We start from the raw sequence: 139,438 nt of genomic DNA on the forward strand, positions 1-139,438 counted from the left end.
TAGTAGGCAGAGACACCTTGTCACTCTTCATAGTAGCAAGCCTCTCCAAAGGTGAGCCAGACTTAGCTCCAGACGAACGTTTTGGCACAAATTTTGGTACCGGAGGCACGGAGGAACTTCTGCGCTGGGCAATTTTTTCAGCAATCGAGCTAGCAGCCTTCGAAGCAATAGGCATCACCGGCACAAATCTATCAGTTCGTTCTTTCTCGCCCTTAGAGGAAGTCAAGTCAATCACAATCTTGGGAATAACTGGAGAATCCCTACGAGCTGTCTTCAGTTTCTTTTTTGCATGCATCTCTTAAGCAGGCGAGGAATGTTTCTTTTTCCCACATTCACTGATAGTAGGCTCCATCATAGTGATAGGACGAGCCATCGCGTCTGCCTTGATCCGTTTTATCTCTTCTTTTGGGGGTAGCCCACATTTTTCCCTACAAAGATGACTAAGCAGCCATCGCCACTTGCGATATTCAGAAATGATACCCAGAGTGACATGTACTTTCTTCATGTCCGGAGAAACCTTAGGAGTTGAGACAAATTCCGAATCTACAAAAAAGAACGAAAGACAATCAGAAAATTGAAGAGTAACTTGGCACTAAAGCAAAGCAGCTGAGAAGATTAAGCAGCCTGCTTACCCTATATGAAGACCGTTGGTACACGTAGCTCGGAGGAAGAATCAGACTCCCATTCTCCACTTATCTCCAAAGTCTCTTTGGCCCAGTCATGATCTCCTTTGCTGGAGTTATCAAAAAGCTTATGACGATATCGCAATTGCCCAACTCCGTCAATGTGACCTATGTTAAAGAAGTACCAAAATTCGTTGACGGTTAGATCTAAGTTAAAGAATTAGCTTAGGTTGTGGAATCCCACCATTACACGGACCGCGTTCGGGGAACATTGAGCGGGGGCACATCTCATGGAGCAAAGCACTTCTTGAAAGAAACACGGCATATGGAAAGTAAACCCTAACACAAAATAGTAGGGGTGGAACTTAATGGTTCTCCGAGTTTCACTGCATGGTTCCCGGCTGCTACTATCCTTAACTCGCCTCACACGCACTCCCGATGGAATGGCATGCCAATACGCTTCAAGAAAATTTCTAAACAAATCATCGGAGCTAATCTTGAAGTGAGCAGCCTTGAAGTAGCCAACCTTGCATAAAGACCCGCCTTGACGGTACAACGGCGGCAAACCATCATCATTCTTGTGGCTCGAGGAAGACATGCTTGAAAATTCTACAAAAGTACAAGGAAGATTTGTTAAAGAGTTGTTTTCAAAAAAAAAAAAAAAAAAAAAAAAAAGAAGCAGCTCTCGGTGAAAACAAAAAAAAATGATGAATGAAGGCCGCATGACCCAGCAAATCCGCTAGGCCCCATGGCCTAGCTTGCTTCAATACACAAAGCAGCGCCCAGCGCCCAACAAAAACAAGAAAAAAATAATACTAATTTTCACCTACGGCATTGCCATGCCAAGGTTCCCCAAAACATCCAGTCACCAGTCCTCGATTCCCATCGAGCCAAATTTCAAGCCCCAAGATTCAAGAAAACCAAGAAGACAAGAAAATTAATTTTTTTCTTACTTAGAAGCAACGAAAAGCGATCCTTTACACGGGCAAGACGTAGAAGATTGCTAGAGGAGGGGGAACAAATATCCTCTAAGCTCTCTTTCTCTCTTGTAAGGTTGAATAAGTTTCTCTCTAAAAGTTGATTTAATAATCCACTTAAGGTGGACGTAAATAAGCTTTGAGGAAATTTATTTCCTTTTCCTAGAAGAATTTAATTTCCTATTAAAAGAGAGAATCAACAACAAAATAGGAAGCAATTCAGAGTTTCCTAAAGCGAGAAAATCTCTACACCTGTTGCCTTTTTCTGCAAGCAGCCCAACATGTGTGGGGGCATTTGTGGAGCCAAAAATATTCACTAGGTGACACGTGGACTTTTGGACAAAAGATGACAAAAATACCCTTGAGGCATACCGGGATCCCTACGTGCGAGCAGCGGGCAATCATCTTTCAACCAAGTCAAAAGTGCCCAAAATAGGTAACAATTTAAAGCCTATTTCATCAAATCCTTTCTATAAGGTAATTCCCAAAACCTAATTTATTCTATATGTTTTATATTCCATTATTTAGTTAATCAATTAGCTAAATAATATATTCCTTTCATATTTCCTAAAATCATAATAATTGACCAATTAAGGGATTAATTACCTAATCAATCCCTTAATTATCAATTAAAACACCCATTCAAACCTAAAACTACTAAGAGGCTGGCCATCCCCATTCAAAAAGGAGTTCACCACTTTTTGTACCCTTTTTCATCATTTCTCCCTTTTTATTACACTAATTAGCTAGCCAATTAATTCCATAACCATCAAAACATTCCCTTTATGTTTAATTAGCCAATTAATTGGCTAATTAAACCAAAATAAAACCTAAAAACCCTACTTAGTGGCCGGCCACACTTCCTCTCTAAAGTGAACCAACCTAGCCCTATAAATGGTCTCCTATTTTCACCAAATATTCATTTCAACACTCTTGCAAAATTCCACAAATTCTCTAAACACTTTTTCTCTCTAAATTCTAACTTTGGCATCAGAGGTTCTTCGGCCAAAGCTCCCCCATTCATCGTGGGCGCGTGAGGCTCTTAGCCTAAACCTAATGTGTTGATTGTTTTGTAGGTGCAATCTAGTCCAAGATCAAGGAAGAAGAAATTTGCATCCACATATACCAGATTGAATCATAATAAATGTCGAAATCAACTTACTATTATGCTCATATTCGCACGAACTTTTCTATCATTATTAATCTTTATTCATGACTCTATTCAACAACTGAAATTTGGTTTAATTCTCCATCAAGAAACCCACTAATGAACTAACTGTTGAATAAAGAAAAAAGTCTCACCTCGACCGGCAACCTCACAAAACAAATCACAATTTATATTAAATAGTTGCACTTTTAATTGCATTGAGGCATTTTGCAGAAAAATCCCACGCTTATTAATTTCACAACTGGAGACAGAATTGATGCTATTAGTGATGAAGCGACCATCTCTGACGGTGAAGCGACCATCTCTGACACTTTAACGCTAATAGCAAATAACGAGCAAAGTATCAGCACCCAAAAGTCGCGAACCATGTCGTCCAGGAAATGTGGCGCCTTTAGTAATTTTCTTTCAGCAGAAAGAAGAGAATTTGCGAAGACAAAGAAGAAAATGCAGCCAAGCACACAAGCTGCAACGGCAAGTCCTGGAGAATGACCACCCAATACCGCATATATGCCGGTAATGAATGCAACAACCATTGCAACCAAAGCCCACATTGTCAAAGACACTGCCAAGTGAAACGTCCCAAATATCTGGTCCTTGAAATTCCCCTTTGTGTGAATTGAGGAATAAAGGAGAACTAGGACAGAACAACTAGACATGGCCATGGCTATTGTATCAGTTATAACAAATGCTTTGAACGCTGCGTTTCTTGACAGAAAAACGGAACCCTGGTCCGGTCCTTTTTCACTTTGGTATCCACCGGGCATGGTAAAAACTGCTGCGAAGGTTACAGTTGCTATCAATGTAGCCACTACCAGATGAGTTTCCTTTGCTTTCTGTAAACCTTTTCCAATGTCCTTGCTTATTTGATTTTCCTCCACCTTATTGTCATTATTGCGTTTTGGGTTTTTAATTCTAAGACTTGGTTTAATACCCCTCAGTTGCATTGGCTTTTTCAAATCTTTCTGCAAAGCCAGAGAACTAGTATAATATTATTATCTTCGCAAACAAATTAAGGGATACCCTCATTTTAATATTGTTTGTTGGTGTTCATAATTGTACGAATAAGTGACACTTGTCTAAGAAAAATAAAAATAAAAAGTAACGAAAAATCTAAATTTTTTTTTGCTTTTAATGAAACGCTTTTTTTAAATGTATAGTGAATAGTAGTATTAAGGAAATATATAAATGTGGTTTTTCGTTAAAAGTAAACAGTACTGGAAGTGTTTTTGTTAAAACTTCCAAAATAAAACCCACAGTTGACACAGACAAGCAATTTAATCAGAAGGTGATACGTACCTGCACTAATGATATCTTGTCCTCGTTTGCTGGAATGATGTCTAAAACGTTTAAGTTTTCCTTGTTGAATGCCATTATATCAACTTTAGCATCAAATATACACTTAGTAAACAGCATGCTGTAGGGAGAATGAGCAAGGGGTGTGTTCCCGTCAATATCCATGGCATTTAAAAGGATGTTGCTAAGCCATGCATCTGTTAAAACATATCCTACTATTTGGTATCCACCGTTCCTTGTGGCATAGTGAAGAGCATTCTGAAATTTGTTGTCGACCAGTTCGCAACAATCAGGGCAATGAGAAATAAGCTCTTTCATTACATCTAGATTGCCTTCAGACGCTGCAAAGTGAAGAGCTGTCGCGCCATCTTTGTCAGCAATGTAAGCAGTAGATCTATCATATTGAAGCACTTGTTTAACAATTGAATTGAGACCAAATTTTGCAGCAAGGTGTAGCGGAGTACATCCTAGTTCATCTGCTGCTTTGCTTAAAGTCCTATCGGCTTTTAGTAGTTTCCCCGTCATTTCTTAAGCATAAACATAAAAGAAAAACAAATAGATAAAATTAAAAACATAGATATGTAGGATGTACACTTCAAATTCAATTTTTTCTTACACGCATCTATATATATATATATATATATATATATATATATATATATATATATATATATATATACAGATTGCTTAAGGGGAGAGATCCCCATTTTTTGAAAAAAATGGGGATTAAGTGTGGGGCCCACTCCACATCGAATTTCAACGATCCGAACCGTTTATTTTGTTAGTCTCGATTCATAGATCATCCTTACAAAAATTCAATTCAATCCGAAACCGTTTGCCCATTTAATTATCAAGATCAAATTTCATTTTTTCTTATATAACAAAGTATTCGTTCATTTCCTTGAACCCAATTAGATGTCTTAAACATTTCCGATTTAGCTAATATTTTGCAATGATGATTTATGAATCGAAACTAACAAAATAGACGGTTCGGATCGTTGAAATTCGATGTGGAGTGGGCCCTACACCTAATCCCCATTTTTTTCAAAAAATGGGGATCCCTTCCCTTAAACAATCTGTATATATATATATATATATATATATATATATATATATATATTTCCAGTTCCTTTTGCTCACCCCTCATACTTTGGTGTAGCCTTAACACCCTTAGACCACCTCCAACCTTGGGGATATATAAAGCTTAAAAATTTAAGCCATAAAATTTTAAGCTATAATCTAGAGACTACTTTTTCCTCAAACCCTTTTATGGCTTAAAATTTTAGCTCGAGACTATTAAATAATGATTTTGGCCTAATTTATCTTTTCGGTAACTTTTTTTGAAAATAAAATTTATGTAGATTATCCTAATTTATTTTTATGAACATTTTAATATAAAAATATTTAAATTCTGATAAGTAATTAAAAATCATACAAATACAAAGGTACTTATAAAGTTTTAAGTTAAATTTGATTTAAATAATTTTGGGCCTTCAAATCTTTTTTTACTATTAGATTTGATGTCATTTGATCACAGCGCTAGATTATAAGTAAAAAATAAAAAAATGTTTGAAATATAACAGTTTGGTGGATCCAGAATAATTTAAGCTATACTTAAATTTGGGGGAATCTAGCCTAGAGATATATTTGATCCCCATGACTTATTTTAGCCCAATGGTTGAAGATGGTTTGTGGGATTTCAAAGTTTATATTTTAAACTTTATCCCATGAGTTGGAGATGGTCTTAGAATTGTGCTAAGTATTTAGAAAACTAACCATGGTTAGTTTTATATATTTTTAATTGATTTTTATTAAAAATACAAAAAAATTAATAAACTAAATTCTAGAGGGAGTGAGCAAAAAAGTGAGCTTGTAATGGCCATATTATGTTTGTTTGCTTGAAGGCACCATTTCAACATGGTATCATTCATTGACATAAGGATTAACCGCATAAGTTCTGAATACTTTGCTTGTTATATTAGGTCACTTACCTGTGTATATGGCAGTAAACTAAATTTTAGATTTTATTTGGATTTTTAATTAAAACCTCATCCTTTTCCCAATTTTTTATTTATCAAGATCTGATTTTTAACCACGTCATTATTTCATAATAAAATATTTGCATGTCATCATATTTAAATTTTGATTAAATTGTAGTAGGTCCCTCAACTTTAATCAAATTGAAGCAATGGTTCCTTAACTAAAAATCCATTATCATTGGTCCCTCAACTCATCAAAATGTGTAGCTATGGTCCTTTTCGTCAACTTTGTCAAAATGAGTTATGTTGAAATGACCATTGCTACAACTAGGGTCCCTCAGCTCATCAAAACGTGTAATTATGGACCTTTTCGTCAACTTTGTCAGAATTTTGTCAAAATGAGCTATGTTGGAAGGGCCATTACTGCAATTGTGTTAAAGTTGAGGGACTATTCCAATTGGGTTAAAGTTAAGGGACCATTTCTCCAGTTGAATTAAAGTTGAGGGACCAATGGTAATGAATTTTTAGTTGGGGGACCATAGCTGCACGTTTTGATAAGTTGAGGGACCAATGGTAATGAATTTTTAGTTGAAGGATCATTGCTCCAATTGAGTTAAAGCTATGGCACCATTGCTACAATTTACCCTTAAATTTTATAACTAAAAATTATGGCTTTTTAGCCAAAATGGTTCATGAGATTTGCACAACTCATCACTTTGGTCCCTGAGATTTGAAATCAATAGAAGTGGTCCTCGAGTTTGTCGGGTATCAATTATTTTGGTCATTCCATGAAAAATTATATTAAATAAGGACCAAAATGACAAAAACACCCTCAATTTAAAAAACAATAGGCGAAATGATTTGACAAAAATTAAGGGTATTTTTGTCATTTTAGCCTCATTTAATGGAGATTTTTCATGGAATGACCAAAATGATTGATGGTGGACAAACTCATGGACTACTTCTATTGATTTCAAATCTCAGGGAACAAAGCGAGGAGTTATGCAAATCTCAGAGACCATTTTGGCTAAAAAGCCAAAAATTATTTATCCATTTCCAAATATATCCATTTAGTGTTAGAAACGTTACATTTGGTATGAGGGTGATGCTATATTAACATGTACCAATTTTCTTAATTTGTACTCATTTCTTATTTTACAACCATTTTATCATTTATACCAATTTTATTTTTATTTTTAATTTTTACCCATAATTTATTTATTTTATTTGTACCAATAATTTATTTACAATGTAGCCATTCATATATTTATAGGGGTGTGCTATCCACACACCCCATTTTACTTCTCACACACCCCTTGATAATTTCTATCCGTTGATCTTTTTCAATTTATCTAATCCGACGGCCGAAAATTAAAAAGGTGTGTGAGAAGTAAAATGGGGTGTGTGGATATCACACCCCTATTTATAATGTACCCATTTTTCATTAAAAAAAAAGATAACAATTTTTTTAATGTAGAATGTACCCATTTTTCTGAAATCTATTCACTTTGATTTGATCTATAATGTGCCATATTTTATAACAAAATGTACCCTTTTGGAATTTAAAATATACCCATATTTAAAAATAAAACATTTTACTTTGAAAAAAAAAAAAAAATATGATCAAATTTCACACAATTCAAATTTGAAGAAAAAATCGAAAATTATTATTTGGTACTAATCTTTGCTTGATTTTAGAGAGGAATTATTACTTTTCGTTAGTAAGTTTCTTAATTAATATTGAAATTTAACATTTTATATTTAAATTAATGAGGTTTTAGTCTAAGATTTTAATCAACCTAGGGAGCGGAACCAAAGTTTCTCATAAAAATTTGTGATGGGTTTATGTCAAAGAAATAAGAGTTGCAAGACCTAAATACCAGTAACCCCAATTTTTAACCAAAAACAGGAAAAGGAAATCAAAGCACAAATGTATTTTACATGCACATATACCTTCATCCTTGCGAATCACTGCAGCGTGCAACGCCGTTCTACCATTTGGGCCATTGTAAGTTGGAACATTGCAATTGCTGAGCATTATAGAAACCAAACAAAGATATCCCCTCTCAACAGCTAAATAAAGTGGAGTTTCGCCTAAATCATTAGCAGCGTAGGAAAACTCGGGGTCTTCTTTGGTCAATTTCTCCACCACAAAACGTTGATTAAAGCGCACTGCTTCGTGCAACGCTGTATTCTTGTTATTGTTGTTGGTTTTCCTAATGAGCATCTGCTTCTGCAAGCAGGCTTCTTCTTCTGTCAAGACTCGGCCTTGCGGGCCTTGCTCAAGGTCGCCATGGTGACAAACTTTTGCAGCCTGGTCGATGAGAACTCTAACTATACCTGCTCGCCCGTGTCTCGCCGCAATATGTAAGGCAGTCTCACCACTCTTATTGTGCAGCAATAGTAGTGCGGGACACATTTCAAGGATATCCTCCACAATCCTGGTTGATTCCACGTCTTTTTGTTCAGACTTCGGGCTGCTTGAGCATGCTATATAAATATGAAGGACCGTGTTATTTGTTGAAGTCAGTTTTAGTTCAAGATGTTCTGCACGTTCCCTGAGGGCATCAAGGTCGCCTTGTTCTGCAGCACGAAACACAGCAAGTTCCATGCCACCTATCGGAACTGTATTATTGCCTTCTTTTGTAGCTCCCTCCTTGGTCTGAACTGCTAAGTGATCAGTAGTACTAGCACTCTCGGCATGATCAGTTGAATGGAAGTGATCCATTTTTTGATATTTCGTTATTTCGTACGTAGACAAGGGGAGCTTTTGGCCTAATACAAGTATAATCAGAAATGAACTTGCTATCTTTGAGTGGATGATGGGAATTTAAATAAGGAACACTGGATGAGGTTTGAGAGTCTTAAGGGTGGAGTAAAGAAGGAATAAAAGATGAGATCATTAATAGAGTAGGAATCGAATGCAATGCCACACTTCTGCAAAGACTACAATAGTCAGATTGACTTCACAGCTAAAACATCTCCAAATGAGATGTCAAAATATTTACATAAGCTATAATAGTAAAAAAAAAAAAAAGGCCACAATAATGTTCTTCAACCGAAATGTTAAATCCTATGTAGCGATGACATAGATTGGCAGTAAGAGAGTTGATGTCAAATTTGACAGCAATTTCAAAATTAATTATTAATGCTTTTTATTAAGTTTTATTGGTTTAATCATCATTGCAATTAATGTTATTGTTGACATGTTTCCCTTTTGTTCAATTGAGATAAGTGAACGATCCCCTTTTATTAAAAAAAATGGTGAACAGTTCGGATTTCATAATTATTAAATACATTTTAGTAATTTAATCATTTATTTTATAATATAATAAAATCATAATTTAATTTGACATATTGAATGGACAATAAAACTTTAAAAGATGTCAAAATACCACATAAGCTGTCAAATTTAAGTTTTATATTCAAAATTTGACATCTTCTTTAAAGATACTATTAATCGTTATCCATCCTTATTGGTGCACATGGTGTCAAAAAATCCTTACTGGTGCATGTCAGCTTTCAAATTAAATGGTCCCGATACTTTTATTTTTACTTTTATTAAGCTACATGTCATGACATTGAACTGAAAAAATTCTCTTTTGAATGACCCAAAAAACAGTGCCTGCAAGCTTTGACAGACCCAAAAAACAGTGCCTGACAAGCTTTGACAGACCCAAAAAACAGTGCCTGGCAAGCACTTCCTTCTACGGGAAAGCTCCACCCCTCACTCCCACTGCCTGCTATGGCCGCTGCCTCACCCTACCTGTGTAAAAAGATTTAATTTTGGGGTGTGCTATCCACACACCTCAAATTACTTCTCACACCTTTAATAATTTTTGTTTATTAATTTTCTTCAATTCATCCGATCCGGACGGTCGAAAATTAGAAGAATGTGTGAGAAGTAAAATAGAATGTGTGGATATCACATCCCCTTAATTTTCTGCTTTTTTTCCTCATGTGAGTGGTAGCAATTTATTTGGTTAGGGGAGGGCACAGGTCAGGCTGAGCACAAAATTAGAGGAACCGGACCGAATCCGTTTGTAAATGAAACAGGGTGAGAAACACCCGATTCCCACCAGACAGTAGAGCCAATTTGCAGAATTTTATGCCTGTGCCCAGTACCATAATCGATTCGGCTATGGATGTTTTTGTGTATTTTGTTTTGAGCTTTGACAATGTTGATCAAGGACAAGGTGTGTTTTGCTTGGCTTTTCCATCCAAGCTTCTTCTCCGGTGGGTATTTGGAATCTTGGCTTTCCATCCAAGCTTCTTCTGTAGTGGGTATTTGGAATCTTGGCTTTTCTCTTGGCTTTCCATCCAAGCTTGTACAGAATTTTATGCCTTTGTGCTCTGAACCAATCTTCTTCTTTAATTCTAGACTCTAGAGCATAAAGAAAGTTAAGGTTCTACCGTAAAACCAATTGCCAATATGAGGAATAACCCAACCTTTTATAAGCCCATGCAAGATTCATTCTCCCATTAATGCGGGACTCATTCTCAGTACGCCCCCTCACGTGTGGCGAATTTTCAAGCCTAATACTTAGACAACACAATAGGGTGACGTGGAGTGCGTGTGGCCGTTTGGCTTCACACTAGGATAACATGCTGATTCTATAAAAAAAGTTGAGGTTCCATTATAAAACCAATTGATAATATGAGGAGCAACCTAACATCTTACAAGCCCATGCAAGATCTCTTCTCTCATCAATGTGGGACTCATTCTCAACATAACCAATCTGCAAAATTGAAGAAGAAGACTGATGTCGTACCCTGTACCATAATCGATTTAGCTCGGGTTCCTGAAGCTATCAGTGAAATACGTGACAATCTCGACCGTATGAGGGTGGAGATGCTAAGGGAGGAACTGCAGCACGATGGTGTTGAGTCTATTGACAATGTCGGATTTGTAGCAATGGTTGAAGATTTTTGGACCTGCGTTCTGCCCGGCCTATTTTGTGTTTAATATTTTTGGACCCATCCCAAAATGCGTGGATCCGCTCCTAACTGCATGGACCCATCCCTACCCGCGGATCCGAGGTCCGTTTGCCCGTTATATTGGGTTTTGTCCATTTTAGTTTATGAGAAAGAGATGTAGACTTTAAATCAAATGAACATGAAATCTTCAAATTTTTGTCCAATCTCTGTTTTTTTTTTTTTTGAGAGAGAAAAATCTTGTCATCCTCATCAAGAAAGAAAATGTCCCAACAAATTCCTAGTATCAGGCAGCGAGCAAAGGTGGGAAGACCATGGACATCGTGGTTTTTTTTTCATTGGGTAATACAAATCAGTTGTTTCTATGCCTCTACTAAACCTAAAAATTTTGTACATCTCAAGCACTTTCAAGAAGAGACTTTACCAGAAAATACTATTTGCGCGACTGATTTTTTGTCAGACAAACATATTTATGGGGTCAAGTTAGTTTATCCGATGAAAATGTATTTCGGCCATGCAAAGCTGGTCAACATTTAGAATTTTGCAAAAGGCTTTGCGCAATGAAAATATTTCGAAGGCCACTATGTAATTAGTCGGCAAACTTTTGGCACTAAGAAAAAAATATGGCGTGTATTCTGTAAAGATTTATCAGGCGAAAACTAAGTTTGTCGATTAATGACCTTTGCTCTACGACACATTTCGTTAGGTCAAGTGTCTATGCTGTTGGGCAAAGGTCCACAATGACCTGTCAAAAAATACCACAACCAAACCTTTTGCTCGACATCTTGCTTATATTTGCCTGAGGAAATGGTTCATCGGGCAAAACCCTATCCATAAAAAGATTTGTGCCTTCTTCTTTATCCTTTATCTTTCTTTCTTCTTCCTTCCCCAGCGTGGCGCTACTCTTCTCTGCAAAAAAATCTCTCTCTCATTCTTTTTCTCTCACACACACACCCATACCTCCGTCATCTCTCCCTCTCCCAATTCATTTAAGGTTAGTTTTTTTCTTTGTTAAATATTTTTTTGGTTTAATTGTGTGGCTAATTAATTTTGTTTGTTGTAGGTTTGTGATCGGATTGGAGAAAATGAAAGGAAGAGAAAATTGTAGCAATGGTTCTTCAAACTTTAACCTAATTGGAGTAATGATCCCTCAACTAAAAATTCATGATTATTGGTCCCTCAACTTATCAAATGTGCAACTATGATCATTTTCGTCAACTCAGTCCCAATTTTGTCAAAATCAGTCATGTTTGAAGAACAATTGCTACAATTAGGTTAAAGTTGAGGGATTATTGCTCCAATTGGGTTAAAGTTGAGGGACTATTGTTACCATTTTTCTCATTTTGTTTTTCATACTTGCCCCTTGATTCAGCCACACGTGTATGACACATGACTCATTTTGATGGAAGTTATAACGCAGTTGATGAAAAGAACCATATTTGCACATTTTGAAGAGTTAAGGGACCAATGGTCATGAATTTTAGTTGAGCGACCATTACTCCAATTAGGTTAAAGTTGAGGGACCATTGCTACAATTTTCTCTTAAAGGAAATGTATGTATTTTGTCTCTTAATTTATTTTTTTAGTCAGTTTTAATTTATTTAATTGTGATTCATATGTATGTTGAAATTGCGGCTTTTGTGAAATTTTGAGTTTGTGTGTTATTGAAATATATGCATGTGTAATAATCCCAAACTTAGAAGTAACAAAAAAAATCCCCCAAATTTAAGATCCGACACCATTATTCTCCAAAATGGTCATAGGACTAAGCGATATATCTTAGGCTTATTTTTAGCTACGCCTCCTAGAATCCAATTTTAATCTCATTTTGCTTCTTATAACTCAAAAGTCACCACTCTACCCCCTAAAACTCAAAGTTCACTTCACTTTGCCCCTAGAGCTCGATTTTGATCTCATTTTGCCCCCTAAAACTTGAAATTCGTCTATATAAAACTCAAAGTTGCTCCACATTGCGTTATGTCTGTTCATCAAGTGGTTTGATTCAGATGCGCCAGGCTAATCAATTTGTTTTTCTTCATCTTTTCAATTTATTTTAACCTTAATATTCTCTGATTGTTTAATGTTAACACATAATGGTGATTTGGAATCAAATTTATTGTACATGTGGCATAATCTTATTAGGTGTTAGGTCCCACATATGTTTTAGAAGGCAACATGTATGTTTCAAGGAGAAGAGGGTCCACAAGTCAAAGTGAAACAAATTTTGAGTTTTAGGGAGTAAAGTTGTGACTTTTGAGTTACAGAAGACAAAGTGAGATCAAAATAGAGTTCTAGGGGGCGTAGCTAAAAATAAACTTATATCTTATACGAGCTCGTACTCAAGATTATTTTAAAAATGGAATTAGAGTTAATTATTTCTTGACCGTTAGGACACAAACAACCAAATTACCATTATAAGTATTTGGACACATGTAGTTTTCTACACCTTAAATACTTGACGCTAATCTATTAGATTCTACCTATGACGTTAATTGTAGGAATATTAGGAATTGAGTTAAAAGGAAAGATGCAACGAAGTAGCTTATTTAGTCATACAAATGCATGTGCATAATTCATGAAAGATTTCAATTGGTTGTTCATTTCAAAGTTTCTTTCAAATATTAGACTTAAAATATTGACATAAATGGACTACACAACTCTTAATTCTAGCAAAAGATTATCGCTAAAACTTGGAAAAGTATCGAAGTTCAAGCTTTTGAGTAGGGGTGGGTTCGGTTTAAATCGGTTCGGTTTTTTGTCAAAACCGAAACCAAACCGAAATTTCGGTTCGGTTCGGTTCAATTTTTTTTCGGTTCGGTTTTTTTTCGGTTCGGTTTTTTTCGGTTCGGTTTCGGTTCGGTTTCGGTTTTTTGTTTTTATTTTTTTTCAAAAAATGAAAAACATTGAAATTTTAAATTTTAACATATCCAACGCAATCATAACATAAACATTCTAACTAGAATCAAAGACAATGAAAATAAACATTTAAAGTTGAACTAAAATCATCAATCAAGTCTTTCAAAGTCCAAACTAACAACCTCACAACACAAAAATCACACAAAAATCGTACAAATGACTTAGAAAAGTTAAATTGTATGAGGTTGTTCAAAGATCAGTGTTGTTTGCTTGTAACTGCATGTTGACAACTTGATTAGTAAAGGTAATGCGTGGGTGGATTTATTTAGTGTGTGTTGGATTCTTTTCCATCACAAATTACCCAAGTAATCTACCCGAAATAAATGTTTATGGATTATGTTACATGTTATATGAGAGTAGATTTGGAAAAGAAAGCTGGCGCAGAAGTAGACAGTGCTATGGAGATGGATGTAGGTACTTCGGGAAGAGGTTTGGTTCCGGAACCTTATATGGGGGAGAAATAATAGGTTAGGGTTTAGAGTTTTTATAAGCCTTTTTTTAATATTTTGAGCTTAAGGTTTGGCAACACATTGGGTTAGCACATTTTAACTTACAAATTGGGTTTAGAAAATAATACCCAAAACAAATAATTAAATAAAAAATTTAATTTAATTAATTCGGTTCGGTTCGATTTGGTTCGGTTTCTAGATCACTAAAACCGAACCGAACCAAAAGAATTCGGTTCGGTTCGGTTTTTTCGTTCGGTTCGGTTTTTTCGTTTTCGGTTCGGTTTGGTTTTCGGTTTTTTGAACCCACCCCTACTTTTGAGTCATCAATTACTATTCACAAGCTGATTTTTGTGGCTGGAGTCCATCTGTTCCACCCTCTATCCTAGCAAGCCTAGGTCATTAACTTGGAAGACTTTCGTGTACAAAATTTGGGAGGTGCATTGTCTGCCCTCCCATTTTCATACTCTTCCTATCATCTTCTGTTTTGTATGGTTACGGTTAAGCCACATCAACATTTTATATTCTTATTACCTTTTGTTTTATTACTTTTATAAAAAAAAAATATAAAATGTTGACATGGTTTAACCGTGACCACACAAACAGGAGGGGATGGGAAGAGTATGGAAATGGGAGGGCAGACAATCCATCTCGCGAAATTTATTAGGGAACTTTAACGAAAAACTCACAGTACTGTTCACTTTAACAAAAAACCACATTTTTACACTAAAAAATCAATCATGGTACTATTCATTTTACCCTTTATTTTGTCTTTATCGTTAAAAGTTTTCAAGCTCTTTTCATTAATTTTCCTAATTTATTAAGATATCTGGAGAAACAATTTGCAATAAATGGTAAGCCCTCTAAAACTCTCCTATAAAAGAACACATATATAGGGTACCATTCCACACGCAAAACTACGCAACAAACTTATGAAACGAAGATGATAGGATAAGGAGAAAAGGGAGCAAACAGTCCGTCAACTTCTTGTCTCTATAACTATCACTTAAAAGTTTCAAATCCGTTTTTTCAGTACTTCTCTTTCACTACAAGTACAATAAATCATGTTAAAACTAACTCAACATCAATGTAAGTTCGTCACTTCTGTGACTTTGGGAAAACTGTACTGAATCGATAGGTTGTAATTAAAACAAAATTTATAATCTTAATCTATACGAAAAATGCTTCAATTTAGGCTTTTGAATCGATAAAAAAGATTAAGGGATGAAGAAGTTATGGCCATCTTAAGTTTGTATCAACTTTATTCAAAATAACTGTCACAGTCCTTTTATATTGTTTTTCAGTCGTAACTCTTTACACTTTAGCAAAATATATTTACACCATCTTATTCTACACAAAAAGTTCTTCAGTTTTGGCTCTTGAATAATAAAAAGGGGTTAAGAAACAATGAAGTTTTGATTAAATTAAAATCACTCAAGATCTTGAAAGATTTTCAGCAAACTGTTTTGTTTTAAAGAGTTCTTCAATCACCAAAATGAATTTTAGTTTTAACGTTTCAAATGGTGAAAAATCATTATCGTTCCTTTGGTAAATGATCCTTTACATACCCTCTCCTTAAGCATTACTTTAAAAACAAAAATGCTCCAGTAATAAGGTTTGGAGACCAACTCCTTCAACTGGTATCCTTGTTAAGCTTCGTCGAAATACTCTTAAAATACTAATATCTCATTTGTTTCTTATCCGTTTTCAGCGATCTTTATATCAAATTAAAGCTCATGACCTCTACTTTCAATCTGGAAAATATGACCAACAAAGGCCAACTACTTAATAAGAAATATACCACGCAATAGAGGTTGTAACCAAAACATCACTGCTACGATACAGTCCGAGTTTCTCCATTTCTGAACCTATTGCTTCGAACCTATTTGTACAAGTTAAATGATCGAATTCCTTATGAAAACCTTTGAAATGGACTACTCGTTGACGTTACTTGGACGTAAAATGAGCGAGATATTAATAAAACAAGTTGAATGATTATAAAGGGATCCTAATAAGTTTTTTCTCTAACATTTTTAAAAAGGACTTCCTTCCTACGTTATACTACTCCTACGTAATTAAGTTTATGTTTCTATATTCTTATTTATTCCAACATACATTTTTTTTTGGATATTTATGAGATAAATGCTTGAAACTTGTATATTCCTGTTTTGGTTGATTAGCTTGTTGAGTATGTTTTAGCAGTCTATGTACTTATGATGGGCAAGTATATTACCCCATGTTGAAGTGTTACCGGTATTGAAAGACAACTTTAAACCTTAGCGTGTTGCAACTTATAACCTGTTATTTTACAAGTCCGGTGTGTGAAGTTACCAGTTTATAGAATGATAAAGAAGAGAAGAAATATACTTAATATGTTCGTGTGTGTGTGTATATATATATCCATACTAAACCATATTTCTTATTCGAGTAATGTTTTGTTTTGTTGATTAGAGTTTTAGTGTGAATAATAATCTTTTTTTAACATTTAGTTGTATACGTTGGTTTTGTTGTACTTACTGGGTTTGTGTAACTCATGATGCAACACCTTTGTCTTTTTAAGAAAACGAGAAGATTCAAGAACACAGGAAGACTATGAAATAAAATAAATAATTAAAGCTTTTATACATTGTTACTAAATAAATTGTACTTCCCTTTTTATTCTTCGTTTCACTTCGGTAATGTAATATTTATGCAAAACACTTTTATGCTCTTTTCTATTGAATACAAGTTTTAATATGAGGTATTTTAAGAAAATTGTTTTGAGGCTTTTTTTTGTTGTACTTGCACTACAAATACATGTGTCATATCTTATTAGTTATGGATTTTTTTTTGGGGGGGTGGGGTGGTAATGACAATGTAGCTTCGGTGAGTTTAATTTGTGCCACAATAACCTAGGAAATCGTGGTGTGAAATTTGTTAAAATTTCATAACTGTTTATATGAAATTAATTATGTTGATGAGCTTTGTATAATAAACTCGAAAAAACCTTAAACCCTTTGGAGAGTCTGTTGGACATGTGTGTAGACGTAGTATCATCTTTGCAATCTAACAATTATTGAATTGTCTAGTTCAGATAGTTCAAGAGTGCACTAGTATGTGTTTAGCATTTGCAGTGAACGTGGCTAAGTTTCAATCATTAAAAATCTGGATGTGTCCTCCTAATGCTCTTCAAGTGCATATTAGATATTTTTTTTTTAATATCTACGTCGTGCACTTGGGGAACCCTAGGGACATGATGCGATTTTTTTTACTATTGAAAATAATCGCATGAATCACAAACCGCAACACAGCACTTACACTTTTGAATGGGACAAGATCATTACTAGAGGCATAAGGGGATATTCAAGCGTATATCCAAATGTTATAATTACTAAATTATTTGAAAATAGGTACAGTGGACAAAGAGTGGATTAAGTTGCACAATAAAAGTTGTAACCAATATTTAGATGAGATCGACAAATTTATTCAATTTGCATGCAACCATGTCGATGCTCAAAATCGTATCAGGTGTTCGTGTGTGAAATGTGGCATCTATGTTTGGATGACACTAGATGAAGTCCTATATCATTTATATATGAATGGGTTGGTATTATACTCCAATTGGACGTAACATGGAGAATCGCTCTTTTGGCAGTGGAACACTTCGGCATGAACACTCTTCATCTGGCAATGTTGATGATGACCAAGTGTTGGACATATTGAACGATGCTTTCCCTAATGCTTCACTCAATATAGTCAAAGAGCCATCCACATACCCTGAGAAGCATGATAAATTGTTGAAATAAGCTCAACGAGAATTGTACCCTGATTATCAAGATTTTTTTCGTCCTAACAATCGTTATACAATTGATCCACATGAAAATAGAGTGTAATATGATTAATCCATACTAAATCAAATGCATTGCATGTAAATCATTCTAGCTCGAAAAAAAGTGTTGAAAGATCTGGTTAGGATAGGAAAAGGATCCTCGCCGGATCCTTTCCTGGGGATCCTAGGGATCCCGCAATCGTGACTGTTAATCGTACATTGTGACGTCAGTTTTTGTTAGGTACTATTTATATTTAATATTTTAAATTTTGAAATGATTTCTGACCGCACGATGTACGATGAACAGTCACGATCACAAGATCGCTAAGATCCCTAGGAAAAGGATCCGGCGAGGATCCTTTTCTGTTAGGATATAATAATGCACAAACTATTGTGTATTGGAAAGGTCTGCTACTTGGGTCACCGAAGATGGCTCCCCTGGGATCATGAGTGGCATGGCAACCCTAAAGCATTTGATGGAATAACAGAGTTTGCTTAAACCAAGAAAATTGTCCGGGGATGAGCCACTGTCCAACTTGCATACTTTCATTTTGGGAAAGGATCGAGACCAATGGAATAAAAAGAGTATATTCTTTGATTTGGAATACTGGTTGAAATTGAAAATTAGACACATTGTTGATCCCATGCATATTGAGAAGACTATTTGCGACAATGTGGTGGAAACGACTTTGCCTGTCAAGGGAAAATCGAAAGATACCGTGAAGACTCATACTGGCATGTAAGAAATAGGGATAAGGTCCAAACTGTGGCCTACATTAGTCAATTACATGCAAGAAAGGACACACCAATTATATTTTCAAGCAGAATGACAAGAAGAGATTCTTGAAGTGGCTTTGCAAGGTGAAATTTCCAGATGCGTATGCTAGCAATATATCAAAGCACGTTAAAATAGAAACTGGGATATTGTCGGGTTTGAAGAGTTATGACTACCATGTGTTACTGCAGCGGCTCCTTCCGATTGGTATTCGGCCATACTAAGACCAAGAATGTCACCACAATTCAAATAGATGCACTATCTATTGACCTGGGGCCGCTACCACCAATGTAGCAGAATTCTCTACTTGTCAAGCTCTAGAATACAAATGACTAATTTGTGTCCTGTCAAGTTTTTTGTTACGTACACAATGGCCTACTTCAGTCTACTTGAGTATCATCCTGAAGCCAGAAAAGTAGTTTTGGAAGAAAGAGATTCCTAATGTGGTTAATGGTTTGAAGATGGTGAGCTAATTAAGAGAGGTGACGGGTTTAGTTCGGTTGGCGCAGTTGTGTTGTCCGGTCAGACGTACGTACAAGTTAACTTAATTTGGATTTGTACATACAAGGCATATATTAGATTAGAAATCAAATCAAGTGAAAACAAGGCAAGTAGAGAATTTTGATTCAACTACGCTGCGGTGGCAACTGGAAAAAAATGCCGCCGAAAAGCTTTGGTAGATGGACGACCAAGCATGAAAAGAGCTGCAGAAAAGTACCAGAATCCAAGCACACATGCAGCGATGGCGAGTCCTGGAGAATGACCTGATACTCCATATGTGCCGGTAATGAATGCAGTCACCGTGAAAATCAAGGCGGTCATGGTAGAAGATAACGCCCAAACAATCGCGTCCGGCCTAGACAAATAAAAGTGCATCAAGACAGAACAAGTGGACATAAACAAGGCCAGTGCATCCATTACAACAAAAGCTTGGTAAGCTGTATGTCTCGTTAGAACTGCACAATCTTGGCTTGGTGGTCCTTTTTCACTTTGGTAACAACCACCGGGCATGACGAAACCTGCTGCGAAGGTTGCAGTTGCAATCAGTGTAGCCATTACTAGATGGGCTTCTTTGACTTGCTTCAATATTACATCTGTGTCTTTGCCGCATTCGGATAGATTGAATGCTGTACTTCTGCTACCACCTTTGTTTTCTTCGAATTGCTCGATTTCAATTTTTCTAAAAGGATAGAATTTTTGGCATACACTGTCTTCACCGCATACAATTCGATGACAACCTGGTCTAGCCCCATTCCTTCCCAAAATGCCTCCATTGGCACTCTGCAACACAAAGAAGAAAGATGCCTAATTTTCAGTTTGACCACATACATAAGGAAAATCCTTGCAGACGAATAAGATCTCAGCATGCTTGCATAAACGTTTCTTTTTGTAGTTTTAATGAGATAGTTGGATATATGTGCCGAATTGTGACCAATAGTGAAGGATAAGCGACTCTTACATGTAATTGCAAGTGCAACAACCATACCTTGAGTGTTGATGGCAGAGTTTCATCAGCCAGAACAATGTCTAAAGCATTTAGGTTTGCCTTGTTGAATGCCATCTTGTCAACTCTACCATCACCTACAAAACGATCAGACGCACATAGCGGAGAAAGAGCGAGTAGATGGAGCGGTGTGTTCCCATTAGCATCCTTTCCATTTAACAAGGTGTTGCTAACCCATGGATCCTTCAGAACAAAATCCTGTACAATTGGACTTTGACACCACTTAACGGCGTAGTGAAGAACATTCCGGCCTTTGTAGTCGACCAGTTCACAACAATCGGGGCAATGCAAAACAAGCTCTCTCATTACACCTTCATGTCCTTCAAAGGCTGCAATGTGGAGGGGTGTCTGCTTGTACTCTTTGTCACCAATGTACGCAGCCGATCTATCGGATTCTAGCAGTTGTTTCGCAATGGAAGGGTGACCGAAGAGTGCAGCGAAGTGAAGAGGTGTCCATCCTTGGCCATCTACCGCTTTGGTGAGAGCCATTTTTGCAGTGTACTTTAGTAATTCTCTCGTCATTTCTAAAGCAAAAAAGAATACAAATAACAAAATAAGATAAATAAAACAGAGGTCTTTTTACATATAACATTACAGTTTAGAAAAAACTACTTAGGTACTTGAACTGAGAAAACTTATACTGACTTTGCAATGAGAGATCGGGCGTCAGCGCCGACATAATTTCATAGTTAAGAATCAATTAGAGCACAACATGTGAATAAAGTTTTTTCTCGAATTGAGCATGACATGTTAATAATGCTTTTTTTCGTCCGAATAAAGTTCTTTTCTCGGATTTCGTCCGAATATGTATAACTAATAACTAACTAATTGTAATTAGCATCTCACATTGAGTAAAAATGGATCCTAATCGATCTCAAGCTTGAGAAATGAAAAATTAAACCAAAGGTAAATGAAAATAATATGTGAATTAATTACATAAGTACCTTCATCGTTGCAGATCACAGCAGCGTGCAAAGCCGTTCTACCGTTGCGGCCTCCATAAGCTAAACATTTACAAGTCCCAAGCATTTCGAAAACCAAATCACGGTATCCCCTCTCAGCAGCCAAGTAGAGCGGCGTATCGCCGTCTACGTTAGCAGAGTACAAAACCTCAGGATCTTCTCGAGTCAACACCTCCACCACACCACGGTGGTTAAACCGCACTGCCTCGTGCAACGCCGTGTCCTTCACTTTGTTGGTTGCCCCCATCAGCTTTCCCACGGGGCCGCAATCTCTTTTCGCAGCCTGCTTAAGAAGAACTTGAACCACACGAGTACAGCCGTGCCTCGCCGCGACGTGCAATGCGGTGTCACCGCCGTCGTTGGGCTGGAACAGTAACGGCGGACACATTTCAACAATCTTCTCGACGACATTAGCTGACTTCATTACTAGTAGTAGTGCTTCTTCGGAGTCAGTTTCAGTCAACGTTGAGCATGCTATGTAAACATGGAGGATTGTGTTCTTGGTTGGAGTCAACATTCGGTCAAGGTGGTCTCTGTGCTTCCAAAGGACGTCGACTTCGCCGGCTTTTGCGGCATTGTACACGCCAAGATCCATAAAACTTGAACCAGCTGCTTCTTCCTGGATGGTGATCTGATTTGAAACATCCATTGCTATGATCTGATAGCTAAAGCTTCACTCTTATAAGTTACCTACTACCACAGGGACTAAGAGAGGTTGTCCAAAATTTCAAATTATTATTCATATTTTGTTGACTCAATTATTATGTTGCAATTTTAGTGGAAGTTGCTTGGCCCCAAGGGCCAGGCATTGATGAGAGAACGTGGTCTCTTTTTTTATGCAATAGCACGTGAGATCTGATTTTTACTTTCTTTTTGCTTTTAATTCTAGGGTTTGCAGAGTACAGTTCTGCAACTCAATTAGTTAAAGATGTTTATCTTTACATTATATTTGAGATCTTGTGATTAGATATTGATTGTATCAAAAGAATATAAAAATCTCGGGTCTCGGCAAACATTCTAAAAGGACTAGCGAGATCGATTAATTCACATTGTTTTAGCAGTAATGTTATTCTTATCATATTAGTATATCATATTATGTGGCATCTGATGTGGATGTTCACATCATCTAAATTAATCTTAATTTAATTTAAATTAAAAATCATTTAATAAACCAATAATAAAAAAAAATCTGGAATTGAATGGTGATTGTGGCATACGAGGAGTTTTCTCATTCTTTCCTTCCTTCCCCGTTGCTTCTTCTCCCATTTCTTCTTCCACGCCATTTTTTTGTTTCCGCCCAGATTTCTTCCCCATATATTTTCCAAACTTCTCCTGAGTCTGGATATTCAAACATTTAGCGATCTTCCTTTTTATAGAAGCCCGCATCGAAGAAAAGAGAGCTTTTTATCCAAATTGACTAGTTGACCAGAGGTGCTAGAATAGTAGTCTAGTACGCTTAAGACTCATCGGGCTTCTCTTTTAGTAGCATGAGAAAACAACACAGAATTATTCGCGAAAAATAAATGTGAAATCATAGAACCGTCATTCTGGGCTGAAACAAAAAAATGGCGTGGAAGAAGAAACGGGAGAAGAAGCAATGGGGAATGAAGGAAGAAGAAGACTCCTCGTATGCTACAATCACCATTTAATTCCAGATTTTTTTATATTATTGGTTTATTAAATGATTTTTAATTTAAATTAAATTAAGATTAATTTAGATGATGTGGACAATCACATTAGATGCCACATAATGTGGTACACTAATGTGGTATATTAACGTGGTAAGAATATCATTACTGTTGTTTTAGTGCATAAGATGCATTAACCAATCGTAAGCAAGCTGGCATTTTTTAATTTGTAGATCTTGACGAGCAGATTCCAAGATTTTTGTTCAAATGTTTTGCATAGGAGTCTGTTGAAAAACGTACTAAAAAAATGCTCTTTACGGATTGAAACATGTTGGTTTTTTCGCGATGTTAATATTCAATATTTTTTTAGTTAACAAAATACTTATAAAAGTACCTAATGAGATCTGGTTGGGCACGCTCACGCAGATTTCAAAATTATGAAAGTAAAAAGATTACCCACTTACACCATATCACTTGTATATATATTTTTTAACATCTCACAATTTAACGTTAATTCTCGTATCAAGATTATAAAATATTGTGCAATGAGGTGACATCCTACTTTTGAGAGAGTTCCATTATCATTTCTCTTTCTCTTATGTTTAAAAGAAAAATATTCTTATAACAAATGTCCAATTAGATTTTCAAATGGCCAAACTTACTGTATTTCAATAACACATGAGAATGATTTATATGAAAGGGTTCATCTCAATGTGGCATTTCGGTCCACTAATGTATTGTCATGAGTAAATATTTTCTACGTCACAATATATTATTATATTAAAATATTATAATAACAATAATCTCGTTGTAGGTAAGTTATTCTTGTAGCATTTGCTTTTGTTTGATTTCTGGTCTATTTTTTGTTCCCTACATTAATAATAAAGAAAGGAACTTTCTATTCCGTATGCTTTTATCAGTTGAATCATTGCCACCTATCCGCACTATCGGATGTGCCATTTTTGCTTTAATTAATGTAACCACCTTCTTGTACGGTCCATAGTTATGATCCAATCAAAATTTCAAAGCCAACAATTCTTTTTATTGGACGTCTAATTTGTCTCATGTACTACATTAATTTAAATTTGGGTACATAGATGATAATAATTTGGTTTAGTCCAGATCTGTATGTGTTAGTTACTGCTTAGAGAAGCACGTAAGTGCTAACCGTGCTATCTATGTATTGGATTATAAAACCAATGTAAATTAAGTAATGTTTTTGTGATCAATCAGATTAAGAAACTAGTGCTAAAGTAGAGGTTTATTAATTTCTTTAACGTGAGAGTTTGAGTCAAAGACTCACAGCAAAGAAGGTGGATGAAAATTAAAGAAAATTTAAAAATATATTTAAAAATATATATATAGAATACTTGAAAATCACGAAAAACTTAGCTCTAATTAAACCGAATTTAATAACATATAAAAATTCATATAACCGACCGCATTTACTAGAATAAGACCTTTTGTTGTTCTCGTCATCGTGTAAATAAGCTTACGCTTCGGAGCTTGATCACCAAATACTAATAAAATCAAGCAGTAGATTGCACGGTAATCAACAAAAGTATCTATGTTCGGAAAATAAATAAATAAAAGGATTTATGCAGCTCTCACCGACACTATCACAGTACCGAATAATTTTGTATATTGGATAAAAAAAAAAGCAAAAGTAAATTGTGTTTGGTACAAATTTAAGCAGGTGGGCATCGAGAAATGAAAAGTTGGGGGCCGGTTTGCCAAAAGTAATGTGTGGTGCGCGCTCTCTTTGCACAATTTTTTCTCAAGATATTTGCATTTCTTTGGGTCGGAGAAAACATAAATTTCATTGAACGAAGGAAGACTCAATGTATATTACGCAAGGTTCTAAAAGATGCTAGGCGCTAGTCGGGGCCTAGCGCCTAGGCGGCTAGGCGGGGTCTAGGCGGGCGTCTAGGCGGACTAGGCGGATTTAAGTAAAATTGTATAAATAAGTGTCTCTTTATACTTAAAAAATATAAAATTGTATTGAGATACATAAATTACAAAATAAAATAACATATAGGTTAATTTATTATATATATATATATTATATTATAAAATATGAGTATATATCTAAAATTATGGGGTTCTTTCTCTCTTGGTTTTAGGGGTGGGCACGGTTTGGTTCGGTGTGGTTTTGAGTGAAATCAAAACCAAAACCGAAATTTTTTGCGGTTTGGTTTGGTGCGGTTTTGAAGCCAAAACCGAAATGAAACCAAATCGTTTGGTTCGGTTCGGTGCGGTTTAAAACGGTTTCGGTTTGGTTTTTAAGAAAAAATGTACAATTTGCAATTTAACATATTAATAAGCATTTCCCAGTAGCAATAGGAAAAAAACATTTGTTATGTAAACAATTAGCATGTTGCATGCAGTACATGTATGTGTGTGTGTGTGTATGATGGTATAAAATAACAAAGGTCCTTCAAGTTAATGAATGAAAAAAAGTGATGAATGATGATATTCTAGTGTGGTTGAGTCCATACTAAGTGTATAGATTCTAACAAGCAACCAATTAAAACATGAAATCTAATATGGACATTTAATTAAATGTTTATTAATATTTACGGTGCGGTTTGCAAAAGCCAAAACTGAAACCAAACCATTTTCTATGTTGCGGTTCAGTTTCAAAACCAAAACCGTTTCAAAACCGCAAAACCAAACCGTTCGGTGCGGTTTGATTTGGTTCGTGTTTCGGTTTTGGTTTTCGGTTCTAAGTGCCCACCCCTACTTGGTTTTGTAATGCTTTTTCTAAATCTTATATGTTTTAATCATTGGGTCTTATTTTTCATTTCAAAAAGGATTGGGCATTGTTTTCATATTAAATAAATAAATATATTTTATTCTCTAATTTTAAAAGGAATGTCAGCCACTTGAAATCCTATCTCTAACCCTAGCCAACAACAAAACCTCTGCGTCGTCTCATCCTTCTTCTCTGCTAATTGCAATTTTACAGAGCTCTACACCATCGCATTCTTCTTCTTTGCAAATTGCAATTTTACAGAGCTCTCTCTCGTCAAATGTTCTATGCGACTCCTCTTCTACACACGCAGAGAGGGAACAAGACGCAAGGACACGACAAAATCGCAGCAAGACGGTGGAGATGTACAACCTTTCCAGCGATAATTCTTAAGTTGCAGAACCGCCCAGAGACCGTCGAGGCCGCCTGGGAGGGCTAGGCGGCCTTCTAAGCGCCACTTAATAGTCTGGCCGACTTATTGAACGATTTTGGTATAATCGGGGCGATGGGCCGCCGTCGAGCCCGAGTTTTAGAACACTGATATTATGTCAAACCATCAAATAAAAATTTAGGATAGTCAAGAAACTCATTTAATGTAAAGATAAAAAAACAAAAAGAGAATTCTAATCTTCATCCCACAAAAGTAGAACGTAATTGTTGCAGTCGTCGTCGCCACTACTATCTCATTAGCAACCAGCCATAGGGATAGCTACCCTAAGAAAATTTATTCCGTGTTGAATTCGATGAAGGCATTGCAACACAAAAATTTCCAACCTACAATAAGAAAACAACTCCAATTAGATTTCGCTACTAAAATTGTCGCAGCAGAAAAGAACCACCAAATCTAAACCACCTTCATATACCTTTGCAAAAAGAAAAAAAAACACAAGCAATTGAGAAGATGTGGCTAAAAGGGGCATCTCAAACACCCAAACTGCAACACACTTGGCCTCGATATTCCGGCACGCCGATCAGGCGAGGGGTAGTGAGGGGAGGATTTAGATATGGCGGCCAAATAGTTTGCCGATTGTATCGTTGAGCAAAGGTTCTGGGAGGGCTGGTGTGTAAGAGCATCTCCACCCATTCCCAACTGCCCTTGCAATTGGGTGAAATTGCCTTCTTGCCCAAAGAAAGTTACTCCACCAATGAAAAAAATGGGAGGGTAGTTGTTGGAAATTCAGGTGCTTTGGCAGCTGCCATGCCCATTATTGCAAGGGCTTGCGCTCGATTGATGAAGTAGCAGACAAACGCCCTATATGTGAAGGAGACAGAGCCAAACAACTCAAACATGATGCAACAACAGCCGTTGGATTTTCAACAGCCTGTTGATCTGGGTCGTTAGATTTCCAACAGTAAAGACAAAAAAACAAAAAATCTTGGGGTCGGGCCACGTGGCGCATTGTGGCGCGTCATATTCTAAAAATTGAACGACTAAGATTAATCCTACTCTAAAAAAATTTAAGAAAACTTAAAATTTGTTTTAAAAATTATTAAAAACATTTAAAAAACATACAAAGTTTACACTAATAAAATCTTATAAAGTTTGACACGCTGCAAGATAAACATATCAAATTAAACACACTAAAATAATAAAATAAGACACACTGCAAATTTAACACATGGAGAAAAGACGAAGAAAACATTAAAAAATTAAAAAAATATATTTGTGAATAGTAAGGGGCCCTTGCCCTCTAATTGTCATTGTCTTCTACCAACGAGTGGAGATGCTCAAATAAGGGGAGATTATGAAGGAGATAGAAGCTGATGGGTGTTGGGTGTTGGGGGTTGAAGGATGGAAATTGCAGGATGATTAGGTTTTTCGAACACAAAATAAAGACAAACACCAGAAGACGAAGAACGCTAGGATAATGCCAAAGCACGCCAGGAAAACATGCCATCCATGAAGGCATAGCCTGAGATTCTAGATAGGATAAGGAAAATTCTAGAGAAAAAAATGAAAAAGGAAATTACAAAGAAGAAAAGGTTGCCAACCGAGCCCTACCAAAGAAAAGGGTCGGCGGTGAGATGATCCTTTTGTTCTTCTTGAGAGAGAGGGAGCGGCACTGCTAGAGTTCAGTTAAAGAATCCTTCTCAAAATTTGCACTTATGCATCTATCAACATATAACAGAAGAGAAAGAATTAAATTTTAGAGAGACGGATCAGTTTTCTAATATTTATATTGTCTCCAATTTAGCTACTTGATACTTTAAAATGAGTGAATTTATCCCTATCGTTAGAAATATGTCTAATAATTTAATAATTAATCATCTCCGTTCCCAACTCATACTCCTCTACCTCCATCTATGATAACCTTCGCCTTCTCTTCTCTAAAAAATTATCAAGACACTCATCTTTACGCCCTTCATCGAATTGGACCAGGATTGAGACCACCTTTGCTGACGGCTTTGATTGGTGATGACTTTTGTGACTCCACCGTCAACATTTGGGAGATTGACATCTTCACAACCCTAATCTTGGAGAGCTTGTTGGGTGCTCCCCCGGTGATCTTGGTGATGTGGAGAACGTCAAGCTCTGCCTTGAGATAATCTCATTGTGCAAAAATGTGTTTTGACAACTTTTTTTAATTAATTGTTAAACACACATGAGCACATAATAGAATTTTTGACAAAATTATGACATAATGACCATATTGATTTGTGACATCTATTTTCAGGGACTACGTTAATTGATTTTTAATTTCAAGAACTATCTTGATGGTGTGAGACAATTTCAAAGATGATTTTGTGATATAAACTCAATTAAGAATAAAGCCATGTACCATATATTGTCATTTGTTATGCTTCCAATATAGAATTTTTAACACGTAATACAATAGTAATATACTCGTATCATAAAAATTGATATTTAAATTCAAATCCAATTGAGTGTTGATTCAATTATTGGTCAGATAGCAATTTTGGTGGTGACTTTTTTTTTGGTAAAAGGTGGAGACTCTTTTCAATGTGGCCTTATTTTAACCTAATCCAGCTTTTTGGCACGTGAGATTATTTTAACGTAAACCCTACTTTCTTGATATGTACATGTCTCAGGCCTCCTCCACTAGACATTATTTAGCATTTTATATGTATTAACAGTGCTAACTAAGCAAGCGAGCATTTTGTTCCTAGTTTAATTAAGTACCACTTGCTAATCCAAACTTTTTCATTGATTTGTAAACTAGTCCTTTGCGGTTTGCAGAGCAGATTCCCCGGTGTTTGTTCAGATATTTTGCATCGGAGAACGTTGAAATATGTTTTGAAAATGCTCCTTATATTCTCGTCTTTCTTTCATGTTTTCTTCAAATTTAAAGTAATTTTCAAATTTTTTATTAATATATACATTTTGTCTCTTTGAACGTTTAATCTTTCATTACATTAATGAGTTTTTATTTAATATGATGTAAATATGACCTACTCGTTAACTTATATAAGATCTCATAGTCAAGATTATCTCTACAAGATTGTGTTGTTATGAATTATGAGTTAAGTGAGGTGTACAACGGTGTAGCTAGTTTGGGACGTTAATTAAGATTTTAAACTCGTTATTCAATTGGAAAATGTTTTAAGTTCGAATACGATCAAAATTTTAAATATTCGAAGAGATATATAAAGCAGGCTGACACAGGACCCAGGGGAAAAGTTCGAATGGGCTGGCCTAAAGCCCAAAATCTTGGCCCAAAGCTAGTCCTCAAATTTGAAGTTTGGATCAATTGAGTCGGTTGAAAGCCCAAAATACTGGCGAGTCATGGACCCAATTAGGGAGCTAGTCAATGGAGACTCATATATAAATCAAAGCTCGATAGTCTCCTACTCGTCTTTTCGAACGATCGCAATTAGGGTTTTCTGGATAATACTCAAATCCCCAAATTTCAGTCTTTCCTTCTCCTTTAGAGACTCGAAGCTGCCTTGGAATTCAAATCGCTGCAAGCCTGCAACCATGTACGGATCGAGAGGGTAAGCACAGTTCGATTTTGTATGCATCTGTTTGTTTCTCGCGATGTTGCTTTGCATTTGTAGGTATGAAATCTGTGGTTGTTTTCCTTAGAACATAATTGATGGTTTTGACTACGATTATGATGATTTTTGGATTAAGGTAATCAATCGAGTAATCTTTATATCTAGTAATATAATTGGGATTTTTTTCGAATTCAAGAATTTAGTAGAACACTTAGAGCTTGGCTGGTTGTTAACCTATTTGTGTAATTCATTAAACAAGTAGGGCAAATTTGAAATTTGAGTTTGTGATTTTCATGATATGTGACATGCTCAAATAGTTCATATATTATGCGGTGATGTGAATTATTAAAATCGTAGATTATGTATTGCGTGATTGGGAATCCGATTTTATGCTTGTGAAATCTCATATGATTGCTTGCATCTGTTAACATAGCTGCATAAGGCATGATATCTTGTTTGTAGGAAAAATGGGATTTTCTTTTTTCTGTGGTTTGCTATGCATCTAGGTTTATTTATGTTTTTATATGTTTGATATGGGGTTGGTGGATATGATTATTATTTATGTTAGAATAACAAATCTAGGGTTTCAGACATTAGGTGTCAGGGAACTGTGTGGGTTGGGTTCGGTTTTATTAACAGGTTGAGTGGGGGATTTTCTCTTTTTTGGGTATTTAAGGGCAATGTTGGGAAGCGGGGGGGTTTCGGACGGGTACGAGGTCGGCTCAAAGAGACCAAGAATGATGGATCCCTACTTCGCAGTGAGCAGCGGCGCAAGTGGCTTTCAACCTTATGGCTATGGTGGGAATTTTCAGCCCCCGGTTTTTCCTGTGGCCCGTCTCAGGGGACTTCCATTCAACTGCACAGATATTGACATCTTCAAGTTCTTTGCTGGATTGGATATTGTTGATGTGTTGCTGGTCAACAAGGGTGGACGGTTTTCAGGTGAGGCCTTTGTTGTTTTTGCTGGGCCCATGCAGGTTGAGCTTGCTTTACAGAGAGATCGGCAGAACATGGGCCGTAGGTACGTCGAAGTATTCAGGTGCAAGAGGCAGGAGTACTACAAGGCCGTTGCAGCGGAGGTAAACTATGAAGGAATTTATGATAATGACTATCAAGCAGCAAGCCCTCCACCATCCAAATCAAAGAGGTTCAGCGACAAGGAGAAAATGGAGTACACCGAAATATTGAAGATGCGCGGCCTCCCCTTCTCAGCAAAAAAATCTGAAATTCTGGAGTTTTTTGAAGAATTCAAGGTTGTGGAAGATAGGGTGCATATTGCTTGCCGCCCAGACGGAAAAGCCACCGGAGAGGCATATGTGGAGTTTGTTTCTGCAGACGAGGCAAAGAAGGCAATGTGCAAGGACAAGATGACTATTGGGTCGAGGTACGTGGAGCTGTTTCCATCGACACCAGATGAAGCTAGACGGGCGGAATCCAGATCAAGACAGTGATGAAGCGCTATGGTTGCGGATTGAAGGTTTTAGATCTATATGTGAAATTTCCATTGTGTGGCTTGGGCTAGAACATTTTTCTCTTTAGTTTATATACAAACAATAGTTGTTGGTTAAATTGAAGTCCTTATGTGGACAAAAGGAAGATGAGGTTTACGTTTGTAGCATCTCCTCCCATAACTACCGGCTTAGCCGTATAAAGCAAACGTGCTAAATGATATTGGATGAATATTTTGCAAAAATTCGACACATTTTTTGCAAGAACGGGTTTTGCTTTGAGAAAATCTCAAAACCCCGTCATAAAATCTACTTCGTGAATTATTTTTATTAATTTGTATGTTTTCAAACTCAAAAGACTAAATTTTGATAAAAAATGATACTTTCTTTTACTTGATAAATCGTAAGACGAGACGACAATATATTCCTAATCGCAAACCATAAACATCACGAAGAGTATCATGTAAATTGTTATGGCCAACAAAATCGTGTTCTAGTTGAGTTCTAGGCCCCCTAATATTCTTATTGATGTTTTGTTTTTAAGTTTAAAAATTCAATAAAAAAATTAATTGTGTTAGGTGAATCACTAATTTGTAAGATAAATTTTTCGGAGAAACTTGACAATATTGTTTGTCATAAAAAGAAAAGCTTGATTTTTAGTTGGATGGGTCGAAAACAAGTATTCTAAGGCCAATCCAAAAAAGTTACGGGATCAAATATTATTTTCAATTTTAAAATTTTGGATTATCTGAATTCTGGAATCAGTTTTATCTCGGAATTTTCAAACATATACATATCCAACACTTCTATATTTCTTCTGAATTTTGGTGATATTGTAGGTTGTTACGTGTGTGTATGACATAAAATCATATTAGACAAAATAAAATAGTACGTATGATTATACTTTTTATTTTTAACATATAATAGTATGATTAAACATACAAAAATACGAAACAAAGTATATCTAAATATAACAGTAAACATGATAAAACAAGAATATGCATAAGTGTTTTTATAATACTTAGCTGTTTGGAAATCGAAAATGTTTAGATCAAATAGGTACATTCTAATTTCCATCCAATTTTGAAATCGAAAACGAACGAACTCGGAACAAAAATTTCCGATTCAGATTTGAAATTTTCAATGCAACCTTAGTTCTGACTGTTATTGTTAAGGGCTGCGCACATCACTCACAAATCAATAAAAAAATAAGCAATAACGCACGACATGTAGCCCACTCGTGCACAAATGAGAAACGACATGTCGATGAGAAAGTTATTTCTTCACCCGTACAAACTTTAAGAGGAGAGGTTTTCTTCGTCCTCTGAATTTGCTCTTCTGCTGGCTCTTTCGCTGCGACTCTTCGTCTTCCTTCCGGATTCCCTTGTAAGTTTTAGCGACCTTCAATCCGTCGTCTTCCTGAAACCGATTTACTTTTATTTTTCCATTTTTTCGGTGCGGCTTCTCAACTTCCATTAATCTCATCTCAGGTTCCTTTTGGCTCTGTAATCTGTACTTCTTATCTTCCTATTGGTTTCCGCTAATTTTTCACTTACAAATTTGATTTTATAAATTTGTAAGTATAAAGATCGAAGCTTTAGTTTCAGTAGCTAATCAGTTGACTTGCTTTTGATAAACCCATGTTTGTTTCACTGAGAATTTTAGATCCTCTACATTTTTTGGTTTGAAATGAATTGCTAGTGATTTAATTTCGATATGGAAACGGCCCCAAATGGATAATCTGCTGTAATAATGAGTACCCACAACTTATTTTTCTTCGAAAATTCGATATCTGTGCATAATTTTGTGTAAGTAATGTATTAACATTGAGTTTCTTGTTTGCTTGCTTTGTTTTCTTATAGGTTTGGTTTGGATTGTGGGTATTGGCGTGCCTGATTTGTTAGTTTTAAGTAAATTTCTAGTCTCTGACTTTGCAAAGGCAGGGTCTTTAACTGATATTTGCAACTACATCGACCCAGTGCCATGAGTGACTCGTCTTTGTACGATCCAATCGAACTCGGGACCACTACGTTTGATCTTATTGTTGTTGGGACAGGCCTCCCTGCAACAATAATTGCCGCTGCGGCCTCTGCTTCTGGAAAAACTGTCCTCCACCTTGACCGGAACCATTTTTATGGCAGCCAGTTTGCCTCTCTTCAACTTGATGAGCTCACCTCCTTCATAAAATCACATGCTACCCCGCCCTCCACCATCATCGGTTCCACCTCTACAGGTAGTAGCCTTGATTACACTGCCTTAGATGTCACCCTCCGATCAGTATACTCCAACATTGAAACTGCCAACTATGCCCCAGAAATCCTTGCAAATCAGTTCTCAAAGTTCCTTATCGACCTTGGCGGGCCTAGGGTTTTGTTTTGTGCTGACAAAGCCATTGACCTTATAGCTAAATCAGGCGTGGGCTCGTATTTGAGCTTCAAGAGCATTGATGTGAGCTTCATTTGTGATGAGAACGGGCGATTATCCAATGTGCCAGACTCTCGATCAGCAATATTTAAAGACAAGAGCTTGAGTCTTATAGAGAAGAATCAGTTGATGAGGTTCTTCAAGCTTGTTCAGCAGCATTTGGCAGCCTCTGCTGGCGATGATGGAGGGAATGAAAGTGCAAAGATATCAGAGGAGGATTTGGAGAGTCCCTTTGCTGACTTCTTAAAGAGGATGCGGTTGCCACCCAAGATTAAATCGTACAGATCACATTGCCTTTCTCTATCTGTTAGTGACATTACTTTGTTCCCTTGTCTCACTTGCCTTGTTAAGATTACTTTACTTTGCCAAGTTGTTTGGACGTTTCCATTGCTTCTGTGCTATTGAACCATTTATAGGAAACAAATTACTATTCTTTGCTGCTTGTTACATTATTTTTTGTAATGAAAAAAAAAAATTGATTCTGTATTTTATTTATTTTTTTTCTGTTGTTTCCCAATAAACTAAGCATGAGTAGTCTTCATAGTGGACTACACCAAGAAAGCTCTTTGTTATCCTGAAAACTGTTTCTTCACTGCCTCAGATAGTTTTTCGCTTCATTATTCTGAGAATGTGTCATTTTCTTCCATGCAGGAGTATTCTGTATGCCATTTCCCTGGCAGATGACGATCAGGACAACTCAGAAGTCTGTAAAACTGTACTTAAGACAAGAGAAGGGATGGAGCGTTTAGATCTCTATCAAAAATCGGTTGGAAGGTCAGTTGTCTCATTTTGTTTTGTACTTAACATTTATTCTATGATGTTTTAGTTTCTGTGAAGTACTATTGTAATGATGCTCGACCTGGTACCCATATAGAATTGATACTATATATCAAACATGTTTGATTTGTTTATTATCTAGAGACAATTTAAAGATTGCTAAGAGTGATGCTTTTTAGTAATAAAAATTTGAAGAAACCGTAAAATGTTTGACAGCCATGGTTTATGATTATGGAAAATAAGTGCATCTGTGTAGAAGGGGAAACTAGAAGGAAGTAAAAATGGTTAGTATCCTGTTGTTTTCATTGAAACTTACGTGTAAAAATAGAGGCTGTTGAGGTGTGGTGTTTTTCTTATTTAAACCCAATGATTTAAGTGTGCCCCTTGACTCAAGATTACGAGCCTCAAATTTATACCAAGAAGATATTTAAATCTGTATGCCACAAGTAGTTTCTTTATCATTCTTTCTTCTTAGGTTTCCAAATGTGCCTGGGGCTTTGCTTTATCCACTTTACGGTCATGGTGAGATATTACAAGGCTTTACCCGTCGTGCTGCTGTTAAAGGTTGCATCCAAGTAAGTTCAAGTTGAAGTATCTGCTATTTAATTTCGAGGAAAAGTATCCTAAATTGTTATTGGCATGCCCATACTTCTTCCTATATATCTGCCTTAATTATTTATTTATTGTTGGGCTAACATGTGCTCTCTTATTTAACTTTTCTTAATATATTTTTTAATTTCTTGAAAATTTCTGGTTGTCTCTGACTCTGTATTTGGAGGAATTATGTTATTTTTAGAAAGAACATGAAGTTAGCTTAATGTTATAGCTTAATTTATCACTTTAAAATGGGTTTGAGTTATGTTCATGTGCATTAATTCCTGCTAAAATGAGTCAATCCACAACATTCACTGGAAGTTTATGTGTGCACAAACATACATCAATACCGCTGTATTTCTTATCTGTATCTGAAACATCTTTCATCCAGGTTCTGCGAATGCCAGTGACTGCCCTGCTTATGGACAAGGTATGGAATGAGTGTACTAACGGTTGTTCTTAATACAAGACTTATTTACTGAAATAAACTAATTTTTACCAGAAAGTTGCAAATAGTTGATGTTTTATCATGGCTTGAACTTTTGCAGCAAACTGGGCAATACAAGGGTGTTAGATTAGCTTCAGGCGAGGAAATATTTAGTCATCAGCTGCTTTTGGATCCAACCTTGACAGTCCCGTTGCCGCCCGCTTCATCTTCACCAAATCTGGAAGAAACTCTTCAAGTTTTAAGTCTGAAAGGTGATAAAAGAAAGGTGGCCAGGGGAATATGTATTACGACCAGTTCCTTGAAGCCAGATGTATCAAATTGCTTGCTTGTGTATCCTCCAAGATGTAAGAGTTAACTCTGGTTCTGTTATTGTGCTTCATTGAAATCGAGTACTCGAACTAAAATTGCTTGTCTCAATTCCCCCCCTTCCTCCCCAGTTTTATTTTCTGAGCAGGATACTTCAATCCGGGCTATCCAGATAGGTGGCGGTTCAGACAAACTGGCTGTTTGTCCGTCAGGCATGTATGTATGCTAAATCATTGACGATAATAATGCTTCCCTTCTTTCTGCCATAGTTTTATGTATTGCTATCTTACGTATGGATTAGATATACACGGCAAAAAAAGTTTAACTCCACTTGCTTGTTTGAGGAACCTCTTAAATTTGATTTTGTTTACCTTCTCTACCTCAGGTTTGTACTGTACTTCTCTGGTTTATGTGATGATGCTGAACACGGGAAAAGGTTGCTACATGCGGCAATGAATGCACTTCTCACACTTACTGTTTCTGCAAATCGTGAAAGTGGTTCTGCAGTTCAAAGTGAAGATGCAGATGTAAAACCAACACTACTTTGGAGTACATTATACATTCAGGAGCTCACAACAGCGCACAATGTACGTATGGACTTAAGTTTTTCCTAGTAATTCTCTGTCTTTCACGACGATTGTGCACTTATTTGATGCTTTTTTGTTCTTGGCGTCTTTTCATTCCAAGCTGTGATTTACATTGATTTCAGGGTGAATGTGAAAACATCTTCTTCACTCCCATGCCGGATGGAAATCTTAACTACAATGATCTCGTAGATTCAACTGTTGCGGTACATCTTTTAACGGACTATTTTTGCTTCAGTCTCTTTATGCTTAATTACTCGTCATCTTTCACACCAAATTTTAACCCTTGTAAAACTTGGTGTTGATGCTGGTACTCGACAGCTTTTCCAGAAGATGTATCCAGATGAGGTATTCTTTGCAGAGACACCCTCCTCGCCCGTGGAGCCTGACAATCCGGAGGATGATACCGAGCTTAGTCTAGATAGCTAATGCCGGTTTGTCGGACTCAAGTCAGTGTATACTGTACACTAGGGGCACTAAATCATCCCCACAACGCATTGCCACCTGAATTTGCAGGTGTGGAAATAGGACTCGTAGCATCTTGTACACTAAAAAAGGTCGTACCCAGTGCACAAGGCTCCCGCTTTACGCAGGGTCTGGGAGAGGTGAATGTCAGCTAGCCTTACCCCCATTTATGGAGAGGCTGCTCCCAAGTCTTGAACCCGAGACCTACCGCTCATGGGCGAAGGCACTTGCCATCGCACCAAGTGCGACCTCTATCTTGTACACTAGAAACAAGAAATTATGTCCTTTTTTGCTTCCAAGAAACTTGCAAATCCCTACTTACATTGTGTCAAAGATTTTGTTTCCAAGACATTTTGGCTATCAATTTTGTTGACAACATGGTATTGGTTTTTCTCTATATTTCGAAAATGAAACAGTATTTTGGAAATTTCTGACTCTGAAAAATCTTGAGTCAGACTGGCTGTTCATATAGGTATGACTAGACATCAACAAGCATATATGCACGTTATTGAGTATCAATATGTTCATAACTGATGAAGCAATATGATCTTATTAATTGGTCGAATCAGTCATTTGATTAAGCGGTTTGTCATAGGTAGAATTTGCAATTTAGAGAAAAAGAAAGGACATATATGCAAAATACAACGGAAACACACAACTCCCGGTAGTCCAACCGTCCCGACCATCCAATCTCATGAAAAGATGTGCAACAATGGCAGTTTCTGCTTCAATGGAAATTGCAAACGTATAGAACAAGTAAATTACTTATTTCTTTATTATTTCCTGCTCCCTTTATGGCCACTTTTCACACATGCCCAGAGGTTGGTACTAAGGATTCCGTGACCAAGTTTGATTTTAATTTGACCAAAATGCCCCTGCCACTTTCTGTAAATAATTCGACACCCTACATTCTGTGGCAGAAATTTTTGTGTCATTTCAACGTTAATTTGGTAAGTGCGGGTTTTGGATGGCATTAAGAGGTAATTTGAGGGATTAAATGCACTTTATTGTCAATTTACGGGTCAGAAGAAAACAAAGGTTGGCGTGGCAGCCCACGTGTATCAAGTAGCTAGATGACAAAATTCATAACCTCGGATGCCCCATTTTACAAAAAAATTAAGAAACTAATTTACGTCTTCCAATAATTCGGAACAATTAGTCTCATTTTTTTCTAAATAAAAACAATTTTTACAATGAAGATGATTATAGAACTGTTCAAGTCCATGAAATTTTAGTATAATCTACGTCTTTTTACTAGAGCATTAAGTTTTTCAGCACTTTAGTTACGTTCATAACTATTAGGAAATAGTTTTGTTCACCATCTGAAATAGACCTGACAATTTCTTACATGACTTGTTAACACGATACAAAAATAACGGGTTTCGGATCAAAATGATAACTAATCGGGTCGTTATCAAGTTACACGATAATAACCCGTTAATAGCAAGTCCTTAACAAGTTTAAACTAAAAAAACCGACTATAAAATACAATAGATATAATGAATATGTATATATTGTTTATTAATTATTATTCTATATGAATTTTAAAATTGAAATTTTATTTATTTATTTATTTTTATAGTATATTATAGGCAAAGATTAAAAATCATAAAACACATTAAAAATAAAAAATATCAAGTAATTTAAAAATACCAAACATATTAAAAAAATCATAATAATTAATTTACATGTGCGAAAAATATGAAAAAAATATGCAAACGCTCGTAGTCGCATCCTCTACGCTTCAAGGATGGGTATATGATTGTGTGAATTTTTAAAACCATACAAACTCTCATGAATAATGTTTTTAAGGGACTTCAAAATAAACAAAATTCATAATCATTAATGTATAAGTCTGAAAGATATGAAAGCATAATAAACATTCATAATTGTATTCTCAACGCTTAGATGATGGTTACATGGTCCTTTAGATTTTTAATATCCTCCAAATCTCATGAATAATGTTTTTTATTTGAGTGCAAAATTAATAATAATTATTGTAGAAGTGTGAAAAATGTAATCACTTGTAATGAAAAACTTTATAGCTTTCATGAAGAGGTCAATTCTGAAATTTAGTATGTATATACTAATTTAGTATTATGTTTTACATTTTTTGGGTCAAATTATGTTTTTCATTTTCATTTTATTGATTTAAAATATATTTTTCTTAACGGGTAACGGGTAGGGTCATATTACCTGATAATATTAACAGGTTGATTTCGGGTCGAGTCATATTACCCATTTATTTTAACGGGTATTACACGACACAACCCGTTAAGCTATCGGCTACGACACGAACAATAGAAACACGACACAAATGTTAGGTCTAATATGAAATGATGGTAATACTCATCAAGCTATTTATTATCGTTAAATATGTTTAATTTCGAAATTATGTAATTAATAAACATAAATCTCAGAAAAGAAAGATGGAATAAAACTTGAAATTATGAAATAGAAAGAAAAAATTAAAGGGAACTTTAACGAAAAGTTCTCAGTATTGTTTATTTTAATGAAAAACCACATTTTTACACTAAAAAATCAATGTTGGTACTATTTAGTTTACCCCTTATTTTGTTATTCTCATTAAAATTTAAAATTTTCAAGGTCTCTTCATTAGTTTTCCTAAAATTAAATTGGTAATCTATATCTAAAACGAAAAAAGGAAAACCTTTTTTGGTAATGCAGTGTGTGTGGCTAGATATAGAAAAAAAGCCAACAAGAAAGAAAGCAGGAGAAAAAGGAAAAATACTTTGGCTTGGCAGGACTCTCTGAAAAAAATTACAAATATAAAAATTAAAAACTTGTTCCAAATTCAGAGCCTGGGTTTTTGCATTCATTTCACTCCATTCCCTCTCTCTCTTCACACCGTTTTTAGCTGTCACTACCAGCAGCAATGCACTAGTACTCCTTCCCCTATATTTTCCACGCCCACAACACCATGATCTTCTTCTCTCACTTTTCATGGATTCCTCTGACTGTGACCCCCATTTGCTGAGATCTCTTCTGGTCTTCAAGAACACCATCAACCAGGGTGAGTTTATCAAAACCCACCATCCCCATTTTCCAATTTTTTTTCCTTTTCTCTCCAGATATTGAATCTTTCTGCTCTTTTGCTTGTTGGGTTTTGTTTGTTTTTCGTTTTTATGAAGAACAAAGTGGTTTTTTTTTGTGTTTGGCAGAGTTGATCAGGAGCTTGCATGTGTACGGATTGGATGAGGGGAAGAGAAATGAGGTGGAGAGGGAGTTTGTGTTCAGAGAAAATGGGTTGTATGTGGAGCTGTCAGCTGAGCCGGTTCTGAGACTGATGAAATTTCCAGCTTCCCAAGTGCTCCAAGGGCATGTCAATGGCTGCTGGGTCTGCATTTTAGCATTTCATGAAAATTCACCTCCTGATTTTACATGCATTCCCTCTGTTCTTTCAGTCTCCAGGTACCCTTTTCAGTCTAACGAATTTAGTCTTATGTTGTCTCTCTGTTTTTGATGTTTTTCATGGTGTTGTTCAATTGTTCTTTTGGTTGGAGTTGGAGTTGTTTGTGTTTGTGTTTGTGTTTTAGATGTACTAATTGCAGTATTACCCGATTACGGATTTGTAACATGTCGTTAGAATGATTAGCTTGATGTTTAGGCCTATAAATGTAGAGGATATTGGTTGGATAAGAAATTCATGGTGCTAGTCTCCTCATTTTTCCGTTGGAAGAGTTGGTGATTTGGTGGAATCTCTTTGGTTTTGTGCAGCATTATCTTCCGTTTTCAGGCATGGCCAATCCTAGTTAACTAGGTACTGACAAATGAGTAAAGATGCCGAGTTTATCGGGTTTCAGTGCCCGAGAAATACTTACAGGAGGGGGTGTGTGAAACGCCCCTGTTGCATTTGCCCCTTGCCACTTTCATGCTTTACAAGGGGTGCTTAGAACGCCCCTTTCAGATTGCGCGTCTCGGTCACTAATCAGTTATTATGAGTAGCATCACGCGCTGTCATGTTTACCTGATTTATGTTAGAATTTGTCCAGCTTGGCTTGAAGAGACTGAGTGATAGTTAAGTGGGCTACTTCATTTTTGTTGAAATATGCTCGTAACGTCTATGCTTTTTCAAACTTAATCAGGAGGGTTTACTGTAGAATTTGATGTGCATCCCCTGAAGTATTAGCAGTTCAATATGGAATCATCTATTTAAAATTTACCAAAAAGAGTTTTGGATTTCATCAAGTGACGATCATCCTCCTTTTCTCTAGTGATTTTGTGTGACGAAACTGATTCTAACAGAATAACTTATCCATTATCGTAGGATATGAAAACATTTATGGAAAAACCTCGGTTTTCCATTTTTTTACGTTTCTTTGTAGAACATTTGATCTTTGCTGAAGATATAACCTGAATTGCTCTGAACCTAATCCCAAACTCAGCTCCAGATACCTACCTTTTCTAAAGTTTTGTTCGTTTCAAACCTCCTTGGTATCTCCAATCTTATTCATAACTCTAACAATATTTTATCCTAATCGTTCAGAAATCCAAAGTTGAAGACAATTCCAAGGTTGTCTAATGATCTTCAGATGATTTTCAAGTTGAGTTGCAAAACAGATGACAAAAAATCATTGCAAAGGTCACGGGAGGAAACAAGCCAAGGGAGTAATCATAGTCACCACAAATCAAGGAGGTGGCCGATACTTGATCTGGATCTGAACTCTCTTCCTAGCCCCGTCACAATGTCTGAATCATCTGAGGATCAAGAAAGTGGAAGAAGTTCACCAGGTTAGATGCATTGCTTTCTATTATTGTTGCCACACATTGCTTTCTGTTCTTCAATTCATTTTTGTCACAATCAAGTGTGACGGGGTTACAAGTCTTAGAATCAGTTGTTGCCAGGGTAAAAAAATTCAACTTTCTATGCAGTACGCATCCTTTGGTGTTTTCTTCTTTGGCTTTGGAGTGTATGGAACTGAAGCTAGAGTTTCTCTTCACAGCAGCTTACTTAAGAATGCTACTACGTAAAAGTTTCATTTATTACCATAACCTAAGACAACTATCCATTTGTAAATCTATGCGAAAGTAAAATACCGGACTTTTCATAGAAATCGATATTCAATACTTTCCTTTTGAAAAAATCTTTTTTCTTCAATGTTTTCCCCATTATAGTATTATACCACTGCATTATTTGAATTTGATATCTCATAGGTTAGGTGCAAGGCTGCAGGTATTGCAGAGAAGAAAAGAAGGGCACCAAGTGGACGCATAGCAAGTATCGCCTTGTCAGATCTGGCAAAGTATTTTGATCTACCAATTGTGGAAGCTTCGAGAAATCTGAATGTTGGACTCACAGTACTTAAGAAGAAATGCAGAGAATTTGGTATTCCTCGGTGGCCACATAGGAAGATTAAATCGCTTGACAGTCTCATTCGTGATCTTCAGGTCTGTCTTATTTCCCCTTGCTGATATGTTCACTCACTTTCCATTTTAGTGAACATTGACATGATTGTACTAATTGGAATATCTCCCAAACTCAAAGATATTGTTACTTTAATAACTTTGTAATGGCTAGAAAATTAGCGCCAATAAGTTCACGTAAAACAGATGAATGACGACCTGAATATGCAGTAGGCTGTATCGAAGTACTTGCACAGACAGTCACATATATTGGCACCTATTATATTATGTGCAGTTGTTTAAATATATATATACATGTGATTGTGCAGGAAGAGACGGAGGTCCAACAGAAGGAGAACAAGGCCGCAGCCTTGGCAGTTCTAAAGAGGCAAAGAATGCTGGAGAGGGAAAGAGAAAGTATAGAGAGGAGACCCTTCTTGGAGATGAAGACCGAGACCAAAAGATTCCGGCAAGATGTTTTCAAGAGACGGCACAGAGCTAGAGCTCTTAGAAGCCAGGGCCTGTCTACCTCTGCCAATTAAAGCATCTGTACAAAATATTAGGAGAGCTTGTGAGCTCATTTCAAAATAATAACTTTCAACTTCTGAATTTCTTGCATTGGGGTTCAAGGCTTAAAGTTCTCCCCTTTAGTTTGGGATATTACTTTTGGTAGACCAATGAATTTTATCTGTAGTTTCCGGTATTGCTATTGGGTTCGATTACAGTTTATGAGATTGAATATTAGAATTATTCTGATTTTTAACTTCTCATCGGGTATTGAAATTATTCTGATTCACGACTTCTTATGTGACTCATAAATTACAAACCGTAATCCAATACTTGAAACATTGTGAATTAGATTTTGATTCGGAGGCGGTAGTTGAACTTGATTTCATTCTCATTAATTCTCACCTACTTTTGGCTTCCTCAATTGATGACACTCTTCTAGGTGAGCGAACACACTTTAGTTAACCGATTTCCACGATTTCCATTTCAGGTTTTGGAGCTCATTTCCGGATTCACGACTTTTCATTTTGAGTAAATAAACATGCTAGTTATGAATTTCCTTTCATCTTCCAGTGACACGGATTCATGTATATATGCTTCCATGTAAACTCTCTAAAATCTTAGCTTTCCGTCCTCCAAGCATGAAACATTCCTTCATCCCCCCTTGACGATTTTAAACTCATCTGCACTTTCTTGCTTTGCCCTAAATGTCAAAACAGAAAAAGTCAAAACAAAAAAAAATATCAAAACAGAAAATGCGGCTTACACGAATTCATACCTGAAACCATACGTTGTTGTCACAGGCCATGGCTAGGTCAACTTCTGCTCAAAGACTCAGATTTTGTAAATCAAATGATGTGATTGATGATGATTGGATTATTACTTATGTGTTGATTAACGTACTTATTTTCTATTTGTGACATATAATTTGGTTTGCAAATTTGATTTTGAATTTTAATCTACCTAGCATTAACCTTTTGGCATATAGGGTTATGGCAGGGAGTGTGTGCTAGCCAAGAGGATCCTCTCCGGATCATTTTGGTGAGGATCTTAAGGATCTATAAATTACGTCTGTTCATCGTACATCTTATGGTCAGTTTTTGTTAGATACTGTTTGTATTTAATTTTAAATAAAAATATTTAAAATGATTTCTAATTTCACGATATACGATGAATGGATATGATTCACGGATCCCATGAATCCTCACGGCGAGGATCCGGATTCGTGTGCTAGCTTGTGGTTTTTCCACGTGTCATGCCCCTGTTACCTTAAGGTGTGTAAAACTTGACAATTGCAATTGTCTAGGTTAATTCTAGCTTTGCTTTGGCTTTAATGGTGACTCGGTTTCACTCACTCGGTAAACTCGAAAGGACACTGATCAACTGCTTTTACGTAATTTGCATTCACAAGGCTTACGAGCACAAATGCTGTCGAGTTCCAAATCAGCACTAAAGCCATGATTAGATTGTATACAGTGAGGTCCGCGTGTCCTCCGCGGAGTAAGATCTAAAGATTATTGTGTTGTGACATGAGCCACCTTTGCAAGTTGAGTGGCCATGTATGCAAAGTCACTTTCCACTTTTGGGTAGAATACGCAATGCAAAGTCTTATTTTTCTTCTTTAATTTCTTATTTTCATTTTGACTCCCATGACGAGAGACGCACAATTACGCAGTAGGGGGCCTTGACATTTCTCTAATCAAGGAGATAATACTAAATACTATAGGTTGTTATGGACTTATGATGTATTTGTAGATTTTAGCAGTCAAAGACTCAGATTTTAATGTACTCAGTCTGATTCTTACAAAGTGAGAAGTCTTGTTGACCTGAGGTTGCTTTTTAGCATTTTTCTCACTAATTTAACCATAGGTCTATGGTAAGCACACATAATCATTGATGCATGAACGTGTTCTTAATTGTTTGAGTTACAAACCCCTTGTAGTTTCGAAGTTATGTTTTTTTGAAGAGAAAAAAACTTGAATCAACCAATAGAAAAGGAGTCTAATTGTAAGCCATTTCTTATGCCAAGGAGAGCAAAATGAATATATCCAAATATAATTCAACGCTCTCCGACTGCCTAAATTAGCAAGGACATCGCATGGGCATCAGAATTAGCTTCTCTATAAACAAAAAAAAAAAAAAAAAATTCATGAAACAATATTTTGAGCAGCCATGTCCCATGGGATGGTACATGAATATTTAGTGGAGTCGATGTCAACAAGAATAATAATCCAGTGGTTCTCTCTAAATTTTAGCATAAACGAGCCGTATCAGGGTAGAAGCTTAGATCATCTTAAAGAAGAAGACAAATTTTAAATTTTAAATTGAAAGCTCATGTCCTACTTTGATCTTTTTTAAAGTTTTGTTCACCACTAAATATATCATTAATATTGTAAAGGTGACTAGATGGCTGGCCACTAATCCACTTCAATATGTCTTTATTGGATGAAATGTTAGGTGACTCCACTAATATGCTTTTCACTATGTTGCTCGTGATTTGCTTCAATAAAAGCAAGTCTTATGAAACACAACACACCTAAGGATGAAAGTAAGAAGATACAGAAGAGGAAAAGAGAAAAGAGAGGAAGAGGAGAGGAGATAATAGAGAGAGTTATTTTTGTACTTCTATTATTCTAAATTATAATGAAAGTACTACTGCTACCCCGAGGACATACTTCAGTCACATTGACTGTAGAGGAATCTCGTAAATTTTGTGTCTTGTTTCATTTATTCCACTACACACACCGTCGATTTTACAACAATTAAACTATTTTTTTTTATAATTGTAATAAATAACTTTAGAACAAAAAACATAAAAACAAAAAATTATTAATCAATTAAAAATATATTTGAAAACCACCCTTGTTGCCAATTTCTTGTTTTAATAATGCTTAGCTTTTAATTTATTCTAAAAAATTAAAAAAAAAAAAAAGGCTTAGGACATGGTTGTAGATATTTTATTTTTTGGTCGAATGTAACAATGTAAATATATAAAAATCCGATGATCAAAATGCCTATGTTGTTGCATGCATATATGAAATTTTGCTATCACAGAACGTCGATAATATCATGGCGCTTTATGATTGGTTAAATATTTATTGCTACAATTGATGCCAAACAAGTAAAGAAAAAAGGTTTGAAACTTTGGATAAAAGAAACAGTTGACTAAATGGAATTAAGGATTTACATGCAGTATAAAATGAAATGAATTAATCCATATGGTTTGGAGTTAAATATGTAGATTAAGGTTTTAATCCTTTTTTTATGGCCAGAATAATCCAAAATAAGTTGAGTATAGAAAATTAAAAAGCAACCAAGTTGGTTTCATGGCAAGTCCCCAATTGAGCAGAAAGTCCAACATTCCAACTAAATAAAATGCCAACCAACCACATAAATTCGATCCACTTCCATTCTCCTCCTTCAAGTTTTCTCCTTTTGTCTTTCCACCTTTGCAGAGTTACACCAATCTTTTTCTAGTTGACAAAATTGAATTATGGGGAATTGCTGGACATCTCCTGATGATCCTCATCGCAACAAATACATACCTTCAACTCCAGGTACAGTTTGCTCCAACATTAGACCATATATAACAAAAAAAAGGTCATTAAAAATTTCACAAATTATCTCAATTCTTCAAGTAGAAATGCTTGGATCATAATCTTTTAGCATGCTCTTACATGGGTTGCTTCTTTTTCATTAATTCGATCATCGAAGTTCTTATTCAGATGCATGTTAGGTCAGTTAGTCAAGGCAGTCACCCTGGTACACCAAGTTCAAATCACCCTCTCGAAAATCTAGAATATCGTATTGTCAAAAGGAAAAACAGCCATTGAATTTCATACATGATTCATGCATATTAATCATATGTTATGTTTTTCTAGGGACATCTGGAAATCACAGCAATAACATATCCTCAAACACAAGCAGCAGTGGAGGAAGAAGTCAATTTTCAGAAGCATCATCGAGCCCCAGAATTAAAGAGTTACATTCACAACAACCCAATGGGCAGATTTTGGAGTCACCAAACTTGAGAGTCTTCACTTTTACAGAGTTGAAGGCAGCCACCAGAAATTTCAAGTCAGATCAAGTGCTTGGTGAGGGAGGATTTGGGAGGGTTTTCAAAGGTTGGGTGGATGAGAAAACCCTTCAGCCTTCAAAATCTGGTACTGGAATGCTGGTTGCTATCAAGAAATTGAACTCAGAAAGTGTCCAAGGGTATCAAGAGTGGCAGGTATTTTATTTATTTTTATTAAGATTTTTCAACTTTGATTGCATTATTGGGAATTTTTAATTAATTAGGACCATTTGTTTTTTATCCCCCATTTCTTATAAAGATGGCATCTTTTTAAATTTTAATCATAACATGTCATGATTTGCCAAACCTGCTGCCTCACATTTTATTAATTTTTCAATTCCATTGGACTTCAGTAGGAGTAGATGCGGTCCCACTTTAGAAGAATATCTGTGTAGAAATTGCATAGATATATAGTGGGAAAGTCACGAGGGAAATAAATAATTTTATCGTGCCAAGATAATGTCATGCATTGAATCAGAACCGAATTAAGGATATTTACTACCCTTGTTAACAAAATTTGATTGAAAACTTTGTCAAAATGCCCCTAAGTTGCATTCATCATCTGCACTGGTTTACTGGATTAGAGTTTTATCATAAAAATGTTTCGATGCATTGAAGAATAATAAAACCATTTATTATATTAACTTTCTTACTATGCATTGATTATTATATATATATTTTTTAGATGAGCGGCATTCTAATTAAAAACTATGATAAAATATATTCAAATTTAGGTATTGAAAGTTGAGAAATTCGAACTTGTATGTTTTAGTTCAACACTTCATTAGTTTGGGGAGCACCACTTTTGTCACCGCTACATAATGTGTGGTTTTAATGCCACGTTGTGATTGTTATCCTGATTATTAATTTGATTCATAGTCTCCCATACGTAACTCACAGCCCTACTTCTTCTTCTTACATAACTTTTCAGCATAAATCCTTCTTTTTTTAAAATAATTATGTTTCTTTTTCCTTGATCATATTTGACAATGCAGTCAGAAGTGAATTTTTTGGGACGGCTTTCTCATCCGAACCTCGTGAAGCTATTAGGTTACTGTTTGGAAGACGAAGAACTACTCCTTGTTTATGAGTTTATGAAGAAAGGAAGTTTGGAGAATCATCTTTTCAGAAGTAAGAAGCCAATGTGAAAACATAGAGCTTAAAACTTAAATTTTTTTGCTTGAATTGTTAACCCTACAACTTTTGCTTCGAGTAGGGAGCGCGGGCAGCGAACTTCTTTCTTGGGACACACGACTAAAAATAGCTATTGGAGCAGCTCGGGGCCTGGCCTTCTTACACAGTTCAGAAAAACAAATCATCTACAGAGATTTTAAGGCCTCAAATATATTGCTTGATTGGGTTTGTACTTTTCTTTTAGCCTTTTCTCTCTCATATTAGTTTATATTATGTATGCTCCATTATCTTTCTAAGAACCTACAATTGTAACCATATAGGAACCTAGCTTCCAATTTGGACCTTGTTGCTTGTACATGATGTAATATATACTCTATACTAATCCAAATGGCTGCGAGAGAGGAATTCGAAATTGGGTGCATAGGGAGGAGCACATCCACTATCCACTCTTGTTAATGTGGCTACAGCTGCATCTGCATGTACATGATATAATTAAACCATCTTTTTTTTTTGTTAATCACCTATTTTATTTCTGCAGAGTTTCAATTCAAAAATCTCGGATTTTGGCCTGGCGAAATTGGGGCCAGCAGGTGCAGAATCACATGTTACGACTAGGATCATGGGAACATATGGTTATGCTGCTCCAGAATACATTGCAACAGGTAATCAATCTCGAACAAAAATGGAAGATTTTTTGGAGTTTAGATATGACAATTCCCTTTGTTGATTTTCACAAATCAGCTGATACATATGCACTTGGTGCGATGGCAAGTGCCTTCGCCCATGAGCGGTAGGTCTCGGGTTCGAGACTTGGGAGCAGCCTCTCCATAAATGGGGGTAAGGCTAGCCGACATTCACCTCTCCTAGACCCTGCGTAAAGCAGAGCCTTGTGCACTGGGTACGATCTTTTAGTTGATACATATTCCTGATATGTATACCCTAAACCAACAGGTCATTTGTACGTGAAGAGCGATGTGTATGGATTCGGCGTTGTGTTGCTTGAAATTCTGACAGGGCTACGAGCACTTGATATGCAACGTCCCAGAGAACAACAACAACTTGCAGAATGGGCTAAACCACTTCTCTTACACAAAAGAAAGCTTAAAAACATATTGGATGTGCGGATGGAAGGCCAATATGCCTTCGAGGCAGTAATGCAGGTAGCACTCATAGCTCATAAGTGCCTAGCGCCGGACCCTAAAAGCCGGCCCTCCATGAAAGAAGTTGTGGAGCAATTGGAACAGATTCAAGCAATCAAGGAACAACCAAAGCAATCCAAACTTACATCTGTGCAAGCCACTTTTAATTTTGGAGCCAATAAACAGTCGCTTCCTCATCGATCATATCACTCTAGGTTTCATAGTTCTCAATGAGATAAAATGTGATAGCGATCGATACTACAAGGTTTATGTTGATGTTCAAACATCAAATTGAAAATGTTTGAACAATCTCATTCTTTAATTTTGTCAATTTTCATATTTATTTTTATTTAATTGTAGCAATTATATATTGAAATTCCTAAAAATTTGGTTCTTGTAATTAATCACCATTTGTGCTGGATTAAAGGATTGCTTGTTAAGCCATACTATCATCAAAGCAATTTATAATGTGGGCTTAGATGGTTTTTTCCAGAGCTCTATTACAATGATCTTGACTCTTAAGCACATCAGTAATCTGCAAAGCTCCATGCGTCGATCAATTACTCGTTACACATAACACTAATCATAATTAACAACTGCATAATATAAAGGAAATTGCAGCAATGGTCTCTCAATTAAAAATATATGCCCATTGGTCCCTTAACTCACCCAAACGTGCAATCATAGTCCTTTTCGTAAACTCCATTAGAACTTCTATCAAAATAAGTCATGTGCCATGCACATGAGGCTGAATTAAGGGGCAAATATGAAAAACCAAATGAAAAAACTTGTAGCAATGGTTTCTCAACTTTAATCCAATTGAAGAAATGGTCACTCAACTTTAACCCAATTGGGGCAATGGTCCCTTAACTTTAATCCAATTGTAGCAATGATCCATCTAACTTGAGTCATTTTGACGGAGTTAACGAAAATGACCATAGCTGCATATTTTGATGAGTTAAGGGACGGCAATGATCATGGATTTTTAGTTGAGGAATCATTGCTCCAATTAGATTAAAATTGAGGGACCATTGCTACATATATAAAGAAATATTAAGTAGATTGTGAAAATAGTCACATTCAGTTCAAGGGTTTGTTTGTTGTCCTATACAGTCAGCTACCAGATTAGATAGTACCGAAAAATGGGGGGAGTGGCAGCTAATGTTAACGGCAGGTATTGTGACTTTGATAACTGAAAAGGGAGTGTTTATTGAATGAAGTTGATGAACCTTACCAACTGATCAGATGCACAATGAGAGGATTTCACGCATGTGTAAAGAAGATGCACAACGTTCTTTTATATCACTGGTCTACCTTCGTTTGATTTCTCACTAACTCTTATATAAATAGGTCTTAATTAACTCTCTTGCTTCTTCAAACTTGATTGGGTCGCCAATGCTTCAACTTTGATCGACACATTCATCAATATATTCATGTCCTTCGCACTTTATACGACAGAAAGGGATTTCTACACATTTTTTCTTCTCGTGTATACCCTGTTTACTTTTTGCCTTTGGATTGAATAAGCAAAGGAAAATCGTTACATGGTTTTAAAGGAGGGTCTGTAGAAGGAAAAAAATGATGTGTAAAAGTAATTTTCGTGTATAATTATATTATATGTGTGAATATATATACAACTTTTTCTTTTTTATTGTGACATGTCTTCATCAACAATTTGCTTGTGTTGTGTGATTGTGATTTGTCTACTTGAACTTTTTTTAGGATGTATTATCCACACATCCCATTTTACTTCCCACACACCCCTTGATAATTTATGTTTGTTAATCTTCTTCAATTCATTCGATCCGAATGCCGAAAATTAAAAATGTGTGTGAGAAGTAAAATGAGGTGTGTGGATATTACACCCCCTTTTTTTTTGTTCTGCGTTTGGCTGCTCAGAGAAAAACTGAGCAAAGGAGAAGGAAGTTCAAACTTTGAATTTCTTTTTGGCTTTTTTGTGATCATTTCTTGGAACGCAATATTACTTTTGACTGCTGAAACTAAAGTTCAGTACTTATACACAAAAAAATGTTATTAAAAGCGTACACGTCAAACAGTGATTTGTAAATGATGGGTTCTTTTCTTTATTTCCATATATGGAGAGTGTTTAAGGTTTCATGTTCACTGATGTTTCATTTGTCTTCAGCAGGATCATATGATGGAGGAAAACAGTGCCATTGTTGCAAGCCAAAGCAGTGCTATTGGTGCAAGCCAATCGTTGGGGGCTTTAGGATCTTTTCTGAGGAAATGCTTGTTCAGTGTTGTATCTGTGGGCCCCATTCCTGAACACATAGCCTTCATCATGGATGGGAACAGAAGGTATGCAAAGAGGAGGAACCTGCCTGCTGGGGAAGGCCACAGAGCCGGATTTCTATCTTTCATGTCGGTTCTCCAGTACTGCTACGAGTTGTTAGTGAAGTTTGTGACGGTATATGCCTTCGGCATTGATAATTTCAAGCGGCCATCCGACGAGGTGCAAATTCTGATGGATTTGTTGCAGGAGAAGATTGAGGGGTTGCTTGAGAGAGAAAGCATTGTAAACCAGTATGGCATTCGAGTATGCTTTATCGGTAACTTGAAGCTTTTGAATGAGTCTGTGAGGGATGCTGCTGAAAAGGCAATGAAGGCCACTGCCAATAATTCCAAGGCCGTGCTTTTAATCTGTGTGGCTTGTTCTTCTCGTGATGAGATTGTGCATGCTGTTCAAGAATCCTGCTACGAGAAAAGGAACGAAATTCAAGCACAGATTAAAAGAACGAGGGGTGGCAATGGCGGTTTGGATGGAGAAGCAGGACTAGACACCAGTGAAGCTTGCAAGGAGAGAGTTGAGGGGGAGAAGGAAAATACAATGGTTAATCATGTCGAAAATGTTGAAGGGGAAGTTCAAGAGAGTGAGAAGCAGTAGCAAAATGTTCCTGTTGTAAAGGTAGTGGATGTTGAGAGGCACATTTACATGGCAGTGGCACCTGATCCAAACAATGTGATTCAAACTTCGGGTGAGACACGCCTAAGCAACTTTCTGCTCTGGCAAACTTCTAACTGCCTGTTGTACTTTCCTGCTGCGCTGTGGCCGGATTTGGGTTTGTGGCACTTGGTTTGGGCAATTCTGAACTTCCAGAGAAACCACTACTATTTGGAGAAGAAAAGGAAGCAGATGTAACGATTATAAATCCACAGAGATTTTATAAATCATGTGATCATTGCTTACAAATCCCCTGGAAGCTTGGATTCTTAACTTGAAATTCGGTAGCAGAACTGTTTGTGACCTATTTACTATCTATGGTAATTGTATTATGTATAACAGTGTAGCCATATTTGGCGAGTGGGTGCTGTTCCCAAACCATTCGTGTTACATGTGTAACAATCTTCTACTGTGCGGTTCAGAAGAATCGGGACTTAGTAGGAGATTGGGCCACGACGATTTTATTGTTGTGATCTTTTTTTCAGTCAATGCAACTATATATAGAGTTGAAGGCAGCTGTAGCTTTTGAAAATGACGCAGCATCCAAATCAACTTTTTAATCATGGTTGCTTTTGGAAAATTCACAGGAGTGATAAAAGCCACATATCTGTGGTATCAACCTAATCCCCCTTTGGATGGTCTTGATCAAAACCCTGGATCAGACGGCAGATATCTGTAGTATCAACCAAATGCGACTTTAAGCTCTCCCATTGTATAAGACTCCACACTAGAACTAGTCTTTCATGTAAATTCAGTGTTCTTCAAGTTCTTCATGCTAAAACTGCCATGGCTCATGCTCTGAGATTCGATACAGTTCTTCCGGTTCTACTTTGCACCCTCCTCCTAACCAAAGCCGCCTCTACCTCTCATCACCACCATCATCTTAAGTCCCTCCACTTCTCACTCTTTCAACACGAAACCATAAACAGAACCGGATATATTGTAGTGAATGGTGTGGCTGGAGCAGGCATCGGTCAAACCACTACGCCTTTTGGCACCGTGTTTGTTTTCCAGGATCCGATGACTCTCACAGCCAACCGATCTTCAAAAGCAGTTGGGATAGCTCAAGGAACTTCAGTCACATCCAGCTTGGATGGGCTTCAGAGCATTTCAGTAGCCAAGATCACTTTGCGCTTGAAGAACCACTCTGGTTCAGTTTCCATAGTCGGAGGCACGCATAACGTGAAGCCCGCCAATCATCCTGTTGTGGGGGGCACGGGCGATTTCCTGTTTGTTCAAGGCTACGTGACATCGTCCCCCGTTGATCTCAAGGGCCTAACCGTTGTCTACAAGATTGCATTTCACCTTTACTGGCCTCCATATGCAACTCAAGCTTCTTAGTAATTTCATGTTGCATAAGTAAGAAAATAAATGTGATTTACCGAAACAGAAATCAAAATTTCAATCCTCTGTAATCGTCGTAGCGAAGATACAAAAAATTTCAAGTTACAACTTTTAAACCATGTCTATGAAAAGCTTGAACAAGGGGCAAGCATTTACAGAATAAAAAAACAAAAAAAGATTGATGATAAGAATACAAGTCGTTACCAATAGAAGCAGGTGTTTACATGTCGTATTAACTTTTGCGTATAACCGATCAAGATTTCAAAGACTGGGTTACTAATCAAAGAATCAAATTACCATGAAGCAAGCAGTAAAAGCTTCAAAGGAAATTGAATCGGCCACAACATTCTCAATCCAGAATCAAGACCGAGGCTTGTGTAGACGAGGTCTGTTGCAGAAAATACGCCCATTGGCCCTCACGAATGCAGCTAAAGCAATACTTAGACCTGCCCATATACTTGAGAAGAACAAGTGCCGTAGATCGTACCTAACTGCAAAAGAATTGAAGAAATAAAACATCACTTGATTGCAGATTTGCAAAGATGTTGACAATCCGATATTGTTTCTCTCTAGAAAATGAACCAACAATATCCCAGTCCCGTCCCACCCTTTCACCATCTAAGCCATGATTTCTGCAAATTCTATTTAGTCACAACATGTCGTGTTTATATTTACCTTGCCTCAATGACAATGTCGCAAAAAAGAACCCCGTCAAAACGAAAAACAACGCCAGTGGGAATGACTGCAGAACAAAATAATGTGAGTTAAGACACTGATAAAGGTCAGAGTTGGGCAATAAAAAAACAAAGCAAGCTAACTTGAATAGACATCTAGCTTCGACTTACAGCAACAGCCTCAAGTCCTCCTTTTTGTGACGACGGTGTCATATCTCTGCTGACCGAGACAATGTAATGTCCTTGCAGGAGGTCAATTGCATCCTTCAGGCATTTCCACCAAAATACAAAAAGAAGTACCCAATACATAAGTAGTTGCAGAAGAGATGATATTGACTTCATACAAAGAGATCCAACACATAAGCACAGAGAAAAGGAGAGATGACATAAAAGGAAGCACACTAACCTGTTTTGTTCCGTCGCAAAAGTTATTATAATAATATCGTAGAAGGGCACTGACTCCATCCTTAGCGATCCCTGGCATTGTCCGCTGTCCACATCTAAGATCCAGCCAAATAGACAAAAATTACCACAGCTAAAAACTAAAACATGGTATCTTATTCTTATGTCAGTAGTATACTGCTGTCCCATCATATATGTAGCATGCAAAATATACATCCCAAACCTTCAAAGCTTTTTCCCCGCCTTTCCAAGAGAGAATCACATTTTCTAGGGTAAGAATGCATTAGATGTATGAGCAGATCTATGTATAAGTACCTTACAAAATCCCCCTTCAAAGCAGGAGTTCCAGAATACTGAATGCTTACATCATCCCCATGATTAGCCCACACTGGGAAAAAAGTTAAAAAAGAAAGAAATAATATCAGAAGCAACAAACACCCGCAGATATGGTAAGCCCTATATGCTAGAGAGAGAGGTGGTACAAGAAAAGAGAAAAAGGATGTACTCACAGACTCTAAAGCATTCATCTAAATTGTGATGTGAGCTAATAGTTTCTTCAGCAGCAAAAATTCCAAGCCTTCTAAGTTGGCATTCCAACATATTTCGGGCTATCATGCTCTGCAGCAAATAATACTTGATAGTGAACAAACAACAGAAAAAAAAGAAGTTTATAACGAGAACCAAAAAGTGATAATAAAATACTAGTCTGGGTTTGCCTGCATAACTATTATTGTCTTAAAATGTTGAAACAATATACAAATTATTAACGTACCTGGGTAACATTTGTACGATCTAGGCAATCAATGCAATTGGTCCTTACAACTCCTAGTTGCTCCTTCATTTTCTCGCCCTTTTCATTCAATAGAAGATACCTATATTTCAATCATGGTGAGCAAGCAAAAATTACATTTCTGTGTAGGGATGCAAAACAAGTATCTATATTAATCTATTTCTGCAGAACTTTCACTCAATAAGTAAATAAAGACGTCTGAAAGGAACAAATGAATAAGAAGTAACACATACTCAAGTGCATGTCAGGGAATTAAATATTTATGACAGGGTGATGGAAAACATACCCATTTCTGTCGAGGAAATCTACAATTTGCTCATAAAGGATAGAGAGGCGCTCAAAATGGACGTGTCCACAGATATGGTGAAAATCAAAGTGCCAATATCTACAATATTCAGCAGGTCTCAACATAAAATAGATCCATACCAAGGAACAAGAAAAGAAGGGTAAAAAGAATTAGGTGAAAGGAAATTCTACCTCAGATCATCACTAACAATATGCTGCATTGCATTTGCAAATTTCTCACTCAAGCGTCCTTCACCTCCATGCTGACAAGATTAAGTATCATGATTCATGAGACGTAACACCCAAATTGTATGCACGCCCATATATACGAATGTCAAAGAATGAAAAGTTTAAAAGTGTGCACACCTAAAAATACACCGACCCATGCACAATACACAATTGTATACATATACATATATGCATTCATGTGGATAGTACACAAGCATGCCTATTGGATGTGTATTATCAGATAAATTATTCCAAAAAGATTGGGATATAGAGTTCGCACCGTGTTGACAAGATCAACAGCTAATACAGCCCCATACTTTTTTCTTAAATCCAGAAAATGCCGCTCTGCCACTCGAGGCTGCATAACATGTAGTACAGAAGAAGTTAGATGGAGATAGATTGCAAAAGAATCTTAGAATTTAAAAACAAACCAGCAACTCACAGATTCCTCAAGTCGCACAATTTCGAACTTGGGCTTATACGTTAAGTCAACAATTTGGTCCCAAAGCAAAGGAATTGACCCCCTAACCTGCAGAAAAAACATTGAAGGTGCTGTAAACCATTTAGGACAATTAATCAGGGAAAATAGAAATAAAACCATGTGATCAAAAAGTCCATATCTTAATTACATATGCATAGCTATACAATTTTACCTGGACAAATGATGAAGTAAACCCATTCAAGTGCATAATCTGCTCAGTTTCGACAAAGTTCGCTACGTACCCATCAGAATCAGCTCCTCTTCTCCACATCCGCGTACCTTCCAAGAAAAGAAAATTATTATTGGCTAAAGTAACAAAAACATAAGTCCTATTTCCGATGCATATAGCACCCCTAACTGCATAAGATATTATAACCTCTACATTCCCAAATTTAGCATGAATATAATTCTGCTGGAAATGCATATAAAATTCACATAGATGCACACCAGAAATCAGTGGACCTTTTACTTCCTACTGCACTGAACAGATGCAACATCCATTCAACCTACCTATTTCAGCGTTACCTATTGAAATGAACGGTAGTTGGTCCACAGCTCAAACACTTTTACGATCAAGCAAACATAATTTTTTTTTAAATAGCCAAATCATTAGTTCGCGTCATAGGTGGTACAGTACTAACATCACCATCTATTATTCATATATCTGCAAGTGTATGCTAACTGTAAATTACAGAGCATGGCAATAAATAAACGACTGAAAAAGCAGAAAGATTTGAATACCATTTCGCCTAGTGCATCTCCTAGCAATCAGAGTAACATCAATAATATCTTTGCCAATGGCTGCTTGAAAGTGATGAAAGCGTGATGATCAATTAAGGAGAACCTCTCAATGACAAAACAGTTTATAAATCCAACACCAACACACACAAATGAAACTAAACAAACTAAACAATACACAAGTACGAAATGTATGCATGTGTGCAGGCACGCAAGCACACATGAGAAACGGCAATAAACTGAAAGGAAGAACGAATTAAGGATATTCCCTTGAACAATAGGAAGTAGGTATGGATCAAGCTGCAATCAAAGACCATATAAATGCTCAGAAGTTAGTAAATGGGAATTAAGTTCATCAGAAAATGGAAAAGATAAAACTAAAAAGTTAGCAAAGACCCAACCTTGTTATCTATCATCCCTTCCATCATATAATTGTTCCAAAGAAATCTAGGCTCTGCCTGTGGAAAAGCATTTGAAGACATGAGATTGAAACCACGAACATAAAAACATAAAACATGGATATTTGAATTTATCATAACTTTGGGAACAAGCAAATATAGTAAACAATTTCAGTCTTAATTAAATTGTCAAGCCACTTCAAATTAAAACAATAATAAAAGTATGTTACTGCAAAGTCAGGGAATACCTGTCTCCAAAGTGGAAGCAATTTAGATTCATCGCCCAAATCATGCAATCGCTGTGTGCTGCAATTAGACAAATTTTTTATAATAATGAATAGCACAAGTTTGCCTCAAATATTAAATGAAACCTTCTTCTTCTTGTTTCTACTTGGGTAGGGGGACAAATGAATACGGATAACACTTCACCTCAGTGTTAAATTGGTCTCATATGAGAAATAAAGACCAGGAGTCTTCTCTGCTATATTTAGCAGCCCAGAAAACTCAGTCTCCATCTTTTTCTGCCAAAAAGGTACAACAATATAGAATTTACATCAGTAACCACTCCTCGATTAAGGAAAAGAGGAAAAGAAAAAGAGTCAATAAGCAATCATATAAGGGAGACCAAAGAAGGGGTGAAGGGTAGGGCAACAAAGGATTTACCTGTTCTGCAGGGGAATTCTTCAAAGAATGGTCACAGGGAAAAACCTTCAAGGATGAAACTTTAAAGATGGAATGACCCAAGTAAGAACCGACCTGTTCACGGTCGGTTATAACCATCAAATATGACCCTGAAACATAATGAATTAATAACATCAACAAATTGGAAAAGCTGCCAGTGCCAGAAAGAATTATATAATTTCTCATATATATTATTGACCAAAAAAAAAAAAACCATATTAGAGTGTATTATCATCCTACAACGCTTCTTTTTATATTAGATTTTGCAATTATACCAGAACTGGTAAATCTTCGGCCTAGCATCAGCTTTCACATTATGAAATGCATTAATTTGTGTATGCTGTGAAATGCAATAAGAGTCAGGACCTGGATCTCAGATTGGGGCGTATCAAGCATCACAAAATCCAATATTCCTAATCACAAAGATATGAAACGGGAAAATTTTATTGGTTTGAATAAGGCAATGTTACCTGCCAAAAGTTTCAGCATCCCAACCACACCAAAAATAGTTCGAATCTTAGGAACCCTAACGGAGCTGGAATCTGGAAGCTTTTCTGCAAAACCGGAAGCCACAAATAAACAAACAGTCAAATGTCAGTAAAATCTGTAGCATTTAACCCAGAACTGAATTCAAGATTGTTGCTTTTACACACAGAAAACCTACCAATGAGCTGCATAGAGCCATCCACCCTACTGATTGCCAAAGAGGATCCCTGAGAGCCATCAGTGGGCTCGATAACATACTGATCCGGAAACTCCCACAGCCTCATTCGTGTGTACAGCTTCTGCCCAGAGTCTGCCTTCTCCATCATATTACTTGGGTAAAAATCCAAATCACTGAAAAATTAACCGATCACAAACAGAACCCAACATTTAAATTTCCATTATTTCAAATCTTTTGTCCAATAACAGCATTAAAATTGGACACATGGAGAACCCAGTATTTCAAATTTCCTAAAGTTCAAATCTTTATTCCAAAAAGTAAGGAATAACGAATACATGAACAGTGGCCAGCATTGCAATTTGGTAAATTACCTTTTCAAGGATCACCAAGTGAAAGCGGCGTGGTAAAAGTGAAAGAGCAAAAACTGAGACCCAAATCTCTCTCAAAATTCTTGTGAGAAATGGAAGATCAAAGAGCAAAGCTAGAGCTTTTTGGGGGTTGGTCTGAGATTTTGACAAAGTAAAAGAAAGAAGGGTTTGTGAGGGTAAGGCCGTGTTTGCCTGCGTGTCTCATAAGACGCATAGACCGGTAACGGACTGTCTCTCTACTCTCTCGTCCAAAGCTTTAACGGAATTTTGGGCGGAAACTACCAACTGTTTTTGCCCAAAACAGTGCTGGAGAAAGGAACTTTGCCCAAGAAATTAATCAGAATACAAGATTATTAATAAAACATGAAACGAAAACGAACGTGGTAGATAGTGATTGGGCCGTCCTCTAGTATTTTGAGGCCCAGCAGACCAAATCACTTGCTATTATTTGTATGTGTGCGGCCTTTCAGTTTATGAATGATCGCGAATTAAGTTTATCTCTACTAATAGAATGCCAGAAGTCTGTTTTGGTGTCTTAAGGCTTCACAAAAAAAAACTGGACTATAAAACCCCTCAAACAAAAAAATCAAAACTGACAGAAAAAATACATATAAAAACCCCAAGGCTAATTTCGTCAAAAAAAAAATATATTTCATTTTTTAAGAAATAAAATTTTAGTAGAAAAAATTTAAAACAACAAACGTGGAAGACACAACTTAAACCACGTTCGGCAGTTTTCGAAAAAAAAGGGAAAAAAACACGAAAAATAAAAAAGGAAAAAACTTCCCTGCAAAAACTGAAACCCATTATCTTGCGAACTGAAACCCCATTATCTTGCCATGCCGATAGAATTAAAACCCACTACGGGATCCTGTTTTCTGGAATCTGGATCCGTCTCTCACTAACTCTCTCTCTCTCTCCCTCCTCCGCAGCCACCTCTCTTTCTCCCTCCTCCGCGGCCACCGCCAGCCGAACCTCCTGTCACTAGCTCCTCCCATCTAACTATCTATCCTCTCCAAACCACCACCGATTTAATCCCGAGGTATACACTTTTTGGTTTTTCAATTTTTTTATTTATTTTTATTTGTTTCATCAGTACAGGCTTTTGTATTTATTGTATTAATAGGAGAAATAACCCAAAGAGATGATAATTTGTATTTGATTTCAATTGCCAGAGTCGAAGCTCTGAAAAGGGAGCAGCATCCAACCGCACCAGCAACTTTCATGTAAGCTCCGATCTTCCTCTCGCTCTATCTCAGTTACCCATTTGTTGTTCATCTGGATCTTGCTTCGATTAAGCTATTTGTGACTTAAACCGTCGCCTTCATTGCCATCTTCTCCAGGTACCCAACTTCCCAATTTAAAAAACTAAGGTTCCATTACCCTTTCGAATTTCTCTCATTTTTTTTGTGATTTTGTTCTTGGGTTTGATTCTTTAATTTGATTTTACTGGAAGTGTTTTACAGTTTTGGGTTGGAGAGAAGGAGAAGGAGAAAAGAGAGGAAGCATTTTAGCGAGGGAAAGGTGAAACTCTGTTTGCTTCTTTTCCCATACAGGTTGTTCTGATTGGGATCAGTTTTAACCCTCTTCGTCTCTCTGCACACACAACCACTCCACTTCTTCTTCTTTTTATTTTTTTATATATCCAGGACAGTTTGAAGATTTTGCTTCCTTGGAAATCTAGCGGCAAGAAATCATCCGTACGTTTTGGTTTCAAAGTTGTTCTTTATCATTTCAGTTTAAATAATTTGATTATTTTTTTACGAAAATTATGCAGATAAGAAGAAGTCCACCCATTGATACTAACAAGTTCCATGTAAGATGTTGGGGATCCTATATTTGCTTTCTTATATGTTTCTACAATTTGTCTCTGTCTGAGTGTTGAGATTTCTGGGCTTATTAGAGCACACTAAACCGAATAGGAATCGGCGAGCGAGAGAGGGTGGGTGGTGCCACTGCAATCCTACTTCTTCTGCTCTTCCAGTGCCTTCCAGGTATTTCTCTTCATTATTTCTTGCTTTGTACTCTTTCTAACTTATATTTGTTCCATTTTTTTTCTCAATTTATATGTTGCGGTGAGAAATATGTCCTTTAGTTGTCTTTTTCTGTCGGCGTTTGTGATGATTGTTAATAAAAGAAATGTTTGTGATTAACCAAACGACATAGGTTTTGCATCAGCTGAAGATTTTGCTTCCTTGCAAATCTAGAGGCAACAAATTTTGTTGTATGTTAACCATTCTGTTTTCTATTTGTTTTCGTAACTCTTTTTGCTTTCGAAGTTTACTGCTCGGTTAAATTTTTGTACTAAATTCTTCAAGTTGTTAAGTTTGGGTAAATTTAGGGATTCATGAATGGGTCCGTGGTTGAAGCTCAGGAAAATTAGCTCAATCGGATCTGCAAATGGGTTAATGCCTACTGTCTTAATTTTGGTTATGGTGGTATATGTTCGGCTCCGTCCTATTAGTTTGTGTTAGTCTGTTTTTTCCTTTTCGAAATCCCCAATGTTATGTGTTCTGTCAATTCGATAGTGTACATTTCATGAATCTTTTAACTGTGATCTAATTTGTGTAAGCATCATTTTCCATTGTTGAATTTCAATGCTATGTTTCCATATTTTCCTTCAATTTTACCTTTATTAAGAATCATCCAAATTGAAATTTCAGTTTTAAGATTTCCAGAGGACTTCAACATATCAACTATGGAGGGAATTGATAGACGCAATATGTCAGAGGTTCTTACCTTATCTGTATTATTCCTCTTCTGTAGAGATGATTTATTTTTTCTTCTTTTTCAAAAATAAAATAAAATTCATTCTTTTTGGCAATTTCTCAATGTCGGTCGACAATGAAGAAATTCACTTCGGACAAACAAATGTTCAAAATTTTCAACAGTCAAATCAAAGTTATCGTAGGAGCAATCAACAAAGGCAAAGACGACAATCTATGAATTCATCACAGCTGGCTCAAATTTCAATGCGACGACGTGCCAATTATCAAACACGATTGAACTCAGTAAATATAGTACAAAATCAAACGGAAGTAAACCAAGATGACATAGGACCAACATCGGTGGGTAACTATGATTTATTTTTATTTTTTTGTCTCTATTAATTATATATTTGTAAATTCATACGTTGTATGAATATTTTTGTAAAAATTATTAAGACACATCTATTAAGATTGAACGAATAGTTATCTTACATTGTCATTGCCTTTTGTACTACCAATGGAAACATCCACTTAATAATTCTGTTATGTCTATAACAATTTCAACATTCGGATTGTATATATTTACCACAGTGACCAACGTTTTAACAAGTACCCCAACAAAAAAAAAAACAAAAAAAAAACAAAAAAAAAAAAGGAAAGAAATATGTCTGGAACGGTAAGTGATAAATTTTTTATGTAAACTTGGAATAACAGTTCAACTATAATAGTCAAGGGAAAAATATAAAAACAATTACAATTATGTGCAGCCATCTTCTAGATTAAAATATTAAAATAACAGTTAAACTTGGTAAGTGATAAAATTTTTACGTAAACAGCTTCAAATTTATTGCTTCCAATTATGTGCAGCCATCTTCTAGATTTCACCCTTCACCTCCATACTTGGTACTATACTTTCTAAAGCATATACATTAACAATTACAATGGAAAAAACTAACACAATACACATTTAGGGGCGCGTAGCGCCCGTGATGCAAAAATGCCTCTCGCACGCACGTTAGTGCGTGCAGAGAGGCTAGTGATAATGAAAGTGAAGTGTTATTGGCATTTCAAAAATTTCATTCTACATTTTTTATAAAATGTATTTTTTTTCTTCTAAATATAGAAAGTTTGGGATGTAGAATAATAACTTTGGAGTGCCAATAACAATTCCTTAATAAAATGAGTAAATGAGTAAATTACATAAAACTACTTCAATTATAAGGTTAATCACAATTTCATACTCAATCTTTAAAACATTTCAATGTCATACCTTATCTTACGAATTTGTTCAATGTCATACCTTTTGTCTATCAATCCTTTATTAAATGGTGACGTGGCTTGAGACGGGACCCATTCTCTATTAAAAAATTAATTAAATATTAAAAACTAAAAAATAATAATAATAATTTAATATTTTTTTTAAATGGGGGCCCACCCTACAACCCCTTATTCGGTTCTTCACATGTCCCCCAACCTTCCTTCACTACCTTTTCCCTCTCCACGTTGACGAGGAACACCACACCGAAAACGTCGTCCTATCCGACACCCCCAACCCCCTCGCCACCAGCTCGTGCGGCGGCAGCATCTCGTCGTCTCCCTCGTCCCCCTCATCCACCACATCAACCAGACCATCGTTTCTACGGTGCTTCTCCACCGCCCGGGATAGAACCAACACCATTATCGGGGCCGAGTTCTGGAGCTTTCTCGAATTTGGAACCGACGGGGATGGAAAAAGTCTCGGAATTGAAGGGATGGGCTTCGACAATGACGAAATTGTCGGCTTTCGGTACAACACTTGTGCCGATTGACTAAGTTCTGGGAGGACCGCGAATATTCTGAAATTGACGCGACGAGTTAGACTAAGGCGGGGGTTTGGGGTGTTAACGGCGGGCTCGGTGAAATCGGTGGTCCAGAAGACCTCGGCGTTGTTGAGCTTCTCGCCCGCGGCGGTGGACGAAGGCGGAGAGAAGGAGAAGAGGCCGAGCAGCCGATCTGACGACGGCGATCACTAGCTGCAGAAGCTGGTAGAGGCCATGGTTGGGGTTTTTGGGGGATAAAAAAAGGGGGGGAAAGGAGAAGATTTATGGGTTTTGATGTGGCGAAGGGACGCGGAGTTTGGTAGAAATTGAATAGAAGAAAAGAGAAGGAAGGAAAAACACCTGAAAATGTTAGGGGTGGGAGTTACTTTCAGGAAAAAAGAATGTGGTGGGCGATGTGGTGCTCCTCATCAGCGTGGAGATAGAGGAAGAGAGGGCGGCGGTGGGGTGGTGAAGGAAGGTTGGGGGGACACGGGAAGAACCGAATAAGGGGTTGTAGGTGTGGGTCCCCCATTTAAAAAAATTATTAAACAATTTTATTTTTTAGTTTTTAATATTTAATTAATTTTTTAATAGAGGGTGTGTCCTGTCTCAAGTCAGGTCAACATTTAACAGAGGAATTGACAGACAAACTGACGGAAGATATGACAACAAATTCGTAAAATAAGGTATGACATTGAAATGTTTTAAGGATGGAGTATGAAACTATAGTTGATTCAATAATTGAGATAGTTTTATGTAATTTATCCTAATAAAATTGAAAACAATTATATTAACACGTGTCGATAGAAAGGCTATTTAAAATTTATACATTAAATGAGTGTAGAAAATTTAAACTCGAACTCACATACCGTCTAATGCCAATTATTTTCTTTGTTATATACCATTTTATTTCCCTTTTTTGGGTATTAACTACTTCCTTTAGTAAAAGCGCTTATATAATTTTATTTAACGGTTAATACAAGATTCAAACGAAAATCAGCCCAATAACGTAACATGCATATATTAACAAAACATGGAAAAACAACATAATATATCAACAAGGATTTGAACTTCCTTTTGTAACACATGAATTGAACTTTCTTGGTTATTATTTAGGGTTACTTAAACACACAATATCTGAATCTCGTACTTCCACCGGCCTAAACTCTATCTCCTGCCACTAATCAGCAAACTGCGCGCACTGTCTTACTAAGGGCATATACATTCTAATCTTATGATCCGAATTTGCAAACAACAAAATTACCAGCAGATTATGTGATTCTATATGTATCTAAAAAAAAAAATAATCAAAACAAAACAAATAATAAAGGAATAGAGAAGTAATTAAGAAGCTTATAACATAAATTGTGAGTATAGATACTTTGGATGCGGTCCCTAATCCTTAACATTCTTTGACTAAAACCTTAATGATATTCAAAGTTTGATCAAAGTCCCTTGACTTTGTACACCTCATTATAGTACAATTAATATTTTTATTTTTATAGTTTTGACATTAATTGTTTGATATTTTATGAGATTTATAATCCTATAAATTTAAAGTCCCTCATTATAATACTATTAGAAACGGTTACAATAAAAAAAATTCAAACATTTTGATTGAATAAATGGATAAAAACTATTTAACAATAAGAAATAATAAATGGCAAACGAATGTATCCATAGTGGTAAAAAACAAATTGGTACATTAATAAAGAAGAATAGGTACATTATAAATAAATTAGGGTACAGATAAAAGATTAAAAAATTATGAGAACAAATGAATTTTTTAAAAATATAGGCGCTAAAAGAAATTAATACATGGGTACAAAATAAAACTAAAAAGAAAATACTACAAATTTAAAAAATTGTTGCAAATTAAAAGTGGGTACAAACTAAAAATATAAATATATGATACAAAGTTTAGGCATAAAACATAAATATACCATATGTAATTTTTCTATCATTGATTAAATATACAATGTCACGTGACGGTATACACATGGGTAAACATAAATAAAACTTTAAAAAATATGGGCACAAAAAGAAACTAATATATGGTACAAATTAAAAATGAAAAAAAAATTGGTATTAAAAATAGGTACAAACTAAAAATAAAAATATATGATAAAAAATTTAGCCATAAATATAAATATACTAATTGTTGTTGGAAATGTGCCATAAAACCAATCATATGATGATACTTTATGGACATTTCACATGTTAAACTAATCTAGTTTAATATCAAGGGCAAAGATTATTGTTTGAGCCGTCTCATATAAATGTTATATGCTTAAACGATAAGTCCAAGGAATATGTGATTGGGAGAATGCGATCTAAAGAAATTAGATTCATGAGACCATTCTTTCGTAGACACATCCTAAACGTTCCTGGTCATAGGATTGCCAATTGGGCATTGACAGTCCGTTAAGATCAGTACGTGTTGTGTCTTCTCTCAGGGAGAGTGACTAGTCTCGAGTCATTGGTGTGTGTGACATCAAGACAAATACATAGGTGCTTAATAGAGAATGAGTTCACTGAACACGATCAACGAAGAGTTCTCATATTCATGTCACATGAAAACTCATGGTTGGGATAATGCAAAGTAGTCATTTGACCTGAGGCATCATAGTTGTCTTGTGGTTAGGTACTTGATCTTTGATTATGTCAAAGTCACCCTATCCGCGGGTGTCCACGGCATCGTCGGGGTTAAGCCACTTAGCCATGGAGGCAAGTGAATGCGCAACAAGGGATCTCTAACCTTCAAACTGTTTGGGGGAGAATACTCTATGATATGATTAAGAATCTCTGGCCAGAGTATGAATGAGATTTAGGAAGTCGTTCCAAATCACATTCAAGGTAATCATATAAGCACACGAATCACATTGGATAGTAGACATGAATAAACTATCAAACCAAACAATGTGGTCAAGAGTATTGTATTAGAGAAAGACCGTATTGCATTTGTAATCCTAAACTGAATAGGTTCTCCACCTCTTCTGATTAGCTTGGGTAACCATGATATGCTGCTAGGTGTCACTCATGGTTTGTGGAAGCCCTAAACGTGTATAATCACTAAAGGGAGAATTGAAAGTAAGTTTCAATTCACAATCGATTTGAAATGGTTTTAATCGCCCACTGCCTCGCTAAAAGGAACCTAATGGATCGTACATCATGTAAGGTGGAGATTGAAGAAACAATGGAGATGAGTAAGAATAATTAAATGGTTTAATTATTTATGGCAAGGATTAATTAATATGTTAATTAATCAAACGAATAAGTTCGTTAAAGACCTCGGGATAGTTTTGGACCTTAAGGCCCAATGGGCTTCGAACGTCAAGCCCATTGACTTAAGTTGTATGACAACTTAATGAATAATGATTCACAAAGGCCCAATTAGCCCAATAATACCCTAAGGCCGGCCATTTAAAGATGGAGTGAGTTTTGGACTTATTTACAAGTTGCCACTTCAATGAATTAAGGTATAAATATGACTTTATAGCCAAAATTCATTTAGGGTTTTCTTTTGGGGAAAGGATGAGAACATAAGCTCTCGTTTCTCTCTAAAGTGGCCGGCCTCCTTGGAGGGTTTAGCTAGCAATCCTACTACTCCAAGGTCACTCATTTCTTCTCCAATCTAACCTTGGTGAAGAGACTTAGAGGTTCTCAATTTTGGGAACTTGGAAAACCATTTCATCCATCCAAAATCATGGATCTAAGAAGCAAGGAATGAAGGCCCTATCTCTTGGGTGATTATCCTTTACTTTTGCAAAGAGGAATCTACAAAGGTATAAATTTATCAACTTACTTTGTTTTGAGTTGAGTCTTGGTTCACCTAACTACTAGGCTTTGAATTTAATGGGTAATGTTTTGTTTTTTGAGTGCATGCAATCATGATTCCGCCTTTTAATTGTTAATTGCATGTTATAGATGTTGCTCAAATGAACATGTTTTTCACAAAATCATCCTTCAAGTGGTATCAGAGCCTAGGTCTAGTAGTTGGTGAATCCTTTTGGGTTTTGTAGTTCATAGTCTTTGATTTAAATGTTGTAATATGTTACAAGCTTTATTATTGCTTCTTTGAATGTAAATTTTGTTAGAAAATTTGCCATCTCAAATGTTGTAGATGTAGTTCATATGAGCATGAATATTGGAGCTAAAATTTGGTGCCATGTTTTTGGGGATTTTCGGCCAAATCCAAAGGGTGGATTTTTGGGTTCATGTTTGACTTGTTAAAAGTGTTTTCAAGTAACTTTTGGAACCCCTATGTACCCTAGTTTGGTTATATGTTATTTCCCTTAGGGTGCGTTTGGTACGCAGACGGAACGGAACGGAACGGGACGGGACGGGACGGGACGGGACGGAACGAAGGTGTAATTTTTGAAAAAGACATGGGGTATATTTGTCTTAAAATGGTAAAACATTGCGTTCCACAAACGTGGAACAAACCCGTTCCAGGGGGGGAGGTGGAACGCAAAAACACTCAAAATCTGTCCCGTGGAACAGCCCGTTCCACCCATTTTTGGCGCACCAAACGCGGGACGGAACGCCTCGTCCCGTTCCGTCCCGTCCCGTCCCACGTACCAAACGCACCCTTAAGTTTGAGTGGTTTTGGGGTCTTTGGGTGAAAAATGTTCATGGAGATTTTTTGAGTTTTTCATGAAAGTTCTTCATTGTTCTTGATATTTTAGCCAAGAACAAAAAGTTTGATGTTTTGATTCAAAGTTTTGGTTAATTTCATAAAGTCTTTGTTTTGTGTTGGTGGGTGTGACTTATCTATCAACAAAACATTTATTGAAATTTTTGAAAGGTGATAGAAATGATGATGGGTGTGTAAGAAGTACTTTTCTTACACACACACCACTTGCATGACTTTATTCACACCAACCTATTTCCACTTGCATGGCTTTATGACTTAGTTGAAAAATTTTCAAAATTTTTGTGACCTCACTCCTCTCCAAAACCGGCCACTCCCTCAATGAGAGTGTTTTTGGGGCTTTTATGCAATTACATAAAGTTTTGGTACTTTTATGTATTAGTAGTTTGACCCAAAAGTTTACATATTTACGTAAAGGCCCAAAATCATTAAAGGACAAATTGTTTTGTTCCTTTAATGAAGTTTTTCAATTTGTTGAAATTTTTGGGTTCTAGTTGTGATTACATGAAGTAATGGACTTTTGTGTTTTTACAAAATGAGCTCAAAAGTTTAAGTTTTGCAACATAGCCCAAAAAGTTGAGGTTATTGCATTTTGGCCCAAATTAGGTTGAGAACAAAATGGTTTTGTCTCTTTAAATGAGAATTGGATTTTCATTTCATTTAGCTCCATTTAAATCAATTCTATGGATACAAAAACCAAATGACAATGTTGCATTCAAGTTTAATAGGTTAAAGCGTTAATTAATTAAAGAAAGGGTGATTATGAACCTAAGCCTATTATAATTGAGCTATATGAAAGGCCGTCTCAAATTTGTTTGAACCATGGGAATGTGTAGATTAGATTTTGGTTGTAATTTGATTTGATCAAATGTTGTAAAAGAGCATAAGCTCTTCTTTACTTTAAAGTAATTTGTTTTGATTAAATGTTGTAAAAGAGCATAAGCTCTTCTTTACTTTGAAGTACCCATTTTCTTGTTTTATTTGACATGCATGAAATTGGAGTAGTTGGGTCCAATGCCCAATAGGAACAACACGCCTTAATATGATTAAACGTGTAACTAAAATCAATCACCATCCCTAGACCGAGATTCAACACTAGACTCGTGTTGGATCTAATCAAAGGTTCATAGTCATCCTAAGGCCCTAAGGCAACTATATAGTCCATCAATGAATGCAAACCTTATGTTAGTAGTATCATATACTCTTGCTTTAAAAACCGTTTTATAAGCATAGTGGGAGTATTATATACAACTAAATCAATCAAATGGACCAATAGTTGTAATATGACCAAATTGTTTTAATAAGATTAAAATGTATGTTTATATATGATGAGACCTAAAACCCTCAACCAAACCATTATTAAGTTGATAAGCGTGAGAGTGCTTTAAACACTCTTTCGTGGCCTTCCACCGTGGTAGGCTCCGATCGTTTGTGACTCGTACACCGGTTTCACCCTATAATGGGGGAGTACAAAGTGCGTGCTTACACTCAAGAGGAGTTCTATATACATACATGATGAAGTGAGGTAGGCAACGAGTTTAGCCAACATGATATAATTCTGAGGCTATGCTTGAACCCCTATACGAACTAGGCATGGTGGGAATGACTTAACTAAGTACAATGACGCCAACATGATATAATTCTGAGGCATCATTCTCTAGAGGCCAAATTAGATAGGTACTTGCAAGAGATGCAAATGAGTAAGCGTACTCTTTCATTATTATTAACGCTAGCCAACATGATATAATTCTGAGGTGGGCTTGGTAATGATGAGTCTTCCATACCCTACTAAGAGTTTCCTTCAAAACTCTCGAATTCCAATGAGGGATATGGAATTTGCCAAAAATAGTGGGTGGTGCTATTTGATTTAAAGACCCGGATCAAATGGCTTAAAATCAATCAATTTATATTTGTTATGTATTTGTTTACCGATATATTTGCAAACGCTATCCAAAACTTGACAAAGAAAAGCCGAATGCCTTAGTTTCCGGACTTGGTACTACAATCCCATAGATTGTCTTTAATGGCTTGTAAATGTACCTAAGTAGTCTCATCCTCACAATCTTCCTATTGATAATGTATCATTGGAAGAACATGTTAGAAAAGTCTATCATAAAGAGGACAACACTTTTAATGTCATAATTCTTCAATTACAAATTGTTGTATGAAGAAATAAGAGTTGCTTTGAACAACCCTTAGCTAACGCAAACATTAGTGCTTGTTTCTTTGTTATTTGAACAAGGAACTTGAGAAGTAAGCACAAGGGCATGGACACTTAAAGTGCCATGATTCTTCACTTACAAATTGTTGTATGAAGAAATGAGAGTTGCCTTGAACAACTCTTGAAAGTTTGTAATTATGTTTAGAACATAATGGTTGGTTGACAAAAATAGTTCATCAACATGGACTTATGATGATTATGATGATTTTGAATCATTGAGTGTTGAAGTGTTAAACCACTTCTAGAGACGGAAACTAGGCAAGGACTTCACCTTTGTGTCCCTATCCAAATGGTTCACTAAGTTTATTGTAAACTATATATAGTGAACAATAACCACACACTCTCCAAATTGTTTGATGTGTATAACACAATTGAAATAAGTTTCAAGAGAGATAGTGGGAGTTTAGGGACCATGACTATTGTAGTCAAAGGAGAAGTCAAATGAAGAAGGCGAAATAACTCCAAGGGAACAAACTTTCTTTATGAAATGATGGACATTGGAAGGGGTATTTGCAAGAAATGTCTTGCAAGTGTCAAGAACACACCTTTCGAAGGTGTTGTAAATTGTTCTTGAAAAGTTCAAAACAGTTGGTTCTTCTACTTGAATGCTTGATTCCGTATTAGTAACTATGTTTTACAATCGTTGTGAAAGTGTGGCTAATAAAAGGTAGAAGATTAATGAGAGAAGAGAAAGTACGTCACATTCGGAACGTGAATCAAATGTAGATCTCTGCGAAAGCAGATGGTACTTACTTCCTCATATGAACTACCAAAGAAATTGGAAAAACTAAAGATTGTCTTTACATTCCAATTTTAAGGAACTTAATTCCGTCACTATAAGAGATGGATGAATGTTTTGTTTGACAAAACATTGTTCTTTATTAATGAATGATTAGATTATTGTAATCTAATTGATTGTCTCTATAGTAGAGATGATATGGTAGTGTTAACTGTTTAGAATATAACGATGCTTAAAACCCAAAAGGTTGCAAGGTAGAGACTAATCCCAACTGAGTTGTGATATCTCTAAAACATAAATTACGAGTTGGTCATAGATGGATGCTTTGGATCGTTAGATCCGGATCCAATACCTTCTTATTAAAATTGTATAGAGGCGAAATGTTCGAATCTTTATTCTTTTGGAAAGAAGAAAGAATCACAAAGTTGTTGAGGTTAATTCACTTAGATGCTAGTGACACTTGTCCACAACATAATATTACTCATGATGTATGACATTCACCGAATATCACTCTCGGTTGGACTATAGTTTATTTTGAATAAACACAAGTCCGAATACTTTGCAAAAGGTTTCAAAGAATTCAAAAAATGTAAGTTGATGAGTAAGATGTCTAAAGTATTTACCTCCTTAGATTTGATCCAAGGAAAGGTAATACTTTAGAACAGTTTCCTTGACAGATATCAAGGAAAGAAGCATCATAAGATAATGGATTTCTCCATTAGGAGAAGAACGAACTAGAATAAGATTTAGTTCGTTGGATATTATCAATTACCCATATATATGATATATACTTCTAAGACAATATGATTGTCAATTAGAAGATCTTCCAAAATTTTCATGACTCCATAGGATGTAGTTGGAAAGAAAGACAAATCTTAATCATGTTAAGATTTGGGGTTATGTGCTAATAAGCAATATTTGTTTAAAAATTATCTTGTGGGTATCCTTAAATAAACATTTGGATATCACTTCTATAAACCAACTAACAAATGTTGTTTGTTGGGTAGTTCATTGTAATCCTACACTAGGATTTGCCCAAGATAGAGCAAATGAACGAGGGATAGAACTCAAAGAATGGGTTCTTTGAGAAACAAGATAGTGATCAACAAATATAACAACCTAGTTCCTATACCACAAGCTCCAAGGTAGTCGAGAAGGATTTATAAACCGTCTCAGTTGAATGGTTTGAACTTTATGACTATGTCATAGAGTTGCACCTCTTAATTCGAAAGAAATAAAAATGAAAAATCCTTATGACTACATTGAGTGTATATACGACATATACTCAAGGAAATGGTAAAGTACCATTTGACCCGAAATAATGAAACCTTAATAGCTAATTGGTAGCTTAAGGTGACTACAATCAAAGAGAATGGTTGACTTTGAAGAAACCATCTTTGACGTAGTCTTAGTTTCAATTAATTCGAAGATTGCTAGCTACAACTAAATGGTGATTCAATGTTTGGACATAATATGGGTTTCCGAAACCATTATTAAGATAGTCTTAATAATATATGTCTAAAACTATGAATCACAAGACATGTAAGTTGTAGAGATCCATCCATCATGGATCTTAGCAAGCTAGTGGGAGCTATAAGCGTCTTATGAGAGAAAGATCAAATCGTTTGATTTCTCATAAAGATGTAAATGAATCTTTTGTTTACTAGGTTTACAAAAGATTAGTGGGAGTTAATCATATTCCTAAATTTGAATATATATATGATATATTAATTTTGGAAATGAAAAGAATACTTCTTCGTTAAAGTTATGACTTTAAACATTCTATAACGATAGAATGTATATGGGAGATATAGTCTAAATACATGGGATGGAAATCTATAATGATATATTTCAAGATATAATTCGATTATATCAATCCCTAATAATAGACAAAAGATGCTAGGAAGTTTCTCATATGATGATAAACTTCAATTAGAAGGACGACTCTAGTGAGACTAGAAAGTTGCCCTTCTCAAAGGGAACATACCCTTTGACTCCCAAAGAAATAATGCGTAAATAGAATCCTTTATGCATACGCAGAAATGTGATTTATGTATTTCATATTGTATGAAAAACATTGATATGAGTTGTACCTAGAAAGGTACAAGACGATATCAGTGCAAGCCCAGGATTAGAACCATGGCAACTGTCAAGTGAGTCCTTAAGTATTTAAGAAATACTAAAAGATAAATTCCTCAAAGATCGAGGAAGAATTAGAGTAACGTAATGGAAGCGTAAATGTGTTAGATTATGAATCTAATCCATCATTGGATGTTTCTTCATTATGAATGTAGAGATAAACAGATATCTCTTTATTATGACTAAAGAGATATTTGGATGGAAACATTAAAGTAATGACTTTAGTGTGTTCCATTATGAATGCAAAATATATTGCCATATAGAAGTTTACAACAATGTTGTTTGGATGGGAAAGTTCATTTATGAACTCTCTATTCGGTTCCAACCAGAAAGTGTCTGACACTAATGAGGCGATAGCTCAAGCCAGGAAATCAAGGTCTCATCACGATCCGAACTCAAATGAGAGACTGAACCACATGATTAAGAATCATGTATAATGGTGACGTCGTTATTCTCAAGGTTGCTTCTATGGATAACATATAAATATCCATTGTCTAGGCCTACTACTCAGCCATTTATGAAATGACTATAGAAGAGGTATCATCACTGATGACCAAGCTGATTGGCTCTAGTGCAAGTGGGAGATTGTTGGAAATGTGCCCTAAAACCAATCATATGATGATACTTTACGGACATTTCACATGTTAAACTAATCTAGTTTAATATCAAGGGCAAAGATTATTGTTTGAACCGTCTCATATAAATGTTATACGCTTAAACGATAAGTCCAAGGAATATGTGATTGGGAGAATGCGATCTAAAGAAGTTAGATTCATGAGACCATTCTTTCGTAGACACATCCTAAACGTTCCTGATCATAGGATTGCCAATTGGGCATTGACAGTCCGTTAAGATCAGTACGTGCTGTGTCTTCTCTCAGGGAGAGTAACTAGTCTCGAGTCATTGGTGTGTGTGACATCAAGACAAGTACATAGGTGCTCAATAGAGAATGAGTTCACTGAACACGATCAACGAAGAGTTCTCATATTCATGTCACATGAGAACTCATGGTTGGGATAATGCAAAGTAGTCATTTGACCTGAGGCATCATAGTTGTCTTGTGGTTAGGTACTTGATCTTTGATTATGTCAAAGTCACCCCATCCGTGGGTGTCCACGGCATCGTCGGGGTTAAGCCACTTATGAAGGGAAAACTATGAGATTCTAGCATGGGATTTCATAATGACTATCATGCATATCCAAATCAAATTTAATATACGAAAGCAGCGGAAGCATTTATAACATATTATCAAAGCTATAGTCATGCAAATCCCCTTCAAGGTTCATAGGTTTATATATAATGCATCAAAACAATTAATAGAATCAAGAACAAAGTGAAGGTTAGTCTTATACCTCTTGATCTAGACTTGAGACCAAGGATTGACCACCTCAAAGCCCTTTGCTCCTTGAAATCCTTGAGCCTAGCTTCCCTCCTTGCCTCCTCCACTTTGAAAGAATGAGTGCTCCTAGGTTCTCTTCAAGTTTCCAAAGTAGGAAACCTCTAAAGATCCTCACCCACTAGTGTAGTGAGAAGGATGAAGGAATAACCAAAAGGGTGAAAGATTGTTAGCTAAAACACCCCAATGGTGGCCGGCCCTTTGATGTGTTAGAGAGCTTTTTCTTTTGCCTCTTTGTTGTTTAAACACTTCAAAAAACCCTAATGAACTTTATCACTATAAAGTTCCTTATATAGACAAAAGAAAACCTAGTCAACACTTGACCAAATATCTCTCATTCCCCACATAATATGGCCGGCCCTCTTTGTGTTGTTTGGGCTTTGGGCTTTCATTTATTTCAAGTCATCCAATGCTTGAATAAAAGCCCAATGGGTTTAGGCCCAATGGGCCCAATTAAACCCGAACGTTTCTTTAAGCCCAAAACGATCTGTATCGCTTTTATGATTTCTTTAGACTTTTCTAAATTAATCACAACACATAATTAATCCAATTAATTGTTTCCATCATCCATTAGTTACTCACCACAATAGTGTTTTGGTGAACAATCTTTTAGGTTCTAATTAGCAAGGCAGTGAGGTGATTGGCATCAATCCAATTACTTATATTTAATTCAATCACTTAGTGAATTAAAACTTCATTTTAATTCACTTTTCTTCTTTGACGACTACATTTAATCATCTAGAAGAACTCACAAGCTATGAGTGACATCTAACCATATGTCATAGCTACCCAAGCTAATGTAGAAGTTTATTCGAAGAACCTAGTCAGTTGGAATTACAATGTAATTCAATCCTTCTCTAATACAATACTCTCAATCACATCATTAGGGTATGGATATATCATGTCAAACCCCTAATGTGATTATTCCTTCATATATGATTCATTTGAGTCGTATAGGAACGCTTTCCAATCAATACGCTCGATACTTCGGCCGAAGATTCCCGAATCATATCTTAGAGTATTCTTCCTCTCTTACCGAGGATTAGAGATTCCTTGTTGCGCATACACTTGCCTTCATGACTAAGTGGCTTAACCCCAATTATGCCGTGGACACCCTCGAATGGGGAGACTTTGACATAATCAAAGATTAAGTACTTAACCACAAGACAACGACGATGCCTCAGGTCTAAGGATTACTTACATCTTTCCAACCATTAGAGTTACTTGCTTGACATGTGAGTAGACCTCCATGCAAGTACTCTCGTTCGATTGTGTTCAGTGAACTCATTCCCCTAATGAGCACCTACATACTTGTCTTAGTGTCACAACACGAATGGGATGAGACTTTCCATCCTTCCAATTGAAGCAGACATAGTATGTACCGGTCTACGCATTGTCAGTATCCCTCCGACAATCCAACGACCAGGAACATTTTGGACATAATGGTTATGTGAAGAAGGTCTCTGTAGTCTAACATCATTAGATTACTTCTTCAATCGATCCATTGTCCATGGATACACTATTTAGGACATATTTCGTTGATTGAGATAGTCCTAATTCGTGTCTTTGCCATTTGATGTATAAGATTCATCCATACATCGATTCATTTGTCCTGAAAGATTTCTTCCAAAGATTGACTTTCAGGGCATATTTCCAACAACTTAGCCATGGAGGCAAGTGAATGTGCAACAAGGGATCTCTAACTTTCAAACTGTTTGGGGGAGAATACTCTATGATATGATTAAGAATCTCTGGCCAGAGTATGAATGAGATTTAGGAAGTCGTTCCAAATCACATTCAAGGTAATCATATAAGCACACGAATCACATTGGATAGTAGACATGAATAAACTATCAAACCAAACAATGTGGTCAAGAGTATTGTATTAGAGAAAGACCGTATTGCATTTGTAATCCTAAACTGAATAGGTTCTCCACCTCTTCTGATTAGCTTGGGTAACCATGATATGCTGCTAGGTGTCACTCATGGTTTGTGGAAGCCCTAAACGTGTATAATCACTAAAGGGAGAATTGAAAGTAAGTTTCAATTCACAATCGATTTGAAATGGTTTTAATCGCCCACTGCCTCGCTAAAAGGAACCTAATGGATCGTACATCATGTAAGGTGGAGATTGAAGAAACAATGGAGATGAGTAAGAATAATTAAATGGTTTAATTATTTATGGCAAGGATTAATTAATATGTTAATTAATCAAACGAATAAGTTCGTTAAAGACCTCGGGATAGTTTTGGACCTTAAGGCCCAATGGGCTTCGAACGTCAAGCCCATTGACTTAAGTTGTATGACAACTTAATGAATAATGATTCACAAAGGCCCAATTAGCCCAATAATACCCTAAGGCCGGCCATTTAAAGATGGAGTGAGTTTTGTACTTATTTACAAGTTTGCCACTCCAATGAATTAAGGTATAAATATGACTTTATAGCCAAAATTCATTTAGGGTTTTCTTTTGGGGAAAGGATGAGAACATAAGCTCTCCTTTCTCTCTAAAGTGGCCGGCCTCCTTGGAGGGTTTAGCTAGCAATCCTACTACTCCAAGGTCACTCATTTCTTCTCCAATCTAACCTTGGTGAAGAGACTTAAAGGTTCTCAATTTTGGGAACTTGGAGAACCATTTCATCCATCCAAAACCATGGATCTAAGAAGCAAGGAATGAAGGCCCTATCTCTTGGGTGATTATCCTTTGCTTTTGCAAAGAGGAATCTACAAAGGTATAAATTTCTCAACTCATTTTGTTTTGAGTTGAGTCTTGGTTCACCTAACTACTAGGCTTTGAATTTAATGGGTAATGTTTTGTTTTTGAGTGCATGCAAGCATGATTCCGCCTTTTAATTGTAAATTGCATGCTATAGATGTTGCTCAAATGAACATGTTTTTCACAAAATCATCCTTCAATTGTAACATTTTTAACACTAAAGGAATATATTTAAAAATAAAAATATTTTATTATTCAAATAATTAATGATGTTATTAATATCCAAGGACCTTGATAAAAATTTGAAATTGAATAGGATTTTAATCAATGGAGTAACAAAAATAAGGATGTGAATCTAATTTCTCCTTGAGAGTAATACTTATTCATACGACCTGCCAATCTACACCGATTAACAGAAGCGGGGATTTAAAGTCATTCATGAAACTACTCAAACATACTAAAATTACAGAGAATAAACTAGAATGAATTGTACGCTTATTAACGTACGTACAACTACAACCCTTGTATACGAACTGCAGTTTTACGTACGATCCATGCCAGATGCGCATAATTGCATACTTCTAGTGTAATTGATCTTTTAGGCCTCAGCACCACCACCACTGTCGCCACTGTCCCTGTTGTCATCAGTAACATCATCATCATCATCATCCGGTGGGGGCATGTTTAGGTCAATTCCACCACGGCCTTCATTGTCCTCCTCCACATCCCTAGCCTCGCGCACATTTGCAGCATTACTTGCTTCCCCTACACAACATAAAAATTGTTAACATAAACCAAGAACATCATCCATGATACAAAGCAAACTAAAAAAGTATTTAATTTAATTTCATTGCGCATGCATTGCGTTTAAATTTCATGCAGTACTGGACTTGATAGAGATTTAGGGCCAACTAATTACCTTGTTGCTGTCCTGGGGGTGGGAAGGCGCCTCTATAGGGACGCTCCGGGTGGCTACGCTGATGCCCAAACAATGCTTTCCACGAACTGAAATCCGATCGATTGCACACGGGGCAAGTCGGGGTCATTCCTTCAGGGGCTTTGACCTCGGCTTTACGCTTGCCCAGCTGGCCACCCACGGCCATGCTCCCCGCTGCGGCAAGTCTCCCTCCTAAAGAGATTTCAACCCTGACGGGAGTGAAACTACTCCCACCAATTTGAGAGATGTTTCCCGCTGCAGGAGAGGACCCTCTTCCTAAAGAAGAGGGTGATCCTCTCCCGCTAGGAGGAGATTTTGATCCCCTGCTAGGAGTCCTCCGGCCACCAGAGGGTGAGCCCCTTCTTGGTGTGGATGTCCCCCTGCTAGGAGAGGGAGATCCATGGCCTGGAGATCCTTTGTTGGGCCCGGGAGGAGTCACAGAGGACCCTCCGGTAGCATACCCTCCAACATTGAAATGGCCAGTGGTAAGATGAGTACGAACAGGAGGAGTTCCAGAGGACCTTAGGAACCCGCCATCCCCTCCTCCCGCATTAACTTGACCAGTGCTATGAGGAGGAGTAGGAGTAGGAGTCGGAGCATGAGTGCTTGGTGGAGTAGTAGGAGCAGCCCCAGTAACGTTGGAACTAACGTTCTCGTTACGGGGTTGCTGTCCCTCTGCGGAGGAGCCCTGGTTAGTGGTGGTGGTGGTGTCCTTGGAGTTAGTCATATTGATATTAGCCTCTTGGGAGCGATAAAACACTGCGTCCGAACAGCGAAGTGTTCATGATGCCCTGACAGTTTATATAATTAGGGTTTCTTGGCAACCAGATTGGCACTGTTCTGTACAAAAAGATACACTGCATCTGCAATGCATGCGACTCTTCGTCTGTGAAAATGCTGGGAATCATCACATGCAGCGCGCCATTTCTCCAAAGGGTTGTGCTCTTTCATTATCGGCCGTTGATTCGCGTATAAACTCAACGGACGGTGCTCGATGGTTGTCATGCATGAAGGCACCGCCACATTGCAAATCCTGATTGGATGGCATTTCATTGTTTTTAGGGAGCAGGGAAATTAACCGGTTGTTATGAGCGGGAACGAAGCTTGGGTGAGTGAAATGACAATTGTGACCTTGAGGTCTCACGTGTATCATATTAAATTGATATAATCAGGGCAAATATAGTATGACATGCAAAAGGAAACCTGAAAACTTAATCACGTAGCAACTTCCATATTTGTTCATGTGTGAGCCAATGTCTCAGATGGATTATACATTGCACCTCTAATTCAAATTTACGAGGGTGGTGAGCATGTAATTGCTTATTTAAAGGAAATAATTAAAGAATAAATTATATCTACTTTATTTAGGGACAAGCATTGGGTGGGTTGGTCAATTGGACTTCAACCCATTGGTCGACCCAACATGCTCGGGTTGAAATTGTTCAAACTTATTTTCACTCTAGAAAATGGGCAAATCAACCCACCCAAACCATTCTTAGGCAGCCAGTTAGGTTGCGCAAGTTTCATGAGGTGGGCTTAATTGGTTCCCTTCTTAAATTTAATGCGAGTATGAGCGACAAATAATCAATACTTCTGTTAAATTAAACTTAAATAATGTGAATTGGTTTTTGTTATATCACTACATATTACTACTACATAATTTCACTATCAAATATAAAGTTAATAAACAAAGGCTTTTAAAAGTTAATAAATTTTGTGTACAATTCAATCCAACATGCATGTATGTTTAAGAATTTGTTGAGTTAGTTTCAATTGGGTTAATAATACTTCAACTTAGCTTATTGAACGAGTGGTCAGGTTTTTACTCGTAAATAAATTATTAATGTTTATAATCCAACTCAACCCAACCCATATACGATGGGTTGGTCAGGTTAGTTGATAAACCCACAAAATGTCCACTCTTATACTTTACGGGAAAGGAGATTCGAATTTGAATGCAAGATGCGAGCCACGTTACCCTAATCAAGGGGTATAACCCATATTTGCTAGTCAACATTGTAAATTAAGTTTAACCTCTCTATGTACTTATATTTTCTTTGTGGTACGACATTAAATTAAAAATACAAAATATACATGACCTTTTAAATAATGAGGTGGCTAATTTCAATTACAACGTACCACTAATCTATTGCATGTCATTTCCTAAAAAATAAAAATAAATAAAAAATCACTACAACTCACGTTTGGTTGAATTGGATATTTGGATTAGGTCAGTAACACCTCGACTATTTAGCGCAATTAGGATTAAGTAAATATGGGAAGTTGTTGAATTAGTTTTGTGTATTTCCTATAAAAAAATATTAATGTTATTTAGACACAAAAGTGATTCCATGTACCATGACATGGCCTACCAAAAATATATGGTGACCTAAATAGCAATAGAGAATTAGTAAATACGATAAAGATAATGTCTTTGTTTTTTTATGGATAAACATGCTTGTCTCTTCATTTATAATTAATGTGTGTTGACTGTACGAACATCATAATTAGAACCGTTCATTCTTTTTATCATCATCTAAAAACCATATTTGTTAAACATCATTCAATTTGAAAAAATTTAGTCGCTCATATACATAAAACAAATATACGATTTTAGTAACAAACTAGCACGAATGCCCGCGCTTTGCTACGGGTATTCAAACCATGTATAATATTCATAGAAAAATTAACTAAAAATGCTACAGCAATACATTCACATTCTTAAATGTATCAGTTCAGATAACGCGCGTTTTACATGAGTAACGCTCACAAAACCACACATTTAGACAATCATCTCCAAATGAAAGAAAAAGCATGAGATAGGTAAATTGATACATAAAATAAACAGTTCAATTTACATTGCTACTCTATTAAGTAGACATCGAGAGCCAATATACAATCGAAATTACTTGAAGGAAAGTTTTACGTTGACAAAAGTTGCCATGACATTCTATACTTGCACCTTTAAACCTTTAAAGAAATAACATTCTATAGTTACAAAACCGCTATGAATGAATATACCTCAAAAAGCCAAAGCCCCATGTGTTCCCTTCGAGTATCCAAATTTCTGAAATTCACAAACATAGGAAATCCATCACCACTAATCCCATAACAGTAACTAACTTCGAAATTTTCCCTAAACATTAAAGACCACACACTCCAAACACAAACTATTTAAACCCTAAACCTTACATATACACACATCTACATGTACATACACACATAGATGCATGCATACGTATGCATGTATGTACAGAAAAAGATGCATATATACAGATGTACGCATGCACACACACACACACACACATACACACATATGCATACATACATACACATACATAAACACACAAATGCATACATACATATATACATGCACACAGATATACATATAGTTATACAGATGCCTATACATATATCTAGACATATATTTAGGTATAAACTGATACATATACTTGCACATACATTTATACATATGCACACACATAAACTGCACATTTCAACAAATGGGAGTGTTTCACAATTGTAAAAATATGTGTAGTTAGTTTTTTACATGTACACAGACATACATATAGATGTACACACTCTAAAAACATGTTTAGTTAAAGGGTTCCAATTCAAATCACAAAACAAAAACTTCTTTAAAAAAAAAGTTTTTAATGCTAATCACCAAAAAATGGTAGCAACTTAACAACAACTAACAACACTCTAAAATTCATTGGCAAAAGACAAACACATACATTTATAAAATTCATTGGCAAAAGATAAACACATACGAAAAACGAAACCTAGATTAATCCGCAAATAGTTAAAAGGAGCAACATTTTTTTAAAGGTTTTTGAAAGAATCCTAACTAATCAAATCATTGTCCAATAATAAACACCAAATGAAAAACGTTTTACACAAACCACACAAAAATATTTTGGACAACACAAATAAGTAAGCCATAAACAATTATAGTTGCACAACATTAAAAATTTAGGGTTAGTGAATGAAACCTGTAATGCAAAATCCCGAGTTGGCCGTACAATTCCTGCAATCCATAAAAAAGAGAAGAACAATTAGTTTTCTTATTCTCAAACAATCGAAATAAAAACATCGCATTCAAATTGGTCAAAGGGTTTTACACACTAATTACCAACAAATCACAGAACAAAAACTTCTTAAAAAAAATGACACTAATTACCAAAAAATGGCAGCAACTTAACAATAACTAAGAACAGTCTAAACAGAAACTAACAATACGGCCAAAGGGTTTATTATAGGCATAAATATTTGCACATACACACATATATGCAAATACACAGACACAGATGCACAAATACAAATAATTTAAAACATAGCTCAATTTAAAAATGGCATTCTTTTAAGAAAATCACAGATTGTAAATCAATCTTTTGTGTTTACTGATTTTGTTCCAATTCAAATCACAGAACAAAAACTTCTTTAAAAAAAAAATTAATACTAATTACCAAAAAATGGCAACAACTTAACAACAACTAACAACAGTCTAAACAGAAGCTAACAATACACTCAAAGAGTTTATTACAGCCATAAATATTGTAATCAAATATGAATGGCAAAGCTCAAATGAAAAAATTGAAAACGCAAAAAAAAGTTAAGGAACGAACCTTGGAATTTTTTTCAGACAGACAGGAACCGAGAATAAGAAAAAAAACCCAAAAGTAACCAAGTATATAGAGACCCAGAAAATCCCCAAATTGATTAAAAAAAAAACAGAAGCCTAGCCTAACCTAACCAAACATGGAAAAAAGATTTGCAAATTTTTTTTTGACCTTTCAATCACCACATGCACGCAACCATAAATGCAAGAAACAATAAAAAAAAAATTGGTACAAAATGTAAGTTGAAACAACACTTATCTGACAATGCTACAGAGAATGAGCAATGATCCCACACCCTACCTCTTCCCTCATGCTCTCTCTCTCTCTATCTGTCTTTATCTCTCTGTCTCTCTGTGACGGCATAGGTTGAACAAAAAAGAACTAAATAATGGGGAACAACCTAACCCCAATCCCTCTGAAACCCCAAGAACGAAATGACGACTCCACCCTCTAACTTGTAATCATTATCATGTGATCTGAAGCACAGATGGGCAGTCATCCCGACCCCTACCTCTCCCGTCTCGCTCTCTCTCTCTCTATCTATCTTTATCTCTCTGTCTCTCTATCACGGCTAGGTTGAAGAAAGAAGGAGGAAATGCTGGGAACAACCTAACCCCAATCCCTCTGAAACCCCAAGAATGAAATGACGAATCCACCCCTCTAACTTGTAATCCTAATGGTGCGATCTGAAGCCCATATGGGCAGTCTCGTCATTTAGACTCTTAAAGGGCCGGCCTCACACCAACAAAACAGAAAGCCCAGGGAAAGTATCATGAGTAGTCCAAAATAACTCAACCCTAATACCAGCCCAAATGAGATGGGTTTTTTGTAAATAAGGTGAAATTGGATGGCAAACTTGTGACTGTAGCTAAGCTACAGTCAATTCATTCCTCAATTTTAGAATAGATAATATCATTATTTCTCATGATGAAGTGTCCATTATCCTTATCGTTTTTAACCTTTTAAGGCAGTGAGCTCCAATATGTTATTTTATTTTAGAGAAGGCTCAAATTCTTCATTCCAACATAAATAAAAAATTTTAATATTTCATTAATTATTTGAAAATATGACTAAATTTATTACATTTCTAGCTTATAATTTTATTTTTGTTGCAGTCATATTTAGAATAGAAATGTGTGACGACCCATTCCTATTTTCTATATAATTTTCAACCCAAGTGTGTAAAGTGACGATTATGCTTGGTTAACTAAGTGACGTGGATGTGTATATATATGCAGTTTTAAATTATTTTATCGTCTATTTTCTTTTGAAGGTTTTACCCGTACCTAACCTGATTCACCAATTATTTTAGTTCCTATTTTCCCTAGCCCAATCAGATATTTTCTTTCCTTTTTGGACCAATTAAAAACTACTCTCTCTCTGTCTTCTGCCGAATCACCCGAGCCCTCTCTATCCTTCTTGTATCTTATTCTTCTTCCTTCTTGCACTCGAGCCACCATCACCATACACATACCTTAAATCCTCACAGATCGAACCTGCAAAGACCATCATCATGTTCATCTTGACCTCATGAACCCAGTCGTACCATCTGATCGACGAACATACGAGTTTTGACTCGCCAACTCGGAAGCTCCGACTTGGTTGAGTTGGTATCGTCATGATCCCGACAAGATTTCAAGGTTTTAGGACGTGGGGAAGCTTTTATTCAACTCCATAGGGACCCTGGAGTAAGTTTGGAGTGAAGTTAACATCGGAACAAGTGAGTTCGAGAAGTTTCAGTTTTGGTCGGAACTTTCGAGGGATTTTCAGGCCATTTTTCGTTTGATTTTAGACTCTCAAGAGGTACGAACTTGTTCTACTCCTCAAGAGCTTCAAATCCATATAAATTTCATGGATTTTGGTTAAGAAATGACAAAGTTATGAAGATTTAAAAAATTTCCAGAATTCGGCAGTAGTTTTCCAAAAACCAGTGAACGTGATGGCGGACGATGGCGGACGGCAAAAGTGACCAGAGAAGAAGGCGAATATTCTGTCAAAGTTGATGGAATATTCTGACGGCATCAGGTAATGCCGTTAACTTCGTCAGTTAAGTTAACAAAATATTCCATCAGTTTGGACGGAATATTCCTGGATTCCATCAGGCACTGGCCACGCGTCTGGCCGTGCCTTGGTCGGCACATGGCGACGCATTCGAGGTCCAAAATTGTTTCTAAAAATTTTAGGATGTTCGTGACGTCGAGTAGGTCATGTTCGTATATTTAAACCTTAGGTTTGAGCAAACTATGAGAAGTTATTCCTAGATTCTTGTGTATGTGCTATTTAATTAACTAAAAATAGTTGTTTCGCATATAGGGAAGACATACCCAAAAGACGTACGTGGACAAGTGAGACTTGTCCACGTCATACCATTCTAACGTTTAGGCTCATCTCTCTAGCTATAGCATAGAGAAGACTGTTAGTCGACTGAGTAGCCCTTCTGGAGAGAAGACTGGATTCATAAGGAATATCTTTACAAAGATGCCACCAAACCGGTGAAGACTCATTACTATTCGTCGAAGGTTAAGGCTTTCTTAGAGAACGCAGGATACAACTTCAGGCAGTATATATATATATATATATATATATACATATACATATATATATGTATATACATACATTGCGGTTTCCAGAAATGTTTTAAATTGACTATGCATAGCATGCCAAGATTTAAAATGTGATATATTTTAAAATAATTGCATTGTTATGATTTTGTGTGTGCTAAATGATTCTGCGGAGGAACAGGTAAGTCAGGTAAGTTATTATGTGATTGAGATGGTTGCATTGTATGTAAGCATGTTTATATTCATTTAGAGCTTATCATTGTTGCACCCCGGTGTTCGTGCTCCAACCTCGGGCCAGGGCACAATCCTTCACGTGATGTTCATCTCCTGCACCGCACGATCACCTTGTATCCAAGTTAGGTGTCAGCCTGTCATACATACTGCATTAGGCAATTTCGACTCATAGTTGACCCGCAATTTATCACTAGCCATCACGTGATCGTACCACTAGAGCGTACATATTTACACGCAGCCGATCGTACAGGTCACACTAGGTGACTCCAACTCATGTGCTAGCATAGACTGATGAGCATTAGGTCCAGTCGTACATGTCACATTAGGTGACTCCGACTGGCATGATAGTTTAGATTGATTCACACATGACTTACATTTATTATTGTTAAGATATCGTGACGTAGCATACTATTGTTGTCACTACTTTTGGTGCGTGGGTTTTCATTCATATACGTAGTATTATTTTCTGGAAACTATACAGGTTTTACAGTGAGGGTTTATTATTTTTAGAAAAGAGAAATGTGTTTCCTAAAGCTTTGTTTTGCTCACTCACCCTTATGTTTTTCGCCCCTCCAGGTCCTAGATAGATGTTCTTCTTTGTGGCACGAGGACAATCTGGCGGATTATGACATACCACTAAACAATGTAGGAATATTCTCTTTGGTTATGTATTTAGTTCTTAGTCAGCTCGATTGCACTCATTCTTTACCTATGCTCTGAATGTTTGTAAATTGGGTTTGACCACTTCCGCACACTTACTTATTTCTAGTTTAAATAAGTTTTAGTTTCGATTTTAATTTGTTCACGTTATTTATTACTTCTTTTGCACTCTTGGCTACGCCACTCTCATGTGACGGCCATCACGCCTCAACTCCGATCGGGGTGTGTCAGAATGAGATTGTGTAAATCCTAGTGTATCTAGAGATATCTTTTATATTCCTTTTAGTAGTCTAATTTCTGTTAGAGTTGTAATCCTAAAAGGTAAGAATTTTACCTATCCTACTACTATAAATAAAGGCACAATGGGGTGATACAACACAACACCTCACAATTAAATCTCTCTCTTATCTCTCTCACTACCGCCGGCTTCCATCTCTATTCCCTTAGAATAGCTCAGTTAAATAAGCCTACAACACCTTATCAGCACGCTTTTGCCAAAAGCTGAGGAATTGACGGATCATAGGAGGAGACTATCTTCTACAAAAATTCAAAGACTTTTATTTGTTTTATGCCAATCAGGTACGCTTAAAATAAAAGAAGATATTTGAAACAACCTTGAAGCATGAAAACATTCCCCATGATTGATGAACCCCCCTATGTTTATATTTTCCTTCCGATATATATATTGTATATGTTTCATATATTTGTCAATATGTGTATGTGTGTGTATTTCATGCATTATGCAAATATATTGCTAAGTGGATTTGTGAGTTAAAGCATATAAATAAATTAGAAGCATGTTAGGGTTTTTCAAACCCCAGAGAATTCGAAAAAAAAAAAGAAAATTAGGAACTATGTTGCACCGCCACAGCACCACCGTGACACCACCAGACCACCACTGGCCTGAAGCCTAGTTGTGTGGCGCACATCATGACATGGTGTCATTTTTTACATCCTTGGACCATATGATAGAAGCCTTTGGGCTTGCTGCGCTGACCCAGACACCCCAGGCTTTCGGCCTGATAAGCTCAATAGGGCCTAAAGTACCTTAACTCAACCAAGAAAGCTTGCAGCCTTCTTGGCCCGGTGTCCCATGATTTGGCCTGCTTGTAGCAGCTCGTAGCCCACTGGTTGTGCCATGCGCCTCGACCCGCTTCCCGTAGACTTGTATGCTTGGCTTCCTAGGCCAAACCTGCTACCAGCTTTTTAGCGGGGCATGTACTCGTGTCTAATCCCCTGGCCCAAACGCCAGTAACTGCTGCTGCTGGGCTCCCTAACCTCGGCCCGCGGCCTGTAGCCACGTATGGGCTTTTTTTGCAGCCAAACCCGAAACCCAATAGCCTTCAAGGCTCTGCCCTAATCACGACACCTAAGCCCAAACCCTTTTAGGCTACGGTTTTTCAAATCCAATGCTAATTTTTGGCATAATTTTAACCCGAATGTTATTATTATTTTTGCTTCCACGATCGACCTCGTTTGGTCCCGATCTAGTGAATTAATTAAAAGTGACATGCAATCCATTAATCTGATAATGAATCCAAAATTATTAACCTAAAGATCACTTTTGGACATTAGCGATTCAATAATTTATTTTTATACTTTGAACCGTTGATATACTTTCATAGTCCCGAAACTCTCACACTTGAGTTCCTGAAGCAACTCAAATCCACTATACTTAAATCAACATATTGTATTATGTGTTCCTTGCAAGAACCTCTCCTTTATGAACTGATCATTCATAAAACTAAATTGAACTTGTAGTTTCATATTTAGTGCCTTTGAAACCCGAAGTTTTCATTCAAAACCTACCACATGAAACCTGTAGTTTTCATGCATAAATTAAACTAATACATGTCTATAGAATCCGAATGTTCTACAATATATGTCTATGGATCACCATATGACTAACCACGTTTTTGTACCCTCTGTTTTATGGACATGTCGAACTTAAGCAAGCTTGATTTCACCATTCTAGAAGTATCTGGAAGAAACTACCTTAAGTGGGTTCAAGACGTGAAGCTTCATCTTACAACAAAGGGTATTAGAGCCACTATCGAGGCACCTATTGACGACAAATCCGTCGACGAAGCTCAGAAAGCTAATGCAACGATCTTCATTCGAAGACACATCCATGATGCACTGCAGTCCGAGTGCCTCGCTGAGGAGGATCCACGCACCCTCTAACTTGCTATGGTCGATCGTTTCAATCACCAGAAAGACATTTACTTGCCTGAAGCAAGACACGACTGGCAGCATCTTTGCTTCCAAGACTTTAAGTCCGTGAATGAATACAACTCTGAAGTTTGTAGAATTCGATCACTGCTGAAGTTCTGTAAAATGGAACTAACCGAATCAGATCTCCTAGAGAATACCTATTCGACCTTCCATGCCACTAGTATTGTCCTGCAACAACAATATAGGGCACATAAGTTTACAAAATTTTCGAATTTGATCTCTGTTTTACTTATCGCTGAAAAGCAAAACCAACTTTTGATGAAGAATCATCAAGCTCGACCAATTATAGCAACCACAAACGACATAAGAATCATCATGGTCATGGCAATGGACGGCAAGCCACACCATGGGCAAGGATATAGAGTCAAAGCCTACCAAAGGGAGGAAATGTAACCCAGCATCGCCAACCCCTTGCCTCTAAAGCCCCCAACTTCAAGAACAAGGGAAAAGTTACCGTATCGGCTTCCACTGAAATGGACATGTGTTACCACTGTGGATCAAGGGATCATTGGTCACGCGTATGACAAGCTACCCCCGAGGCCATTGCTAAGTATCATTCCTGTCGTGAGTCTAACTTTGCACATGTAGATCATCCCGAAGATGCTACTACATCCATAGAGATATCATATTTTCATGAGGCATCAACTCCTATGGACGAATAAATTTTAGATATGTTTTAGGGTGTTTTACCCCTAGTGTTCGAACCCACTAGGAGTGGTCGAACCCTCTCCCATATTTTTCTAGGTTTATGCTTTAATTTTGGACAATTTTTTTAAGTATTTGGAATAATTTGTTTGGTTTTGGTTTGTTTTGAACTATGGATTGTTATGTTATGGATATTATTTCTCGAATTGATTAATTGAATGAATTGATTTATATTTATGCATGTGACCAATTCAATCAATTTATTTCTAGGTATATGTCTAGTGGGGAAGTTAGTTGTCTAGCTGATAGTGCTACCACGCACACCATATTGCGTGAGCGACACTATTTTACTAACTTTGTACCTAAGAAAGCACCTCTGACAACTCTCTTAGGCCCATCCAACCTGATTGAAGGATACAGAAAGGCTTATATCATGTTGTCCAATGGTACCGTCTTAACCATTAAAGAGGCCTTCTATTCTCCACGTTTCGGAAAAACGTTGCTGAGTTTTAGAGATATTCGAGATAATCAATATCATATTGAAACCACTGAAGATAATGGCTCTGAATTTCTTTATATCACTTCGTACGAATATGGCTAGAAATGTATTCATGAGAAGTTGGAACGTCTTCCAAGTGGGTTCTACATCACAACCATTTGCGGCATAGAAGCCCACCATGTGGCTGGCCCTATGCCTGAGTTCCAGAGCACTTTGTTGCTTTGGCATGACCGTTTGGGACATCTCGGATGTGACATGATGCGCCGTATCCTTAAATCATCACATGGGCATCAGTTACATCCTTACATTGGAATCCCGCCATGCAAAGCGTGTTTTTTAAGGAAGTTGAATAATCAACCCTCGATTACAAAGATTATTCATGATCCTCATAAGTTTCTTCAGATTATTAAAAGGGATATTTGTGGACCTATCCAACCAACATATGGACCATTTATATACTTTACGTTGTTGGTTGATGCATTGACATGATGGTCACATGTTTGCCTGTTGTCCACACGCAATGCTACATTTGTGAAACTTCTAGCACAAATTATTATGCTAAGGGCTCACCACCCTGATTATCCGATCAAGTCGATTCGACTAGACAACACTGGAGAGTTTACGTCATAGACTTTTGAAGATTATTGCATGTCAGTAAGGATTGAAGTGGAACATCCTGTACTCCATGTTCACACCCAAAACGGCATGGTAGAAGCTTTCATAAAGCGCCTTCAATTGATTAGACTTTGGTTATGTGCACCAAACTGTCAGTATCTGCATAAGGTTATGCAATATTACGCGTAACTATGATGGTCCGCCTAAAGCCCACTGCTACCCAACCTCATTCACCGTTACAGTTGGTTACTGGATACGAGCCTGATGTGTCACATTTACGTGTGTTTGGGTGCGCAGTTTATGTGCCAATATCGTCGCCACTACATACCAAAATGGGTCCTAAGAGAAAAATGGGAATTTATGTTGTTTATGATTCGCTATCAATTGTTCACTATTTAGAACCCTTGATAGGAGATTTCTTTACTATACATTTTGCGGATTGTCACTTTGATGAGATAGTCTTCCTATTGTTAGGAGGAGATAAACATGTTAACGTTCTTGGAGAACGCCGCTAATTGTCATGGTATGCTCCCATTATGTCTCATTTAAATCCTCGCATTGCTCAGTCTGAAAATGAGGTGCGCCGAATTATAGATCTTCAGAGTATTGCTCAGAGCATGCCAGATGCTTTTTCTGATCTAGCAAAGGTGACAAGATCACATATACCTGCTGTAAACGCACCTGCAAGGATAAATGTACCCTCTGTATGTCACAATCTTGCCTAGGAATGCCAGACCGTCCGCAAGGGTGGGGAGGCTGCACCTTCCACTCAGCCCGGTACATTGATGGCTAGCCAATCATCTGCTTTGACCCTGGAGCATGGCATACTCATTGGTTCAAATGATTCACAACCCCGGAAGAGGAAAACTCTAGTTTGAATTTGACCATCGCTCACTCATCCGTTCCAACGCATGATGTTATTTTAGATTACAATGATATCTTATACTAGACAAACCGGCCTCCCGAGAATCGCAAGATTTTGGTCCATTACGCAATATTGGATAAGGTTTGGAATCGGAATGAGATGATCGTTGATGATGCATTTGCGTACACAGTAGCTACTGACATCATGCTTAGCGATGACATTGAACCACGTTCCGTTGATGAATGCTAACGTAGAACAGATTGGTCAAATTGGAAACAAGCAATCCAAGTTAAACTCGATTCGCTTGCGAAACGTAAGGTGTTTGGACCTACTATTCCTACACCACCACGCATGAAGCTCGTGGGCTACAAGCAAGTTTTCGTGAGGAAGCGTAATGAGAATAATGAAATAGTGTGGTACAAAGCACGCCTCATAGCGCAAAGCTTCTCTCAACGCCCTGGGACTATTCTACCATATTGGATGTCATAACGTTTCGTTACCTTATCAATTTAGTAGTTTCTGAAAAACTGAATATGCAGCCTATGGATGTGATAACCACGTATCTCTATGGGGATCTAAATATGGAAATCTACATAAAGGTTCCATAAGGACTTCCATTAAAATAGTTCTAGACCACGGAACACTCTCTCTGTTAGATTGAGGAGGTCACTCTATGAATTGAAACAATCCGAGCGGATGCGGTATAACCGTCTAAATGAATATTTGACAAGTCAAAGTTAAGTGAACAACGAATTATACCCATGTATGTTCATAAAGAAGTCACATTCTGGATTTACTATCGTTGCAGCTTATATCAATGACATGAACCTCATTGGAACTCCCGCAGAGCTTGAGGGAATTGCCGCGCACTTGAAATCAAAATTTGAGATGAAAGATCTTGGGAAAACTTGATATTGTCTCAGCTTGGAGATCAAGCATTGTTCGGATGGAATTCTAGTACATCAATCGAACTACACCCATAAGGTGTTGCGATGTTTTAATGAGGATAAAACAAAACCTTCGAGTACACCTATGGTTGTTCGAACTCTAAATGCTAAACGAGATCCCTTTCGTCCAAAGGAGGAAGAGGAAGAGATTTTGGAACCTGAAGTTCCATACCTAAGTGCAATTGGGGCTTTATTGTACTTGGCTCAGTACACTAGACTCGACATCTCATTCGCTGTTAATTTTTTGGCTAGATACAGCAATACGCCCACACACAGGCACTGGAATGGTGTTAAAGACATTTTCCGCTACCTTAAAGGTACGACGGATTTGGGCTTGTTCTATAACTGCGAATCTTCGAGTGTTGCCGCCCCATTCGGTTCTCGGATTGATTCTCACCTTGTTGGTTACGCAGATGTTGGATATATGTCTGACCTACATAGGGCAAGTTCTCAAGCGGGTTATGTCTTTACCATTAGAGACGCCGTTATATCTTGGAGGTCTACCAAACAAACACTAGTTGAGACTTCTTTAAACCATGCTGAGATTCTCACCCTGCATGAAGTATTGCGTGAGTGTTTTTGGTTGAAAGCAGTCATGGAACATATTCGAAGAACTAGTGGTCTTACTTCCGTCGTTGACCTTCCTATAACAATCTTTGAAGACAATGCAACATGTATCGAGCAGTTAAAGAAGGGATACATCAAGGGAAACAACACCAAGCACATAACGCTAAAGTTTTTTTATTCTCACCAGCAATAACAACATCAAAACATTGAAGTCAAGCAAATCCGTTCCTAGGACAACATGGCCAATCTATTCACCAAGTCATTGCCCAAGTTTACTTTTCAGAAGCTCGTCCAAGGAATTGGTATGCGTAAATTATATAAGTTGAATCGCTTGTAGTTCTCTTATTTGGAAATTATGTTTAACTGAGGGGGAGTATCCAGAAGCATACTCACTTGATCTTCATGTACTCTTTTTCCTACGATTATGAGCATTTTTCCCATTGGGTTTTTGCTACCTAATGAGGTTTTAACGAGGCACCCATCCTCGGATGATCATACTCCATTGAGTTCACTACTTTCGTCCTGTTTGATGTTGGTTTTCTTTTCTCCTTAGTCTATGGGTTTTACCATAACGAGGTTTTGTGAGTTTTACTACCAATGCATACTTTCTTAAATTTGAAACTCGCATTCGCCCGTTGTGCCGCCCACTTCATCAACTATTCTACCTTATCTGCTGATGATCTGATGTGATGGTTTGTTAAGTATTTACACACTCAAGGGGGAGTGTTGCAGTCATATTTAGAATATGAATGTGATTATGTAAATCCTAGTATACCTAGGGATATCTTTTATATTCCTTTTAGTAGTCTAATTCCTATTAGAGTTGTAATCCTAAAAGGGTAAGAATTTAACATATCCTACTACTATAAATAAAGGTACAATGAGATGATACAACACAACACCTCACAATCAAATCTCTCACTTCTCTCTCTCCCTATCGTCGGCCTCCCTCTCTCTATTCCCTTATAATAGCTCAGTTAAATAGGCATACAACAATTTTATTTTATTGTTGGATTTGGCTTATAGTTTTATAGACGATGATAATATGCTGAAGAAAAAATATAAATAAATTTTAGTGGAAATATTTTTTATCTACTCTCAAGGGATGGTAGTGTTCACCGTCTTACTTATTATTGTTGAATGCATCTAAATTTCAAAATCTGTACAGTCGATAGACACAAATATCAAAATTTAAACTCATACAATAATAACAAGTAAAGTGGTAAGCATTAGCATCTCTTGAAAATGGTGAGCATTACCACTACTGGGGATGGCATGCAACAACGCACCCAATTTCAATATTTTTGTCTATTTTCTGCTTGGTCTGAAGAATTGGAAATTTATTGCTAAAAAATCTGTGGCATCAGAATCCCGTGCAAGCATTCAACAAGTTTTGCAAAACTTTCAGTGTCGAAATCTCCCAAACATTCATGAAAAGGGGGAAAACCACAGAAATTTAAACAGTTATGTCTACATGTACTCGAAAAATGTAAGAAATCTCCAAAGTACACAACTTTGCCAAACCATTCATGTGATGAATTTCTCTTTTTCTTACGTATGTACACCAGGGACTGCCAAGCCTCCGAGGAAGGAGACCATAATCCGATGACCATAGATTCGCACCACCACTAACATAGGGCTCGTATTGTCAGAAAATCAGCTTATTCATACCCGAAATGGGCACTCAAACACATCTTAGGTCTAACATTGACTAATCTCAGCAGTCACCACATAGACACAACCAGATAAATCGAAAATTTGAAAATATAACCTATCGTCCCAAATTCCCCAAAAGCCGCTCCACTGCTGCATGTACATTTCCTGCAGTGGCCATCAGAGCCCGTATGTTCTCTTGTCGATCAAAGAAACCCATCTCCTGAAGTTGTGAAAGCTGTGCAGCATAAAGTTCTTCAGGTGGCACTGAAATACACAGGATAGAATTAGTACAAAACAAACAAAAGATATCCTTCTATGAGAAATGTAAGGTAAGTAATAACCATCAGGCCGATTGGGAACAGCCAGGTTGCCAGTGCCAAGCCCGCCAAACATATTCATCAGCGCGTCTAACCCCATGTTATTTAATATTCCTGTTTCAACGAAAGCATTAACATGCAACCAGTTACCGCAATGAATATCCTTAAAACAGAATGTGCACATGTTTCTACTCTTTTAGCTTAGGCAAGTGACTGGGTTTTCAAAACAAAGGGCTTGTTACCATAACCTTTTTCATTTTCCGACATGTTTTTCATTCATTGAAAATTAGAAACGATAACCCAATCTGTTCCAAACTTTCACCAAAACCTTAGTACCAATAGTTTGAAATGAAGAAAAATAAAATGGTATCGACTAGGATACCTGTGTTTGCACCAGTCTGACCTGGTTCCCTGCAAGAAAACACGGATGCAGTACTACTCTATGAGAAAAAACCAGTAATTACAGCTGATCAACACAAGCAATGCGAAAACAAAATCCTAACGATTGAACATGCACAATTATTTCTTATTTCCAATAGGAGTTGATTCAATGACCCCGTGCCAATATTTCTAAACTAGTGACTGCATTTAGCAATGTCCAACCAGTGAACCAATGACCATTGCCCACCTTGTTTAACGACGAAACCAAGCCAGGACAAACCAAACGACAGTAGCAATACAACGCTTAGTAAAGGAAGAAATAAAATAGTCTAACTGAACTGGCCAAGAACTCTTGACATACAGTTTCAAACTTCAATCGAGTTGCATAATTAATACGTAGTGATCAATATGGAATCCGCAAGCAGCTAAGGGAGAAATATCAATTCAGGCCATATCTATCAGACATATCAAAGAAAAAATTACTGTCACTTCTTACTGGGTTGACTGTTGCTGTTGCCGACCAAGTTGCGACAGAAGTGATTGCTGCAAAGTCAAGAGCATCTGCAAGATGAAAAGAAAAAACAAAGCCAATACAGAAGCAAAATTAAATGGTACCACTAATCATTAAGACATCCAACCTCACCCTCTTTACTCATGCAAACGTTAAGGACACTGTCTCCCAGATTATATTCATTAAGAATGACAATGATAAGAATTACCATTTATTCCTATTGACAAGATTTGACTGAATTCGGCAACTTAGACAAACAAAAACTTCAAAATTCAAAACCTTAGGCACCCTGAATAAATATACCTGCATAGTCTCAGGAGAAGCCAACTGACGAAGAAATTCTGGGTTTTGCATCATCTCTCTTAAATAAGAATTGGAGTCAAGCATGCTGCGTAACTGGGGGTTGGAACCTAGAATCTGCAGTCAAATAATGTTAAGAAAGAATAAATTTCATCCTCAACCTATTCTATTAAAAGAGAATAAAATAATACCTCGTTCATATACTCAGGATTAGAGAGGAGGCTTTGCATAATTTGAGAAACAGCTGGATTTTGCATCAATTGATTCAGTAAATTGCTATCCTGCGGCATGGCACCAAATGCTCCTTCTAACTCTGGGTAGCTAATTCCAGCTAGGCTACTTCTAGCTGTGCCAGACGGTGTCTGTAGCGTAGCATCCCCGAAAGGATTCGACCATGCGGTGTTAGTTTGACCAACACCAGCTGTTAAATTTGGATCTAGTCAACAACTGATTGGTTATGTATAACAGCAAAACGGGAACACAAAATATTGACCTTAACCAGAGGAAGTAAGGTTAACAAGTTTCATAAAATGTTTCACTGTATTGTGGCTAATATTGCTACAAACTGGCTGCTACTAATGTTATTTTAGAAAAGGCGAAACTAGCTCAACTATAAAAAGAGATGATGCATGCTAAGTAGTTTAAGTGGTATTATCTCTTACACTTCATGAAGGATGAGAAAATCCTAACACCTAATATCTAGTTCACGAGCCCAACTTGCCTTCAATAAAATAGAAGTGCTAGAAAAGGAGAACATTTTTCTTCCCCTTTAAACTTTGTGCCATTGACTGAAAGACAAATGCCACATCTCTATCCGGACAACATAGAATGAGATAAAAATAGATTATGCCATAAGATTGTGCACAACGTCCCAACACCATAAGGGACTCAAAGCAAACAAAGTTTAAGCTGTACTGCTCGAAAACGAAAATATTGCAGAATAGAAGCAAGTGAGCAGGAGCTTACTGCCAGCAGAGGACCATGGGTTAGGAAGTGGGTTAGTATTTGGAGCAGGAGAACCAGTTGCTGTATCAGAACTAACTGTTGATTGGTTAGTGGACTGAGCTCTGGTTTGGTTGCCACCTTCGGCCCCCAAAAGAGCTGCAAATGGGTTTGAACCGTCACTTCCAGCATCTCCAGCCATAGTTGTTGCATTCATAAACGGCTCTTGTACGTTCTCATACATGCGTCTGAGCATATTAAATCCCTCAGGAGTGGCTTCAATGTTGCTCATGGCTCTGTCAGTGTTGCGCATCATCTCACGCATAAGCTCAGGGTTTCTTGCTGCTTCAAGTGTCTGACGGAGGGTGCTAGGATCATTAAGCACGTGTGCTAGCTCAGGATTTCGATCAATAACTTCACGCATTTGAGGGTTGTTCATAATCAAGTTCCGCATTATGTCTGGGTTATTCATAATATTTTGAATGGCAGGCATGTTCATTATGTCTCTCATCACGTTAGGGTTCTGAGTCATTTGTTGCTGCATTTGGTCAAATTCAGGAAACCCAGCTCCGAATAGACCACCAGCACCACCCATTCCATTGCCATTAAGTCCAAGTCCAAGGGATGGCAAGGTTCCAAAACCAGACCCTCCTAGTGTCCCACTGCCTTCACTAGATCTAACACCCCTTGCTTGGGTAGAATTTGCAGCTCCAGCATTGGTTGCAACACCCGTGTTTGCTGAAGCACGAACCAAGTGAAGAGTGTGATCTGCCTCCAAACCTATTTAAATAAAAAATATAATTTACATTTGAGCAAGACTTATCTGAATAACAAGACATCTTTAAAGCTGTAAATAAATCCAATAATGCTCCAATATAAATCTTAACCTTCAGTTAACAAAGCAACCAAACTTAAATCATCATTTTCTACAAGAAACACAAATTCCCTTGCTGGGAATTGTCGAATATCTAAGCAAATAACTTTAGAGCATGCACCCCAAGCAGCACTACCAACGACTACAAGAAAATAAAACAAGCAGGGTTCCCCCAGTGTTCTTTAAATAAGACACTTGCACCCGGAAACTTTGGGGCAAAGCTTCTTAGTCAAGAGCCCTTGAGGGGCAACCATATTATATGTCTATGAGATAACGAAGCTTTCTACTCCTACTGATGCCTGCCCTATTATTCGATAACGAAATCTCTCTGCTCCTAATGACACTTGCCCTCTATCGTTCAAGTTTTATGTCCTGCTTTCTCTAATTCTCTCAACCATAACATCAGAGTTAATTACCAAACGAACAAACCTAAAACTACACATTCCAGTCTCTGTACAATCCAAAATTCCAAACAGGATGAAGATTGAACTTCAGCTATACTACCGTGGTTGCAACTTTTTTCCCAGCTAGCTACATTACCGTGGCTGCAACTTTTTTACCGCTATAAGAGTAATCTGTAAATGCATCTACATTCAAAAGCAAAAACAACGAAAATGGATCCGCAAACACATTGATTCAATCACAACAGTAAAAATCCTTCTCAATTTTACCACAAAACAAACACCGTGAAAAAATTAAATAAAATTAAATAAGAACAATGTATAGCAATAAGAAATTATATAGTACCGTAGCTTTGGAGCGTTTGATCGTCCTTCAAGATCCGGCCCTTGTAAATCAGCCGCTGCTGATTGGCCGGAATGTCGCATTTCGGCGAGAGGACTTCCTTGAACGATCCAACGGTGGATTCGAGGCCAATCTGAACGGTGAACTTGGAGCCATTAGAGCACTTGACGTTGACGTTGACCTTGACTCCATGTCCGCCGTCGGATTGGGCAGCGTCGTCCACAGAACCCTCACTTCCTCCTCCCATAGCCGGAGGTGTCCGTACACTCAGGAATTGAGAGCAGAAAAGTCACTGATGGAAGAAGACGGATCAGAGCGGCAGTGGAAATCTCAGCGGAAGTAGCAGCGGACGAGAATTTGATGTACGGTAGGGGATTGGAGAGTGAGAGTGAGAGAGAGAGAGAGAGCTGATGAACGAATGCCAATGGGAGAAGGTAAAGAAAAATAAAGAAAATAGAATTTGATAACGAAATAAAATAATTATTTGGTGGAATCTGAGCCGTGACGTAGCCCACCTACGCCAAGGAAGGTATATATAAAACATGAATAATAAAATTAAAATAATCACACGTAGATTTCACAAATTGAAACCATATTTGGTCAATTTAGTCTTGTATTTTTAATTTGGTATCATTGTGTTTATTTTTTTAAGTAATTAAAGATTTTCCATGCAATCTCTAAAATTTATAAATTATAATAATTTTTTTTATAAAATTATTTGATTTAAAATATTTAAAAAAGAAATAAATTAAAAAAATTAAAAAATTACTCATCCCCAAACTTCCCGACCATCTTCGATGTTCTCTCCTCTTCTAATTTTCTTCACCCCCTATCTTTTCTATGTCACAATCTTAATAATTTTCAGACCTTTTTATATGTGTTATTTCTCATTGATTTGCATTTTTCTATAAATTTAAATTTAAATAAAGAGAAATTAATGGCTCTCTCAATTGCTGTTTATTTCTCGATTATACAGTCAGAGGCAAAGGGTTTGGGGTTAATTTTCTTGCGACGACAACGATGGAACTCACGTGGTGACATGTGGGATCGAGGTGGATCTAGAGATGAGTTTGTCGAGTTGCCTACGCGTGTGGCTATGGTTGGGGTTTGGTTCACAGACAAGTCAGATAGCAAGATGCGTTTGTTTAATTTTTTTGTTTTTCTTTTTAAAATTATATTTTATTATTTTAATTGAAAATATTTTTCTATAATAGCTTATAATATTTCATACATTTTCTAACAAAAATTGGATGGCATGTCATTAATTGGCTAACATAAATAAACACGAGATTTCAATTGGTCAAATTGAAAACACGAAAACTAAATTAGCCATATGACTATAACGCACACACCATTTTGACAACTTGAAAAAATATTATTATCTGATCATTTTGATTTGTGACTTTTGTTTTACAATGATTTTATGATTAGCAAAACAAAATATTTTGAATTTTGTAATACTTTGATTCTCAATTAGGAAGAGTTTGTTTACAAAAATACGTATTTGAGAAAATAACAAGTGTTTTTTTTTTATCAATTAAGTTCACATCTCAAGTCGCGTACCCTTCCAATCTTTGTCTCTTATAAAATTATTAAGGGTAAATTACATATTAGTCCTTCAGGTTTGAGGTCTATTACAACCCCATACAACAACTTTAAAACATTTCACTTTCATACATCCAGTACCATTTTATTTCAAAATAACACATCCGTTAGATTTTTCATCCATTAGTCTGTTAAATGCTGACGTGACTACCACATTTGTGCTGATGTGGCTGCCATGTGGAAAAAAAATAGTTTTTATACATTAAAAATATTATAATATTAACCCAATTAAAAAAAAAACATAAAAACCCTAACCCAGATCTCCTTTCTTCCCCTTCTCCTCTCTGCAATCCCTTCCCACTATCCCTTATCCACCCCCCAGCGACCTCCCCCCAAGCGACCCATATCCCTATCCCTAACCTAGAACCTAAAAACCTGCAACAAGAAGAAGAAGAAGAGGAGGAGAAGGGAGGGAAAAAAACCCCCCCAGTTATCCCCCCCCCCCCCGAAAACCTGCAACAAGAAGAGGGAGAAAAAAAGAGAAAAAAAAAAGAAAAAAAAAAGCCCAGTTCATGGGAAGGTCGCGCTGGAAGGGGGGAAGGGAAGTGGGTCGCAGGTTGCAGCGGAGCGGGGGGAAAGAAGGTGGGTCGTGGGTCGCAGCAGGGCCGAGAGGGTTTCTTTTTTTTCTTCTTCCTCCCTCTTTTTCTTCTTATTCTTTTTGTTGTTGCAGGTATGTGGGTCGCTTAGGGGGGTGAGGTCGTTGGGGGGAGGTGGGTAAGGGATAGTGGGAAAGGATTGCAGAGAGGAGAGGGGGAAGAAAGGAGATATGGGTTCAGAGGGTGTGTAGAAAATGAAAGAGGGTGGGTGCGGAGGGAGGGAGGGTCGCAGGTTAGAGGGTGCATAGGAAGGGTCGCGGGTGGGGAGGGGTGTTCTGGGTTTTTGGTTTTGGGGTGGGGGACGCGGGTGGAGTGGGGTGGGGGGTTACCATTTAAGGGTTGCAGGGAAGAAGATGAAGATGGGGGATATGGGTTTGGCAGGTTGTGGGGAGAATAGAGGATTTTGGGAGTTGCAGAAGGGTTGGGGGGGGGGGAAGGAAGGGATCTGGGTTTCGGGATTTTCTAGTTTTTTTTTTTTTTTTTAATTGGGTTAATATTATAATATTTTTAATGAATAAATTTTTTTTTTCCCACGTGGCAGCCACATCAACACAAATGTGATAGCCACATCAGCATTTAACAGACTAATGGATGGAAAATCTAATAGAGATGTTATTTTGAAATAAAATGGTACTTGATGTATGAAAGTGAAATGTTTTAAATTTGTTGTATGGGGTTGTAATTTACCCTCAAACCTGAAGAGCTACTATGTAATTTACCCAATTATTAATTTTTAACAATGTGGGATAGATCTATGAGTCAAGATTTCATTTACACCTTAAATCATTCGCATCTTTTTTAATTTCGTCTTTTATAAAATTACTGATTGTGTACAATGTTTATCGACACGAGTCAGGACCTCGTGTCTTCGTATAATGCTCGTCCTTATTTTTTTGTTAATAATGTTCGTCCATTTAAAGTTACTGATATAACCCAAAGTATTTACCATTTTTTTTTTCTAACCTAAATTGGTTGCTAATATGTGATGGTATATGTGTGGGTGTGACATGCAGGCTTGGAAAAGGAAAAACAAAAGCAAAATTAAGGCAAGTAAAGCATTTTTTGTGTGTATAAAATTTAGAGTAATGCTATTCATACCATGTATTTGTACCATATTTTTATACCACCTTAATGGCATTTGATATGGACAGTGAATTAATCAGATTTTTAAATTTAGTTCATTATTTAATAAAATAATAATTAAGAAAAACTAGTTAATTAAATGATGATTGTGGCATACGATGAGTCTTTCTTTTTCATTTCCTCGAGTTTTACAAATTTTTCAAATTTTTCAGATGTCACCTAAGACCATCTCCAACCCTTGGGCTAAAAGCCAAATTTTTTAGCCCGAAAAATTTGGCTTTTAGCCCAGAAATATCTTTTCTGCTCTAACCCTTCTAGCCTAAAATTTTAGCCCGGAATTATTAAAGAATGAACTAAGGCTAATTTTTTTCTTAAATCAAATTAAAATAAATAAATAAATATGTAGACTAGTGTAAATTAATTTTATGAACATTTTAATCTAAAAAAATTTAAATTCCGATAAATATTGAAAAATCATTAAATTTTTCACAAAGCAAGCTTTCAACTTTCACCAACCTTAATTAATAAGACATAAATTTAATAAAGTACATAAACCACATAATAAACAACATAAACTTAATACAAACGACAATTAATAAACTTAATTAATAAAGCACATAAGTATTTATTGAGTTTTGTGTGGATGTTTGAACAAATACATAGGTATTTATAGAGTTTTTGGGTAAATTTTATGTTAAATAAATTTATTTAATTATTTTAGCCGTTGGATTTTAATTTGGGCCGTTAGAACTTTTTTTTACCGTTAAATTTGAGTATATTCAATCTTAACCGTTTGATTCAATGTATTTTTAAAATAACATATTTTTTAAAAATGAAATTTGAATCTGGACCGTTGGATCAACCAACGGTCCTTAAAAGATGGTCGTCAGATACGGAAAAGAGCCGTTGGGCTCGGGCAAGTGGGCGACATGACCCTGACGCTGGGGTCCCATGCTGTCGGGACGTGATGGCAACCAACCAGCGTGGGGAGCGTCCGCAAGTGACCAGGTCGAGACTGGCCCAAAATCAGGCGAGTCCACGCGTGTTTGGGGGGAATTTGGCTCAACTTTAGCATTTGGCTTTTAGCCTAATGTTTTAGCTTGGGTTGGGTGGTGTTTGGGGGGTAATTTGGCAAATAGCCCAGGGTTGGAGTTGGTCCAAGGTGGTATAAAAATGTGGTATAAAAACATGATACAAAAAAATTACTCTAAAATTTAACATGGGACCCGCTCAAAAACAACAGTGGAAGGTGAGGCGGTGACTGCAAACGGTCACAGGTAGGTGGCCTTATCGCTAGGGGTTAATATGAAAAGCCAAAAAAAAATTGGTGCTGCTGCTGCAACGTACAAAAAGGTGCGAGAAAGCGCGCCATGATATTCATCTTTCATGGCGATAATATCTCCGCGAGGCTCCAACAAGTTCTTGCTATCTCGCCTCGGAGCCCTAATCAAGCAACAGGTCTGTCTTTCTCTCTCTCTCTCTCTAACCTTTTATTTTCATTGTGGCATTTCGTCGAACAGTTGGTGACTGGTTTTTTCCTAATACGCAGAGACTCGTCAACGCATTCTCTGAGGGAGGGTTGCAAGCTCAGGTTCACCCTAAAATGGTTCCAGACTCGGTGCCGGACCAAGGCATGTGCATTAAAGTCTATACATTTGTGTAATCTGAAAGGAAAGGTTGATTCTTGCCATGGTTATAGCCATTGGAGTTGCGTAAATGATGCATTTTTGTTAATTTATGGATCGGGTAGGTTTCATTGATATGTCCAAGTGGAAAAAGGTCAACGCGAGGGTCCTTGGGATAAAACCCTCCATGATTTCGCAGCCCTCTTGGATTGTCTTGAAACTTCTTCAGGCTGAAGGTAGCATTTTGTTTGACTTTCGCTGACATTGTCGATATGTGTGTGTGTATATATGTTGGTGTTGTTATGTGTTTGTGTAGCTCCTCTTAAGTGCAATAATCGTTGGTCCAAAATTTTCATCCAAAGAGTTAATTTTGACTTGGCTGAATTGGATGATTTGCATATCTTTTAATGTTTGCAGGATTTGAGGCCTACTTAGTGGGTGGATGTGTCAGAGACTTAATCCTCAAAAGAGTACCTAAAGACTTCGATGTGATCACTACAGCTAATCTTAAAGAGGTTCGTAACGCCTTGTTTTAAAGTTTTCTTCTCAACTCCGGTAGATTGTGATAAATTGCGTATGCGTGGAAACTCAGACTTCTTTGGTTTGGTTGTTTAACGCTATTACAGATCAAGAAGAAATTTCATCGTGCAGATATTGTTGGGCAACGGTTTCCTATATGCAGGGTGCATGTTAAAGGCACTGTCATTGAGGTTGGCTGGTGAACTTCTTAATTATAGTATCCGTCTTGCATAACTATTTTTATTGTTTGAGATTCATTATCTTATTCAAATAGTATGCAGCTGCTTCAACTTGCATTTAGTATCCGATCTTGATGTTCTTTTGTTCTTCCTCTGATTCCCGTAACAGGTATCGAGTTTTGAAACAGTGGCAAGAGATGCAGGAGAAAATAAAGAGAGAGATCATTTATCTTGTAGGCCACCTGGCTGTGATAAGAAAGATTTCGTCCGTTGGAAAAACAGCATGCATCGGGACTTCACTATTAACAGGTAACTCTTGTCTTCCATTTTTCAATCTACTGTGTGCTATGCTAGCATTTAAATACTCTCTATTCATTTGAACCGTGTCAATTCAATTTCATTTAACAAGGCAAATTGTGAAATTGTGCAAGCAGTTTATTCTTTGATCCTTTTGCGAATAAGATCTATGATTATGCTAATGGAATGGCGGATTTGAGGCACTTAAAGGTAACTCTCAATTTCCCTTTGTTTATGGAAATCTTCATCCTCCTATAAAATAGTTTTTTTCTTTCATCATTATCTTTTCAAATTTAATAAGATGAATTATTTGTTGGGTGACAATGACTTAGCTACGGACGCTAGGCCCTGCCAAGTTGTCATTTGAAGAGGATTGTGGTAGGTGTTCCCATCTTTTATGCAAACTTTTGATACCATTTGTATGCAACAGCTGAGTGAGTGTATCAGATTAACATAACTGGTTAATATGCAAACTCTCTGATGCAGCAAGAATCTTGCGGGGCTTAAGAATTGCTGCTCGTCTGAGCTTGTCAATTTCAAAAGAAACTGAGACCGCAATGCATAAGCTTTCTTCATCCATTTTGAGTTTGAGTAAGGTACCTCTGAAAGAACTTTATCTGCATAAGATTACATGCTGGCTCAGTTGTTTTCCAATTGTCTTTGGGAGGGATAATGTCGATACCACTTGTTCAAATTGATATTCTTTGTCCATTCAGTCCAGAATAATGATGGAGATGGACTATATGCTTTCTTATGGAGCTGCGGAGGCGTCACTCTGTTTGCTGTGGAGATTTGATCTAATCAGAGTTCTGTTTCCCTTTCATGTACGTATTTGTTCAGATCTTGACCACGATATTATAAATTAGTCCTTTATCTTAAAGAAAAATATATTACAAATAAATCCAGTCATTATGTGTATATCTGATACAAACTGATACCACTGCAGGCAGCATACTTTGATCAACAGAGTGAAAACTTGAAAGTAGCTCAGAGTTCCACGATGTTGATGGTAAGCACTACAAAAAGTTCCTTCAGTTTTAATTTTTAACCAAAGAGATTTCTTTAAATCCATAATCCTGGAAACTTAGGAGATTGTGCAAGAAAAAAAAATTATAGGATTTATAAAAAGCAATGCATTGAAAACTACAGAAGGATCTCTCTGCATCCCAAATCGAGTGTGGTTTGGTTCATTAACTTTGCAAGACTTTGAAGAGGAATCAATTACAGAGAAACTTCTAAATTGGATTCTTTAATATATAATCTAGAATGATCTCAGTTTTCTCAAATGCAAGTTTGAATTTTTTTTTTTAATATGTTAGTAATGTTAGAACTTTTATCACGTCTCCTGTATAGAATGTATGGAACAAGAGCTGGTAAGAGTTTTCTAATTCTTCTTCCACAGTAGTTCTGTGTGTGCTTGTGGTATTTGTTTTTCTATTACTCGAAATGTAGGTCTCTAGTTTATGACTCTTTTTCATTTCACGTGGAGCCCAATTAATTTATGCCCAACCCAGCAATTTAGGTAGATTTTGATTTTTCTTTCTTTTTCAACAGAAACTATTCTCAAATATGGATAAAGTGGTTAGCTGTGATCGGCCTGGTCACTGCTCTTTATGGTGAGATAAATTGTTTATTGTCTCTGTTAGATTATAATATCCAATGCATCATGGAATTTCATTTATTTATACAAACTTGGTCCTGGGCACTAGTTGAAATATTTTTTTAACCAATTTATATGACAATGAGCCTATGCTAGCTGTGCCCTGTGCCTTACGTCTAATCACAGTGGGATTTCAGTTTTTATACCACGGTTGGGTTTCTATATGTAATGCAGATGTCACTGCTGATTAATTGTCTTTATCACAGGGTCGGATTGTTGGCTTTTCACCTGGCACTAGTCAACAACCCACAAGATGCTCTTGTTGTGTTGACTTTTGCTTCCGTACTGTATCATGAAGAATGGGAAGAAGGTGTTAAATTTTCCAGGGACAATGCTGCATCGATAGTTAACTATGTACCTGAGATCTCAGGCTCATGTGAATTTAAATCAGATGAAGAACTTGCAAAACAAGTTTCCCAGTTAGCTTCTTGTGTGCTAGATTACATTGCTGCTTTAACTGCAACAAAAGATCCTGATGAATCAATGTCCAGATATCCTGTTTTTCCATTCTCTGGGTTGGTAAGTACGTCTTATTGATATTCGATTCCTGAGCTGGAACTTGATGTATCTCTCGCCACTTGTCTGCATTCTTCTCATCCCATCATTAAATGCTGTTGTTATAGAACTTGGTATTAATATTCAACCACATCGCAGAATTTTTATCTGAACTTCTGTTACCTTTTACAGTTTTTACCGTATCATGCCTTGATTTTGTATCACTGGAGTATGTCATAAATCCTCGGATTAAAGACTAAGTGTTACCTTTTACGGTTCTACTGTATCATGCCTACTATTTGCTGTTACTGTAAAATGCCATCCCTGGTGTGGTGGTAGCCCTTGTAGCAGTTCTTCTAAAATATTTGTTGGTGTGCTTGTATAAAATTTTTCTTTGGTTGGAGTACTTATATGTTGTTTCATATGTGTGATTCTTTCAGGTATTTTTATCAAAGAATATGGCTAAACATGTTGCTGCAATTGTTGAAGTGCTGGCCAACGACATCGAATATTACAATCAAGGAAGGAAGAATTTTGAGATTGATTGCCACTCACTTGGGAAAGGTCATATGCGTGAGATTAGGTTTGTTTTAGGAAAAGTTATTCTAGAAACCATGGACAGTGGGATTTTGAGAGGGAAGGAAGTTGTTCAGGAGAATGAGGACAACTACCGCCTGCAGCCGGAGAGCATTGACAAAAATTTCACTAAGGATAGAAAACGTGGCCGTACAACTGATACCCCTGAACTAAAAGAAGATTTGTCCAAGAAACATAAGGTGAAAGAAGCTTTGGATCCAGATATTTCTATCGATAATCAAGAGGTTGTTGAAACAGCTGAATTACCCCAGAAGGAGTTGATTTCAGTTCTGGGAAATATATTAGAGAAGAAAAAACGTCAGTTACCGGAAGAGGTGATTGAGAAAAAGCGAGAGCTTTGTGGGAATGATAAGAATGAGAAGTTCCAGAATAAGCAGAAGAAGAATATTAAGAAGCGTATTTCAAGTCAGGAGGAGACTATTAATGTGGAAAATATGTTAGAGCAGAGAAGGTATCCTGTAACAAGGAAAGTGATCCGTGAGAAGATTACAGAACTCAGACAAGAAACAGATGAGGAGAGAAGCAGTCCACCTCCACTATCTAGTCATTCCAGCAGTGGGGTTGAGGAGATTCGGAAACACAAACAAGTAGCAGAAAAGCCAATATCCGGTCTCCGTCGACTATCTAGTCTCTTCAAGTGAAATTATTGTCGTAAACTAACAAAAATGACATGTATGTTTACTGTGCCTTCTTCCTCTCTCTCTCTCTCTCTCTCTCTCTCTCTCTCTCAGTTTTCATGAATAATTCTTCCTTTGCTTTCTGCACTGCAGGTGTATCCCTAAAAGGTCCTCAGATACACCCCAGGTTTTGCACATTGTAACATTTTGCTTCCCTGTCCCTCCTTTCCCTTTTATTTATCGGTTCTAACAGTTTTGGTTAGCCTTAGGTATGACAAAATTATGCTGGCTAAGGAGCGTTGTGAAATATTTTGTGTGACAAAATTTGTATATATATATTTAATAATTCGTTCGAGGATCGTCTTTTGAATGAGTATGGGTGAACCTTTATCAATTTTGGTTAGCTTTAGGTATTCAACACCTCTTTTTTCTACTCCTACACGGCCGTGTTAATTTTTTGCCATTAGATTGAACGAATTATAGGAAAATCAATAAACAAATAAGAACATGTGTTTGCAGGAGAGAAGGGGGTTGTCTAAAACTCGTTTCACTTTTGAAATATAACAAACTACAAATGGCTGGATCTCATGTTTGCAAATTGAGTAACAGTAGAGGTAGAGAAATAAGTGTTCAACTTTGGATATCGACTTGTATGGTTATTTTGCAGTGATTTAACTTTTTCACGTTGTGCCACGCAAGTTAATGATTTTTCTTTTTTTTTTATTTACTAATTTATATTAAACTAACCTAAAAACTATATCGAGTTTTTTATACAACAAAATATTTACATTAAAGGGTGAAAATAAATTAGAATCGAGTTACAAAATTCGAACTTAAAATCTCTCACTTACAAGAACAGATAAATATCACTAAATTGTAGTGTAATAAGTGGATGCGGGAAGTAAAATTGGAACTTAGTTGCACACGTAGAAAACACATTGTTCTAGTCAACTTGATTGTTCATGTCATGGACATGATTTCATGCTCTCCATCTCCGCTTTCATGATTGTTAATGTTGTTTTAATTCTAGTCTATTTATAACGCTTTCGCTATTATGTTATTTTGTTTCCTATTTCCCTATTTTATCTTGGATTTCATATTAATGGAAAGTATTTAACGTGCCACCAAAAAGCTGATATGATAATTTCTCCACACCTTCTCCCGCAATTCCTTCGTTCACTTTAAATTTGGTGTATTGTATTGTATTAAAAAGGGTTGCTCTATTTGAGTAAGACACACACAACTAACGTTAGTACTAACACACTCTCTAATACAAGTAGATCTCATATACAATAGTAGAGTCCCCCTTGCATTGGTCTCGTGTGTCAGCAATGATGTCGGTCATGTTCTCACTCCCTAGAAAAAATTGGTTTACCAAAATTAGGCAATCATGTCAAATTTTTAAATAAATGCAATAGAAATTATTGTTAATACTTTTACAAGATTTTATCACAGCCTCTCGCGCTGCAAACTTACATGCGATTCTTCAAACTCTCCCTCGCTTTGGCGCGAGAGAAACTCTCATTAGCTGCTTAACATCGTAAGTTTTATAATGGAAAAGCAATCACGTTACAATGGCAATAATTATTTTTTTTGCCCAGTAGACATTCGAGCAACGCAAAAGAATTCTAATTTGTGAATAAATACAATACTAATCCCTAACAAGATTGAAGTCTTTTAGTTTAAAATTTAAACTTAGAAATAGTTTGGTCATCCCAAGAAGGTACACACAAATTTTGTTAGATGCTACAATATCCAAAATTTAGTAATCTTCTAAATTACGATCATTCTAATTAGGTGACAATTATCGTAATATGTGTTTTTTTTTAAGTACGTCGATACTTTTATACTAAGAGGAGGGAGAGTTTGGCTAAGCCAAACAATGAGCAATCTAATTTGACATCGAATTCGTCATCAACGAGATTCGAACCTAAGACATCTCACTTCCAAGTAAAGAGAAATATCACTAAACCGTAATATTGAATAACACGTAATCTGTTGTTTAAATATTTCCAAAAAGAAAAAAGAAAAAAGAAGGCTCCGATGGGGCAGGAGCGCATAGTTTTTTGGAGTCCAACCCCCAATCATTGGATAAAATTCATAAAAAATTTGAATAAGTTCTCACTTTTATTTTGTTGGAACTGAAAATAAGCTCTCACTTTGAGACATGAAATTCAGATTAATTTTGAAATGCCATAGGGTCATAGGGTCAATAGGGTCATAGGGCCATAGGCCGACGCCCACATGCGATTGCCAAACCAGGTGACCGTTGTTATAGGGGCATTACCTAGAAAGTCATCTCAATCCGTATGATCCAACGGTCAGACTGCACTAGCCGTTCTATTTGAAAAATAGGGTATCCTATTGGGACAAATACCCACTGATTTCTGTCCTTTATAAGTAGCTCTGTCTTTATCTCTAGATTCTCTACTACAACTCACTGTATTTTGCAGAGATTTCAATCCCCCCCCCCCTCTCTCTCTCTGTTCTCTTTCTCTCTCTAGAGGCTCTCTTGGAGGGAGGAAATTTAGCCTCTTTGCTAAATTGGGTTTGATTTGATTGATTGATTGATTGTTCCTTAAGGAATCATACACTTCAAAGAATGGCTGTTTCTAATGAGAACCGTTCTAGTCTGATCAGACCCACAAATATGCGAGGTGAATGAATCACTGAAATGGGGTTATTTTTTTGCAATCTGGGCATTTAGATTTTGAGATTTTGAGAGTGAGAATTTTCCAAAGATTCTGACTTTTTTCGGTTTTCGACTAACATAAAGGAGGACTATGTGCCGGAAAGCGTGGACAGCAGCAGATTAGGCAGACCAGGAGGGTTTTTGGAGTCATTAATCAGAGTTTGTTAGGAGCTCCAGCATACCCTTGTGTTGTTAACAAGAGACCCTTTTCGCAGTAATTTTCGTAAATTTTGGCATTTTGCATTTTTGCATCTTTCACAGGCATGATTTCTTGAATTTATTTTTCGTTTACTAATGCTTTTTGTGTGTTTATGTTCTAATCTCAGAACACATGAAGTTTATGAGAAGAAACAGGCAGATCCAGCGCACAGACCAATCACAAGGTTTGAATGTGATCCTTCTAATGTTTTAAAATTTTACTTGAATTGTTGGGTTATGAAATTTGATATTGATTTACATTTTTTACAGGAAGTCTGCTGCACAAATTAGCACTCAGCAATCTTGTTTCAAGGTACCGCTATCCGCCCCCAGGATTGATTTCTTAGTTTTCTTATCTGTTTTACCTTATTTGATAGATTGGGTTGGTGTAATTTATATCTGCAGGAAGTTAAGATCTCCAAGGTGCCAAACACAACAGCTACAGCCACCAACTCAACTGGTTTTGGAGATTGCACTAGTATATTCGTAGATGACGAATTCAAGTCCCCTGAAGAGCAAGCAGAAGCAATGCCGGAGGATGCAGAGCCCATGTTTTTAGAACAAGCAGAACCAGTGCCGGAGGAAGCAAACGATGCGGTATATCTTTCTTTCTTTCTTTCTTTCTTTCTTTCTGTAAAACATGTCGAGTTTTTTAATTGTTTTTTAGAAAAACCCAATTTGCTGATTTGTTTAAAATTTGATCTTACAGGAGGAGGTTGAAATGGTGGACATTGTGGAAGAGCCGATTGTGGACATTGATGGCAGCGATTTGAAGAATCCGCTTGCAGTTGTAGACTATGTTGAGGATCTCTATGCTTACTACAGGAGAATGGAGGTAAAAATTGCTCACTGTTTTATTACTGAACCATTTAGATTTAGGCTTTAACAAATTCATTTTTAAATGATCCTTGATATGAAATTCTACAAATTACTCGAGATCCTTAACAAATTACTAGAGAAACATAACTTGAATTATTCGCGAGAAGGCACGCTGAAGAACTTTTTCAAGCGCTCGAAGAACTTGCTATGTGCCTGTACTAATTTAGAGTTGCATATCTGGAAGTACAAGTAAATCTCTAGTTGATTTCTTTCTAAGGTCATAACGGTATAGCAATATCTGCATATGGGAAGCATTTATGTCAGGTCTTTAAATTTTTCATGTCAGAATAATCTGGCATTGCATTTTAATCGACATCAAAACATTTTCTGTAAAATGTTTGTACATTTTTGTCACGGAGGAATTTGATTTGCTTCCTATTTCAGCAAAAAACCATTAATGAAGTTTCCTTTTTCGACGAAAAACAAAAGTAAGAAAAACATCCATTTCATCCCAACTGTGGTAACTAACTTAACCAACACTCATATTTGCAGGGTTTTAGCTGTGTCCCACCTGACTATATGGAGCAACATTGTGACATCAATGAGAAGATGAGGGCTATACTAATTGACTGGCTTATTGAGGTTTACTTTTCTTTCCTAATCGATCAATTTACGAAAATGGCAAATGGTTTCTCTTGCATTAATCAACCTTATTAACGAATGACTAATCTGGTTATCCGAATGAACAGGTGCAGGACAAGTTTGAGCTGTTGAAGGAGACATTGTTTCTTACTGTGAATCTCATCGATAGATTTTTATCCCAGCGTACGGTTGTAAGAAAGAAACTTCAGTTGGTTGGTCTGGTTGCCATGCTTTTAGCATGCAAGTATGAGGAAGTTTCTGCTCCTATCGTCGGGGATTTGATTCTCATATCGGATAAGGCTTACACAAGGCAGGAAGTCCTGGAAATGGTAATTCGTTGTTCTTTCTTTGGTCGAATATCCTTAACGGTTTCGCATACTATGGAAATAAAGTTACTTCTTGAAGCGCTAGTTCTAATCTTTCTTCCCTTTGTGCAGGAGAACTTGATGCTCAACACATTGCAGTTTAACATGTCAGTAGCAACGCCGTATGTTTTCATGAGTAGATTCCTCAAGGCTGCTCAATCCGACAAGAAGGTCAGTAGTGGTTCATCGAAGATCAATTTAGTTTTCTCGCACCAACGAGATTCTGATTCCTTTTTCTTTAATGTCCTCAAAACAGATTGAACTGCTATCGTTCTTCTTGATCGAGCTCTCTCTTGTGGAGTACCAAATGCTGAAGTTTCCACCATCTTTGTTAGCTGCTGCTGCAGTCTACACTGCTCAGTGCACTCTTTTCGGGTTCAAGCAGTGGAGCAGAACCTGCGAGTGGCACGCAAACTACTCAGAAGAACAGCTCTTGTGAGTTCTTTTTGGTTTTTCCCATCTATAAAACAATAACTAAATCATCATTACTTGAAACTTTACTAATAACTCTTGAATTACTTGGTAACAGAGAGTGCTCAAGTTTGATGGTGGGATTCCACCAGAAGGCGTCGACGGGGAGACTGACAGGGGTGCACAGGAAGTACAGTACTTCCAAGTTTGGGCACATTGCAACTTCAGAACCAGCAAAGTTTCTGCTGCAGACTAAACAACTATAGCAGGCCCATATACACACACTAACAAACATTACATATGATGACTTTGTTAATTGAGGGTTAATTGGGTAATTTGAGAAGAAGAAGAAGATATTTGCACATAATTATTCAGCAACAGTGGTTGCACCTGGGAAAATTGGGTTACTTCAGATTTCTAGGGTTTGCAGCCTCAAATTGTTTGCCTGAGAAAGCAGCCATGGTTTTCTTGGAGCATGGTTTATGTTTGTGCTTTTTAAGCAATGATAAATGCCAATTTTTTCGGTAGAAAACAATTACTGCCACTTCTCGAAAGTCATCATGAACTTTGTACTAGTAAAAAAATAAAAATAAAAAAAAGCATATAATGACAGTTTTGTATAATGACTGGTTTGAAGCGCTAGTTAGTAGTTACAGTTCCGTTTCTATATAATATAGAGCAAAATACCAATTTTGCTTTTAATTATCACAAACACTTCTACATAACCTAAACCTACCTTAACCTGTGAGCCGCCGCAACTTATATTATTCAGACTTGGAGTGCAAGTCTAGTACTTGCAAACGACGTCGTATGACTTAAACGACGTCCTGCTGCTCGTTTCCAAGTTTTTCAACATTTTCTTCACCAACCCCACTGATTTGGGCAGTATCAACTTCTTCCCTGTTTCGAATATTCAATTTTACAAATTTTTCCTAATTTTTAAATTAGATAAATAACCCCAACAAGTTTCAGATCTTTGCCACCAAACCCTCTCCCCCTCTCTCTCTCTCTCTCTCTCTCTCTCTAGCTTTCTCTGAAGCGGCAACACCGCCACCATGGCAATGGCAACCACACCTCACTCCCTCCTCCTCCAAAACCCAAATACCAATTTTCTCAAAAACCCCAAAACGCCCTTCGCCACCATCCCCATGACCGCCACCCGCCTCACCACCACCTCCACCACCCTAAACCCCGCCAAACCCATCTCCGTCAAATGCTCAGCCACCACCACCCACATCCAAGATCGATCGCCTGCCCAGTCCGAATCCCAAGATCGGGTCTTCAACTTTGCTGCGGGACCCGCCGTTCTTCCCGAACACGTCCTCCGGAAGGCCCAATCGGAGCTCTACAACTGGCGCGGATCTGGGATGAGCGTCATGGAAATGAGTCACAGAGGCAAAGAGTTCCTCTCCATAATCCAGAAGGCCGAGTCCGACCTCCGAACCCTCCTGAACATCCCGGACGAATACTCCGTCCTCTTCCTCCAGGGCGGCGCCACCACCCAGTTCGCCGCCATCCCTCTCAATCTCTGCAAACCCGACGACAAAGTCGATTACTTGGTAACCGGGTCGTGGGGCGATAAGGCTGTCAAGGAGGCGCAGAAGTATTCGAACCCAAAAGTGATCTGGTCTGGGAAATCCGAAAAGTACACAAAGATTCCAGCTTTCGAAGAATTGGAGCAGAGCGCGGACGCCAAGTATTTGCATATATGCGCTAATGAAACAATCCATGGCGTCGAGTTCAAAACCTACCCGAATCCCAAAAACGGCCTTCTGATCGCCGATATGTCCTCCAATTTCTGCTCCAAGCCGGTGGACGTTTCCACATTTGGAATCATCTACGCGGGGGCGCAGAAGAATGTGGGGCCATCTGGGGTAACCATTGTGATCATCAGGAAGGATCTGATCGGAAATGCTCAGCCGGTCACGCCGGTGATGCTGGACTACAAGATCCACGACGAGAACAAGTCGTTGTACAACACGCCGCCGTGCTACGGCATTTACATGTGCGGATTGGTGTTCGAGGATTTGCTGGAGCAGGGCGGGTTGGTGGAGATTGAGAAGAAGAACAAGAGGAAGGCTGACATTCTGTACAATGCCATTGATGAGAGCAAGGGGTTTTACCGGTGCCCGGTGGAGAAGTCGGTGCGGTCGCTGATGAACGTGCCGTTTACGCTGGAGAAGGCGGAGTTGGAGGCGGAGTTCGTGAAGGAGGCGGCGAAGGAGAAGATGGTGCAGCTGAAGGGGCATAGGTCGGTGGGAGGGATGAGAGCTTCGATTTACAATGCAATGCCTTTGGCTGGGGTGGAGAAGTTGGTTGCTTTCATGAAGGAGTTCCAGGCAAAGCATGCATGAAACATTGATTTTACCCTGTTTTGAAACATTAATGTCTACTAGATTTGTTAGGATCTTTGTTTTTTTTTTGTTTGCTGTGTTTTTTTTTTGTCCCGAAGTGTTTGTTGTTTGATGTTTATGAAGTTGAAGTCAGTTTCCGATGTTTAAATTTTGTTGTCATAAGCTCAGAGTAATGAATAATACAATCCTTCAGTGAGTAAAGTTTGTTAATTGTTTTTACAGTACGATCGATGTTCTAAATTAATCTAATATTCGTTACGAGGAAATTGGTTTGAATTTAGAAGAGGAGGAAACACATTTTAGACGAGAATGTTTGGTAGTCTTTCCCTTTGTAAACAGTCTTTGTTTTTTTCTTGTTCTCACGTAGCTTTTAATCTCAGCGACACTGTCCATTTTTTATATTGCTATTTGAAGAAAAAATCCAACTGGGAAAATTGCAAAAATCTTTGGGAAAATTGTAAAAATCTTTGGGCAAGATATACACGGAAAAGCATTGCACATGGCTGATTTAATGTCCTGTCGGTACTTTTCTGGTGGATGAAAAAAAATACTACGAGACCCAAATCATCAAGCATAGACGAAAGTCGGCCTTAGCAATCTGATCAGATACTGTTCTCGTCTACTAAAAATATTAATTATTGTAAGGGACTTATAGCTTAAGAGAAATTATTTTCACACCCCCTTTCTCACCTCATACACACCTCTCTTGTTTGTAACCGTTAGACCAATGACCGATCACCAATTATGTAAGAGCGTGCATTCATACACGAATGACCGAATCACGGGATAGAGACTGCATATTTATTGTGGACAATGGGCCATCCTCACCCACCTGCCGAACCAGAAGATGGCGAAATGGACGGTCACAACTCACAAATTGATCCACAACCATGGAAACAAAAACAAAGAACCACTCACTTGGCTGCCAAAAAAATCAACGACATGCAATAGCAATGTACAAGAGCGCGAACAGAGTAAAAAGAAACCAGCTGAATGCTGATGCTACTATCCCACTAGTGTACATCACTCGTACCATCAGATGTTGCGTAAAACCGCAACTTTCCAATATAATCTCCAAAATCATGATTTTGCTTCTGTAACACTCTACAACAAATCAATGGAGAAGAGGGGCTTCCTTCCGGACAGAATAACCAAGCATGGCCAAAAACCGTTCACCCTCTCTCTCGCTATCTCGCTCTCTTCATGCTGTATATGGTTGTGTCGTACTTCACATTTAATGTTCAATGTTACAAAAGAATACAAGATGTACTATGGCCGCACCTCCACCACCTCTGAATCTGGAGGTAAGCAGTTAGCTGTCACAGCATCCGTGCAAACAAGTCTCTACAGTCTTCATGTCTACGGCTATGAAAATGAGAATCTTGAGAAAAGAGAGACACCTGATCCTGAAGTATCACTAGCCGGGCTAGGAGGAACATCTGCCGATTGGCGATAGGCTTGTTGACACTTCTGCAACTACATTCGTACATAAAATGCATTAAATTAGAATGCAACTGATAATCTAGTAATAATGGCATAAACAACTAACCATACGGCATCAAGTAGGAGATAAGATTTTACCTCGTCCGGACTAAATTGAAGCAGCATAGCAACTACAGGTAATAGAGCCTCCACTTCACCTGTTCGAATAATAACAACATTCAGACTTTCCAACACCACTTGTATGTTCGCGTCTCACTAGATGATTTTTGAATGTAGCAAAAACCAAATTACATCACAAAAAACATGTACTTCGGTTGCTACGTGAGCCTTTCATAAAAATACCTGTTTCAAGAAGCTTTAAGATCACATTTTTCAGGTAGGTCATATCTACTCCTTCCCTCTTCTGCGATCTTTCCATGTTCCGCAACTCATCCTTCAACATGGATTCCTACATATGTCATGACATTCATCAGATCAATATATATTAAGAAAAGCAAACAAATGTTTTCGGTGACACCAGCATTTTCCTTTTGGATATGCTCAATTCATGATAAATCTACTGACTGCCCGCATTCTATAAATTTACCAAAATTACAAAAACAGTTCCCAAACAACTGAAATCAATCAAACCAAATGAATAGGGGCAAAAATCTGCAAAAACCAGGCTTCTCAGTACCTGTTGGCTGTGCAGACGATTCTCACGCTCCAGCTCCTCAATTTCCTCCTGAGTTGAAAATAAACATATATCAGAACTACACTACAGAGAAGTAGCAATCAAGATGGGCGATTACACACTTGAAGCGCTAAAATGTGCCGTTGTGACTGTGCTAGCTCTTCCTCTCGTTGGGCTTGCTGCCTTGCCAAAATCTGAAATTCATAGTATACCACACATGATCATTGAATGCACAGCATGAAAAGGAGATTAACAGCTTACTTGTCTTCAATAGTAATAACTCATATACCATCAAGTTCATTACAACAAAAAATGAATCACATGGGCATTCTAATTTGATGCTAATAAGGTTCAATGAAATATCCAAGTTCTCCCTTCAGAATGTCCCAAACATTTTCGTGGGAAAAAATAATCAGAGTATATAATTACCAGAATCTGTTGTTCTGCAGCCGCGGTGCTTATACTTGCGGCGTCCTGTTTATGCATGCCTGATAACACAAACATCAAAAAGTGATTGATGCGTTAAACTCCACTAGGAACCCTCATAAGGTTAGAACGCCATAATTCAAGTAATACACAACTCTTCATCTAATTGGAACAAATTAAAAGAAATTATACTCCAGACCCACCTACCTGTGTTATGGTTATCATTGCGATCAGCCTGAGGTCATATCGAAATAACATCATCAGAACAGTGAAGTGTAAAGATAAAGTTTGAATGTCAGTCAAGAAAAAGGAACCTACTCGTGATCTTGACTCCAATGATTGATGAAGATTTTTATTATCATCTACAAGTCTAGAAATTTCACTGTCCTTTTCCTCGATCATTCTATCAGCAAGATCACGAAATGAACTGTGCTCCTCCTACAAATGATGAACACAATTAAGATAAAACAAATACTGACATTGTATCAGGAAAAATATATGAAAATTTGACGCAACTTACCTTCATCTTTTTATACCGTAATTTGAGCTCTTCCAATTCTTTTTTGATATCTTCTCCAGAGGATGATTCATTTTGAGCTCTCAATGTGTCACATCTTACTGGAAAAAATGACTTCCCCATGAATAACTGCTCTCAAACTTGGAACAATACGTATTTCCCAGACCAAGGAATAGGATAAACATAGAAAGGAAAATAAAACATAATAGATATATGTAAGTAGATTGGCGTGGAGATATTACCCCGCCATGTTTCTTCCAAACTATTAAGGTTCACTTCCCATGCTTCTTTCGCTGATCGGTAATGGGCGTTAGCAGATTCAAGCTTTGATTCTAAGCTCTTGATCTGCTGCATGGCATTGTAAAGAGCAGCATCTCTGTAACAAGTAAGGAACTGAAAGATCAAGATCATTGCTTAACACTTCGCAGAAGTTTATTACCTAACTCTGTGCACAATCAAACAATCCTCCATGAAAAGTGGAAGGCTTTAAAGCAACAAACGAGGTTCAAAGTTCAAACTACATGGGAAGCAACAGCCACCATGATTAAAATAATTCTGGTCATGAAAATGGTGAAAAATTGGCTACAAGTTTAAAACACCGAAATGTTGAAATTGGTCACAACAGAGCACACAGTGCTTTATTTATTTACTTTATAATTATATTGCCTTTTTCATTGGTCTTATTAGGAAACTTTGAAAACAATCCCAAATTTGGCAAGCTCACTGTAGCAGATTATAACTTTACCTTTCTGCTATTTCTTTATCATGATTCTTCAAAGCTTCCTTAAGATCTTGAAGGGCCTTATTCCTTTCAGCACTCACAAACGATACTTCTTTTTCAGCTTCCTACAGAAAAAAAAAATGTAATTAACAATTCTCAGATGAGTGCGTCAGATCACAATTTTTCTTCATGCTACAAAAATAAAGATTAATTGCAAGCACACACTTTCAGTGCTTCCTCAAGAGCTTTGACTTGTTCTGAGTCTTTAGCTCCAGCTAGTTCTGCATCCTTCTTTTGAAGAAGCGCATGAGCACGGCTTTTGTAAGAAGAAAACTCACGTTCAAGGTGGTTGATCTGCAAGAAATAAAAGGTCAAACATATGAGGATAGAAGACAGATCAAGAGATATTTAAATGTAAGCAACTTCATTTTCAACAACATATTACAGCCAAATTTGCAGTAGATGTTGGAAAGGAATGCATGAGCATTCAAGTAACTGCTGTTAGCTCTAAACCAAATGTGTCCCCAAACAATCAATGGTTATACCACTCTTCTAATTAAGTGTTATGTACTAAAACTGTTATTATTACCAACAATATATTCACTAAGTTTAACACCGGTGAAAATAAAGGGAGACGGGGAAAGATAAAAACTTAGAATCGCTGCACACTTCCACAGTCATCAAATGTTGAGGGAAGAGGGGTGGATTCCAAAAGAGTAAAATCAAACCTCTTCCTTGAGGGCCGCAAGTTTAGCATCCCTGACATCAAGCTTTCGTGTTTGTGCAGACACCTCTGATTCCAGCTGGCCTGCCCAATAAGAAAAGTATGTGACACTGATATACATAAACATACACACACACACACACACACACACACACACACACACACACACAGATAGCTTATCTAAAAAGATGAAATTCAGCAAGGAATAGAGATATACTTCTCATTTTGGCTACTTCAATATCAGCACATATTCGGTTGCTCTCAGAAATTTCTAGCTTCGTTTTCAGTGCTTGGGTGGCAGCTTCCCAGCTCTCCTTTTCTTTCTCCTGATATAATAATAAAAATTCAGAACATAAAAAATTAGAAGCAGCATATCCCAAAAGTCAGAACCTATAAAGTAACCAAAGGCAAGGCCGATGGTCAACAAAATCAAATAAGGAACACATCATGGTCTGCCAATAAGATATTTTTTTTCTCACAAAAAAGGAAACAAAATTCTTATCCTGGCAGCCATAATGCAACAACCCATCTGCATAAGTTTTGACTTCTCCTATAAGTTTGAGTTGTACATGTTCTTGTTTCAGGTGAGCAAACTCTCCTCTAACAGTTTCCAACGTGGCTCTAAGCCTTGCTGCTTCACCCGTCGACGCTGCTTCCATTTCTGCAATCTTAGATTCTTTCTCAGCAACTAGCATCTGGAAAATTACATTAGCTAATTAGTCTGATCCCTTAACAAATTACAGAAACATTCAGTCAAACTATGCAATGAAGTAAAACTATTATCCCAAATTGAAGCAAAGATAAAGGATACAGCAGCCAGTAATCCACTTCTACTTTATAGTTTCTGATGGCTAACTTTCCAGCTCCTTGTATAGTAAGTGGGCTTTTAAACCTTTCGATTATAATGATAATAATTATGGGCTGCAATTGAAAGGAGTGGAAGACTCGAGCTTGATTTACCACGTTAATTGTTATTTATTTTAGCCACAATCTAAGGTTCAGCATGCTAGTCTGTTCCTAGAAGACTTATGAACAAGAAATAGTTTCCAAAAAAATAAAAAGTTCACCCCTATCTATATAAGTTGTCAAAGATGGAGTGAACGTTATGATTAAAGCTCTTACCTGCAGTGAACAAATAGTTTCAGTTGCTTTATTTCTATCAGATGAAGCTTCAGCAAGCTGGGCTTCGTAACTCTCCAAATTCTGAAGAAAACAGAGACAAAGGGCATTAAAACACAATTTATTGGTGAACGTAATGACAGGGACTATATTATAAACAAAGAGGGCTGCTAATTAGGCATACAAATGCAAATACACCTTTTGATGTTTAGCAGAGAGTTCAGCTAATGAAGCTTGCCTTTTTTCTTCAGCAGCCTGCAGCATCCCTCGCATGTCTTCCAACATCTGAGATAAACACAAGACAGCAATAAAGTATATATTTTTCGGTTTATTTTTTTAAAGTAATCTTACGCAAATGAATAATCCAGATTGAATTTGTAATAACAACCTAGAAGCATTACAAAATAATCAAATAGAACAGCCTGATATATGTTTGAATAAGCATTTGTAGTTGTCAAATAAACTGAAGTTCTAAACCTTGGAGATATTCAGTGCATTGACAGTTGGGTATCACATGGATGTTACCCTAAGGCCTAAGCACATACAAAAACATCCACAGACGGAAAACAAACAGATAGTAGGTTATATCTGAATAGGTACACAAGAGGATGAGTAGACTTCTTCGATCGATTGACCGAAAAGTTTTGAAGGCAGAAACTGAAAATCCCAGAAGGATAAGCACAAACATTCATACCTGCTCCTTATCTGAAACTGTTTGTTGCAATGCGTCAAGAGCAATCTCCTTTGGTTGCAACTGGTTCCGCAATTCCTCAAGGTTGTCTCGTAGTCTGATTGTCAGCAGCATAATTACAGTCAAGATAATAAACGGTAAAAAAAGAAACAGTTATGATTTTCTCAAAAATACACATATTGGTCACAGTAGGAAGTTAACTGGAGATTTACTTGTTGTTTGCGCTTCTTAGCTGTTGCCTCTCTGCATCAATTGCTTTCAATGCGTCATTCGCTTGTTGCCTGGTCCTGTCCAGCTCTTGCTGCAACGCCGTCTGCTGAGACAAGGCACGCTCAGCCGCTTCATTTACTACACGAAATCGTTCCTCGAGGTCATCTTTTTCCTGAGAAAAAAAAAATAGCTTAATTCAAACGGCAGTTACACAACAAGAAAAGTTCGATCAAAATAATCGAGATAATTTACCTTTTGAACATCTTGAATGCGCTGCTTAGCACGTTTGTGAAGCCTGGTGAATTTCGAGTCGAGATCGGAGTACTTCTCTTCCCGCTCTTTTATTTCTTGATCCAACTTCTGCTGAGCTGCACAAAAATAAGAGCAAACAATTCTACGTATTCAGACTCCGAAGATTATGAATTTCGCAATTAGCAAAAGCTTCCAACATAATCAAAGAAATGTAGAAATGTAGAGACACAATCTGACCTTCAGTGAGCTTTACAGAGAGCTCTTGAGCTCTGGAATCTGCTTCCGAGTGCGATTCCTGAAGATGCTTCAGAGCCACTTCCGCCGCAGCTCGCGTTTGCTTCTCTTCCAGAAGCTCCACATTCAACGATTCAATCGTTTGACGCAGCTGCTTCACCTCCTCCGATTCGCCGCCTTCCTTCTCGCTCGGCTCCGGCGATTGAGAATCCCGAAATCCTTCGAACTGAGACTTCAGGATTTCGTTCTGCAATTTGAGCTCCATGACCGTCTGGACGAGCTGATCGTGAGTGTCGGCCGAGTCCGGGCCGCCATTCTCCTGCACGAGATCTCCATTGCTGTCGCTTCCGCGCTTCATCGGTTTCGAATCCGAATTCGAATTCTCTTCCATTTGGCCGTCGACCTCCGTCGTCGACATTGTTAAACGCTCCGTTTCAATCTGTGAGAGGCAAGCGTTTCAGATCCCAACCGAAACAAACAGCAAAGCCAATTCAGCGAAATCGGCGGTGCTTATATCCGAAGCGGTTACTATACGGACCGTTTTGGTGGTCGGAGAATTGGAGATCTCTCGGCGCAGGGCGGAGAGCGGAACTGGAGATCGCCGGCGTTGCCCGGCTGTGGGTGTCTGACGCTAGCCAAGCAAGGCACTCAGAGTCGCAAACAGACACAGCGCGGGACTGATAACGGTGCCGTTTTTGGACCGATTTGCGTTTTTGGACGGATTTGCATCCGCTATAGCCTAAACACTCACAGTGGACCGGGATGACGTGGCCGATGTCATCCTTTTTCAGTTATTTTAAAATTGGTTCTCCTTGCATAAAGCACTTTAAGCGTTTTTTCAGAATTTACTTGCATTTTTACTAAAGGTTGATTCTAAAAACATTTTCAACAAAAACACTTTTAATCATTTTAAAAGTACATCCAAACGAGCTCGTAATAATTTAAGTTGGTAAGGATGAAAAGATAGCCCAAATCATTTTTGGACCCAAAATTTGGGTGGAAATCGTAACCGAATTTTAATTGGATGTTTTCAATTTTCATATCAATCAAAAGCCCAAAGCTCCCAAATTTACAGGCCCAAAGACCCAATTTTTGTTTGTTTGTTTGTTTATGTTCTAAACGTAGCCAGTTTCACATGTGGTGACGCACAAAATAAAAATATAACCTCTCCATGTGAGAGTATTTCTCTCCTTTTGAAAGCTTTTCTCACCGGTACGTGACTGTCCTCCGCTTCGTTCTTCTCGCAGTCGCCGACTAGGGTCAGCGACAGTCCTTTTCTTTCTTTTTTTTCCATAGTCGGTGGCAGTCCTTTCTCTTTTTTGCTTCTCTTTCCTTCTCCTTCATCTTCCGTTTTCCCTTGCCGAGTGGCCTGTTTGCCACTTAACCCCTTGTGCATCTATTTCTCTCCACCTTTTCCCCCTATTTCCCCCCCTCACATTCCCCAATCCGGATCGGCTCTATCCTTCTTCTACTCCACAATCCGGATCAGATCCCACTTTTTTTCAACGCGATTTATCATGCTTCTTCCGAGGTGAGTAGAGCTTTGGCTCAGGTGTTTACACCACCTCCTTCCTTTAGTTTGCCTTTGTTGGCATTGTTGCTAGTGGGTTTTTTCCCGCTGGCTTCAATGAATAGAGCTTGAAACTCCTCAATGAATAGGACTTGAAAACTTAATCAGTCAGGGAATTGCAAGAGCAGTGGCCAAGTTCTTATATAGTATTCTTAAACCATTCCCTATCAGAATCGGTTTAGAATTTGAACTCAACACAACCAACGTGTAAACATTAGTCCTAATTAAGTTCCAACACTAAGTTTCAATTCCAGAAGAATTACTCATAACTTTTAACATACTTATTCCACAAGTAATTCGAATAAGTCACAGCTTTAGATTTAAAACTTTTCCATATCAATCTCAAACACTACAGTCATTTCTCTTACATAATTCATATTCATAATCCTACATTCTCCCACTTGAGTATGAACATGATAACCAACTTTCAAGATTTACAAAAGTGATCACCAAGACTAAATCTTACAACAACTTATCATCACATGCTCATATTCGAATACATTTCAAAGTAAGGAATTCAAGGATCTAATATGCACAACACATAATTGATCCAACAATTACTACATATCTAATATGTACCTCATGTTTATGTGAACCAACACAATAGCAATGTCAAGAAAACTTCAGTCCCACTTATGTTTGCCAAGTCTCAACGTAATAATGTCAATATCCTAGTTAACATCCACACTAGAACATAATGTCAATAGCAAATATGCATCAGTAAAATCATAAGAATTGATTTTCTAGCAAACCAAACTATCATTAATAACAACTTGTCTTCTGGAACAATTAATCACAAGATTGGAAAAAACTGAACTATAACAGAAACCAAAATAAGACAACCAACTAAACCAAATAAACTTAAAATAAACCACCTAACTCAAAAGTCTGCAACTTTAACCATTAATAAAAAAGGATGAAGCATCAACATCAACTTTTAAGTTCCAAAATGGCTTACTCCCACTTGTCTAAAGATTCTAGCACTCTCATCTGTGTCACATGCTCTTTAAACACATTATTAGGCAATGCTTTTGTGAAAGGATATGCAATCATCGAACTTGTTGACAGATACTGAATTTCTATCACCCATTTCTTCACTATTTCTCTAACCTTGAGAAGCTTTACATCAATCAATCTAGAAGCAGAAGTTCTCTTGTTATTTTTCGAGAAGAACATAACAGCATTGTTATCACAATACATTTTCATAGGACCTTTAACAGAATCAACAATCTTCATGTCAACAATCAAATTTATGAGCCAAACAACTTGTTTCATCATTTCAAAACATGTCACAAACTCAGCTTCCATTGTCGAGGTTGATACAATAGTTTGCTTGGCACTTTTTCATGAAACAGCTCTTCCATTTAATTTGAAAATATACCCACCAATTGATTTTCTCTCATCCACATCTCCAGCAAGGTTCGAATCAGTGAATCCAACCAACTCCAATGAATCTTCTCTTCCATAAACTAACATAAAATATTTAGTTATTTGCAGATATCTCAACACATTCTTTGCTGCCGCCCAGCGAGCTTCTCCATGATTTGATTGAAACCTTCCCAAAAGTCCGACAATGAATGCTAAATCAGGTATAGTACAAATATTAACATACATAAGACTTCCAATTAATGAAACATAGAGCTTCATCTTCTTTAGTTTAGTCTCATGCTCATTGGACTTCATCTTCATTAGTTTAGTCTCATGCTCATTCTTTGGACATTGGCTTCTCAAGAATTTATCACCCTTGTTCATTGGAACATTAGCTTTGTTGCAACTTTCCATATGGAATCTATTGAGTACTCTCTCAATGTAACCTTAGATAAGCCAAAGACCATTTTCTGTCTATTCCTGACAATCTCAATTCCCAACACATAATAAGCTTATCCCAAATCCTTCATCTTAAAATTTGTACTTAAAATATGTTTGCTTTCATTCAATAGTTGCTTATCTGAGCTTGCAAGTAAGATGTCATCAACATAAAGAACAAAGAAGATAAACTTCAAACCTCTGGTCTTGAGATAAATACAATCATCAATTTTGTTCTTCATAAAGCCTTGTGAAGTCACAACTTGATCAAATTTTAAAAACCATTGTCTAAAAGCCTGTTTAAATCCATATATTGACTTGTTTAATTTGCAGATCATATGCTCCTCCCCTCTTTCAATAAATCCAGGAGGTTAAGCCATAAAGATTTCCCCATCAAGTTCTCCATTCAAGAAAACAGTTTTGACATCCATTTGGTGCAACTCAAGATCAAAGTGTGATGTTAATGCCATGATGACTCTAATTGAGTTTTTAAAAGACACTGGTGAGAAAATGCCATTATAATCGTCTAATTCCCTCTGTGTAAAACCCTTTGCAACTAGTCTTGCTTTATATCTTTCAATTCTTCCTTCAGCATCCCTTTTGGTCTTAAACAACCACTTGCAACCAATTGTCTTGATTTCAGAAGGTGATGGTGTTAGATTCCAAACACAATTTTTGGACATGGAATCAAGTTCTTCCTTTATTGCCATCTATCATAGAACCATTTGAGGGCTCTTCATAGCTTGCTAATATGTGATAGGATCATCAATGTCACCAAAATCGAACTGTCTCTTGCAATAGTACACATAGTCTTCTGAGATAACTAGCTTTCTTACTTTGTTTGACTTTATCTAAAGTGGCTGATCAAGTAATGTAACAGAAATACTTGTATCAATTGATTGTTCTTCGATAATTGGACTTTGATAAGCTTGAGTGTTCTTCAATTATCACATTTGTTGAAAACTTAGGTTCAACCATAACTTCATCAATCTCAGTGTTTGGTGTGTTCGATTTTGGGAGCATAGGTATGTGATTGTAGTCTAAATATGAAGAATTTTTATCCAAATACACTTCTTCTTCAAACTCAATTTTCTTGGACTATATTTGAAACATCTTCATCTTCAAGAAAAACAGCATTATGAGTTTCTTGTATTCTGGTGTGTGCTGGAGTACAATAGAACTTGAAGCTTTTTGATTTCTCAGAATAACCAATGAAGAAATATGTTGTCCTAGAGTCTAATTTCTTCTCACTTTGATTATAAAATCTTGCATATGCATTGCAACCTTAAACATGAAAATAATTAAAGCTTGGTTGTCTTCCATTCCATAATTCAAAAGGTGTCTTAGGCACTGATTTAGATGCCACTTTATTCAAAATATAATTTGTTGTCTTCAATGCCTCACCCCACAAAAATACCTGGCAGTTTAGACATAGATATCATGTTTCTCACCATCCCCATTAGGGTCATATTTCTCCTTTATGCAACTCCATTCTATTGGGGTTTGTCAGGAGCAGTGTATTGTGCTACAATACCTTGGCTTTCAAGAAAGGAAGCAAACAGTCCATTTTATTGTTCAACTTCTGTGTACCTGCCAAACTACTCTCATCCTCTATCTGATCTAACAATTTTAATCACATGGTCCAATTGTTTTTAACCTCCCTTTTAAAGACCTTAGAACATTCAAGGACTGAAGACTTCTCACTAATAAGAAAAATATAACTGTATCTTAAATAGTCATCAATGAAATTCATAAAATAAGAATTCCCACATATGGTTTTGACAAGAAAAGGTCCATAAACATCTATGTGTATGATTTCCAATAAACCATGACTTTTTTTAGCATCTAATTTTCTAACATTTGTCAATTTTCCTTTCATATAATCAACACATTCAATTGCATTTTTGAAGTCAATTTCATGAATAAGGTTCATTTTGGATAATTGAAGCACCCTTTCATTTGAATTATGTCCTAATTTTTATGCCAAAGCATGAATATTTGATCTAAACCGTGCATTCTTTTGGTTGCAGTGTTCAAAACATGTAAGTGATCAGTTTCTATAGTGCAATGTAATTTCCAAAGTTGATCATGCATAAAAGCTTTTTCCTGCAAAGAACCATTTTTATAAAACTTGATGCATTTGTCATCCCCCATGAAACATAGCCATGTTTAACCAATTTTGATGCTGAAATTGGATTTCTCCTCATTGTAGGAACATACAATACATCATTTAATTGCATTATTAAACCTGTAGCTAGTTTAAGTTTGACAATGCCAATAGTTTCAACAGTTCCCTCATCAACAAAAACATTAAAACAATTTGTTTTCTTTTGTTGCTCAAAACCATGCAATAAATTAGTCATATGCACAAATGAACCAGTATCAAACCATCATGAATCAATAGGAATATCAATAAGATTCAACTCCTCAAACATGTAGACATCAGTTTTTCCTTTAGCCCTCAACCAATTCTTGAATATTTCAGTTTTTTCTATAATGACCTTTGGTTTTACAATGATGACATCTAATTTTTTTTTCAATGTTTTTAGTTTTTACCTTAAAATTGTTAGACTTAGAAGAGTTGGTAGTTTTAACAGGTATAACAGACTTGTCAAAATGCTTAGGTTTAGAAGTGTTACCAGAAATAAAATCCTTCTTTCCCTTTGCAGCTTGCACAAAATTGATGGATTCAACCTCTTTGATCTTCAGTTGCCTTTGACGATTCTCTTCTTGCACACACTGAGCAATTAGTTCATCAACTGTCCATAACTTATCCTGAGTATTGTAAGACACTTTTAGCTGGCTGAACTTCTGTGGCAATGCTTATAGTATCATGAAAGCCAACTGCTTTTCTCCAATGATAACATCCATGGAACTAAGTTTTTCAGTTGCATCAGTCATCTTCATGATGTGATCTTGAATTGAGCCTCCACCCTCAAACTTGTAGGAAGTCAAGAGAGACATGCTCTGAGCAATCTCAGTCTTCTCTGATTCTTTAAACTTATTCTCCACAACCTTGAGATAATCCTTTGCTAGATTGCATATCTTGATTTCACCACGCACTGTATCTGTCATGCCACTTTCAAGAATGGATAAAGCCACTTTATTAGCTCTAGTCCATCTCTCAAAATCAGCCTTCTCAGCCTTTGTGCTCTTGTCGGTTCATGCTTCAGGTCTTGGAGTGTCAAGAGCAATGTCATACTCATTTAGTGTCAAAAGCAATTCAATCTCTCTACGAAATTTCTTATAATTGCTCCCACCATTGAGAATTAACACTGCTGTTAGATTGATTGACTTTAGTGAAACTGTAAAAGACAACAATGAAATCAGAACTTTGAATCTATTAAAGATCCCTGATTTCTGTCTTTTTCACCATAAATTAATGCTATTGAATCAACTTAATCATACATGTAGTCTTTATTACTAAAGACATATATAGAATAAATAACTCAAGATTGACTTTGTCGATCAATTACCACTCATTTGTTCTGTAACACCCGCCCCCTAATTATAAAGATATATGTATGTAATTATCCCAAAACATTTTAATTATATCAATTTTGTCCCATTTTATTTACCCAATCTGAAAATGGATCCCTTTCTTTTTAAATCTGCCACGTGGCAGCACCCCAAACAATTTCTCCTTCTTCTCTCTCTGTCCCTCCCCGTGAACCCCTTCCTCATTCTTCTTCGTTTCTGTCATGTCCCTCTCCTTTCTCTCGGACCTCTCTCTCTTTCTCTCTCTCCCTCTCTCTTCTCTGCACCGCAAGCACACACACGCACAGAGGCACACGAGTGTGCGAGGAAGAACCATCACCCATCATCAATCTCGTGCTGCCCTCTCTCTCTCTCCCTCTCGTTTCTGTGAACTCGGCGAAAACCCGGAAAAGAACTCCGGCGGATTTTTGTATTTTCCGGTTAGGTAAGCCCCTAATTCTCTCTTTTCGTCCTTGATTCTTGCAAGATTGAGGTTTAATTGGAGTTATTTTGTGATTTTTGGAAGTTTTTAGGACGAATCGAACCCGAGTGTAAACACCCCATCTCCGGCGACCTCGGGGGTTATTCCGGCCATCTCCGGTCGTTCCACGACGAAAGGAAGGTATAGAAATACTCCCCTCGTCTTGCTCTTCGTTTTGGTACCTAGATCGAAGTCTAGGGTTGTGTGTGGAAGTCGGCCGGAGCCGTGAAGCTCCGATGGTGGTGCTCCGGTGAGCAAGAGGGCCTTAGGCCGGTTCCTGTAGCAAGAGGGCCTTAGGCCCGTGTGGTGGGGAAGCCCAAATCCTAACCCATATCCTTTTAATTAATTTTTTAGTTTAATTGTTATTGTTTTAGGACCCAAAGGCCCTCGGGCCGTTTATGTTTAGGGCCTGTGGCCCATGACCCAACCCAAAAACCTTTTAAGGTTTTTATTTATTTTATTTTCTGTTTTAGGAATTTAGGGCCCTTTGGGCCATTTTCTGTTAAGGGGCTGAAAGCCCTTTTCCTCAAAACCCTTAAGGCCCTTTTCAGCCCAACTTAATTCAAAGCCCAATTGACTTTGACCTCTGACCAGTTGACTGTTGACTTGGTCAACGGTCAACGGTCAGAGTTGACTTTGACTTTGACCGGTCAACGGTCAACGTTGACATTTTGAGTTGACATTTCGAGGTTTCGTCCAGGACCTCTCCTAGGCTAATTTCGACGTCCTGGACCCGTTTTTTGAAGTCCGTTTTCCCAAATTCAATTGTTATGCTAGAGTTTTATTAATTGGACCCCTTTATGTGCTTAGGGGCAATTATAGTGGCGTTTCTTTCTTCGCTAGCTGCGTGACTTTTCGACGGCGAAGTACTGTGAGTGGACCCCTTCAAAAGCATGTTTTAACAATAGAAATGCATACATGAAAATCATGATTTAATACTTATGTTTTATGAAATACTTTATGAGATAGTATGCTTACTGAGGCTAGATTGAATTATTACTATTTTTCCTATAACCCATGTTCTTATAGAATATCCGATGGATGACGATATGATATTTAGAACATGTTTAGAACACCTCTTTGTAGTATAGATGATGGATGACTTTATACTACGAAGTTGTTTTTCAGTTTATATATGTTCAATGGTTTCGTACTTACCTAGTGGTCCTTTCCGCTACGGGACGTAGGGATAGATTCCGGTCCGTCCCGGGCGACGGTTTGGTGTTGGCATAGGGCCTGGAGTGTGTTTCCTCTGGCTATTTAGCACAGGGACGGGGAGCCGGCATGGGGCCTGTAGTGTATATTCCTCTGACTGTCTGCTCAGAGACGGGGAGCTGGCATGGGGCCTGCAGGTTATCGGACAATTCACTAGTGTTTATTACTTATACAAGTTATGAATTTGAGATTTTGTACGGCATGCTAGGTTTCGGAAAACCTATTTTGATCATGATATATGTGTTTTAATAAAACCTGGGGGTTAGTACGTTGATAACTGTTTTATTATATATATATATCAAATTGGTCCACTCATGTTTGTTTTGCGCCCCCTTCAGGACTTAGAATCGAGGCGTACAATCCCGGCATCCAGGCACTTCCGCATCAGTATCTTCGAGTCCTCTAAGTGTAGGACTCCCTTATGTGTTCATTCAATTTTTATATTAATTTTTATATTATTCTATATTAGATGTGTGCTCTGAACACGTTCCTTAAGTGCATATTCTTTATTCTTTTATATTTATAAACCTTATATATTCCTTGTTTTCAGCAATTGCACTCAATAAATGGCTTTCGTCACCCTCGGGTGTCGGCCAGCACGTGACCATCCCGATATCCCGAGGATATCGGGATCGGGGCGTGTCAGATTGGTATCAGAGCGTGGTTTGTTCAGAGCATACTTAGGATCTTGTCTTACTAAAGTAGTGTGTCGGTTTTGACGTCATTTGGATGTCAGGACTTCTGGATTTGGTGTTATTCGGCGCAGTCGTGCGAATCTTCATCTGTTTGAATTGTCACCTTCGGGTTGATATACAAGAATTTGTGTCGAGATTGTGCCTCATCGGTGACGTGTTTGAATTGTTGGACGACTTTCAACATCGGATCGATACTCTGTGAAGTGCATTCTCTGGGAATGACAGGCATAGTCGGTGTTACTTGGAAGCGACATGTTTTTAGAAATCTCAGTTTGAGGAAGTCTGGTCAAGACCAGTTGTAGATCCGAAATGGTGATGCCACTCTGCAACTTGCGTTCCCTAGGAATTGCGAGCAGAGTCGGCTTTGCATTGAAATCTTGGGAAACGGAAAAATCTTGATGGTACGAATTGGTTAAGGCCAACTGGAGATCTGAAGCGATGACATCACTCTGCAACATGCGTTCCCTAGGAATGGCGGGCAGAGTCATATCTCTTGGAAATTGCTTGAAATATTCGAAGTGCGTGCTATGTAAGCGAGTAAGTGCTAGTGGTGACGATGGTTAGTAGGTGGTAGTTAGTGGGAGCAAATCAATGTTCTCGGACTCATTACCACCGAAGAAATTTGGGTGAATCTTTATAACAATTCTTGGCGATTGTTCTATCGATTACCTTCTTGTTTACTCAATGACGAAGACAAGTCACGAACCTTTGATCGTTAACTTCACATCAAATCCTTTAAGAATTGACTTCGTCTAGAGATTAAATTTTTCTTGGGAAACTTCTTGGTAGCAGACGCTATTCTCACCAAAATCCAAAAGAAGTGGTGATTCTTATTGTTGCTGTAGTTTGACTTAGATGATGAAAATCCAAATTTGTTTGGATAAACAAATTCCTTGAATTTCACCTGGGTATGGTACTTGGTGGTAAAATGCTCATTGTCCTCGTACTTTTCGGTAGAGGTAAACTTAACCTCTTGCTTGTAGCCCAACTGACCAGTGCTCTTGTCCGTTAACTGTTTAGCCTTGTAATTTTCAGTGTAATGGCTTGAGACTCTACCATATTCATCATTGTACGAAGATCGAGTTTTGCACTAAACTTCTCTGGATTCATTGAGCCTTGGTTTGCTCAAGAGCATCACTTTAAGGTAGCCAATCGTGTCACTGCATGCATACGCGGGTTGCTTCGTATCTTTCTTCATCGTCATTTCGTTGATTCAGAGGTTCTATGTTTAATTTTTGAACTTTGAAACAAATCTCACAAAGTATTGTGAATTTCGAAATGTCTTTGGCCTCGTCAAATCTTATAAGCAGTTGTTAACTTTTCTTTGAGCTTAGACCTGTTTCCCTTTTGGCTAAGAAACTCGTCAACCTTATGGTGATGATTAGCCAAATAATCATAAACAGGGACTTCTATTTCTGCATCTTCATTTTCCTTCGCTTGTTTGTTTCTCAATGTAAACTGAATCATGCCGGAATGTTTGTTCTCGGCGTGGTTTCTCGTTCAAATCGCAATATCTTGTACTCCAGTTTTAATGGACTAGTTTGACCCTTAAATTCTTGAGTGTTCTTTCAGCCTTCTCGGCATGGTTTCTCGCTCAATCAGTGAGGAATTCACGATCGATCTTTTCAGCAAAAGTGTGCACCCAGTTCATGTCGATTCGGACAGGAAAGATAGGAGCATAACCTTTTCACAAGCTTACCAGACTTACCAGAAAGAGTTCCTTGTGGGTGTGAAGTTTGAGTCGTCTTTTGGTAAGAGACCGGTGAAGATTGTAGTGCAGATGAGTAGCATATTGCATCACTGTCTTCATGCTAAACTGAATGGTCACCACTCATTATCTTGTTGCAATTCATTACTATCATATCGTATTCTGGTAGATCTCTTCGATGATGTGATGTGTTCGCCTCAACGCACCGCAGCGTAGCTTTCCACTACCTCGCACCAGGATCTTTCGGTTCGAGAGCACGTGGGCATGAGGTTTAAGCGGTCTTTTAGTAAGAGTTGGTTGAAGGTTTTAGTACAGAAGGTCAGCATATTGTATCACCATCTTACTAGAATTCATAGGCATCACATCGGTTATTTTCCAACGATATGTGTTCGTCTCAACGCATATTTCCACTGCTTCGCTTCCGAACCTTATTCTTGTGAGTATGTGGATGTTGAATCACTTCTAGCAGATTTGTTTCGTGCACTCTGGAATGGCACCACAGTGTAGTCGAGGCAATAATCGGAGGATCTTTGCACTTCTTGCGAATGGTGTGTGCTTTCATGGGGTGTTTAGGTTGATTACATGAGAGTCATTCTTTCCTCCAACATTGACCTTGTTTGACTAGAAATCTGCAACTAAGCAAAAATGGAGAGGTGGATTGAGCACTACAACAGTTCCCAAAAGATGCTGCGTGTTGAGGAAGATGACTTCTCGTTTTCTGCTTGCTTGGTTCGAGCTTTTGGGTCTACTACTAACATGGTAGCCACTTCTCTTGAATCCCAAGGTACAATTTTCAAAAGGGTTCTTTACTGGTGAAACACTCGAATAGTTGGTCACATTTGGAAGAACTGAGGAGGATATGATGCTTGGTGATGGATAAAGTTTTACAACGACAGTTCTTATTTTGTTCGGTTTGAGTATGGCACTTGTTGTGGCATGGTACGAGAGTTGCTACATGCAACATTGGTTGTTAGAGAAGTTATGCGAGCTTGTAGTCGGAGGATCGAATTTTCGACGTGTGAAATTGTGCACCCTCAGGAAATTACTGCTTGCTTATCGAGACAACAAATGTGTGATCGATATCACGGGCGGCCGACTGTGATATCGATAGCTTATTTGTTAGGTTCGTTAAGCAAGTGGGCAGGAAGATCCGTCTACGACAATTGTTGCAGATTAGCTATTCTTGGGACTCGACCCAAAGACAATCTATTTTCGGAGTACATGATGTTTCGAATTCTTGGGCAAGACCCACTCTCATTCTTCAGTTTTGGTTTTCAGTATAAGTATTTTAACCTCATTTACTCTAGTTAATTGTTTTGACGTTACAAATGTTTTTTTGGAAAAGTATTTCCGTTTTCAGTTTTTAAGTTCAGCTCAAAATTTTGACCTATATGTTAGTACATATCTATTTTAATGTTATCGCGTTTTATGTACTTACTTTTGACCTTAAGCTATTATATGTTTTCGACTTTATATCTTATTAAAGTATGTTTTCTACTTTTACACTGATGGGGAAGAAAGTAAGAGTTAGGAGGCATGATAGAGGATTTTGCAACCCGCTCGCGACGGTGTGGCATATTCTCTTTGATGCATCCACTCTGACTTGATTTCTCTTTGTACATATATTCTTCTTACTATTTTCGAGTATTTCAGTTTAGTAGTTAATTTTAAATTTCGGGGACGAAATTTTTTATAAGGGGGGTAGATTGTAACACCCGCCCCCTAATTATAAAGATATATGTATGTAATTATCCCAAAACATTTTAATTATATCAATTTTGTCCCATTTTATTTACCCAATCTGAAAATGGATCCCTTTCTTTTTAAATCTGCCACGTGGCAGCACCCCAAACAATTTCTCCTTCTTCTCTCTCTGTCCCTCCCCGTGAACCCCTTCCTCCTTCTTCTTCGTTTCTGTCATGTCCCTCTCCTTTCTCTCGGACCTCTCTCTCTTTCTCTCTCTCTCTCTCTCTTCTCTGCACCGCAAGCACACACACGCACAGAGGCACACGAGTGTGCGAGGAAGAACCATCACCCATCATCAATCTCGTGCTGCCCTCTCTCTCTCTCCCTCTCGTTTCTGTGAACTCGGCGAAAACCCGGAAAAGAACTCCGGCGGATTTTTGTATTTTCCGGTTAGGTAAGCCCCTAATTCTCTCTTTTCGTCCTTGATTCTTGCAAGTTTGAGGTTTAATTGGAGTTATTTTGTGATTTTTGGAAGTTTTTAGGACGAATCGAACCCGAGTGTAAACACCCCATCTCCGGCGACCTCGGGGGTTATTTCGGCCATCTCCGGTCGTTCCACGACGAAAGAAGGTATAGAAATACTCCCCTCGTCTTGCTCTTCGTTTTGGTACCTAGATCGAAGTCTAGGGTTGTGTGTGGAAGTCGGCCGGAGCCGTGAAGCTCCGATGGTGGTGCTCCGGTGAGCAAGAGGGCCTTAGGCCGGTTCCTGTAGCAAGAGGGCCTTAGGCCCGTGTGGTGGGGAAGCCCAAATCCTAACCCATATCCTTTTAATTAATTTTTTAGTTTAATTGTTATTGTTTTAGGACCCAAAGGCCCTCGGGCCGTTTATGTTTAGGGCCTGTGGCCCATGACCCAACCCAAAAACCTTTTAAGGTTTTTATTTATTTTATTTTCTGTTTTAGGAATTTAGGGCCCTTTGGGCCATTTTCTGTTAAGGGGCTGAAAGCCCTTTTCCTCAAAACCCTTAAGGCCCTTTTCAGCCCAACTTAATTCAAAGCCCAATTGACTTTGACCTCTGACCAGTTGACTGTTGACTTGGTCAACGGTCAACAGTCAGAGTTGACTTTGACTTTGACCGGTCAACGGTCAACGTTGACATTTTGAGTTGACATTTCGGGGTTTCGTCCAGGACCTCTCCTAGGCTAATTTCGACGTCCTGGACCCGTTTTTTGAAGTCCGTTTTCCCAAATTCAATTGTTATGCTAGAGTTTTATTAATTGGACCCCTTTATGTGCTTAGGGGCAATTATAGTGGCGTTTCTTTCTTCGCTAGCTGCGTGACTTTTCGACGGCGAAGTACTGTGAGTGGACCCCTTCAAAAGCATGTTTTAACAATAGAAATGCATACATGAAAATCATGATTTAATACTTATGTTTTATGAAATACTTTATGAGATAGTATGCTTACTGAGGCTAGATTGAATTATTACTATTTTTCCTATAACCCATGTTCTTATAGAATATCCGATGGATGACGATATGATATTTAGAACATGTTTAGAACACCTCTTTGTAGTATAGATGATGGATGACTTTATACTACGAAGTTGTTTTTCAGTTTATATATGTTCAATGGTTTCGTACTTACCTAGTGGTCCTTTCCGCTACGGGACGTAGGGATAGATTCCGGTCCGTCCCGGGCGACGGTTTGGTGTTGGCATAGGGCCTGGAGTGTGTTTCCTCTGGCTATTTAGCACAGGGACGGGGAGCCGGCATGGGGCCTGTAGTGTATATTCCTCTGACTGTCTGCTCAGAGACGGGGAGCTGGCATGGGGCCTGCAGGTTATCGGACAATTCACTAGTGTTTATTACTTATACAAGTTATGAATTTGAGATTTTGCACGGCATGCTAGGTTTCGGAAAACATATTTTGATCATGATATATGTGTTTTAATAAAACCTGGGGGTTAGTACGTTGATAACTGTTTTATTATATATATATCAAATTGGTCCACTCATGTTTGTTTTGCGCCCCCTTCAGGACTTAGAATCGAGGCGTACAATCCCGGCATCCAGGCACTTCCGCATCAGTATCTTCGAGTCCTCTAGGTGTAGGACTCCCTTATGTGTTCATTCAATTTTTATATTAATTTTTATATTATTCTATATTAGATGTGTGCTCTGAACACGTTCCTTAAGTGCATATTCTTTATTCTTTTATATTTATAAACCTTATATATTCCTTGTTTTCAGCAATTGCACTCAATAAATGGCTTTCGTCACCCTCGGGTGTCGGCCAGCACGTGACCATCCCGATATCCCGAGGATATCGGGATCGGGGCGTGTCATGTTCTCTAAATTTGAAGCTGCAGGATTCTCATTAAAACAAAAGCAAAATATGCATCGATAACACACATGCATTCAGAAGATCACAACTTTTATGTTAATTCTTATATATTTGGAAAGTTGTGATTCAATTGGTTAAATCTTTGTTAGTATTAATCTTGATCTTACATCTCCTTGTCATAGTTCTGCAAATGTCTTTTAAACATTGGTTGCAGTTCTCTTTTGGTGTTTGTGTTCTATGTTGGTCGGAGTTCATCTGGTGGATTGCTTTCTCAAGTTGATTTTTATAGTAAACTAATGAGCAATTGTTGTCGAAAGAAAGAAATTCCATGCGAAGAGATTATAACAGAAAAAATGACATAACCTATTTATTACATATGGAATGATTACATTGTTCACCCGCCAACAAGGAAAAGTAAAATGACTAACTCAAAACTCCTATCAATTTCTATTCTTCTGATGCATTCAATACATTAATGCAGCTCATTTTGACTACAATAAGATAAATAACGAAGGTCGACCCCCAACTAGCTTCGACTTCTCCTCATCCGATCAGGGTTTCATACTTTATGGATGATGGGGTACTTCGAAAGAAACTTGTTGCTGGTTCTCCCAATTTGTGCCAACGAGAACCACTTTAGTTTTCTCTTAAATTTTTCGTTCTAAAATCGAATTGATGGCCGCTTAAGTACTACAGTCTAGTGGTATTCCTCTTCACTTGTAATTTGAGAGGTTTAAGGTTCTATTCTAGCCAAATGCGCGAATTTGAACCACATTATTGCTAGCTCATTGTGAGGCTAACCCCACCCTCTTCTTCTTATTGTATAGATAATATCGTTTGTTCTAAATAAATAAAAATAAAATCAAACCGACAACATACCTTCGGTCCCATTCACTATTTTAAAGTAAATTTGGACCAAGTCGCCTCTTATGGTTTGCGTATCGAACATTATAATTTCTTATCAAAAATCTTTAATTGTAAATATTCGGTACACCAACAAAAGTGGCATCTATGTTGAAGTATTAATGTTAAAATTGTTGCACTAATTAGAGAATTGTTATTAGAACTCAATAAATTTCATTTTATGCTTCAATGTATTATTTATTTATATATATAGAAAGTTTGAAGTATAAAATAAAAATTTGGAGTGCAAGTAATAATTTCCTAATATCACTGTAAAACACCAAAATAAATGCTTGGCTAATAAGAGGCCATGGATAGATGCTTTAGTTGGGAGGAGAGACTTAATCTCCTCCCAGCAGTGGTGAAGCTACGTGAGGGCAAGGAGTGGCGGCCGCCCCTCCCCTTGCCGGAAATCAAGCCTAGGAGCGATGGTTCCACCCCTTCGGTCTCGTTGGAAGTGATGAAATTCCATCTGGTTTTCTGGCCTTTTGGGTTTCCCTGCTCCATCGTAGCACAGGCTGATCGCAGGCTTTCTTTTTTTCCAAAAGAAGAAAAACCTAGGCCAAAGAAAGGAGGAACGAAGATATGCATTTTTCAGCTTCTGGAGATTGAAACTGGAGCTCTAGTTTGTTTCTAACGAAGAAGAAGAGAAAGGAAGAAGAGAGAGACTTTCTCTCTCTCCCATCCCACCCCATGTGACTTTTGAGAATTACAATTTTTTTTTAAATATTGGCCAATCAAATTTCCCCACCTAACTGATTGATATTGGAATTTGTTTTATTTTTTAATTATTGTCCAATTAATTTGACCACTCTTCCAATATTTTTAAGCCACTTATTTGACACTGTTATTTATCTTAAAATTCATTATAAATTTATACGAGCTTCAAAAAACAATTTGTAAAATATTACGAACTCGTAATTATTTGTTTTTTTTTCTCTTACCATCAAATTCAACAAAGTAATAAAGAAAATTGTCAATATTTTTATATATTATATGTTTTATAATCAATGTTTTTTGGATATTATAAGCTATATAATAAATAGATAATTATTTATACAGTATATAATAAATTTATTCAAATTTGCCTAGGTCCTCGCCTAAGTGTAAAGTCATGTCCATCATCTTTTAAAACTTTGCTAATTATACAATTAAATAATAGAACAATACAACAAGAAACGGTGCTAAATCATCCTTCAAATAATATTGTTGTTCAAACCCTCCATCAACTATTTTGAGTAGTCCAAATCCTCTTTTGAATATGTCGGTTAGTGCAAATTCTCCTATGAATATTACAGGT

The 139,438-nt window shown here is 37.2% G+C and overlaps 18 protein-coding genes and 1 long non-coding RNA gene across 29 annotated transcripts; 11 read left to right on the forward strand and 8 right to left on the reverse strand.

Moving 5' to 3' along the window:
* Positions 1–2,956: 2,956 nt before the first annotated feature.
* LOC126602755 (ankyrin repeat-containing protein NPR4-like) lies at positions 2,957–8,781 on the reverse strand. The gene is made up of 3 exons (XM_050269632.1): positions 7,994–8,781; positions 4,065–4,588; positions 2,957–3,730 (listed from the first exon to the last, which is right to left on the reverse strand). The coding sequence occupies exons 1-3, from the start codon at positions 8,766–8,768 to the stop codon at positions 2,957–2,959; spliced, it is 2,073 nt and encodes a 690-aa protein (XP_050125589.1). The 5' UTR covers positions 8,769–8,781.
* Positions 8,782–19,474: 10,693 nt separating this feature from the next.
* Positions 19,475–22,146, reverse strand: LOC126601310 (ankyrin repeat-containing protein At5g02620-like). Its single transcript, XM_050268000.1, has 3 exons — positions 21,369–22,146; positions 20,407–20,948; positions 19,475–20,201 (listed from the first exon to the last, which is right to left on the reverse strand). Exons 1-3 carry the CDS (start codon positions 22,033–22,035, stop codon positions 19,551–19,553), a joined length of 1,860 nt encoding a protein of 619 aa, XP_050123957.1. The 5' UTR covers positions 22,036–22,146; the 3' UTR covers positions 19,475–19,550.
* Positions 22,147–29,561: 7,415 nt separating this feature from the next.
* LOC126603423 (uncharacterized) lies at positions 29,562–31,416 on the forward strand. Of its 2 annotated transcripts, none has more exons than XM_050270264.1 (2): positions 29,562–29,720; positions 30,400–31,416. In XM_050270264.1, exons 1-2 carry the CDS (start codon positions 29,704–29,706, stop codon positions 31,172–31,174), a joined length of 792 nt encoding a protein of 263 aa, XP_050126221.1. In that variant the 5' UTR covers positions 29,562–29,703; the 3' UTR covers positions 31,175–31,416. The 2 variants fall into 2 exon arrangements, with proteins under 2 accessions (XP_050126221.1, XP_050126222.1); XM_050270265.1 differs by having other exon boundaries at positions 29,563–29,720; positions 30,483–31,416.
* A 1,051-nt stretch (positions 31,417–32,467) lies between these two features.
* LOC126603420 (rab escort protein 1-like) lies at positions 32,468–37,147 on the forward strand. 5 transcript variants are annotated; one of them, XR_007616257.1, is made up of 11 exons: positions 32,468–32,557; positions 33,034–33,873; positions 34,247–34,369; positions 34,848–34,947; positions 35,358–35,396; positions 35,515–35,758; positions 35,852–35,936; positions 36,106–36,307; positions 36,430–36,510; positions 36,626–36,864; positions 37,044–37,147. XR_007616257.1 is itself a non-coding variant. In XM_050270259.1 (10 exons), the coding sequence occupies exons 2-10, from the start codon at positions 33,155–33,157 to the stop codon at positions 36,731–36,733; spliced, it is 1,701 nt and encodes a 566-aa protein (XP_050126216.1). In that variant the 5' UTR covers positions 32,468–32,557; positions 33,034–33,154; the 3' UTR covers positions 36,734–37,147. The 5 variants fall into 5 exon arrangements, 4 of the variants coding, with proteins under 4 accessions (XP_050126216.1, XP_050126217.1, XP_050126218.1 ...); XM_050270259.1 differs by having other exon boundaries at positions 36,626–37,147; XM_050270260.1 differs by having other exon boundaries at positions 32,490–32,626; positions 36,626–37,147.
* Positions 37,148–39,540: 2,393 nt separating this feature from the next.
* LOC126603422 (protein RKD5-like) lies at positions 39,541–42,896 on the forward strand. The gene is made up of 5 exons (XM_050270263.1): positions 39,541–39,803; positions 39,952–40,201; positions 41,277–41,521; positions 41,964–42,178; positions 42,463–42,896. The coding sequence occupies exons 1-5, from the start codon at positions 39,734–39,736 to the stop codon at positions 42,673–42,675; spliced, it is 993 nt and encodes a 330-aa protein (XP_050126220.1). The 5' UTR covers positions 39,541–39,733; the 3' UTR covers positions 42,676–42,896.
* Positions 42,897–46,008: 3,112 nt separating this feature from the next.
* Positions 46,009–49,432, forward strand: LOC126603549 (probable serine/threonine-protein kinase PIX13). Its single transcript, XM_050270431.1, has 6 exons — positions 46,009–46,197; positions 46,522–46,871; positions 47,711–47,846; positions 47,932–48,074; positions 48,388–48,511; positions 48,801–49,432. The coding sequence occupies exons 1-6, from the start codon at positions 46,134–46,136 to the stop codon at positions 49,220–49,222; spliced, it is 1,239 nt and encodes a 412-aa protein (XP_050126388.1). The 5' UTR covers positions 46,009–46,133; the 3' UTR covers positions 49,223–49,432.
* Positions 49,433–51,048: 1,616 nt separating this feature from the next.
* Positions 51,049–52,409, forward strand: LOC126603550 (dehydrodolichyl diphosphate synthase 6-like). The gene has a single exon (XM_050270432.1). It carries the CDS (start codon positions 51,144–51,146, stop codon positions 51,891–51,893), a length of 750 nt encoding a protein of 249 aa, XP_050126389.1. The 5' UTR covers positions 51,049–51,143; the 3' UTR covers positions 51,894–52,409.
* A 246-nt stretch (positions 52,410–52,655) lies between these two features.
* On the forward strand, positions 52,656–53,410 carry LOC126603551 (dirigent protein 19-like). Its single transcript, XM_050270433.1, has one exon. The coding sequence runs from the start codon at positions 52,737–52,739 to the stop codon at positions 53,289–53,291; it is 555 nt and encodes a 184-aa protein (XP_050126390.1). The 5' UTR covers positions 52,656–52,736; the 3' UTR covers positions 53,292–53,410.
* Positions 53,328–59,342, reverse strand: LOC126603548 (phosphoinositide phosphatase SAC7-like). Its single transcript, XM_050270430.1, has 21 exons — positions 59,007–59,342; positions 58,636–58,808; positions 58,442–58,525; positions 57,954–58,081; positions 57,720–57,811; positions 57,539–57,596; positions 57,294–57,350; positions 57,159–57,192; positions 56,896–56,976; positions 56,327–56,433; positions 56,116–56,202; positions 55,954–56,031; positions 55,638–55,708; positions 55,447–55,545; positions 55,143–55,242; positions 54,880–54,988; positions 54,686–54,758; positions 54,375–54,468; positions 54,140–54,232; positions 53,970–54,036; positions 53,328–53,785 (listed from the first exon to the last, which is right to left on the reverse strand). The coding sequence occupies exons 2-21, from the start codon at positions 58,781–58,783 to the stop codon at positions 53,655–53,657; spliced, it is 1,791 nt and encodes a 596-aa protein (XP_050126387.1). The 5' UTR covers positions 58,784–58,808; positions 59,007–59,342; the 3' UTR covers positions 53,328–53,654.
* Positions 59,343–60,177: 835 nt separating this feature from the next.
* On the forward strand, positions 60,178–62,210 carry LOC126605838 (uncharacterized). The gene is made up of 8 exons (XM_050273289.1): positions 60,178–60,229; positions 60,347–60,376; positions 60,470–60,527; positions 60,653–60,703; positions 60,781–60,819; positions 60,907–60,997; positions 61,667–61,734; positions 61,854–62,210. Coding segments are annotated over exons 1-8 (435 nt in total). The 5' UTR covers positions 60,178–60,227; the 3' UTR covers positions 61,950–62,210.
* Positions 62,211–63,184: 974 nt separating this feature from the next.
* LOC126605263 (uncharacterized) lies at positions 63,185–63,746 on the reverse strand. The gene is given in 1 exon segment (XM_050272634.1): positions 63,185–63,746. A coding segment is annotated over 1 exon segment (552 nt). The 3' UTR covers positions 63,185–63,194.
* A 14,227-nt stretch (positions 63,747–77,973) lies between these two features.
* Positions 77,974–79,039, reverse strand: LOC126602756 (uncharacterized). The gene is made up of 2 exons (XM_050269633.1): positions 78,295–79,039; positions 77,974–78,140 (listed from the first exon to the last, which is right to left on the reverse strand). The coding sequence occupies exons 1-2, from the start codon at positions 79,037–79,039 to the stop codon at positions 77,974–77,976; spliced, it is 912 nt and encodes a 303-aa protein (XP_050125590.1).
* A 15,131-nt stretch (positions 79,040–94,170) lies between these two features.
* LOC126604112 (ubiquitin domain-containing protein DSK2b-like) lies at positions 94,171–98,952 on the reverse strand. 2 transcript variants are annotated; one of them, XM_050271224.1, is made up of 8 exons: positions 98,491–98,952; positions 96,894–97,649; positions 96,119–96,348; positions 95,931–96,044; positions 95,613–95,659; positions 95,118–95,146; positions 94,760–94,849; positions 94,171–94,682 (listed from the first exon to the last, which is right to left on the reverse strand). In XM_050271224.1, exons 1-8 carry the CDS (start codon positions 98,732–98,734, stop codon positions 94,534–94,536), a joined length of 1,659 nt encoding a protein of 552 aa, XP_050127181.1. In that variant the 5' UTR covers positions 98,735–98,952; the 3' UTR covers positions 94,171–94,533. The 2 variants fall into 2 exon arrangements, with proteins under 2 accessions (XP_050127181.1, XP_050127180.1); XM_050271223.1 differs by having other exon boundaries at positions 95,613–95,677; positions 98,491–98,951.
* A 4,119-nt stretch (positions 98,953–103,071) lies between these two features.
* LOC126605966 (uncharacterized) lies at positions 103,072–108,115 on the forward strand. The gene is made up of 15 exons (XM_050273422.1): positions 103,072–103,229; positions 103,321–103,402; positions 103,522–103,632; positions 103,814–103,911; positions 104,023–104,106; positions 104,264–104,403; positions 104,529–104,601; positions 104,724–104,769; positions 104,878–104,987; positions 105,108–105,215; positions 105,338–105,400; positions 105,946–106,007; positions 106,258–106,570; positions 106,987–107,815; positions 107,914–108,115. Exons 1-14 carry the CDS (start codon positions 103,158–103,160, stop codon positions 107,782–107,784), a joined length of 2,160 nt encoding a protein of 719 aa, XP_050129379.1. The 5' UTR covers positions 103,072–103,157; the 3' UTR covers positions 107,785–107,815; positions 107,914–108,115.
* Positions 108,116–110,191: 2,076 nt separating this feature from the next.
* Positions 110,192–113,510, forward strand: LOC126602354 (G2/mitotic-specific cyclin-2-like). 2 transcript variants are annotated; one of them, XM_050269193.1, is made up of 11 exons: positions 110,194–110,417; positions 110,537–110,666; positions 110,779–110,835; positions 110,921–110,963; positions 111,056–111,247; positions 111,360–111,485; positions 112,022–112,111; positions 112,219–112,440; positions 112,549–112,647; positions 112,733–112,911; positions 113,006–113,422. In XM_050269193.1, exons 1-11 carry the CDS (start codon positions 110,363–110,365, stop codon positions 113,151–113,153), a joined length of 1,341 nt encoding a protein of 446 aa, XP_050125150.1. In that variant the 5' UTR covers positions 110,194–110,362; the 3' UTR covers positions 113,154–113,422. The 2 variants fall into 2 exon arrangements, with proteins under 2 accessions (XP_050125149.1, XP_050125150.1); XM_050269192.1 differs by having other exon boundaries at positions 110,192–110,417; positions 112,219–112,647; positions 113,006–113,510.
* Positions 113,511–113,798: 288 nt separating this feature from the next.
* On the forward strand, positions 113,799–115,442 carry LOC126602355 (phosphoserine aminotransferase 1, chloroplastic-like). The gene has a single exon (XM_050269194.1). The coding sequence runs from the start codon at positions 113,943–113,945 to the stop codon at positions 115,239–115,241; it is 1,299 nt and encodes a 432-aa protein (XP_050125151.1). The 5' UTR covers positions 113,799–113,942; the 3' UTR covers positions 115,242–115,442.
* Positions 115,443–116,164: 722 nt separating this feature from the next.
* LOC126602356 (protein GRIP-like) lies at positions 116,165–122,993 on the reverse strand. The gene is made up of 21 exons (XM_050269195.1): positions 122,255–122,993; positions 122,018–122,133; positions 121,768–121,937; positions 121,559–121,652; positions 121,063–121,149; positions 120,868–120,948; positions 120,315–120,440; positions 119,963–120,071; positions 119,750–119,829; positions 119,247–119,375; positions 119,046–119,146; positions 118,543–118,676; positions 118,304–118,401; positions 118,102–118,221; positions 117,991–118,018; positions 117,787–117,845; positions 117,480–117,551; positions 117,361–117,408; positions 117,027–117,132; positions 116,823–116,881; positions 116,165–116,717 (listed from the first exon to the last, which is right to left on the reverse strand). Exons 1-21 carry the CDS (start codon positions 122,667–122,669, stop codon positions 116,607–116,609), a joined length of 2,343 nt encoding a protein of 780 aa, XP_050125152.1. The 5' UTR covers positions 122,670–122,993; the 3' UTR covers positions 116,165–116,606.
* A 1,782-nt stretch (positions 122,994–124,775) lies between these two features.
* Positions 124,776–125,129, reverse strand: LOC126602757 (uncharacterized). Its single transcript, XM_050269634.1, has one exon. The coding sequence runs from the start codon at positions 125,127–125,129 to the stop codon at positions 124,776–124,778; it is 354 nt and encodes a 117-aa protein (XP_050125591.1).
* Positions 125,130–129,318: 4,189 nt separating this feature from the next.
* Positions 129,319–137,108, forward strand: LOC126602357 (uncharacterized). Of its 4 annotated transcripts, none has more exons than XR_007616089.1 (4): positions 129,319–129,549; positions 129,631–129,726; positions 130,396–130,456; positions 136,930–137,108. It is a non-coding gene; the product is annotated as an uncharacterized LOC126602357 (long non-coding RNA). The 4 variants fall into 4 exon arrangements; XR_007616086.1 differs by having other exon boundaries at positions 129,638–129,726; XR_007616087.1 differs by lacking the exon at positions 130,396–130,456 and adding an exon at positions 136,189–136,249 and having other exon boundaries at positions 129,638–129,726.
* Positions 137,109–139,438: the final 2,330 nt, after the last annotated feature.

The sequence above is a fragment of the Malus sylvestris genome, chromosome 15 (assembly GCF_916048215.2).
Source record: "Malus sylvestris chromosome 15, drMalSylv7.2, whole genome shotgun sequence".
Taxonomy (NCBI): Eukaryota; Viridiplantae; Streptophyta; class Magnoliopsida; order Rosales; family Rosaceae; genus Malus; species Malus sylvestris.

What these genes read in the sequence shown, in the direction of transcription:
- LOC126603549 (XM_050270431.1), top strand. Translation starts at nt 46,134, where the DNA reads ATGGGGAATTGCTGGACATCTCCTGATGATCCTCATCGCAACAAATAC. An exon ending in ATACATACCTTCAACTCCAG is followed by an intron (nt 46,198 to 46,521) that starts GTACAGTTTGCT and finishes ATGTTTTTCTAG; the next exon opens with GGACATCTGGAAATCACAGC. An exon ending in GGAGAATCATCTTTTCAGAA is followed by an intron (nt 47,847 to 47,931) that starts GTAAGAAGCCAA and finishes TGCTTCGAGTAG; the next exon opens with GGAGCGCGGGCAGCGAACTT.
- LOC126603550 (XM_050270432.1), top strand. Translation starts at nt 51,144, where the DNA reads ATGATGGAGGAAAACAGTGCCATTGTTGCAAGCCAAAGCAGTGCTATT.
- LOC126602355 (XM_050269194.1), top strand. Translation starts at nt 113,943, where the DNA reads ATGGCAATGGCAACCACACCTCACTCCCTCCTCCTCCAAAACCCAAAT.
- LOC126603422 (XM_050270263.1), top strand. Translation starts at nt 39,734, where the DNA reads ATGGATTCCTCTGACTGTGACCCCCATTTGCTGAGATCTCTTCTGGTC. An exon ending in CAAGAACACCATCAACCAGG is followed by an intron (nt 39,804 to 39,951) that starts GTGAGTTTATCA and finishes TGTGTTTGGCAG; the next exon opens with AGTTGATCAGGAGCTTGCAT. An exon ending in TCTGTTCTTTCAGTCTCCAG is followed by an intron (nt 40,202 to 41,276) that starts GTACCCTTTTCA and finishes CTAATCGTTCAG; the next exon opens with AAATCCAAAGTTGAAGACAA.
- LOC126603548 (XM_050270430.1), bottom strand. Translation starts at nt 58,783, where the DNA reads ATGATGGAGAAGGCAGACTCTGGGCAGAAGCTGTACACACGAATGAGG. An exon ending in AGAATTCCCCTGCAGAACAG is followed by an intron (nt 57,812 to 57,953) that starts GTAAATCCTTTG and finishes CCTTTTTGGCAG; the next exon opens with AAAAAGATGGAGACTGAGTT. An exon ending in GAGATGCACTAGGCGAAATG is followed by an intron (nt 56,434 to 56,895) that starts GTATTCAAATCT and finishes TTTTCTTGGAAG; the next exon opens with GTACGCGGATGTGGAGAAGA.
- LOC126605966 (XM_050273422.1), top strand. Translation starts at nt 103,158, where the DNA reads ATGGCGATAATATCTCCGCGAGGCTCCAACAAGTTCTTGCTATCTCGC. An exon ending in CCATTTTGAGTTTGAGTAAG is followed by an intron (nt 104,988 to 105,107) that starts GTACCTCTGAAA and finishes TTGTCCATTCAG; the next exon opens with TCCAGAATAATGATGGAGAT. An exon ending in AGAGTTCCACGATGTTGATG is followed by an intron (nt 105,401 to 105,945) that starts GTAAGCACTACA and finishes CTTTTTCAACAG; the next exon opens with AAACTATTCTCAAATATGGA.
- LOC126602756 (XM_050269633.1), bottom strand. Translation starts at nt 79,039, where the DNA reads ATGACTAACTCCAAGGACACCACCACCACCACTAACCAGGGCTCCTCC. An exon ending in ACCCCCAGGACAGCAACAAG is followed by an intron (nt 78,141 to 78,294) that starts GTAATTAGTTGG and finishes TATGTTGTGTAG; the next exon opens with GGGAAGCAAGTAATGCTGCA.
- LOC126602356 (XM_050269195.1), bottom strand. Translation starts at nt 122,669, where the DNA reads ATGTCGACGACGGAGGTCGACGGCCAAATGGAAGAGAATTCGAATTCG. An exon ending in CAGTTTCAGATAAGGAGCAG is followed by an intron (nt 121,150 to 121,558) that starts GTATGAATGTTT and finishes TGTTTATCTCAG; the next exon opens with ATGTTGGAAGACATGCGAGG. An exon ending in CTCACCTGAAACAAGAACAT is followed by an intron (nt 120,072 to 120,314) that starts GTACAACTCAAA and finishes TTATTATATCAG; the next exon opens with GAGAAAGAAAAGGAGAGCTG.
- LOC126603551 (XM_050270433.1), top strand. Translation starts at nt 52,737, where the DNA reads ATGGCTCATGCTCTGAGATTCGATACAGTTCTTCCGGTTCTACTTTGC.
- LOC126603420 (XM_050270259.1), top strand. Translation starts at nt 33,155, where the DNA reads ATGAGTGACTCGTCTTTGTACGATCCAATCGAACTCGGGACCACTACG. An exon ending in AGCTCACAACAGCGCACAAT is followed by an intron (nt 36,308 to 36,429) that starts GTACGTATGGAC and finishes CATTGATTTCAG; the next exon opens with GGTGAATGTGAAAACATCTT. An exon ending in TCGTAGATTCAACTGTTGCG is followed by an intron (nt 36,511 to 36,625) that starts GTACATCTTTTA and finishes GGTACTCGACAG; the next exon opens with CTTTTCCAGAAGATGTATCC.
- LOC126602755 (XM_050269632.1), bottom strand. Translation starts at nt 8,768, where the DNA reads ATGGATCACTTCCATTCAACTGATCATGCCGAGAGTGCTAGTACTACT. An exon ending in AGTGATTCGCAAGGATGAAG is followed by an intron (nt 4,589 to 7,993) that starts GTATATGTGCAT and finishes TTTATGCTTAAG; the next exon opens with AAATGACGGGGAAACTACTA. An exon ending in ACAAGATATCATTAGTGCAG is followed by an intron (nt 3,731 to 4,064) that starts GTACGTATCACC and finishes CTGGCTTTGCAG; the next exon opens with AAAGATTTGAAAAAGCCAAT.
- LOC126605838 (XM_050273289.1), top strand. An exon ending in TTGATACTAACAAGTTCCAT is followed by an intron (nt 60,820 to 60,906) that starts GTAAGATGTTGG and finishes TGGGCTTATTAG; the next exon opens with AGCACACTAAACCGAATAGG. An exon ending in GCTCTTCCAGTGCCTTCCAG is followed by an intron (nt 60,998 to 61,666) that starts GTATTTCTCTTC and finishes TTGAAATTTCAG; the next exon opens with TTTTAAGATTTCCAGAGGAC.
- LOC126602757 (XM_050269634.1), bottom strand. Translation starts at nt 125,129, where the DNA reads ATGGAAGCTGAGTTTGTGACATGTTTTGAAATGATGAAACAAGTTGTT.
- LOC126601310 (XM_050268000.1), bottom strand. Translation starts at nt 22,035, where the DNA reads ATGGATGTTTCAAATCAGATCACCATCCAGGAAGAAGCAGCTGGTTCA. An exon ending in TGTGATCTGCAACGATGAAG is followed by an intron (nt 20,949 to 21,368) that starts GTACTTATGTAA and finishes TTTTTGCTTTAG; the next exon opens with AAATGACGAGAGAATTACTA. An exon ending in CTCTGCCATCAACACTCAAG is followed by an intron (nt 20,202 to 20,406) that starts GTATGGTTGTTG and finishes TTTGTGTTGCAG; the next exon opens with AGTGCCAATGGAGGCATTTT.
- LOC126602354 (XM_050269192.1), top strand. Translation starts at nt 110,363, where the DNA reads ATGGCTGTTTCTAATGAGAACCGTTCTAGTCTGATCAGACCCACAAAT. An exon ending in TAATTGACTGGCTTATTGAG is followed by an intron (nt 112,112 to 112,218) that starts GTTTACTTTTCT and finishes CCGAATGAACAG; the next exon opens with GTGCAGGACAAGTTTGAGCT. An exon ending in TACTCAGAAGAACAGCTCTT is followed by an intron (nt 112,912 to 113,005) that starts GTGAGTTCTTTT and finishes ACTTGGTAACAG; the next exon opens with AGAGTGCTCAAGTTTGATGG.
- LOC126604112 (XM_050271223.1), bottom strand. Translation starts at nt 98,734, where the DNA reads ATGGGAGGAGGAAGTGAGGGTTCTGTGGACGACGCTGCCCAATCCGAC. An exon ending in CTTCTCCTGAGACTATGCAG is followed by an intron (nt 95,678 to 95,930) that starts GTATATTTATTC and finishes TTCATCTTGCAG; the next exon opens with ATGCTCTTGACTTTGCAGCA. An exon ending in TCAGACTGGTGCAAACACAG is followed by an intron (nt 94,850 to 95,117) that starts GTATCCTAGTCG and finishes TCGTTGAAACAG; the next exon opens with GAATATTAAATAACATGGGG.